The sequence below is a fragment of the Malaya genurostris genome, chromosome 2 (genome assembly GCF_030247185.1).
Source record: "Malaya genurostris strain Urasoe2022 chromosome 2, Malgen_1.1, whole genome shotgun sequence".
Classification (NCBI taxonomy): Eukaryota; Metazoa; Arthropoda; class Insecta; order Diptera; family Culicidae; genus Malaya; species Malaya genurostris.
This window is the reverse complement of record NC_080571.1, coordinates 275,386,439-275,509,911: the sequence shown is the minus strand read 5'-3', so window position 1 is coordinate 275,509,911 and position 123,473 is coordinate 275,386,439. Positions and strand designations below refer to the sequence as shown.

The following is a 123,473-nucleotide window of genomic DNA, read 5'->3' as shown; positions in this document are numbered from 1 at the left end:
TCTTTTACCACTGGCATTGAAATTGATATTTGGGCCGATTAGAAGCGTGATTGTCTTGAACTAGACAGTCAGCTGATGCAATCTTATGGTAATTTTTCCACTGGATTTTCTATCTTCAATGTGACTTTGTGAATAATTTCTGCCATAGCAAAATATATCTGTATCAAATACAAATTATAATACGCCTAGGTCCCATACAAACGTTTAGCTAATGCCCGCATAGCGTTTTGGCTACCTGGGCAGCCATGGCCACCAGAAGGCTACCAAAATTGATTCAGTTACGGTTGTCAAATCCAATTTGACAAAACAAAGTCGCCTGTATCCAAGTTAGCCGAGCGTTTTCATCTTCTCACCTTCGCTGAAAATGTCAAAGATTTCAATGTGGAAAAATCCTGGTGGATACGGTTGCATCGTTTGAGTTGTATTCCTGGCAGCGGTGAGGCAGCCGGTCACCAGAATGTCTGCCAGCCATGTTTTTCCAGCTGGCAGCGTTTAGTCAGCCGTCTGGCAGCCATGCGTATGCGGGTGTTTGGTTCACTAAAAGATCAGTTTAGCCTAGCCTTTTGGTTTATTAAGCTTTGACAACGGAAATGAAGTGAAAATGTTTCCAACTGGCAACTTTATGTAAAGTTGCTATGGTTATATTCATCTTGTTATTTTCGTTTTATTTACAAAAAAAAACTCCAACGATCGTTCGCCAGTCTTAGTCGATGTGCTTTATCGTAGCTCAACAGGTAACTAAAGAATAAATAATACAGTAAGAATGTATAAGAATTTATTGTGTGTTGCCGTATACATTGACTATCGCCACAGATTGCAGAACTCAAGGGGCAAATCACTCTAAACTTTGTCTGAACTCAAACAAGTTTTACCGGGAGTAAACAAGTTTAGCAGGGATCTCGCTGGATTAGAATGGGATTAGATAAGTTGTAGCGTTGTACGTATCAAGAATGCAGAAATTTGTGCGAAAAGGTGGACCTTACACAGATAAATATCTGAAATAGTTAGAGAGCCCCTCGTACTAGCAACTGAGTATAGTGGTAGAGATACTCTCGCGAGTTCTACCTTTCTCCTAATTCGCTCAGAGCTCGAGAAGAGGTTAATTCGTGCGTGCTGGGAAGAAAATATGATCGATTAAAATATGGTTTGAGGGGTGGATGCAGCGGTAGCATTCATTCGTGCCTGCCTGGGTAGCATGTTGGATGGGAGTAGGGTTTGGAGGGTGGATGCGGCGCTGACACCTTCATGTAAAATGACACCGGTATTCAGCGTATAAGTACGATGAGAGGGAAAGGTAGATTAAACTCGGGAAAAAGGACGACTCGATTTGAACTGTGCTTCTTGGGTGAAGACAATGCTCTCGATGTAGATCAAAACGGCTTTGTGTGTGGGATAAAGGGACGGCTACGGTATAAAATTGGTTGACGGAAATTATTCACTTCGTGAAATAATCAACTGTTTCCGGTGCCGAAGACTTATTCTGATGCCTAGACTGAGGATTCCACAGTTCTAGTCGTTCACTTTGTTCTGGTTCGTGGAAGAGGCAGGAGTTAATCGCGAGTTAGTAGCGCCGCGGTGTGAGATTAAAGGTAGCTGAAGAAACAGCGTGAGATTCTGAAGTCAATAATATTGAATAAATTTCCCTTCTCTCGTGCAGTTAGCTAGGTCGATAAGTGAGTGTGCAGCAAAGATCATCTCACAATGCTAAAAATAGACTGTGTTAAGGTAAAATTTCTAAATGTTAGATTGAGTGCAAAGCGTATTCTTATAACAACCAAATGTTGGTCGTATGTTCTGTCTAGGCAAGAGAGCGTCATTGTATGGGCCAATATCCCGGCACACCGTCATACATAGCCAGCGACACTTCTGACCCCACCATCCAGCTACAAAGAACCCGGTCAACCATCCAGGGACCGGAAGAGCAGGGACACTGCTTGGCAGGGAGGCCAACACCAGCAAAGAACGCCGTCGTTGGATTGAAAGCAACGCGACCGCCATTGAGTCTGCAAATAGCTCCCCAACCACGCCATCGCCATTCGTCCACCGCTGGATGATGCACCGACGCCAACATTCCGCCATTTTACGTAAATTCATGGTAGTAAGTACGTTCCGATTATTTTCTACATGCGCATGTTAGATAAACCGTGATCATGACACAAAATACGCAAAGACCCTGGGGCCACCATAAATTAAAAACTTGCACTCAAAAGCCACTCACAATATGAGATAAATGTACTGCACGACGTAGAGCGCTCGATGATGAAGTAACGACAGTAGGAGAGATAGTCAGGACTGCAAAGGCAGTATGTGAAAGTAGCTAGCTAACGAAATGTAGTGTGTTCGAATCTCGTACAGTAAAGTCTTTTTTTATGTAATTGAACGATAACTAATTTTAGTTAGTTTTTCCCCCATCTATGCCATTTTTTATTGTTGTCGTTGAATAAACCCATACGCTGGAGGATGCAGCTGCTAGGAAACCTAGATGAGGTGTTATTTATTTTAATGTTCTGGTGACGGGATTCTCACGTTTTTTCAGAAGTTCGTTTATCGATTTTGTGTTACATGTGGTTGGGTTGACCCCATGCTTCAGCCCCCGCTCCTAAATCTATATCAGACTGTGGCGAGGTGAACTATTAGAGCAGTACCTATGATGCGACTGGCATCTGCGTTCTTCTTTATCGACTGAATTCGTTCCAATGGTTCAGACTCGGAGTCTGTGGAGGTCTCTCGTGTAGTTGTTGGTGGCCATCGGAAGTTGTACGGGGACAGTCGAGTCGTTTGGAACCGGTTCCGATTTACCAAGCGACCCGCCTTACGAGAGAAGGTCTTAATAGCTGGGCAAAGCCACCTTGGTGGATGATCTCCTTCGGGAGTGGCGCAAAAATCATCCACTTTCCATTCGAACGATTCCGATTCCGACAGCCCCTGGTTACAAAGTTTAGCCGAGATCTGGAAAAGCATTATTTTGACATAAGAAGCTGTAAACATGGGAGCAGAGATGCCAGATATTTTCATAGAAAATCTGTATTACTTTGTATAAAAAATCTGTATTTATTTGTATTCACCAATGAAAGGAAATTTCGAAAATAAAATGATGTTTAAAGATGTTATTCCATTAGATTATTGTTATAGAATGGCAGATGCAAGGAGCATTCCTTTATATCGTAAGTCCTTGCCGCACTGACAAGAACATTCAACGACGAAATTTAATTGTTTTTGTTATCAACCACAATTGTATTGTAAATCCATATACTTTTTTCGTTTGAAAATGATGACTTGGAATTCAAACATGGAATTCAAACGCCCAGTACGCAACGTCAAGTCAGGTCATACAACTTTTCAGTCTGACAATAAAGTTTCATGACGCCATGACTTCCTTGAACATCAGTTCAAATTGGTTTCAAATTATGTATTTCAGTGTTCATCATTAAACAGCTGCACGAAAATATTTTCATTTTAATATGGGCAATCAAACACGCTCAGACGGAAAAGTTTTCTTTCTTACTTTTTGTGGTATCTGTATAAATCTGTATTTAATTTGAGCAATCTGTATAAAATCTGTACTCTGTATTAAATCTGTATGCGCATGTAAAAATCTGTAAAATACAAACAAATCTGTATAAATGGCATCTCTGCGTGAGAGCTCGAATGACAGATACACTTCAAACAAGATTAGGAAAAACTAGGTTGGATTAGTTTTAAATTACCCAAACTTATCTAGACTAGTTGGGATTAAATGAGATTAGAGAAAATTATTTTGGAATGACATGAGTTTATTAGTATGAGATTGTCTAGAGTTTAGAGTGATTTGCCCCTTGGCAGAACTCATACACCGCTTCTTAAATCGTTGGAAGCTCAAACACTTCAATGCTGCAAATACTGAATATCGAAGCTGTACTTGTTTCTGTCATCCGAAAGGAAAGAAACGGCGTGATGATAAACGATGTTAAATAGTTTCGGGACATTTTAACAGTGATGTATATTTTTAGACAATGTAGTACGAAGTATTTCAAAATATTTATTGTGGAAGAACTATATCAGCAATTGGTGCAAGCTATTTTAAATAATTAATAACAACATCTCAACAACTGTTTCTATTTGTATAAAAAAATTCATTTGTCAACGGTTCCTTTCTTTAATTCTACTTTTCTTCCCCTGGAAGTTATCCATCAAAGATTTTCTAATCTGTGACACAATGGATAACTGTCACCTCGCCACCCGATTGATTGTTCTTCACAAAAAGTTTCATGTTCTGAACAATCTGAAATTTGGTGAATTACTAGAGCGATCTTGAATCAAAATTATTCTTGTACACCACTAGAATCGAGATCAAATCTTATGATTCAGTCATATAGAGGAGATGTTTCAATCGATAATAATAAATTTATTCAAAATAACGAGATTTTCGTAGTAGTCAACTGCTGGATGACCACGATTAGAACAGTGTGTACACCCGATTCATTCATATATTCACACTGGCTCTTTGAGATCAATATTACAAACAAATTCTGTGATGGTGGAGTAAAAGAAAGCATTCGAAGTTCCCTTTCCCGCTTCGTATATAGTGTTGATATTGAACCCACGGTTTTCATTTTCCTCGCAGCAAAAATTTAAATTAAGTCGGTCCTTCTGTGTGACGATTGATTACATGGGAAGATTATTTGTATATGATCAACTGATTTGTTTGAAATAATATCACAAAGTTTTATTTACGAGTGATTTGTCGTATCCGATATCACTTGTAACAAAGTTGGAGTAGATATCATCGTTTCTAGCAATTTTTCATGTTTGTAAATAATAAACAGTATCTATAGCAATATTTATTTTCTGCTTGAAGCGTTGCCAGTTTTATGGATATTCTTGAAGAGTAAATTGTCACTATGACAGTGTACCTTTGTCAATGTACCACATAGCGCAAAAGGTGTCCTCGAAAATATGTCGAAGTACTCCGTATTATAATTTGTATTTGTCTGTATGTCGTGTGCAGGAATTCGAGAATCATTCCAACAATCGTCCTGGGTAGATAATTCAATACAGTTTTTCATTTAACTTTTAACGATATTACCACGAATTGTTAGCGAAAACGTTTCTTATCTAATGGAAGAATAGTTTGTTTTTGTTTGTGTTGCTAAATAGACTCCTTGGTAACGAGTTTGTAGCAACCAGAAAAGTGTTTCTGGAAATAGCATTTCCAATAATTAACAAGGGGTAAATGGTGGTTAATAAGGGATAAATGGTGGTAAATCACTCACGAACACATTTTATTCCGATTTTTCTTCGGAGTGCCTGGTCGTGTCGTCGGCTGAACCATCTTACATGATTTCACTACCCAAACAAAAAATATTGTAGAAAAACAATACGATTTGTTGTTACAAAACCTGCCACAATTTTGCTTTGACCATTGAAAAATATTTTAATGTATTGTTACACACTTTTCAATTAATTGTGAACATGCTTTTTACAATAAAATGTATAGGTTGTTATGTATCGTAACAATTCAAATCATAAAATTTTCTCATACATGCTTTCTTTGAAAACAATCAAATGTACAGTTTGCATTTTGTTTGAACATCACTTGTACAATAAATTCAATTGTGAATCGTAGAAACAATACATTGAATCGTTGGAAATGAAAAAAATATTGTCAAGATACAATAAAATGTATTGTAGCCTATAGATCTAATTGTGAATCAATTGTTTATGCTGTAAAATCGATGGTTTATTTTTTACGGGTACTTCTATTATCTTCTGAAACAGAAAGTTCAAGTTCAACAAATCAGTAAATTTATGAACTATGAAATCAACTTACCGAAATGTCGGTAAAAAACTTTTAGACAACCGAAATTCGGTGGTTCATCAAATGCAAAACTGAGTGATGTAAATAAGTGCAATATGTAGAATTAGAAGCAAATAAAAATTGAATTGGAATATAGCGATATGTTTCATGATATTGAAAACAAATTTATTAAATGTTCGACGATTATTCGTTACAAGAAATCCCCTAGAGCATTTTTACGAGAACTTCGCAACGCTAATCTACTGCATGAAATTGATTGGACTCCGGTATAATATATTTCATTGAATATTCAACGTTTTATTGAGCCATTACTTTCGTTGTATTCGAGTTTTAACTGGAATGTTTATTTTATATTTAAAATTTTATTTTATTTAATTGCCTAAAATCTCGGCATTGACTCACATGCTTGAACACCGATAATTTCGGTAATTTGTTGCCAAAAGCGACGAAGATCTCGGTAATTTATAGTTTTCTCGAAACCGAAAAAACTCGGTAAAAGCAAATTATCTGTCAAATAAAAATACCGAGAATTTCAGTTGTTTTAATGTTTGCCGAGGTGATGGCAAAATTCGTTAATATAATTTTGCAATGGCAGGACGCAGGTTCGAGTTTTGCCTCTGAGCGTATCTTTTCCGGAGAATAATGTTTACTGTGAATTTCTAATTCATTTGGCTTCTTCAATATATGTTTCCACTCAGTTATTGCAAAGCTGAACTTACTTATGGCGACTTTAAGTCAAACCAACTAAAAATTAATAAATTGTCTTGAATATAGTTAGTGTAAATAATATAAAAGTACGAAATAATATTTAGGATAAAACATGAAAAAATACATCAATGAAACACAATAATGTAATGTAAAACATGAAAAACAAACGAATGAAAAGTTTGCTTTTCACAAAGCATTCCTCTCATTTCGAAAAGTTTTTTCCTGTTCACACGAAAAAAGAAAAGCTCTTAAATTAACATGAGCAGCCATTCATTCTAACAAGTAGTTGCTCCGAAACGGTCTGAGCACAAATTGAGTGCATTGGATTTCATAGTGCGACTGTTGAAACTTGAAATGCATTTAAAAAACAAAAAGTGTTGATTTGTAGCAGTGTATTTTTGATTTCTTATCGAGGTGTCAATGGTGCCATTTAGACCCTGCATAAACGATATTGTTTTATCGATTCCATCGTTTTGTTTTTGATGGGTTGTAAGATGTCAAAAGACCTTGTGAATCTATCGTCCCACAGCAAAAGGTCCTAACTTTAAATGACAGTTTCTCTTTGTCTACTTTATCTTTCGTGAAATATCGGAATAATTTTATATTAGACGCTTAACTCTTCATACAACTTTCAAGTCGAAACCACAAGCTTTTGATTAATATTGGAAAATTGTATATAATGACTCCGCAATAATCGAAAGAGAATGTAAACAACGAAAAGGTTCTCATTTGTAGTTAGGCCCTTTTGTAGTGTGATGGTAGAAATCTGTTTATTTTTTTGTGATGAAATTGTTTAATGACAAATTATTATAATTGTTGCAATTTGATCTATTGAGTATAAACTGTTAGGTTTCGGCAAGGTGGGCCTTGAGCGGTCTTAGCCGTTTTCAAATGACACCACAAAGGAAAAAAAACAGTTAGGTTTTCAGTATATCAAGAATCAAACAACGTTAGTTTAAATGTTCTTTGATTACCTACTACAATTATTACGAATCAATATAAAGTAAGAATTCTTACTGAAATTGAGATGGATTTGGTTCGTAAAAATGTATTGAACTGCGATCAAGGAGCCGTTAGAGCGGTGCGTTATAATGGTAAATTTTCTTTATCTCTCAATTAGCTATACTCCGACTCGTGGAGCTAGTTCAATAATTTCGAATAAATAAGATTATACAAAATATAGGAAGTGCTCTCATCTGTGCTTATCATTTTAAATTGTTGTTTCAGGCATTGAATCTCTTTTAGGCGCTCATTTGTGATAAAATTTTCCATACATTTCAGTTGATGGCTCATACTGCTTAACCTGTGGTTCTGACAAAAAAATTAAACTCTGGAATCCACTCACTGGGTTACTTCTGAAAACCTACGGAGGACATGCTGGTGAAGTGTTGGACGCTGCCGGTAGCTGCGATAGTAGCGGCATGATATCTGTGTCAACAGACAAAAGCGTCATATATTGGGATGTTTCACAAGGCTTGCCAATTCGGCGGTTGCGAGGTCATGCCGGTGCGATAAAATGTGTAAAATTCAACGAAGATTCGTCGATTGCAGTTTCAGGCTCAACGGATAACACTGTGATGTGCTGGGATGTTCGAACGCGCAATACCGAACCCATACAGACTATGCGTGAAGCAAAAGATTGTATAACTTCTTTAGTCGTTACGGAACACAAGATCATCAGTGGATCCTTGGATGGATCCATTCGTCAATACGACTTAAGAGCCGGTGAACTCACCTGCGACACAGTTGGCGTTCCAATAACTTACATTGTCCAAACGAAGGACGGCCAATGTATATTAGCGGCTTGTATGGATAGTGCGATTCGATTAATTGACACCGGTTCTGGGGAACTGTTGTCTGAATACAAGGGACATAAAACGGAAGATTATCACATAGAATGCGGAGTTATTCAAAATGATACCAATATAATTTCGGGTTCTTCGGATAGTTGTGTTCTCATCTGGGATTTACTGGAAGGTACCGAAACGCGCAAATTACAAATGGACACCAAAGTAATTCATTCACTGGCGCCGCAACCAACAGGAACTGATATACTGTTAGCCATGAAAAGGAAAATCGAGGTTTGGGGGCATCCTTCAGATGAAGACGACAATTGAAACATAACAAATGTGTTATGTGCAACGTCCGTTTGTGCTAAACAAGTACACGAAACCGTAGAATACCATAACTAACTATTAATTTTACTATTCTGATAATTAAAGCAATTAAAGCAATAAATTAGATTACGATATAATAAACCCAACTCTTCGTTTATTTATTTCCCATGAAATCATAGGAAACTTATACACCCTGCTATGTTTTTCTAGTGATATTCTCGTACTTTACACCCACGATAGCTAAAATATTGTGTTGTACTGATATATTTCTTCCTGGAAGTCTAATGGTCGTGAAAGGATTAAAGAACTAACGGGAGCGCAGGGTTTGCCATGTTTTAAATATACAGCAGGCGGTTCTTTTGCACACTCTTGAAATCACAATTTTCCTACTTATCTACTACTATTTTCGGATACGTAAGACCGTAAGATCTGAATGGCAACTGGTGTAGTTAAAATTATATAAAAATCTTTTGTGTTGTGGTAATCTCATTTGTTACGGTATGTGTTTGATTCAACGTTAAACACGATTTTCGTTCAATTACAAAGTGTTGTACACAGATGATATGATTAGTTGTGGCAATGTAGTATATTCAAAGACAAATAATAAAGACATGTATGTGCTTACAAATATTAAATAAAAATCTGGTCCGTTCCCGGTACCTTCTGAAATGACCGCACTCACCGCTTGGCGGAGCGCGTGATTAATTGCATTGTTATCATTTCGACCAAAGTGTGCCATGAAATCTCAATATATACAAATGAGCTAACGTATCGAAAGGGTTCTCACGGTTTGACATTTGCATTATGAATGCGATGATGGGAACTCAGCAGTGCAACCAATTTATCACCATTGGTGCCAGTTTCACGGAGGACCGTAGATGTGCGCCAAAAAAAGATCGTGACTGTCATGTCTGGAAATTCGTTTGTGGTATATTGTCATTTTGTAATATGCTGTAGTAGCAAATAATTGCAGGTGATTAAAATAATCATAAAGAACTTTTGCTGAACCATTACTGAGGTTTGTAATTTCTGTAAAGTTGTACAAATGTGGAATATATTATGAGGAAAAATGCATGAAAAACTGAAATACAGGTATAGCTCAATTGGATAAAACAGGAGGTCTTCTCTAGGATACGATCATTTTATATTCAACGATAGCGTTGAAATCAACGTTAAATGAATGAAACGAGAGCAGCGTAAAACATTTATATTTTTTCTATCCCTTTTGAAACTGTCGATAAAACAGTCGGATGAGCACGTTCAAATATTTTTAAACAGCACTTTTGCCCCTTCAAAAGATTTATTGGAGTGGCCATCCCGTAAAAAAATAAACCATTGATTTTACAGCATAAACAATTGATTCACAATTAGATATATGGGTTACAACACATTTTATTGTATCCTGACAAGATTTTTTTTATTTCCAACGATTCAATATATTGTTTCAAACAATATGCAAACTGTACATTTGATGATTTTTTCAAAAAAACATGTATGAGAAAATGTTATGATTTGAATTGTTACGATACTTAACAACCTGTACATTCTATTGAAAAAAGCATATTCACAATTAATTGAATAGTGTTTAACAATACATTGAAATATTTTTCAAAGCTCAAAGTACAATTGTGGCAGGTTTTATAACAGCAAATCGTATTATTTTTCTACAATATATTTTTTCCGGGATACCCTCCCAATATTTTGACAACTGCTATAAATATTTTAAATTTGCTGGAAATATCTTATGATAAAAAACTTTTTTCTTTTATTTCCGTAATTCGTCTCCGTAATCATTTACATTTCTTAACACAGTTACTAAAATTTTTAAACTTATTTATTACAATGTGAAATGTGCTATACTTTACCACTTTCGAATATTGGTTATTACTAGAATAGTACCCTCAGGAAAAAAGGTATTTCATAATGATTTCGTATGGTTTTTAGCCACAAGAATATATCGTATGCGAATCATAAGACCGCCTAATGAAGTCACGAAAATTGGAATTCCAATAAAAATCCTTATGAAATTCACACGAAATTTTTTGGAACATTGTGCGAAATTTCTTTGATAAACATAACTTCTCTCATGCACTGTGGAATTCATAAGTTGTTCGTATGAAAACTATAATAGTGATAGATGAGATGTATATTGCAGAGGTATACCCGTAAAAAAATAAACCATTGGTTTTAAAGCATAAACAATTGATGTGAATTAGATATATGGGTTACAATACATTTTATTGTATTTTGACAAATTTTTTTTTCATTTCCAACGATTCAATATATTGTTTCTACAATTCTACAATTGAACTTATTGTACACGTGGTGTTTTAAACAATATGCAATTGATGGTTTTCCAAGAAAACATTATATGAGAAAATGTTATGATTTGAATTTTTACGATACTTAACAAGCTATACATTCTATTGTAAAAAGCATATTCACAATTAATTGAATAGTGTGTAACAATACATTAAAATATTTTTCAATGGTCAAAGCAAAATTTTGGCAGGTTTTGTAACAGCGAATCGTATTGTTTTTCTACAATATTTTTTATTCAGGTATATTTCATATTAATCTTATCATTCATTAGGGCGTATGAGCAAGTGACAGTTTCTCTTTAATCACTCTCTCTTTCGGTTATTGTGATGTGATTAAAAAGATTTTCTTTGATATCACTATTCTGTTTGAAAATCGAAAGTTTCGGGTATCATTTCATGCAGAGTTGAGTGATAAACGTGGAAACCGCTTGGTAATTAATAGAAGAGAAAGTAAACAAAGAGAAACTGTCACTTGCTCATACGCCCTTTTGAAAAATTAACCGAGTTATGAAATGGTGATTTTGATGATATTTTATGCATCATAAGATTTGCCTTATGATTTTCACTACTCAATTTGCATGAAAATGTTTGTGATCGGTTGCGTTTTATTTGCTCTAAGCACTCCGTTCCCTTTATAAAAATGTTTTGTATATTGCAAAATTTAATTTTGTGCCCCCCCAATTTCATGGAACATGCCGCCTCTGAACGGAACTTATCATTTTGTTGTACAGGAAATCTTTACATCAACATAATAGAGTTACTTTACATCAACATAATAGAGTTACTCTATTAATTTCTCTTCTAGTTGAATTGGTGAGAATTGAACATTCGGTTCACTTTGGCAGTACAGGGGTATAATTGTTTTCCTTGTTGCTTCACAGTTCGTTGGATTCTTGATGATGACGATGATGATGGTGGTGGTGGTTATCATACCTAGTCGCGAGCAGTTGTGTCGAAAAGAAATGTGTGTAGGAATAGCAATCCACAGCAGGAAAAGAGATTGTGGTGGTTTTGTTCCGATCATTTCGGCAGCTTGCAGTTTATGAACCGTCAGATGCCATATATCGTCTAATAGGTAAATTAGTTGGCTGACAATTATTTGTAAATAATCAATGCTCTTTTTTGAAACGGCAAATAAGCCGCCTTGGAGCTCATTTAAGGCACGCCACTGATATCGCCACATTCCGAGGCATACTCTCATGTGAATATGTTGAAAATCGTGAGTGTCCCTAAATCGCTGTGTTACTGTTCGGTCAGCCTTCTCGGCGGTGGGAAAGAGAAAAGGTACGAGCCTTTTGTGTGCAAGCGCTCCTCTGAAGGAACAACAAACAGACCCGCGCCTCTGCCAGGGCACAGGAGCGAGTGAGATGAAGATGCACTTTAGCGTATGAAGGTCTTGGCCAACTTGATTCGGTTCGATGATTTCAGCGTTCTTTCTACGAAATTTATTTGCGTGCCGACTGGACGGATTGGACGTTATGTACTGAATATAACTAGTTTTCGGTGGTTGCTTGCTATATTACCACGGATCGGGTAAAAGTGATCTAAATAGAAGTGTAGTGAAAGAATACTTTTGAGAAAACAAATAAATCATTGCAAATATTGTGTCGCAGAATTCGCGATTTCGGTAGCTCGTGAAAAAGATAGATCTTCCAAGGTGTGCGTTATGTGCATTCTACAAATAGGCAACCATGTATTTTTTTGATCCTTCGTTAGGAACAACGAGGTTCGTTGCTTAGTTTTCAGTTCCTGAATTCAACCGTTTGTTACATCTAACTGAACAATTTTATTGCGGTATAAGTTACTAAAATGTCAGTATCAAATTTCAAATTATGAGTGATTCGAATGTGAACTGAAATCACTAGTAATAATCTGATTCGGAAGTGTACTTTATTGTATAAAGTAGTTAGTATTAATTTGCCTACAAGTGTGCTAGGTATAAATTTTTTGGAGCCTTAGAGGTAAGTCGTACTACATGTCCTCAGATATGGACTAGTTAACTTGTTTATAACAATATATTCTAACAAAAAAAATGTGTACTGTCATTGTCCTGTAAAGTACGGAGTGATGTTAATACACATTTTTGGAGGTGTTGGTGTTATGGAGAGTTTTGCATTTTATGCTATGAAGGAAAAAGACAAACACATAGAAAGTGTTGTTGTTTGTGTGGTAAACATGCACACTTGAATAGTACCGAACAGTAGTGCAGCAAAGAACTCAATTTGGTCAAAATAATTTGTAGAATGACGTGAAATATAGTTTTCTTGAACTTCGTTCACTTCAGGCAAATAATATAGGGAATTTCATTCATATAAATTTTAACAACAAGAATATTCATAGTGTCACCCAATGGAACAGTTATTAAAAATAGCTCATTTTGCAGTAATTAGTAGATATTTTTTAAATTATGCGTTGCTAACTTTTGAAAATTCTACTTTTTCAGTCATTTAGGGGTTTGCCAAATTTTGTGCTAGAGCACATAACCGTTTTTATTATTTTTTACGTTTCGTCTTTGACTCATCAATGCAGAGCAGTTCAAATTGAACTGCTTAGTGCTAAACTCGGCAGTTCAATTTGAACCGCTGAGCAGACGTAAAGTAGTTTTTAAGGTTTGCGCCATTGGGAGCAGTGCTCTGATAAATTTGATATATCAGCTGTTTTTCAAAGAATTTTTCAAATCTAACATTGACAGCAAATGGAGAAAAACTTCGATGAATGTTTCGACTTTGGTTTCAAATCCTATTTAGAAATTTTCGTATATTTTCAGATCAGTTTTTGATTAGACGATGTTGGTTCATCTTTAAAAGACATGCAAATTTTACCACTTTCCTTCTATATCTACTGAATAAATCAACATAAAAGGAGTTTCGCCCTTTTTCGATTTGTTTACTTTTATGCTTCCTGTGTGAATTATAAAGCTACCCCCTATGTGTATTTTTGTATCTAAAATAAAGAAAATTAATGGTTTCGCCATTCCTTACTAGCGATTGAAGTATCGCCCTGTTTGTTGGAATGGAACATGGCGGGCGAAACTTACGTAAACAAATGGAATGACAGTTTCGCCCTGTATAGTTCTTATTACAAATATTGAAATTTTTGTAGAATCCGAATTTTTAGGCAAAAATGTAGCATTTTGAAGCATTTATTGGTAGGTGAGCGAAACTCGATTTGTTTATTTTTGTTAGATTCGCCCATCTTTGAAAAACAGCTGATATCATTTGTACGTGTCAGACTTCAACTATGAACAGCATTGTGTAAACCTAAGACAAGACCTGACAACTGTGGTGGCTGCTTTTGTTCCAAAATGGACCAGTTTCTGATTGGCTGATTTTGATGTTGCTACCCGCACATTGTGAAAAGAAAAAACTTTTGCAGGGTACGCGAGCAATGATGCCAAGTATAAAGAAAATCAGAAAACAAGTTTATTAAAATGTATAATTTTAACTTACCAAAAAAAAATTTTTCATGGAATGTTTCACTTTTTTTAAATCTTATTTGTAATAAAAGTTTATAGTGGCAGCACTATGTAATTAAAATCAGCATCAAGCCGTTTTTCTTTTTAGTGAATTAAATTGTAACCAAAAACGATTTTTGAAATTAGTGTAAACTCGAAAGTGTGTTTAGTTTTATGAGAAGAATGAACTGTTGTGTTCCACACTTTGGTCACACTAAGCATTTCTATCCAAACTTGTTTTTTTCTGGTTTCTTAAAGATTCAATAATACGTTAACAATGGATTCGATTTCGCGTTCAACATGAGATATTTCGTGTTTTGTCATCAACGCTCAATTAATTGTTTTAAGCATTAATAAATAATAAAAAAATGCATTCACCAAAACATTTTTCATGTTTATTTCAAATCAAAAACCGAGTCTAAAAATTCAAATTTAATAAATATTTCTTTCTTAGCATAGCTATTAAAAAATCTGAAAATATGGCTACACTGTAACCGAATCGTTGGTATTTATTCCACAGGGCGAAAATGGCGAGAAGGATGATTCGGAAGGAAGAATAAGAAGCCAGTTGTCAGGTCTTGTCTTAGGTGTAAACGAGAAGCCGACTTTTATGCAACCCGTCTCTAGAGATACTCAATATATCATTATGACAGCAGTAAGGGTGGTAAAATCAAGAACGACCTAATTTGATTTGGATGAAACTATGCATTTTTGTTCTGAGTATGAAGACCGTTTATTTTGCAGGGCTGGAGGGATCAAATCAATTGAAGACTGGTTGTTCAGAAACAAATGCACTTTATGCATGAAATTTTCTTCAAATACAGTCGAACACTGTAATTTGTATAGAATGGTGTCCAAGAAGATGAAATCTTTGGGTTATTTTAAAAAACCTCATTGGCAAAAAGTGTATTGCTTTTTCAAGAGTTCAATAGAACAAAATAAATCTAATTTGAGCACATATAAATTTTTTGGCATTAACTCTTCGTTGTGCGGGGCTGGGTGTCATTTAAAACATACAAAACTAGTCGCGTACCTTTTTCTGTTATAAATTTGCACACTGATTTATAACAGTTTTTTGTCGATGGATTTATATAGTTTGATTACCGATTGATTCGGAAACATTTGACTTAAACATGTAACACAACGTCGTTTTAACATTTCAATAGTACACCATTGAAAAATCTGTTTGAATTGATCTTTGTTTTTCAATAATATTTGTTGAACTAAAACATGAAACCAACACTTGGTATTAATGCGGTAAGTGTGTTTTTTAGAAACAAAACAGTTACAGCTAAAATAATTTTCATGATGCAAACTAATCTTATAAATACTACAATTTGATTCTACAGATCAAAAGCAATTCAATTGCTTATAGTAAAATGATAGTTTATTTCAGATTTTATACGAAAACGGAAATTGTCATTTTTGCGAAGTACCTATAAATCAAATATGCATTTTTAAAGTGATCTACCCATTTGGAAAACCATAAGAAAAACTAGTATTTTGATAATATAAATAATCTAAGAACACAATTTTGGAAAACCTCATCGAGTAAAAAATTGCGTATGAAAAAAAAAAGTTTTTGGTATAGTAATTTTAAGATCTGGTTTTTGTGTCCTTCGCCAAGTTCGGTAGCATCAAAAGGGCGGCAAGGTAGAGTCATACTAGAATTACGTTTGTATAATAAACTTCAAATAACGTTAGTGGGCACACATACATTTACATGATGCCACTTTGTATACCTTACCGTTTGGATACGAATCTATAGGAACATGCGTGTATCGGTGTTGGTGATATCAAGTGATTTGATGTGTTTACGCTTTGAGTAAGTATCGTGCTACTGGTTGATGACGATGATGATTGAAGCGTGCATATTTACTCAGAAAAGCGGAGTTTGTTTCATTTTCTCCAGTCGTAACATAGAAGCAAGGTACACTCTGAGATAATTGTTTATGCTACAACCGTACCGCTATTGCACACACCCACAGTTGGGGATCAGTGTTTTGTTGGAATGAAACTTGTCAAAAATAACGTAAATTTGAAATTTCAAAAGGAGTTTGCATATTGTTAGACGAATTTTTATGCTTTGAAAGTTTGAACGATTGCAGAAAATAAATTCTGAATATGGATGGAAAGTGATTAATTAGCAGCCCTTACACGAGTCATTAAAATATCATTACTAAAAAACAATACCATTCTAATGAACGTGTATGGTGTGATTACGTGATTACGAGTTTTCTATCAAATTTAAAATACATCATTACTTAGTCATCATTAAAAATGACAAAAATAATTCTCGTGTAAAATTCAAAACTCAAAACTGAATCTGGAGTCAATTGCCGGAAACTCCCGTTATTGCAGAAGTCGTCAGAAGTCTTGGCGAACTGGAAGTAAATTGTTTTTCGTTAGTTTTTCATTTCACCATTTCCTTGGTTGTTTTGCTGAGGTCGAGTAGGCCTACAATGAACGGATTGCGATGAATTCCGAGTCAATACCTTCAATTTAACCCTAAGAAGCGATATCATGTGCAGCATTTCTGTTATAGCAACAGCAAAATTATTGTTCCGGTTTGGTTTTGATTAATTAAATTCAGCGAACATTTTATTTCATCATCTTTTAATTTTAGATGTAAGTTTTTTTCGAGTCTTTTGCAGCTTCCGAATAATAATTCCCAAATCCATTCTGTCAAGGTTCCTATGAAGTGTCTCTCGATTTCAGTGGCAGCAAGCCAACTCTTGTCAAAACTTCGCAGCAGCTTTGTAAACTTTGGTGAACGCCAAACTTTTTACTAACTTACTTGTCGAATCTAATTTATTTTCGTTGAACATATATTTCGACCTGTTGCCACATAGACCTTCTGGTACTGAAATTTTATCTTGAAACATATTTCGCCGTTCATTATGATGAATCCTGGATTCTAATGAATAATATTTTACAAAACTGTATCCAACTACGAAGGGCTTTGCAAAATAATAATTAAGTTGACCGGGTTCTGAAGTGAACTAGTCTGTATTATTTTGTAAATTTGTTCTAAACAAGGTTGTCACTTGTGGGTCCACATAGGGTGCATAGGGTGCTGATCTTACTAACCAGTTGTAGTGTGTTCGAACCTCGACCAGGAAGGATTTGTTTCAAGCGAAAACGCCATTAGTGTCAATAGGATCGTTCATCATTCGTGCGAGAACACGGTAAAATTCTTCTTAATCCGCTCACATTCAATGGAAAGTCCATAATCGATCAAATTAGTAGAACGGTTGCTACTCAACTATTCTTTCTTGACTCTGGAGTAGAGATGGGCAATTCGTTTGCGAACGGTGCAACAGAAAAAGTTCTTCTGGAAGAATGAGCGAACAAAAGTTCGTTGTTGAGGAACGATAGTTCTCTAATATTTTCAAAAGAAATGTAAGTGATTGAATTCTATGAGAAAGTGTGTTAATAACTATATTTTGTCACAGTCGTAGTTTTTCAGAATGCAATAGAAATAGTGTAGAGCTAGAACTATACAGTTCTGAACGGTTCAAAATTTTCAAAATTCAAAATTCGCGCTGTGGAAGAATTATTTATTATTTATTTGGGGAGCAAGGAAAAGCCCGATGCAGATGAAATACAGCAATCTCTCCTTCCAGCAGGCATAAAGTCTCCTCATATGTTCTATCAACAGATTACAATGATCCAACAGATACATTTACATTTAAAACTAACAATCAAAACTAACAATTAAAGCTAAACCACTTACCCTATAACTAGGAATCATTGAATTTATGATTAAATTTTTAACAGTGTGAGATAACTAAAAAATTAGGTTTTCTCGAACCTTTGGAAACAATGAGGAAAACTCATCACGCTTGTTTGCCATACTCGTACCCGCGACGACGGTTTTGAGGTAGTCAGGTACATATCAGTTCCGACGTGTTAGAGCATAAAGTTTGTAAATCGATCATTTCTTCCTATGCTTTGGACGGAACTGGACGTCATGGTTAGGATCTTCCACAAACAGCAGTGAAAACAGACCATCTGCATGGTATTATGACTCGAACGCTCATGTCGTGCTTTCATTCGCATTTCGGACGTCGTGGAGAGCAGTCACCCTCAACCGGAAGCAGCAATGGAATGAATTTTGAATTGAAATTCTAGAACTGAATTCTGAAACTGAAAATAGAACTTCATTTTCAGAATAAACCTTTCAGACTTCAGTTTCAAAATTTCGGCTCAGATTACAGGTTTAGAAATAAAAACTATGACTCTGGAATTAATTAATTAATTAAGGAATAATTTGAATCAAAAAACACTTTTATATGTAATTTTTTACGAAGAAACAGCTTATGCAAATTTATTCAGCCTTTTTTTACATTATCAAGCATCGTTTGAAGAATATTTAGTTGAATTTCCATATATTAATTTAAAAAAATAAGGCGGTAACAGAGCATTCCCCAAAATCTGTTTTGAGAATCACGTTGCGCGGTGAACACGATAACTCGGCGTAGAATTATCTGAATTCAAAAATGTTCTTAATTTTACTAAAAGTTATTTCTCCCCCTTCGTCGTTTTCAAGTTATTATTTTGATTTATTAAACGTTTCGTGGCATATTTAAGCAAAAATCCCGATCTTACACTAATTTTTCCGTCAATTGAGGTGAAAAATTACCTAATATATATGAAAATGTAAAAATTTCAAAAACGTAGGGGTGAGCATTTCATACCAAGAAAGTATGTTTCAAGTTTGAAAAGAATCGGTTCAGTAGATTTTGTCGGATTGGTTTTCAGAAAAACGCGTTTAAATATCTTTTCTCAAAAAGTGAGCAAAAAAATATGTTTAGGTAACTTACACTGAATCATTCAATGGATTTGAAATTTTTACACAATATTTTAAAAATGTTAAACTACAAGAAAATGTAAAAAATCGAACCCCAACCCCCCCTTAATAATAATAATAGGATTTTATTATTTTATTTTTAAAGGTAATTTTTAGTTCAATATAAACTAAAAAGACACGATTTAATCATCAAACATTTTTTGCAAAAAAAATTCAGATTTTGAGAATCGGATATTTTTTACGATGATTTTAATTTAGTGCATTTTTTCTTTTTGTTGGTGAAATTTTTTGTTTTTGCTTTTTATCAACAAAATGCATGATGATTTGTTTTCAAATCAGATGATTTATTTTCCTAATCTCAAAAGATTCTTATTATTTGTTTTTGTTAAAGTATTTTTCAGTTCAATATAAATTTAAGAAAGGCACTAATGCACATTTCTTGCATACACTTTATTAGAATATTTTTAACGATAATTTTGATTTGGTGTACTATCTTGATCAAAAAGTTCCCGGAATTTATTCAGAAAATTAAAAATACAAGATTATTCATCAAAACCAAATTCATTGTCCCCTTCAAAGTACTCCCCATTAACTGCAACGCACTCATGCCAGCGCTTGATCCAATCCTCGAAACATTTTTTATATTCAGTTTTCGGTATGGTCATCAGAGCCATCTGCGATTTTTCCATAATCTCATCTCGTGTGCTGAAACGTGTTCCATGGAGCGGTTTCTTGAGTCGACCGAATAGGAAAAAGTCGCAAGGAGCCAAATCAGGAGAATTAGGTGGTTGCTGAATGGCAATGTGACGGTGCGTTATCGTGGTGCAAGATCCACGAGTTGGTTCCCCACAAATCTGGTCTTTTTCGGCGAATTGCTTCACGCAAACGTCTCATAACGCCCTAATAATACTCCTTGTAGACGGTCTGGTCTTGTGGAAGGAATTAATGATACCCAACACCCTTGTAATCAATGAAAACTGTGAGCATATCCTTCTTTGTCGACTGAAAACGACGTGGTTTATCGGTCGTGGCTCATTCAGTGTACGCCACTGTTTTTTTTTATTTCAGGGTATCGTTACCCAAACATTTTTCTAACATTTGCAATGTCGTCGCACCATTGAAACCGTTTATAACGCACAGTTAACTCCAAACTCGTTGTTGCAAACTCAATTTCGTTTTGGAAATTGTACAAAATCCAGGACACGCATAATCGCACATGCACTCAATACAGCGTAACTTTTACAAATGTCCAGGTATTAAACTGAAAATTTGAGAGAATATCAATGACAGATGTGGCATCCTAAAAAAATCTAATCGGGTGACTGAGAGCGCCACACAGTGGTGATTCCGGTAACTTTTTGATCAAGGTAGTATTCTTTCTTTTTGGTGTTAACAATTTTCTATTGTTTTAAATCAACAAAATTTAGTGAAATGGTTGTTATGCGTTCTGAGCATGAGTGAATATTGAAAAAAAAACGTGCTTAATCCACCTAACAGTGAGATGCTACCTTTTGTTATTAATCAGCATGTGTTTTTCGCGTGAATATTCTTCGGTGTGCTTAGTTTTCATGAAATTAATTAAAGACCGTCGTTTAAAATGAATTGTAATTAAAATTTTTCTAACTGCAACACGAATCGATGACAGAATTTGTATGAATCTTAAAATGCTTTCAATCTAAACGTGTGACAATCGATTAAGCAATCCACGAGTTTTAGAAGTAGGTTCCTCTTTAAAGTTTTTGTCATTATTTATGGTACTTTAGAGACCAGCATAACCAAAAATAGTTCGTATGCCCATGAAAAAGTATGAGGAAAAAATTGAAGTAGTTTTGGGCCCAACTTTGAAGAATGTTTAATATCGTCATCTTCTATGACGGTTTGAATTTGAAAAACTTCCAACCCTGTAATCCCAAAATTGGAAGTTGGAACCGGATCAAATTCACCAGTTTTGTATGGGAACTCATTTTAATTTGTATTTTTGTTTATTTAATTCGTTTTGGCCTTCTTTTAGCTTCTCTCTTCACGATACTTTCGGAAACGGAATCCGGAAATCGGTGCAACCGAAGTTAGTTGAATTCGCCTAATGGATTGTAAATCATTTCATTAGATTCGAAACTGTTAGAAAATGTTAGAGAAATCGTAGTGCGTTGCAAATAAAATTTTTGGGTGCCTTCCAGGATCGAAAACTGAAAAATGTTTATTTAGTCGTCTACTCTCAAAATATGTGAACCAGATTAATCCGATAAATTTATGTGAAATTTTTATACTGATCACCCTGTATTTCCTGAACTGGAAGTCGGATCTGATTAAAACCCAAGCAGTTTTTATGGGACCTGAAGACCTTTTATTTGAACGTTAGATGGACGAAATTGGTTTGGCCATCAACTAGCAAAATGAGTGACATTATTTTAATTTCATTACATATATCATCCTGTAGCTCCGGAACCAGATGTCGGATCTAAATGAAATACAGAAACCTTATATGGGAGCATAGAACTGTTCATATGAGTCTAAGTTAGTAGAAATCAGTTAAGTCATCTCCTATCTCAAATTATTGAAATTATTCTTCACACACAAATTTGCTTCTCTCGACGAATTTCTTCGAATAATATAAGGGTGTAAGAAGTTATGTTCAGCAATTATTGGTGCAAGCAGTATAAATCAATATAAATATTGAATGTTGTTGAAACAATTGTATAAAACAGTATTAAAAATCGTGTTTTACTTTGCTCCGAAACATCGCTTTATCATCAAACGCTTAAAACTTCTACTACTGGAGTAAGGTGAAAAGTCGCTTAAACAAAAATACCGATATTTTCGTTAAAAATGGACGGATTTGTACAATCTATGGCTTGTTGGATAGCTATTACCGTGCGGAATCTAAGTCTAAAAACATATTCTAATTTCAATTAAACATCCGATCTCAAAACCTTCCATTTGTGACTAGTTTCATCAAAATCGATCACACACACACACACACACGGACATTTGCTCAGTTCGTCGAGCTGAATCGATTGGTATATGACACTCGGCCCTACGGGCCTTGGAAAATTTTTCTAAAGTTTGAGTGAATTCTATACCTATTTTTATATTAAAAAAAAGGCAAAAAGTACGAATTAATCATCAAATATTTAAAAAAAATCAGTTTGTTTTTGAGAATCGGATATTTTTTGACCAAAACTTTGATTTAGTGTTATTTTTCTTTTTGTTGGTGACAACTTTTTTTGTTTTTTTTATAAACAAAATTAATGATGATTATTTTCAAATCAGATGATTTATTTTCATAATCTCAATAGTTTTTTAATATTTTTTGTTTTTAAAGTATTCTTTTTATTTCATTATAAATTTAAAAAAATGCACCAATTAATCATCAAACATTCAATGAACAAAAGTAAAGTTTTTTTAGAATCGAATATTTTTGATAACGATTTTGATTTAGTGTATTTTTTCTTTAGTGTGTTGACAATTTTTTTGGTGTTAAATCAACAAAATTTTGTGAAATTGTTGTAACGCGCTCTGAACATGAGTGAATAATGAAAAAAACTATGATGAAAAGAAGAGAAAGAGACAAATCCATTTATTGTTTGCTAAATACATGCAATTCGTTACGTGTTGTCACTGTTGTTTCTGCGTTATATATGTTAGATCTGAACTTCGAATCTGAAGTCAGTTTTACTTCTGAAGCAGAATTCATTTCCTAAATTTAGTTTCCTCGATCATTTCCAGATTCCAGAACCTGCATGCTGGGACTAAATTCGGAACATGGAATTTGGATGTTTCTTTATTAAGCTTTGGAATTCAAGTTTAAAACTCAGTTCTAGAACAAAATTGGAATCTGAAAATGATTTTAGTTCCATAATTCAAGAGCTAAATTTTTGACTTGATTTATTGATTAGGATTCCGACCCTGAATTTGGCAACCGAATTCTGAGCCAGTCCCAAATCTTAAATTTAGTTCTTGAATCCAGCTCCAGAATTCAGTCTTGGTCCAAAATTTTAGTTCTGGTGTAGATAATTAAATGATGGCAAAAAAAACTAACAGTTGTAAACATTGGATAAACTCCGTAAATCGGTTCTTTTATATTCTCAATTGATTTTGCGAAGTTTACCTCTATTGAGTATCTTAATCTACAAAATTCGTGTTTTTTAATTGTACGGTAGAATATGTTTGTCGTCAATAAGTCGTACTTTAGTATAGAATTCTCGAAGCGAAGCGATAAAAGTTGCGAACGATTGTCTATACTCGGGAGTGTGGAGGAAGCATGGAAGTTTTATTCGTATTCACGTCCTCCTGTTATGTCTGTGACATTACCCACCCGCCTTTGAACGTTTCGTCTTCGACTCATCAGTCCATTAGACTGAGGGTTACCACATTAGCATAAGTCGGTACCCGTGCGATATCAAAAGCCCTAAATAACTGTTGGCGACTAGAAAGCCATCACTAGGATTCGTTCTTTCCAGCTTAGCAGTTTATGTTAAATCATTAGGTGGCGTTAGCAGTCTAACATAAACTGCTAATGTACTAATGCGTCGAAGACGTAAAAAAAAAACAAAGTTACGTGCACATAACACAAACTGGAACGCCTAAAATGTTTTGATGCACTAGTAGTTCAAGGTAAACATAATATACTCGATATATTATTGTATGTCCAAAAACAATATCTAATTTGAAAATCTCTTACTTCTGCTCTATTAAACTCAGGATGCTCTCGCACCCGTGACTTGCAATACAGTTTATCTCTGTCATTATCACATAATTTCGGAACACGATCGTCTAAACGGCTGCAGGGATGGATTGATTGAGGTCTCCATTTATTTTGCAGTGTGCACTTTTGCAACCTCTACTCCTGCTTCGTTCGGTTGCTTTTCGGATCATTGTAGTTTCGCTCCAGCACCAATCTAGCCGGGTACTTTCAGTCTACTTCAGAGCTTGATGTAGCCAGCAACGTCGTGTACGGTAAAATGCGAGACACTCACACTCATACAAGCACGTGTACACTTTTGGTGCGTCTTTTCGCTTTCAGTTAATTTCCAGTCAACTCGTAGCACCAAACTAACAACGGTCGGCGTCGTCTCGAGTTTTTTTTTCTGTTGTCGCTCGCGCGCCGTTCTCTCCTTCCTTTCTGTGTATCACATATTTAGTAGCACTTCTTCTTCCGTCGAGTCAAGACGCGCGCGAATCGTCGTCAGTTTCAAAGTGGCCTTCTTTAGAAATTACCTCGTAACTTTACGATTTAAATTGTCCCCGTTTTCGTACGTTTAGTCGGAAACGTTCCGTTGCCTGAAATCACTCCAAGCATTCGTGTGTCGGTAGCTCCATAGTGTAGGAGGATCTGCTTTATTGGGTGTGATTGGCCCACCGGCTCCGACTATTTAGGTCAATGAAAAGTGGTATATTTTCGACTGCATTGTGTACCAGTGAGGAATAGTATTGCCGATAAGTTTTATCAATTATATCTGGATGGAATGTAGTGTGAGTCAAGTAACGTTACATAACGTCATCGGCTAGTGAGCGGAGTTTGTGGTGCCTGGTCCATATCGAGCTAGCGAATTGATTCATTCATTGAGTAAACTCGAGACCTACGCAGTAGCCAGTGCAAATCATCATACGATCGCCTTTACTGGCGGGGATCCTGTTGAGAATAGTGGTCGAAGTACCGCAACCCCGAAGAGTAGGAACGTGCGTGGGGAGGTGTTGGGAGGAAGCGCGTTGGCTGGCGAGTATAGCGAGAGTGAAACCGTTTGTGGCTGATTTGTTTATTTCCAAACACAAAGCTGTGATTGGTAGAGCCAGTAGCCGTCACGGTAGCAGCTTCAGGCCGACAGATCTAATTGATTTCCAGCAGACGATAACCGACTGAATCGCGCCGAACAGGATGACGATATTTAGCTTGTAAGTTTTATCATTTTTTTTCTATTCAATATGTCCGATTAGTTATCGTTTGTGACCGTTTCATAATGCGAACGCATCTATCAAAATAATGTTTTACAAATAAGTTTTACTGTTTCGACATTCGCATACTTGACGAACATGTTGCTCATCATTTCATGTAATCATGATCATTTTACAAACTTTGAAATTCATACAATTTTCAACATTGTAGTTATTTCATTTATGTATCCGGGCATATACCAAAACGTTACTGTAACTGTGTGTCATGATGACAACTGTGGGATAAATAAAATAAAATCATTAGTATTACTTACATCAGCCATGGACTTCAGACTATGTAGATCATGCTTAAGTCGTCACACAATTATACGGATTCTTGATGCAATTTTTTAAATAAAACAATGTTTTCAGTATACTATCTTCCTTTTGCAGTGTTTTGGTCTTCTAAAGTTGTTAGCTTATAGCCGTTTAGGTAACCATAGCTTTCCTTCTACAACTGCAGATGTCTTGCTAAATCAGTAACTAGCGAATATTTTATTTTGTATTTTGTTCAAACTACATTATGAACTTGGGTGCTTTTTCAAAATTTTCTTTGTGGGATAGTGATAAGTTTTTGATCGCGAATATCGCGTGTTTTCAGTCATCTTAGATGAAATTTGCAGCAGTGATATTAGTAAATAAATTGAAAAGTGAATTTCTCAAGCTTTCGCAATCAAGGTGGAAAACGCATCACGCTAGCTTGTCTGATCTCACTGTTCATAAGAAAAAACCAAGGATCAAAATTGGGGGCGGCTCGTTTGGCATAATATCATTTGACGCCGTTTGGCATAATGGTTTTTGCGGCATAGTAGTTATTTGGCGCCCCAGCAGAAATCATCTCTGTCTAGTTAAGGGCGTTTGCCCGGATTAACCAAAGCTAGGAGTTATCCCTCAATTAAGTCCGAACGAGTGGCAGCGAGGTCGGACAGCAGGTCATTGAAAACGATGAGTCTTAGCCGCATTAGATCTCTCAAAATCGCAGTAAATTCAAACAAATTCTATTATGCAGCAGGTTGATATTTTATTCCAAATGACTGTTATGCCAAATGATCATTATGCCAAACGTGGTAGCCCCATAAAAACTAGATCATATCTTATTATACGATAGAAGAAAAAGGGCCTATGATTTTACACAATCAGTTACTAGCAAGAGCAAAATCTATTCAATAGCAAATGTGACTTATTGTTCGATTCGCTTTGAACGCCGTTTGCACTCAAAGAAAACGCACTCGAACTTATTAATTGTTTAAAAAAAATAAAACAAAATGGTGCTTTTAAGAACCTAAAAACGATCTTACAAAACTGGTTGATATTTTCTTCCATGGAAATGCTGTCAGTATATAGGGTAACGGTATCCGCATTCATCTCAGCTCTAGTAGTCATCTCATATACGAAAACTATTAGTGAGAGAGAGATCTCCTGTCTCTGTTCGATAGATTGGCTTTAAGGGTAAGTTGAAAATAGGTGCATTCGCGGCGCTATAACGGCAGTATTGAACAATTTTAGAACTATTTTTTTTTTCTGCGGAACTGCTGCTTAGAGCCAAAGAAAAAATATTGTATACGATTTTATTACAATATTAGTATTTGGCTTCCATTAGTACCGCCTTATTGACTGTAAACGTGTAATAACGCAGTATTCAAGAAGGGGGTAGATCCTACCTACGATGAAAAAAAATCATCATTTTTGCGAATTTTCTCCAGAATTTTCGTTCAACAAATAGAAATTTAAATGTTTTGCATGATAAAAAGCATCATTCAAACAACATTTTGTATTTTTTTTTCGTGGAAAAATATTGAGAAATAAGTCGGTGAAGAGGTATTTTTGAGGACACTTCTCAAATATCATGATTTGCGGTGTCCTCTGTATCTCAGCGCAGACTAATCAAAGAAACATTGTTAGAGCAGAAGTTTTTCTAGACCCCAACGTGTCTGTTTCATTATTTATTTTCATTTAAATTTTTGGTGGTTCAAAGTGAAAATTACGATTTTTCACGAAAAAAACCGCCATTTTGTAGCTGTAAAACCTCCTCAAAGTAACAAACAATAAAAAGCAAAACGTTGGGGTCTGTTTTTTATATGTAGAAAATGTGTGCAAAATTAGAAAAAAAAAATGGTGCAGTAGTTTTTGAATAACGATGGACACGAACTTTCAAAACCTGCTTTCGAGATAAACGCGTTTAAAGTTTTTATCTATAACATCAATGGAAACAATTTATTACTCCAGATAGCCCGTAGGGCCTAACATTTTCAAAACATCATATGTTTTCTTTTATAATTTGTTGTAATGAAATATTTCCAGAATATTTTGTCAAGTTTTGAAGTCAATCGAAGTAGAAATTTTGGGCCTGTGGGTCGAGCCGTTATTTCTTCGCAGTATAAGATGAACAAAGATGAAGGCTCATAATTTGCTGAGTTTTGTTCCGATAGGCTTGAAAATTTCACAGAATATTCTTGGAATGTTTTACTATAAGAAATAACAAAGAAAAAAATAAATGATTTTTCCAAAGTGTCAGACCCTACCCGCCCCTTAAAGAAAGTTTTTCCATTCAGCTGGTTGGAATGCATTGGGAACAATTAGCTAAGACTTTTTGCAGGCGACATTGTCATGAAATACTATTCCTGCAATCGCATTGTCCGGAGGATCCATCTTCGCGAAGATTAACGTTTTAATTTTGCCAAATAACAGTCAAATCGGATACTAAAACAATATCTTACTTTTGTGGTCGCGAAAACTTTGGTAACGAACACTGAAACAACTCGATTTTCATGAATTTTTGAAGACATAAGCTAGCAAAAAAAAAAGATGTGTATAGTTTTTCGTTTATTTGCGCGGATTTCAGAAGTTACGCGATATTTTTTGCGGTACGGTATCTTTCGCCTGAAAAGGACTTCAATGCAGGGTCAAACCGACGACACGACGAACACTGCAACAACTCGATTTTCATGAATTTTTCAAGACATTTGCTAGCAAAAAAAAGATGTGTATAGTTTTTCGTTTATTTGCACGGATTTCTGAAGATATGCGATTTTTTGTGCGGTACGTATCTTCCGCCTGAAAAGGACTTCTATGCAGTTTCAAACTGTGGCTGACAATGTTTATGTGTGAAATAATTCTATTTGATACAATTGGGTAAATTAGAAACCAAGATGGCGTTGAATACTGATGTCGTTTTCGCTTAAAAAATCTTCAACTGACCCATTGTAGTTTCTTCAAACAATCTATTTTCACGAAACAAAAGTTGAGTTCGTACTGAATAACAGTTAGGTTAGGTTCGGCATTAATCGAAAACAACATGAACTTCAATCATTGGGCCCAATTGTCCTTCAAATGTCGTTTGCCATTTTGGAATCCGTCGGATGTTGCTTTTGAAATTATTTTCTGATATATTACAATTTTCTTCAATAATTAAGATTGAGATACTACAGGACTTCAGCAGTTCGATTTCAACAATTAAGCAGATGTATGATTGAAGCTCTTCATCAACGTCACTAGTAGGGTATCACCTGCGGTTAGACCAATAACACGAAGTTAATTGTTTGCTCTGTTGAGTTGTCTTCCACAAACATAGGTTGGTTTGTTCTTGTTATTATTTAGAATAAGAAAAGGTGACACGATCAGGAGTTTGTTTTCCAACTTTTCTATCTTCTGTGTTTTGTTTTTGTTCGTCATCGTCGTGATTTGTTTTGGTATGTTAGTTTTCTCCAGTCTTCGTTTTCGTTAAGATTTACTTTCCTCTTCGAAATCAATAATTTACATTGAAGGTGAATGATGCTTTCACGAAGCGTTTCAATTTCAGTACACTTTCGTTCGTACTCAAATAAGCATCGATCGCATTATATGAGCAACCAGGAATGGAGAACTGGTGTGCTCTACATTTTTGGGAATGAAGCCGCTGCGTAGTCTACATCTGGCCATCTGTTACTTGACAGTGCAACTCAACACTAGTGGAATGGGTTGTTCAATTTTCACGTGAAAGTGAAAATGGAAATAATGTGGAAACGAATCGAACGAGACAGCGAACAGCTTCGGAACGATTTTGAACACCGTAGATATTTTTTCGTTTATCTACAAGGTGTCTACTGAAGCTGATAACATTCCTCTGTTCCGTTAAATTGGCAGTCATCTGTTGCCACACCAGTTCTAGGAAGCTCGACACCAGGGGTTCTCAAAGTGGTCGATATAGGTGTAGAAATCGACCCCCTATTGTCTGATATAAGTTGTTATTTGAAATATTTACGCTAAAAAAGTTGTGTTTATTTAACCATCCGCAGGAATCGGTAAGTATTTTACATCAATATTAAAAAAAGCAAAAGAAATTGAATTTTCAAAGAATTCGTTGATGGGGGTCTGAGGCCTAAGTTAATTTTAGTAAAGGGGTCGATGATCCAAAATAGTTTGGGAACCCCTGCTCTACACGAAGATTTTGACTAGATAGAATTACTGTGTGATGAAACACAAAACATGCTTCATAGCAGACCTCCAACAAATGTCAGGATAGCACTTCAGCGGAGAAGATTAGCTCAAACTGGGAGCGTTTGAAATCAAAAAAAAAAAATTTGCAATGAAAATCTCATTTGGCAAGGTATCTGAATCTTTGGAAAGTTAAGAAAATTTCTCATTATACCATGAACCACCAAAACTGAATCCGTTCACAAACATCTTATGGTGTTTTTGATACAACATAAAGCAAAACAACTATTTTGTCTGGATTTTGTCTGGAACTTCAAACCACTATTTTAAAAGCATACTAGAATGGTTTAAAGCTAGTTTAGAGCATTTTAACTCCAAGGATGTGGATCCACCGGAACTACGAGTAATCGAAACTGGGAAGCGAAATGACTCAACATAAAATACATAAAAGATTTTTTTTAATCCACCCTAAAATTACACTAAAGATTCTTGTTTATTCCACGCTAGAAATAAAAAAAAACGAAAACCCGCTTTTACAGGAGAATTTTAATTAGGGCATATATATAACTAACCAGCAAATTTAGTATTATTTTATAAATATATTATAATTTATAGTTTATGATATGTGTTGCAAGAATTAACATTTATTTTAGTGTTTTTTGTTCTTGTTATTCAACTGTACCGGTTTTTGAAGTTCTTAGAATGACCAACCAATACTCCATGAATAGAACTCACGTCAATTTCGTACAGAATATTCAAACGATATCTTCAGTGCGGTTAACTGGAATGGAATTAGATTCCTAAAATTTGCTTCAATTTGTAAATTTTCTGGCCTTGGTTACGAAAGCCGCGAAAGTTGTGATTAAATGGCGCCCAATTTTTAAAAAATTTAAAATCTGTTTGCCAAAAAACTAGGTTCAAATGAAAGGTTCAAGGCAATGAATATTTTATCCACACTGTAATTTGTATTCTGTGGGGATAATGGCTCAAAATTTGAATATATCGAATTCGTCGGTCGGTAAGTTTAGCACGTAAGTTTTGATACGAATTAGGTAAATCTTTGACACAAATTTATTCAGATTGATTCGGATAGTCCACAAAAGCATGCTTCAACGCTTACGGTTTTTTATTCCGAAATCGGTTTCTGAACAAATTTACAGAAAGTGTTCTGTCGCTTTCAAACGAGCCTTATATTCTGGAAATCGATTCAGCTACCTGCGAGTAAATTATGAAAAAAGTGCGGTTTGTCTGTTACGTCACTTCTACGATTATATCGCAGGAGCCCGAAGCGTCAAAGCAAAGTAAGGCAAAGTCCAGGCGTTTCATTCCTTTTGTGGAATTAGGTCTTTCTGTTTCAACAGACTTGAAAGCCGATTTTTAGCTCACATAATCATTGTATGGCTAGTACAACGTTTTTACTGATACTAAGAATCCTTCCAGTTTGAGGATCGACCATACGATGAACTGGCTTGTAAAACTAGCACCCTATGCAATGAACCGGCAACCCAAAGTGTCAGTAATTTTGTTTTTCAAACTTGACCAATGACATAACAGTAACCTTTAGATATTATACTTATCTAAAGGTTACTGTTGTGTTGTTGAAATGAGTACATCCGGTCTTCAAGAATTAGGGAATAAATTGTGGTTTGTCGGTTATTTCACTTATGTCATAATATCGCTAAAGCAGAATTTAGTTATTTGTTCTTCATAATGCATCACTCAATAACTCGTGTGACTAACTCTTTTCTTTTGCCAAAAATCGATTTTATTCATCAATACAATCTCTTTCAAGATAAACAATATCTTCATTCCAACACTTCTCTAACTTCTCGATGCCGTGCTTTTAGAAGGATTTCACTTTTGTCTCAGAAAAGGCTTCTTCATTTGAATAAAATTTCTCATCGATGAGATTTGTTTTTAAATCCGCGAATAGCAAGTTTTTACTGGGGGCCAGATCTAGACTATACGTTGGATGAGCAAGCAAAATGAAGCGTAACTCGCTGTTCGTGCTCGCATCTCACACCACACAGTCGAAAATCATTTACGGTCGAAACAACAGAAACAAAGACAATACAGTACAGTGAACAATAGAGTGTACGGAATGGTCAAATACGATTTAACAAAGCCTGAATCTTGGCCTACAAGACCAAATTCAATTTGTATAGATTTCAAGCGTTGCAAAGTTAGACCAGCAGCAAATGACATTGAAATCTTACTTAAAGAACGAATGCATCTAGACGCTAATAATGTAAGTGAGATTCAATTTAACAAAGCGTCTAACTGTGTGTACATTATGTTTAAACGTGAAAGAGATGCAATTGCATTTGCTTCGGTTAACAATAAGGTGCACAGCGTTGAGTGTGATAACATTGAATACAAAATCCCTGTGCACATGGTGGACAAGACAATAGACCTTCCTCCGCAGGCCAGCGATAAGTTCGTTCGGGATAATATGTCGCAGAATGGTGAAATCCTTCCCATCGAAAGGGAAGTATGGCGGAATTTTTTCCCCGGCATCCGGAATGGCGTACGAGTGGTACGTATGCAACTACGTAAGGCAATTCCATCTTACATCATTTGTGGTCAAGGTGGGACACATCCGTGTAAAACGCTGATTACCTATGAAAATCAGCTGGTTACATGTCAGTTTTGTGAACAACCTGCACACTACGGTAAACCTTGCACCGAAACTGGGAAAAGGACATCTTCAACCAAAAACAAGGTCAACCGTTCAACAATGGAAACTAGTGAGCGCAGTACTCCTGTTTCACCATCAAAGCAACCAGCAACTGCAACCATTGTACAACAAGGCGCATCTACAGCAACTAGCAACGAGCTCAAGACTGCGAACATCAAGGAAAACGAAAAGAAGACGGAAATCAACAACAAAACCACCGATGCGGCAATGGATGACGAGACGAGTCACGAACAAAGTGCCCCTCAACCCTCGCAGGAGGAAAATGGAAGCTCCTCTCCTCCTAGAAAAAGAGTGACAACGAGATCCTCTTCAAAAAATGCATTATTTAAAAAATCGGCTAATTCGGCCACGTAAAGCTTGTACGCAAATAGGCCTGAATCAAAATACCTTTTAAATAAAAAAAAAGTGAAGTTTTTTCGACATAGGTAATTTTTCCTTGATTTTTGCATTCGAACGTTCTAACAACGCTATGTAGTGTTTGCAATTGATTGTTTTTTTCTTTCTCGCGATAGTCGATGAGCGCTTCGGACGTGGCCAACCGGCTGCCGTCCACTCAGATGATGATCATTTTGATTCTGGAGTGAAGTGATGGATCCATGTTGCATCCATTGTCACAAATCGACGCTAAAATCTGATTTATTACTTGTATATATAACTAAACACTGCGCTCAATTATCAACACGACTGTGAGTAAACCCGGCACCCGCTTTGAAAAGAGTTTTCTCATGGTCAAAAGCTCATGCATGATTTTGAATACACTGCCTTCTGATAAATTTAGGGCCTTAGCAATCTAACTAAATTTCAATTTACGATGAGATATAACCTATTTTCGATCTTTTTTTATGCTTTCTGGAGTATCCACCTTAATTGGACGACCAGAAGTTTCATCATCATCGGGGTCTGTTTGACCACATTTAAATCCAGTAACCCACTGAAAAATGATTCTTTTCGATGGAGCGAGTCTGTACAACACTTTCGAAGCCATTGCTAAGCTTGTACAGTATTTTTTCATCAAAATGCAATAATAAATTAACACACGAAATTGTTTTGAATCCATTGTTTTGAAAATGACAAATGACCCTTTACTTAAATGGGACTTTTTTCTGTCTAATGGAAATTTCATGCAATTTCACACATGGTTATTTGAAAGTTGGTATTTTCTAAACATCACACGACTTTTTTTTTTTCAATCATATAATTTATTAAGGCACACTGCTTAAGCTCTAAGATGCCAAGGGCTTTTTCTAATTTTAATTAACAAATAACTTAAAACTAGGATAGTATAATAAGATAATGTAATGACTTTGGCAGATCCCGCCTTCAGCTGGCAATCGGCACCGGCCGGCGTACTGAATGTAACACGTTGGTAAGTATCTTGGTATTAGCCGCTTTTTTCTGTCCGTGTGGGTTCGCGGGGGACACCCCATCACACGACTTGTTGGGTAAGGTATTAATTGATCAACATAATAGTAGCTTTCCAACCAGTCTAAGATTGTTGAAATTAGCTTTTCCATCTTCGAGAAAATTGAGCGTAAAGGAAAAAAAGTTCGGTTTGTCGGTTATGTCTCCAGAATTGTCAGCCCTTTGATCTCCGAACTTGATCAACAACTCAATAGTAGCTTTCAAACGAGCACCGGAACCGAGCAAACGCTACAATTGCGCGTTATCGGTTACGTCATTTATACCATTTCTTATAGCAGAAGAGTTAGTGATTTGATCTTCAAGCTTGTTCAACGACCAAAAGTAGCTTCCTTACGCAGTCTAAGATTGTTGATATGGGTTTAGAAAATCGAAGCTTATCGAAAAAGTGCAATTTGTCGGTTACGTCACTTTTACAGTTATATCTCCAGTACCAAAAGTGTTCGCCAGCTGATCTTCAAACTAGATCCAAAACTCAATAGTAGCTTTGATTGTTGAAATTGAAACAAATCTTTGAAGGGGTTCTCATATACACACATACACATAGAGGCATTTTCCGATATTGTTAAGCTGAGTCGAGCATTATATAATAATCACCTTCAATCCCAAGCTGGGGGGTCCTGAAATTCTGTACCCTTCATATAGAGAACGGCGAAAAACTGTACTTGAATTATAAACTTTATCGTCGTAATAAAGCTGATTTGGAATGCGATGACTTCAAAATAAATAGCAAAATAAAGATTTAGATTACATGTTGAAATACAGGACAACAAACATTCTCTCACTCGTTTTTGCGTAGCGTCTTCGCTCTTTAGTGCATAGTAGTTCAAATTAACCTGCTAGTGTTACATTATACAAATTTGTTGAAGGAATTTCTGTGAACTTAATGGAAACAGAATAATTTATCACAACTACAAATTTTGTCCAATGAACAAAGAAGAAATTCAAATGGTTTATATTGCTTCCCTTTGTTTAGTCCATCCTGAGCAAAACAAAACCATCATTTGACAAGTGTTTATACGATAAATAATCGGAATGAGAGCGCACTTTAGTCGAGTGCGAGGAGCACAAAAGGGCTGTGAAATTTTTCCGGGAAACATCTATTGATCTTAAATCTACTTAACGCGCCTGAAGCAAATAATCGACGCGAGAAATGATCTGTTTCGTATTGCGTACTGGGCCTACATCATTGCGCCAAATTGAACCCAGCACATACACACGGTTGGGTAATACGAGGGAGAGAAGAAACCGATAAATAATTAAACAAAGAAGCTGCACCCAGTCCGGGCAGATGAAGGCATGAATGAAACAACCCAGCTGAAAATCGAATTGAAGTAAGAAAAAAATTCGAATACAACAACGCAATCTCTCGTCCCTAGGCCGCTTCCACCAGGCACACTCGGTCTCGGTCCGCGCATGTAATGTTTGTGTTTTCGTTGTCTGGCTCGAGGGAGATCGTGGCCCTACGCGGCCGAGCATCATATAATAAGAGCATGGTTCTAAGACAGGAAATCCCGGGACGCGCGGATGTACGCATCACGTATGATACGCACGATCTGTCGAATTACGCACCAAACAGTAGCAGTTTTGTGGCTGCCGTTGACGATTTGTTATAGGATTAGTCCGTTTGAGAAAACAACAATACATGAAAGACGAAAAAAGAAAAACAATCATTTCATCTGAAGGCACTGGGAAAGCACTTGAGTCTGATGAAGAATTGTACACGCTTATTATTTTGTTCTATAGATTTTCCAAAAGGATCATGCATGACGATTCTTTTTGTCTTACTACAAAGAAGAGGCACAGTAAAATGGTTGCTGTGTGTCGGTTCAGAGACTTTTTGCAAGACCAATCTTTGTTTCATACTTCAAAGAAGTTCAGTGTGTGCACCATTGCGAATGCGAAAACTTTCTAAAGGCGAAACAAATCCCTATTCAAAATGTAACATCTCAAAGTGGGGTGCTCCGAACAAGTTAGATCAACTGTTATAACGTGTGGCGTGACGATGTCAGCTAATATTGGAAAAGTGCGTTAATAAGTGGCAATTATCTTAACCTGCAACATTGGGCAGCCACTCTGTGGGCAGTGGAAGCAATAATCGAGCTTTTCCTGTGCGTGAAAATGTGTACACTCACTTCCAAGAGCATGTCATCAGTATTGCTGTAAAGATGATATCTCTTCGGTTGGATAACCAACAGACATCCGGTCATTGCTATGCAATCGATTGGTTATTGAATTCTACAAAAAAATGGTTGCTTGTAGTAACGGTTGTTGAGATTTCCATGGACAGGACGTTTCACATTTAAAAGGAAATTTCCTTCGTACTCAAACATAAAAAGAGCTTATGAATGCAGGCGACATGATACTGGAAATTAGAACGTAATGTCAACGATGCAGGAAAGTTCCAGAACGAAATCAATCTATTCCACTTTGTCTGGTTGAATTTATTTCCATCATTAGAACTGGACAGCATTTCCTCTTTCCTCATATGAAGCACGCTGGCTCATTAATGTATAATTAATAATAAGCTCATTAATATACAAACACAATTTTGAAAATATGTTAATTGGTGAGGTAGAGTTTTTAACTGACGGTGCGAGACGGACCTTTAAAATGTGTTTTCGAGAAAAACGCGTTAGAAGTTTATTATCTATAAAATCGAAAGAAACAATTTATTTTGTAGGGTCTAACACTTTCGAAAAATCATGCTTTTTCTCTGGATTCTGTTATAATTATTAGATCCTATTCGTCCCTCAAGTGACCGCTATAACCAAAAACATCACATTGTTAACAAAAAAAAATCAAATTCTGGCTCTTCAGAAAGCGGTGGCCTCTCGCATACAAGCCCTTAATTCTCTCTTTTGCCCGGTCTACTCATAGTTTGGTATCTTTGCCTAAGTTAGATCCGAACAACCGGTAGCTAGGGAGGACATGCCGGGTATACACCAAAGCAAATGATACAAAGTAGTCAATAATCAAATCAGTCAAGAGAGTATACTTAATAAACTAAACACGGGGAAATGAATACATCCGCTATTTTGAATAGGCAATATTTCTGGAGCACGATTTCAGATTAACAAAACGGGCGGGAACAAAACATTAACGTTTCTCATTTTTTCCATATTTTCGACCAATTCCAATACAATATTAGGATAATTGTTCGACTCAGTGAAATGAATCTTTCAGCGAAACGATACTTTCGGCGCAACGGCTTTTGGCGAAATTGCCCTGGCCCCAATATGACAATGTAAAAAGGAGGAATAGCTTTAAAAATATTCAGTTAGTTGAGGGTCAAATAAATTAACTTTGGTTATACCGGTTCCCAATTACCGATTCTATAATCACCGGAAGAAGTAATCCAAAGATACCGGAATAAAGCTTCCATCGATTTCTCAGAGATAGCTAAACCAATTTTCACAAACTTCGATTCAATTAAAAGATATTATGATTTGGTATTGATATAAGTGAATTAGTATTATTTTTTCCGGATCTGGTGTCCAGTTCCAGAGTTATAGAGTAATAAGTGATACTAGTTTCAAAATAACGTTTGAAAATTACACAGAAGAATAAGGACGAAATTTTCAAAACTGATTTCCAAACTTTTCCAATCAATAAGTTTCGTTAGTTGATGACAATACAAACTGTTCCATTTTCCGGTTCCGAAAACACCACAATAGATCTTGCATGCATATCTTATATAAACGCTAACCATAAAGGCATCGTTACACCACTAGCTGGATTAAAATAGTGTTTTTTAAAATGTGTTATCACTGCAGACGGAAATTGGATTTCTAATGATAATACCAAACGCATAATCAATTCATTCACAGTTCTAAGAAATCTTGTTATTTTACATCTTATAAGATGCACATAAATGGAGTGTCGTATTTCACACAAATTTATATTGAAGAACGTGTGAAATTGTGTGATTTGATAATTACACGGCTTGAATTCGAATGAAATAAAAAACAAATGGTCGACGCAACAGCGCGGCTTGAACCGAGAAACATTAAATCACAAAGCATGTCAATTAATCGATTGAACCACAGAAGCCCATATCTGCTTGGTGAATAATTGATACATATAAAACCATACAGCGGCACTTGGTAGCCGAGTGTAAATTACATTCACAGCCTGTGAATTTCTGTACGAAACGACCATTGTATAAAAAAAATGGTTATCAAAAACTGGTTTGAATCTTTGTTGGACTCGAAAGAAAGCATGGATTTCCGTGTGAATAATATTTTGACTAAGTACTACCCAACCAGTTTTATATTGCGTCATTTGACATGTTAAGTTGGTATGAATTTTATCGTTTGTTGAATTATGTCACCTGTCAAACTCATTTTTTTCTGTGTATTCATAGTGATTATTAGGACAAATAGGATAACGGCTCCAGTAGTCATCTCATATACGGAAACAATTAGTTAGAGTAACATCTGTGTCTCTCTTCGATACATTGACATCAAGAGTGAGATGAAAATAGGCACATTCGCTTCGCATTTCCGCGTCGCTATAATAATAGTATTGCATAATTTTCCCACTATTTTTTTTCTTAGAGTCGAAGCAAATATATTGAATTATAATATCACAATTCGTTGATTGAAAGACGAGGAATCGGCAAAATATTATGGGGGCTCTACTATTAAGATGACTGTTGGTATAATAGCCCTATCTATGATTCTAAGATTTCCTGGAGTTTGTGGAGCTTAAGGCTGTAGAATGACACTCTTGAGATTTCAGGGTCGCAGGGAACGGCAGAAAATTAAAAAAAATACGCCTGACAAGGATTCCTGGGAACTTTTATACACATCGCAAAAGTTAATCGACTCAGAAGATTTATAAAATAATATATATTTCTCAAGAGTAGGGGAGAGTGTTCGAATACCGGCTCCCTTTTATTTCAAGCTCATAACTTCTTCAATAATAACTTCAATGGAAAGCTAACTGTAAGCTAGTTGAAAAGCCCTAGCTATCAACTGCTAAAGAAACTAAGTTGATTTATTTGATTGAAAAAAAATTTCACTGAAAATGATAAAATATATATAAAGTTTGTAGTTATTTAAAGAAAAAACAGAATTTTTTCTTTTTGGAAGCGTTTTGGACAAAAGTCTTCATTATGTGATGGTCTGTGGATGCCTTGGCTCTCTTGGTCGTTGATTTGTATGGTGGCACCTTTGGTGTTGATTAGGCCGATCTTCCACTTTTTTTTTCTTAGCCGGAGAATCTGATATATGAGCAGCTAGATGTTCGGCCAAAACTTTGGCTTACTCTGTCTCGACAGCACCCTGCATGTCACTGACAATTTTTCACGGTTTGTCGAAAAAAATGGGGTGCCGGTAACCGAAATCGGTAGACATTTTGAAAATGACAAAAAAAAATTTTTGATCGCGAAAATTTTGATTGCATTCGGTAGTAAATCACGAAATAGATCGATCTCACCTCATAAATATTCGATCCACTCACCGTTCCGATTGATGCTCTTCAATTTATGATACTTTAAAAAAGTCATAAAAAACTTTTGTGTTGATTTTCAAAATTTGTTTTGAACGTAGCAAAAAAGTATAAGCGTCTGTTTGCTTCGGTATTCGGCACGAAAAGAACGTGCTGCTATTACACACACATGAAATTTGTCGGAATGACGTTATCTGCTTTCTGTCAAAAGTTACCGTTGGGTGCCGGCAATCGAACACTGCCGGCAATCGAACACCTTCCCCTAGTGTTTTAGATACACTCAGAAAAATCCTCACTTCAATGCTACGTGAAAACGTATGTGATTTGTATCCATAGAACTTTTCTTGTAATACTTATGTGAAGTATAGATAGCACAGAATGAACTCATGAACTCTTAGTCCACATTTGTATCACGTAATATCTACGTCACTTTTTTCGTAGATTCTACAGAACACTTTTGTGAAATTTATACAAAGTTCATTTAAATTGTGCTGTAAAATATATTTCATTTGAATTTACTTTTTACCAGAATTTTACTTAATAGTCACACTATTTTCATGTAATTGTTACTATAAAGTTCTATATTGAATCTTAATATTGGTATATTGGTATTAAAAACTAATAGATTACATAGTCTGTTGGACATAACATTGCGATAAATTTTGTTCGCACGCAGATATTCTGAAAATTTTACTTTTAAATTCGTTTCTGTTGAATCACTTGCGAAAAATATCAAACATACAGAATGCATTGTTCTAAATCCTTTCTTCGGAGCAGCTAAACTGAAGCAAACATTGTTCCCTTTAAGGAATGCATTCAGCTGGAACTAGTAGTTCTAAATGTGATTGATGTGCTGGAACACAATCTAGAGGTTTTGCCTTTTGAACTCCGCTGTAGAAAAAAAAAACAAAATTGAATTGTGTTTCAGTTTCGTATTTTCAGAGCACAGAATTCGCGTAATGCCAATTGGTCATGCAAATAAGTTGTACTGAAAGTATAAAAAAAATTAGCTAGACTTCATAACTGTCGATAAAATCAATGAGCAATTATTTACGCTAAAATCACTGTGATAAATACCGCAGAAGGGTCAAAAGGAATTTGGCCTATGTTGTTTGTTCTAGGTTTTTCAACTGACGCCATATTGCGAGCACAAAATGAACATGACAAAATGAATTCAAGTAAGTGCGTGACACATAAAATATATGTGACAATAACAATAATTCTGACATATGGTTCATTTCATATTCAATCATGATCCGCTGGTTGTTAAGAAGATCACGTAAACTCCGATGACAAAGCCATTTTTGTAATCTACGTGTTTTTTCACATAAGGTTAACGTGTGATTTTTTTTGAGTGTAGAAAATGACGTAAGAATGCTTCAAAAGATTTACATTATTACTCTAAAATATTGTACAAATTTTGGAAAGCTTAAAAGATTTCAGTTATTAAAAAAGCGTTGTTAATTACGAATACTTCTGATGATCTCCCGAAGAATTTCAAACGAATTTTGAAAATCATAAGGTGTTACAAAAATATAATAAAAATGCAGATTCTCTTTGATTTAGAGTTTTACAACAAGTTTCAGAAAGCGTGAGAATACATCAGAAAACTTTGAGAAATAAAGATGATTCAAAATATTTGTAATCAACAATTAAAGAATACTACCTGTTTAGTAGTGAGAACTTAAATGTACATATACCGGAAAACATCTGGAGCTCCCAAATAGTTAAACTGGCCCAGCCTTTCATCAGTATCCAACGAAAAGACCGACTGTAAAATTACTGATTATATGAAAATAGCAAAAAAAACCAGGAGTGGGATCCGCTCCCACAACTTTAAGGCACAATTTTTCATATAACCAGGGGAATGTGCCATTTAAGCGAATTTGTACTGAAAAAGTCACCAGATTGATCAGAGTTTCATTCATGTTCAGACTGCGTACATTCGGTGTGATTCAAATTTCAGTTTCGTTCTAGTGATCTCAAATTCTGATAAAACTCCTCTTTTTCACCAGTTCAATCTTCATCCTATCCCTTGCTGGGTAATGATATGTGATAATTTAAGAGGTTGTACAACTTCTAACACGTTGATTTCATGTTCTTGGAAGTAGATCTAAAAAAATTTTCTGGATTTTATTAAATGTATTCAGAAGAGTAAAGCAGAATAATATAGCTCCTGAAGGCCTAAGAAAACTTCAGCAAACCTTTTGGGAAGGAAATTTCTATACTTCAAAGAACGAAACGTAATTTTTGGAATTTTTCATGCAGAATTTAGGCAAATTTTTAAAGACTCGATGATTTTTAGTCAATTATTAGTGCAAAGCTGTTGTGAGAATTCTGTAGATCAGTGAAACTTTTTTGTCATTAATCTATTCTAACTAAAACTTCAAATAGTTACAGATTTTTGCAAAAACTGGAGTTTGAAAGACCTGTGAATGATAGTATAATTTAATTGACATGGAAAATTCAGCACGAATCAAGATTCAGAGGAATTTAGAGAAGCTAAAAATATGCGTTCCGAAAATTTTAGAAGTACTCCTTAACAATTCACTGGAAGAGATTTCAGGATGTTGTGCAAAAGAACACATGGATTATTTCCCGATTTAAAAAATCTGCAAACAATGTCAAAAGAATGTCAAAATTTTTATTTGATGGTAATGATAATTTCAAAATAGTGAATCAACTATATCCAAATTATTTCTTGAACCATGATTCAATTTCTAGCTCTCGATGTTCTTTCGTCATTAGGAAATATGAGCGTTAGTAAAAATATCCGAATTTCCGTGGACTTCCTGTACGGATTCGTACGGATTCTAGAGATCCCGAAGAGAAATGTTAAACCTTAAAATATCAAATAGTAAATGAATACTTCTCACAGTTTTTTCCGCTCATCCCACACTAAATTATTTACTCCGCCCTAAACACCTGTTTACTGCACAATCCAATCCAGATCTGGTATCGTTGACGAAAACTTATGTACAGAAACAGGAAAGTTTACAGTTATGATTTGCAAGATAACAAGAGTGCACTAGAAAAAATAAAACGGGTATCGCGTCTGGTAAACGAATTCATGGTGCCCTTGTCGGTAATTGCATATGCTGCGACCGAAAAACCCTCATCGATGTTTGAAAAATTATTCCTGCTGAAAATGTGTTTTTGAAGTTTAGTTTCATGCGGAACAATGAGCTACTACACCGTTCGTCAACTCCCATCCTGCCGCTTACCCGAACGAACTCCCCGGTCGAACACGAAAATGTGCGCAAAGGAAATTGTTACGTTGTAATTTGAAGCATTGAACTTTAATAAAAATATGTAAGATCGCACGTCTCTACCCCGTGTGTCTACTCGTTACCTTCGCCCGGACCATCGAACGGGAAGGTTTATACGTGTAATTAGCGCTCGCGAACGTGTTCCTCCATACTTGCTTGGTTGTTCTTACGTTGAGTTTCGATCATTATTTCATTCACTGGAACCGATCTCGTTGCTCACAGTCGGCGGTGCCGCCATCGTTGCCGCTATTTAAAAGAAATGTGGCGCGAGTACTTACCATCCGCCCAGTGGACAGTCCGTCGCAATGCCCGCGCACCCGTGGAACCTCGCGTAGCACAAAGCAACACTTCTAAGCACGGCATGGATGGCTCTTCCGGATGTGAAAGAAAGAACGTAAAACAACAAGAACCGGATTACCCGCGCTTTTGTCCCGTGGGCCGCGGAGAAAAAGACGACAGTTATAATAGCCCGTTTTCGTCGTTTCCGATCGCGTTGTTTTGTTTGTTACTTGTCGCAGCTAAGCGACTGTATGATCCCTCCATAAGTGTTTTGGCCACGTCTTCGGGAATGGAGTATGATGTTGGTTCGTTTTCATTACGCCTAAGATGAGAGCCTTTTTTGCGGGTACACAAAAGTGACAACGATGCGAAAATTGATGGCAATATGTTGTGTCTTCTAATGAATTAAAAACTATTCGTTGAATCCGTTTGAATGATCATTTGGTTTCATATTGGCTTCAGTTATGACAAGTCTAAGTAAATGTTACAAGAAATATTCATACATATTCTGGAGAGTAAGGACAACCAAAATTTGTAATAACCCTGTTTTCAAGCTAGCAAGGCTTACCTTCTCTTGCTAAATCTATTATGATGGCTTAAAACCAATTGTCAAATGGCATCTCGAGATGCATTTCCGAATGAACTCAAAATGGTGCCACTCATTAAATCCATCTGTTAGCAGAAATCAAGTAAGCACAGTTTTTAGTGTCATGTTATTTTCTCTCGCACGCAAAATATCAATTTTGCCTTTGCAAATTTGAATAAAATCTCTGAAAGTGTGATCGTGACAAACGTTATTGACATACTTGGTTAACCTCTGACGACAGTTAGGTAAGTCGGATTAGAAGGAAAACGAAACCAGGATGCCGTTGAGACCGGTAAAACCCGTTTTTCAGAATAATTCAAACCGTTCTTTCATTCAAGTATATCGGAAAAAACTGACAGTATCGCACTAAATAGCACAAGTTATCACCTTCCTAAAAAGTGACCCGGTTTAGCAGACTATTTGCACCTGTGGGTTCAGAATTTTCGTGACAAATGGTCCAACACAGCAAGAATGTGAAAATTTTAGGTGACGCACATCCACATATGAGGCATTCTACACACAGAGAAATGGAGCATATTTAAAATATCAAAATAGTTAGTATATTTTTGAATTTGATTTATTTTCATTTCAAGTTAGAATATGATTGTTTTGAACCAATTTCTCCCTTCAACATAAACAACGATCTCTGTTTGATTTTAATCAAAATTTTGGTCTAACCAAACGAAAAATATATTTGTTCATGCCGAATTTTTTCTTGAAACAAACTAACTATATATTGATATATATATATATATATATATATATATATATATATATATATATATATATATATATATATATATATATATATATATATATATATATATATATATATATATATATATATATATATATATATATATATATATATATATATATATATATATTGATTCTGCTATATCTTTATGTCAAGAAAAAAATAGATTAAAAATAAAAGCGTTTGTTGAAATAACTAAATTCGAGGAAATTTATTTCAACTAAAAGGATTGTGCATTTAAAGCGCTACAATTATCAACTTCATCTAAAGTTCGTTAATTTAAAATAAATTTTTCAAATCGAATTTACTGTGAAAATGTTTGTCAAGAAATTGTCAGGAAGGCTCAAGTAAAATATTTGTTATCAAAATGTCGCTTGAAACAATCTAATCCGCTGAGAAAAAATAATGATCATGCTTTGTAGTTCAATTCAGTCTAGAATCAATATTTGCTATATCAATCGGGGTACATAAATTAAATATCGCGTTATTTCAAATTTCAAGCGTAAAAAAAGGTTGTTTTCGAATCCGTTCGATTATAGTGTAAATAACACAAAAAATCTACCTACGCGTATACCTTATGATCAAAAAAGAACCGGAATTTTCATTTTAAAATTCTCGCGCTTGTACAATCGGTAAACTTTTATTCTCTCAACGTTGGGAACACTTTTATACACATTCTGTCAAATTTTGACGCATATCGTACGATTAGTTTTTGTTTGGCGTCTATACAAAGAAGTTGAAAAATTTTCGTGTGGAGATTTTTATAATGGATGAAAATTTAGAACAACGTGCGTGCATCAAATTTTGTTTTGCAAATGGATTTAAGCGTTCCGAAACGTTGAAAATGTTAGAAAAGGCCTTTGGTTTATTAAACGCTTCAAAGGTGGTCGTACAAGCTTGGATCATGATGAGATCCCTGGTCGCCCAACAACATCTGTTACTGAAGAAAACATTGAATCGGCGAAGCAAATCGTGTTGCAAAATTGTTCCGTACCGATTAGAGAGATTGCTGTGTTGTTGGGCATCTCTTATGGATCAGTCGAACACATTTTAACTGATGTTTGGGTTTGAAACGCGTCGCTTCTCGGCTGGTGCCAAAAAAGCTGAACTTCATTCAAAAACAGCGTCGTGTTGATGTGGCCAAAGAGAATTTTTTCCAACGCAGATAGTGACCCCACATTCATCGAATGCATCATAACTGGTGATGAGGTATGTTTCTATGAATATGACGTCGAAACCGCACAACAATCGACCGAATGGCGCTTCAAGGCGAGCCGAAACCATTTATTATAAAAATCGCCACACGAAAATTTTTCAACTTCTTTGTATAGACGCCAAACAAAAACTAATCGTACGATATGCGTCAAAATTTGACAGAATGTGTATAAAAGTGTTCCCAACGTTGAGAGAATAAAAGTTTACCGATTGGACAAGCGCGGGAATTTTAAAATGAAAATTCCGGTTCTTTTTTGATCATAAGGTATGCAAAAGCATCTAGGACCATCTGAGTATACTCTGAGACTAGGGAAAACCGTAAGAGATATTCCAAGATCCAAGAACTACTTGGAATATTGTCCTTTGAGACTACAACTATGCCACAGCAAGAACTACAACGGCTACTATCTATTTTTTGTTTGCTGTTCACAGTTATAGAGCTACACATTGCTTACTTGTCTATTTATAGCTGTTCCAGGTATGTTCTCAGTAGTCCATGAACTTCAGTGAAAATAGTTCTTGAGATCTTGACGAGCAATCAGCAGCTTATGAATATTTTTTCAATGCTGTTCAGAGTCGTGGAGCTACATAGTGAATACTTGTATATTTTGATCTATTTTGGGCATATTTTCAATCATCCAAGGACATCAGTGAATCGGGAGTATGCTAGAAGAGTATATTTAGTTTTTTTATTGCACTTTTTTATTCTGTTAGAACTTACGGTCTGAACTACAGATAGTTTTTGGATGGCGTAACTCATTCACAATAGGCTTATCAATTGAATGTGGTACCACGAGTGTGGGCCGAAGACAAAAAATTTATTAACGCAGTTCCTTGTCCTGGTAGATCTTAAAGCATGAGTTTTAGGTAGTTTTTGGGTGACCAAGAGCATCTACAATAAACCTCTTAATTGAAAGTGGAATCATGAGTATAGACCGAGATCAATAAGTTGGTTAATGCAGTTTGGTATGCTGGAAGATCTTAAGGCCTGAACTCCAAGTATTTTTTGGATAACCTAGTATATTCACAATAAGGAAAGGATTTGCATGTGGTATCACGAACCTGAGTCGTATACAAGGATCTTGATAGTTCACTTGGTTACGCTGGTAGATCTTAAGGAGAGCGGGTCATTTCGCCGAAAGCCATTTTTCCGAAAGTCGTTTCGCCGAATGCCATTTCGCCGAAAGTCGTTTCGTCGAATAGGTCATTTCGTCGAAAGTCATTTCGCCGAAAGGGTAATTTCGCCGAAAGGGTAATTTCGCCGAAAGAGTTATTTCGCCAAATGGGTCATTTTGCCGAAAGGATCATTTCGCCGAAAGGGTCATGTCCTCTTGCATACAAACCTGTAACCGCCTCGTTTGCCCGGTCTACTCAAAGCTAGGTTTCTTTGTTTAAATTAGGACAGCACATGAACCAAAACGATGTGGCGTAGCAGCATTAGATATTTTTTCATTTTCACTTAATTAACGGAAAATACCACATGTATTTGCCTGGTAGATACACCTATGCAATTGCTTTGATACTTAGTAGCTAATAGACAAAAAAATTTCTTGGGAAACATGCACTTCTGAGGTTCATGAATCAATCTTTATTCAAGAGTACAAGAATCAATTTTTATTCAAGGAGTACAATTGTAGGTCAACAAAACGGGCATTAACGCTATCGTCTTTCATTTGTCTTTATATTAAATCAATTCTAATTACGATTTTAAGACGATTTCAGGATTCGGCGAAATGACCCTTTCGGCGAAATGGCATTCAGCGAAATGTCATTCGGCGAAATAACCCTTTCGGCGAAATGGCTTTCGGCGAAACGGCTTTCGGCAAAATGGCTTTCGGCGAAATGATCCTGATCCGATCTTAAGGTCTATACTTCCAGTAGTTTTTGGATGAACAAGCGATACCTTATAACTCATCACAATGATACAAATAATTGAATGTAATGCCACGAGTATAGACTACAAAAAAGAAACTCACTAGTGTCATCGATTTCGTTGATAGACCATATTCCAAGGAGGTTTTGGATGGACAAGAACTTTCACAGATATTACCACAGTATGTCAATTTGCTGAATATAGTACTACTAAAGCACACCGCACTTAAAAGTTTAGCAAAAGTCACCCGTCTCGCGTTCATATTCTGATTTCTTTTTTCCAGAGAATTCTTGGGTAACCCCGATCTTAACTAGATTCTATGAAACAAAACAATTCCGTCACTATTTCTGATACTTCCGAACCGTATGACTAGCAACTGACATAACATACAAAATTTAAACCACTTTGATCCAAATTTTGAAGAATTATTTCGTATGTCACTTGATGTGACGGTTTCAAACTTTTAACACACTTCACCCTGTAATTCCGGAACCGCAAGTCGGATCCGGATAAAAGTCAATAGCAATCTATGGGGCCAAAGACCTCTTATTTGAATCTAAGTTTAGCCATCAATTAATATGAACAATAGATTGGAACAGCTTTGATCCAAATTTGGACGATTTCTTACGTGTTTGCTTCATCGCTTTTGACGACGGTTTGAAATTTCAAATTCACATTAACCTGTAATTACGGAACCGGTAGTCGGATCCGGATCGAATTCACGAGTGTGTATTGTAAGAATTTTATTTTAAATCGAAGGTTGTGAAATCGGTTGTAGCATGTGTGAGAAAATGAAGTGAGTTATGTTTGGCAGCTTTTGACAACTATATCTGGTATTTTTGGTACCGGACTCCGGGGACCGGTGTGATCGGTGTAAATCTGTGTGGTCATCTACATATAAGATTTGTGAACTAGATGAGTTAATTCATTTTTTGATAAATTTGCTAATTTTCACATTTTTTTTTTCATAATGGCAAACTATTGAAACTAATTCCGGAAACGGGAGTCAGATTCATATGAAATTGAAAAAAAATCTATAGTAGAGGTAATCATTTTCATCGAAATTCTGTTGATTCTTTGCAATACAAGAAAATATTGGATGACCTTGATCAGGTTGAGGTTGGCTGTTCTTGATCAGTATCTCAAGCACAAACTAAACGGTCCTTTTCTGAGCTTTCAAAATTCTCAATGGGATATTGTCTAAAGCATATTTTGCATAGAAAAAAATGAGTGTGCCGCCCAATTATTCGAAACAAAAATTGCCAGTTATTTTGACAATAGTTGTGTAGTCCTACGTCAACAGCTCGAACAACCCCATAGGGTTGTCCCTTGTAGTTTTTCAATGCAAATATACATCTCGACCCAGGAAAAGCTTTCACTGTTTTGTACGATCTTCATTTTAAATCTTTGTCGGTTTTATCGTCGTTCGTAATGCCACTTTTTTCGTCAATTTCTCTTTAGTTTAACTTTCTTTCCAATGACTACGACGACTTCAGGCTTATTAGACGGTATTACGGTGAGTTACGATTTCCCAACTGACCGACCGATATCAATGCATATCCATCGAGCATAGCAACAGTCGAGCGAGTCGAAAAGCCCTTTTTCCACGCGTTTGATATCGATTCGGTTCAGGTTTTGCTATCGCGAGCTGTTCTCATGTTGTATGAAAATGTAAGGAAAAAAAACATTCCTCGACCATGCTGCCGCCGTACTACGATGTGTTTGTTCCAGGATTTGTCTTTCACGTGATTTTTTGCCTTTTCGTTTGCTTGCCTGCATTCAATGCACCATATGGTCCCAGATTACTACGGCAGTGGGCACAAAACGATGGCAAAGAAGAAAAAAATCAGCCCGACCTTATTGCTGATGCCATACGTGGCAGTGATCATTAGTTGGGATGAAAGGAAGGAAACACGAAAAAGGCAGAATGCTGTTGGTATGGTTCTAGTGAACAGAGCGAAGGCAGCATAGATTTCTGTGCGGCGATAACGACCCGCAGCCGAAAATAAGCCTGACAGGTGTTACCAAATTGTGTGGCAGCATGAAACTGAGCGACCGACCATTCCCGACCGAGGTACCCAACGCCGTACAGCAGCATGTCTTCCAGTCTGTTTTTTTCTCTTATGCCACGTTGGACCGACAGCATAAGGTTGCTGTGTTCAAATATGTACCGTGTCGAAAGGTCGCGTTTGAGTCCTGTGCTCTTACGTTTGACGACGTTAGAGCTCCGGGACGAATGGAATTCTGGAGTGAAATGAACCTTTCTGTTACTTTTTCTTTCGTGAAGAATGATTGATGATTGGGTTTTGTTTCTTGTTCGACGTTTATCAATAATTATGTAGAGCAGCTAGAGGTTGCCCTCGAATTATGTGTTTCAACTGTATAATTTTCCAACATAGTGTTATGGTCAAAAACAGAAATGTGCCTGTGTGATAATCGAGTTCAGGGTGAATTTCAGTTATCTATGATCAAATTAATACAATGTTTTTGATGCTCGCACATATTAACAAACAAAGTAGTGAATCGCAAGTCGGTGTTGAACAGTCGTTCGCACCGCACGCGTATAGCTCTTGGCTCCTGGAATTTTTTTCTGGCTACCTAGAGTTTCATTGATTCAAGGCTTCAGTCTTTTTCAAGGCTACCTGAATCACTAACTAAGTGACTAAGTGATACAAAGAGTGATATTAGAGTGACTAAGTGATACAAAGAGTGATATTAGAGTGACTAAGAAATTAATCAGCCTTTTTTAAGGCTAGCTAGGAGTCTAATCGAAGACTAATTTAGCCTAGTTAATTTAATTTAAAATTTCATTAATTTCAAAAATGCCTGCGCCCAACCGGAAAGGCAACAAGCCTAAGGCTAAAAATAATTCAATACGGAATAAATCACAATCCGTTATTCAACATTTTTCTAATAACATTCACGATCTTATAGAATCTGAATGTAAAAATAAAAGACAACGGACGGATTTCCCTTCCGTTGATCCTATGCCGTCTAACAATATTTACGAGATTCTTCCTGAATCCGATTGTAGCGACATAGAAGAAAATTCTTCAAAAATTCCCAAAATGGACGCTTGTCGTTCTGGGAAGAAACATCAATCTATGCCACCAGTGACGGTGATGATTTCCGACTTCAAAGCATTCCGTACTGAGCTTTCTACTTTTCTCCCGGAAGTAAAAGTCTCATTTCAAATCGGACGAAGAGGAGAATGTCGAGTCTTGGTGGATGGATTGGAAGATTACGAACGTCTTATTCGATATTTGTCCGAAAAACTTCATAAATTTTATTCATATGATATAAAATCAGACAGACCCTTCAAGGCTGTCTTGAAAGGATTATCAAATGATCAAAGTATTGATGAAATTAAAAATGAAATAAAAGAATTGCTTGGTTTTGCCCCTTCCCAAGTAATACTTATGAAAAAAAGAGCGAATGGTACTTCTAAACCACGCTCTGGAATTTCCCATGAACTTTACCTAATACACTTCAATCGAAGTGATGTAAACAATTTGAAAACTTTAGAAAAAGTACTTTTTATTTCCCACATTAAAATTCATTGGGAACATTATAAACGGCATAATCGTATTGCAAACTTAACGCAATGTCGTCGTTGCCAAGGCTTCGGCCATGGAACCAAAAATTGTCATATGGATATACGGTGTTTGAATTGTGGTAAATCGCATTCGAAAGACGTTTGTCCAATGAATGAAACCACTGATAAATTTTCATGTTCAAATTGCAATGGAAATCATAAATCCAATTATTTGAAATGTCCTGTCAGGGAAAAAATTTTAAACGCTCGTTCGCTTAGACAACAAGTCAAATCAACGACCTTAAATTTACAGAACATACCTGAAAATTCTTCTAAGGCACCTGCCAATTCGTCTTCTAACGAAAACAATTTATTGACAGGTAGATCGACCTCGTCATCATCTTCTTCTAATGTCAGTTATGCTGGTATATTAGGTAGAAATCTATCTCCTATTTCTTCTAATGTAAATAATCAAAACACAGGACCGCCTTGCAGTTCTTCTTCTAACGAAAACAATTTATTAATAGGTAGACCGGCCAAATCATCTTCTTCTAATGGCAGTCTACCTACAAATATTCCTTCAATGCCATTCGCTTCTTTAAATGAAGTCGATTTAGGCGATATAACTGAAAATAAAATGATCTACCTACAAGATCAACTTTTTCAAATGATCATCCAAATGAATTCGACTTCATCACTTTTTGAAGCATTTCAAATCGGATGGAAATTTGCAAATAATATTATAATGAATTTAAAATTTAACAGTGATGTTAAATAATTATTTGAATATTTTAAATTGGAATGCTCGATCTTTGAAATCGAGTGAAGATGAATTTTATAATTTTCTCAAAGTTCACAAAATTCATATTGCCATTGTGACAGAAACTTTTCTTAAACCAAATGTAAAATTGAAAAGTAATCCACATTATGTGGTTCATCGATTTGACAGGTTTACTGGAATTGGTGGTGGAGTTGCCATTTTTGTCCAACGGCAAATTAAACATCGAATTTTACCTTCTTTCAATACTAAAGTTATTGAAAGCTTGGGAATCGAAGTTGAAACCATTCATGGAATTTATTTCATCGCTGGAGCATATTTGCCATTCCAATGCACCGGCGAACAATTAAATTTCTTTAAAGGCGATTTGCAAAAACTTACAAGATATCGATCGAAATTTTTCGTAATAGGGGACTTAAATGCTAAGCATGTCCAGTGGAATTGTAGGCAAAATAACAGTAATGGTAAAATACTTCATAATCAACTCTCAGCTGGTTACTTTACAGTTCTTCATCCCAGTAATCCTACTTGTTTCTCTTCCGTGAAAAACCCGTCTACAATTGATCTGGTTCTAACAGATCAAAGTCACATTTGTAGTGAACCGATTACTCATGCTGATTTTGACTCAGATCATCTTCCTGTAACATTCAGACTTTCCAACGAAGCTATAATTAATCCAATTAGTTCTATTTTCAACTATCATAGAGCTAATTGGTTGGATTACAGATCTCACATTGAAAATCATGTGGATCATGAAACTATTTTAGAAAATTCTGCCGACATCGACACAGCAATTGATAATTTGAATCATTATATTATCGAAGCGAAGGTTCTTTGTAAGAACCTCAAATCCTCTCGGGAGTTGGAGGTTTTATTAACAGCGGACTGTTCGGGACCTCGTAGAGGTTCAGAATTTACTTCTGCTTCCACTAAATGTGATCCTCAGCAGATTGTTCGGCATCCCTTAGGGGTGCAGAATTTACTTCTGCTTTTATGTGTTTTTGTGTCGTCAATTTTTCCCATCCTCCTAGTCCAACCCTTACCATTTCCTTTCAATCCTTCCCTCTTATATATCGGGAAAATGATGCTAAAAACAAATTGATGGCAAGGCACAAATCTCCAAATATCAAGGGGAACGTGCCATTTGAGCCAATTTGTTCTGATTCCTGATAATTGGTTGGATTACAGATCTCACATTGAAAATCATGTGGATCATGAAACTATTTTAGAAAATTCTGCCGACATCGACACAGCAATTGATAATTTGAATCATTATATTATCGAAGCTAGAAATCTTTCAGTTCCCAAAGCTCAAACTAAATTAAATTCTCCTATCATCGATGACAATCTTCAACTGCTCATTCGGTTGAAGAATGTTCGTCGACGACAATATCAACGTTCTCGTGATCCTGCTATGAAAAACATAGTTAAGGATTTACAAAAAGAAATTAAACATAGATTTACTCTTTTGCGAAATGAAAATTTCGCTAAAGAAGTTGAACAAATTAAACCATATTCTAAACCTTTCTGGAAACTTTCTAAGGTTCTTAAGAAACCTCAGAAACCAATTCCTGCTCTCAAGGAAGGAAATCAAATACTTCTTACAAATGGTGAAAAAGCTCAAAAGCTAGCTCAGCAGTTCGAGAGTGTCCACAATTTTAATTTAAACGTTGTGAGTCCTATTGAAAATGAAGTCTCACTGAAGTATGATCATATTTCAACCCAAGTGTTATCACACCATGACATTATTGAGACGAATTTTGATGAAATTAAATCAATTATTGGAAACTCAAAAACATGAAGGCTCCTGGTAATGATGGAATTTTTAATATTCTTATTAAAAATCTTCCCGATGTTGCCTTGAGACTCCTGGTTAAAATTTTCAACAAGTGTTTTTCATTAGCTTACTTCCCAAAAAGATGGAAAAACGCTAAAGTAATTCCTATCCTAAAACCTGATAAAAACCCAGCAGAAACATCAAGTTATCGCCCAATTAGCTTACTTTCTTCTATCAGTAAACTTTTTGAAAAAATTATCTTGTTAAGAATGATGACTCATATAAATGAGAATTCAATTTTTTTACCAGAGCAGTTTGGATTTCGTCATGAACATTCAACTACTCATCAACTTGTCAGAGTAACGAACATGATACAATCAAATAAATCTTCTGGGTTATCCACTGGAGTTGCTCTTCTAGACATAGAAAAAGCATTCGACAGTGTTTGGCACAAAGGTTTAATAGCAAAAATGTCTGATTTCCAGTTTCCTATTTATTTGATCAAAATGATTCAAAATTATTTAACTGATCGTACTCTTCAGGTTAGCTATCAGAATTGTAAATCTGAATTGCTACCCGTACGAGCCGGTGTTCCGCAGGGTTCGAGTGTAGCTCCAATCTTGTATAATATTTTCACTTCTGATCTTCCAAATCTACCCGTTGGTTGTCAGAAATCGCTATTCTGTGACGACACAAGTCTGTTAGCCACAGGTAGAAATCTAAGAGTGATCTGCAGTCGCCTACAAAGAAGTTTAAATATTTTCAGTGATTATCTGTCAAAATGGAAAATTAAACCAAATGCAGCAAAAACGCAATTAATTATCTTTCCTCACAAGCCAAGAGCTTCTTTTCTTAAACCAAACAATAATCACATTCTCAAATTGAATGGCTTGGAATTGACATGGTCTGATCAAGCTAAATACTTAGGTTTAACGTATGACAAAAAACTCACTTTCAAGGATCACATTGAAGGAATCCAGGCAAAGTGTAATAAATATATTAAATGTTTATATCCTCTTATAAACAGAAATTCTAAGCTCTGTCTAAAAAACAAATTGTTAATTTATAAACAAATTTTCAGACCAGCCATGCTTTATGCGGTACCAATTTGGTCAAGCTGTTGTTCCACCAGGAAGAAAACGCTTCAAAGGATTCAGAATAAAATTCTGAAAATGATTCTGAAGCGTCCTCCCTGGTTTAGTACAAATGAGTTACACAGACTCACAAATATAGAACCATTAGATGTAATGTCACATAATATTATAAGCAAATTCCGACAAAAATCGATGCAATCTTCAATTGAATCGATTCGCTCTCTGTATTAGTTAGTAAGTTAGTATATAAGTTCCTTTTCCCCATTACACAATACAAGTAGGTTTAGAATTTTCCCTACACAAAAATCTCAGAATTGCGGAAGCAAATGATGTCTTCATGGTAATAACCAAATCATATATATATAACAGGGCTGAAAAGTCACCACTTGTGGCTGAACACCCAATTTAAATCTTAATAATTTAATTTTAACTCATATTCCAATAAATAGTTATTTAAAAAAAAAAAAATTAAAAAAAAAAAAAAAAAAAGTAGTGAATTGTCATTTCCATGAGCTTTCTATTGCAACAGGTCCGTGCGCAGGAATCATCCATGGGGGGGGTTTCAAGGGGAGAGGGGGGTGTCCAAAAATGTAAAACGAATTCTGACAGGATCGTGCGGGGGGGGGGGGGGGTTCAAATTATGTCAGTTTATAAATTGATAAAAAATTGATAAAAAATATGAATTGTCAAGTTATTTGCACTTTAATATAATAAGTACTCCATTGTTCATAAAACCTAATTTAAAAAAAAATCTTCATGGGGGGGGTTAAAACCCCCAAACCCCCCCCCCCTGCGCACGGGCCTGTATTGCAATGTTGTCTTTGTATGCACATTCCAATCCTCAATAGAGGAACCGCTTTCCAAACTGGTGAACTATATTAATAAAAAAAGCGCAATGTTATTTAAAAAATTACATGAGCCCTACTAAGTTGTTCTAATTGTTATCGCAAGACCACACAACTATTTTCAAAATCCTTGCTATAATTTGGTCTGAATAATAAGGCAGCAGGTTTGTATTCCATATAAACTTATTTGTATCTATGCGAATTATTGTTTCGGAAATAATTCTTTGAGAATTTTGGATGCCCTAATAATACTGTTCATAGTTTGTTGGTGTGTCTTGTGCGAGACGAAAGGCGCACAAAAGAAATCCACATGCTGATGTAAATTTAATAACAGAGTCACGGCGAAAAAACGCCGAGATTTGTACTGCCGTGTGTGCTTAGTGAACGCCTCGGCAATTCTAAAGTTCGTTATTTCCGAAATTGTCAGCAAATATTTCACTCTTCAAAAACGTCATCAGAAATGTAGTGTAAAAAGGAAATTGCTTTACTGTTGTATGAAATAGTGAACACGCAGAAGCTAGGTTTGATTATGGAATGTTTGTTAAAAACTTTAATCTTAATTTTGAATATTAAAATACCAATACAAACTCAAAAATAACACGACTGGATAAATTTTTTTTCTAGTATTCCAAAACACCCCTATATATAAATGAATAGATATCTTAAAGTATATGGGGCATTCCACGCAAAATCAGCCATCCAAATTTTTTTTTTCATGTAACTATTTTTTTCGGTAAAGAACTCGAAAATATTCAACACGTATTTTTTTAATTCAATATGGTACGTGAAATTTTCGAAATATGATTTTTTGAAATTTCGTGTTTTCGAAAAAGAGCCTTTTTTCAACACCTATACTGTAAAATATAATAAAGATACAAAAATTCGTCCAAGACATGAAATGTGCGTCTTTTCCTTAGCTTTCAAATAAGCGATAGTTATTAGTTAAAAGTATAAAGTTAAATACTAATAAACGAATAAAAAAAATTCAAGCTTGGGCCTAATTTTTTTTGTTGAATGAAGAAACCTTAGGGGTTTAACTCAATCGTGGCAAAGTTTCAGAGTGGAAAGATCAATACTTTCGGAGCAATGAATTTTTCAATTACGACCCGTACGCGCGAAGCGTACCGCAGCGCAATTCGCTTGGGTACGGGCTTAACTTGTCGACACATGTCGCGCCACAGATCGAATCCTAACTTTGTCAGATTATTGTTAGTAACGTTTCATGCAGAAAGCGAGTAAAATTGGGACAAAGGATTTACGTGAGTAATAGAATAATGGTGACATAAAGTGTTTGCACAGTTGCAATTTTTCTATGATTTGGTTTTTCTGGTTTACGAAAACTCAATACTTCAAACGTGTTCTGGGAAGAGAAAACTTTCATTTTCCTTGTTTCCGTGCGGCTCAACATAGTGCAAAGATTGTTTTCCAGAAGTTATTTTACATTTTTCGAAACGATTTTCAAGAAATTTCTCTACTTCTACATAATCTTCCGAACATTTGTATATGACTGAAATATTGGGTAGAGAAGATGCTTTCCTAGTCCACTCGTACAATTCATTCGCGGTCGGAATTTGACAATCATTGACCATTTGTAAACGCGACGTGCCATTCTTTTGATAGTTCCTCCAGCACCGTCGCCCTTTTCCATGAGCTGTCGCGTGAAAATTCCACTGTGCAAAACGATGAAAATCATGCTCGTGATGAAAAATATTCGCAGTGTTTTACATTTTTGAATTGCTGAGGAGCGCCGTCAGAAAAATAGATGCACTTGCGTATATGTGGATAGTATTGTGAAAAATATTGATTAAGAGCTTCGAGAAAAACATACACAGCTATTGCGGCATATTTCTTGCAATCAGAAATAATGACTAATGTTTTATGATCGACTTTGCTGTTCATTTTATAATAGAAAACAATGGGGAATATAATCGCTTGGTCGTTGTTCCAATGAAAGCCAGTTATGGCGTTTTGAATAACGAAGGCTTAATTTTCCGCAAAATCGCAAATTATTAAACTTTCGTCACTCTTCAAATTTTTTTTCACATTTTGACCTATTTGAGTCACATAATAGCTTTTTTAAATAATAATTCTTATCATTATACTTGAAATATTTTTCAACAGCATGAATCAATAATGAAACATTCTCATGGATTGTTCAAACACATATGTTATGTGAACCAGAACTTCCAAGCAACTTGCAGTGTTTTGGTCTTAATGCTGCAAATGTACTAAATCCAATATTTCGATCTGGAAATTCCTCCTTATAACCCAAATAAATTTCTTTCAATAATGAATATAGCAATCGTTTTTGTTTGCGTTCACACTTACCATTCATTTTTACTGTGACGCAATCACTTGATCCCGGCATTACTCTGCTGACGTCATCGCTGTTGAAATATTGAAGCTCCTCGTTTTCTATCGTTTCGTTCCTGCTGCGTCCCATTTGTTTCTTGGCTTTTTTTTCGTCCGTTGATTCTCTTGCCTCCGACACAATGTATTTGTTCGCCCTGAATTGGGTGGCTATTTTCTCCTTTGATCACGAGTTTGGCAAGACTGACAACAAACGCACTTTTTCATTCCTAGTGCAATCAGGCTTAGCTCTATCATTTTAGTAATCACTTCATCCAACTCTGCTGCTTTCGTTTTGAGTTTCTCTAGATCTTCTTAATCCGCCGGGAACCCGAATATTTGCTTTTTTATACCTCTTGAAATATCCAAATATTTTTCTCGAGCATAATTAACATTCCGGGTTTTCTTCGTTCATATCGGAGACACGTTGATTCCTGCGATGCTCTTGTTGAAGAGTTGAATGTTGTGTGCTCCTGAATACTTCGCCGCGACCGATGCTTCAGAAGATGCTGAGTTGATTGAAGCTGCTAAAGGTACTTCCTCTAAATCGTATTGCGATGTGAATGGTTGTGGTTCCGTTGTTGAGTGTCCTTCAGTTTCCGACGTATGACTTTCCTTAACAGCCCGCCTACAACAGCGATCACAAATGCTAAACGTGGTATTCAATTTAAACTTGCACTTTTGAGCTTCCAATTTTCCAATTATGGTTTCTGTTAATAGGAAAAATTTTCCGGAACACCCAAAACCAGGAAGAGGTTTACAACACTTTGGGATAACCATATTGTAGTATTGTAAGTGTTTCGAAAGAGATTTGTTATAAACTGATATCTGTTCTACGATGCATAGCTATTCATATGTGAAACAAGTAGAATTTAGGTAAGCAATTCGCCGGTACGTACGTTGGTTGTAAACAGTAGGTAGTCAACTGGCACCATTTCCTTCGAATTGGGCTCTCCGAGACTAATCATTGTGCTTGCGGAGAAGGTTATCGGGATATTGATCATGTCGTTTGGACATGCGTGGAGTATCGTGATGTCAGATCTCAACTAATAAATTCTTTGCGTACCCAAGGTAAACTATCCAATATCCCAGTTCGAGACATTCTTGCTTGTCGTGACCTTTCATACATGAAACTTATTTATCATTTCATAAAGAAAATTGGAGTATCAATTTAATAAAGGCCCTTTTTAAGACTTAGTTCTGATCCCAGCTGCGTCCATGAGTTCAACCAATAGCTAAATTAGAATAAAAATTATGTAATGATACAAACAAACTCGAAACAGTTTATGAAATTATCAACAAAATGTCTGAAAATAACAGCTTATTTTATAATTTATAGAAGTTAATCGTTTGGTTCAAATAATATTTCCGAGTAGATTTCATAATTAATGACGAGTTACCTAAGATGATATTTAAGCTATAAGAGAATATGTTTTAATAAATTCAAAACGTTGTGACTATGTTAGAATTAAATTAGGATAAGAATATTATGTAAAAGTGATGCTACGGCGAAGAAAAACTTATGTAAACTGCCTTAAGAAATAAACGTATTTATGAAAAAAAAAACTGGCACCATTGCGGTAAAATTTCATTTTCAATCGAATAATATAAGATGAAAATGAAATTTATGGCCGCTGACAGTCAGCATATCCCTACTAATTCATTTGACTTTTGCTGCCATTTTCAAGTGAAGCTCCCGGAATTCATCGTCAGTTGATTAATCGTATCTAGTCATTTGAAGTTTTGCTTCCTCAGTTTCGAGTGCCAAGTAGTCTACCTGCTTCAATGCCTTCGCTCTTGGTAGTAAGCAATTTCGAACTAATAGAATTATAAATGGAGTAAAGTATTAAAAATGAAAACTAAAGGAGGAAACAATTATTTTTATGTGTATTCTGTGATTGATATTTCAGCTATCTGGTTTGTCTTTCATCTATTATCTTGAACCAATTCGAATGTTTACATGGACCTCATTTGAAGGCCGCTCTCACACTATTGAAAGAGATATTTTGTCATTTCAAGCGATCAACTGACGGTGGTTAAACTGAGCCTCGATTGAAGAGAAATGAGTGATGAATTGAATGCTGCCCGTTCGGGCCCTCAGCAAACATTGTGTGTGTCAGAGAGTGAAGTTTACTGCATTAGAGAGATCGTCAATGTGTTCCACATTCAGTTTCAATTGAATTGAATGAAGTTTTACAGCACTGACTGGCACACCTCTTTGATTCTACATGTGTTTATTCGTTTTGACGTAGTTACGTTAGTTCTACTGTTTAAATGATTATCCTTCAACGAAAACTTGAAATTTCGAATATATCTGTAAATTGTTTTAGCTGTAACTTATTCAAAAGGCACGGATGGGATAGCCATCAATCTGTAGGTTTTAATAAGAGCTTTAAAATAAAAATTATCAAAAAAAAAATCGAAACCCTGATTTTTTTTATTTAATTTTTTTGGTTCATTTTGAAATTATTGAGAAAAAAATCAAATTTTTTTTCAGTGTATATTTTTTTAGAGTGCCAACTTCTTCCTGAACGATTTGAAAAAGGCAATTTTTGTGAATTGCAAAAATACATACGCCCTTTTTAAAAATCAGTCGTGAGTCGGATTGACCTCTCCATCGGTTCAAAACTCATGATTTGCCATACTGAAGCCATGTGCAAAGTTTTATCCAAATCGGAGAAGGTCGAGTCTGATGATCTGCCAAGCATTTCCGGAATTGCTCACACGAGAAAAGGTTCTAAGTGCAAATCAGAGTTTCTCTTTGTTTACATTCTCTTTCGATTATTATGGACCTATCGGTAATCCCTTTCTCTTACTCTTTAACAGTTCGGCTGAAAAGTTCGTATCGTTTAATAGAAACACACATTTTTTTGCCAAAATTCGTTTTTATTATTCAACATAATTGCCATCAGAGGCGATACAGCGATTATAGCAATCTTCCAACTTTTCGATATCATTTTTGTAGTACGATTTGTCCTTTGCCTCAAAATAGGCCTCAGTTTCAGCGATTACCTCTTCATTGTTTCTAAATTTTTTACCAGCGAGCATTCTCTTGAGGTCTGAGAACAGGAAAAAGTCACTGGGGGCCAAATCTGGAGAATACGGTGGATGAGGGAGTAATTCGAAGCCCAATTCGTTCAATTTCAGCATGGTTTTCATCGACTTGTGACACGGTGCATTGTCTTGATGAAACAAAACTTTTTTCTTCTTCAAATGAGGCCGTTTTTTTTAAATTTCGTCCTTCAAACGCTCTAATAACGCTATATAATAGTCACTGTTTATGGTTTTTCCCTTTTCAAGGTAGTCGATGAAAATTATACCATGTGAATCCCAAAATACAGACGCCATAACCTTACAGGCCGATTGTTGAGTCTTTCCACGCTTTGGGTTCGGTTCATCGCGTGCAGTCCACTCAGCTGACTGTCGATTGGACTCCGGAGTGAAGTGATGGAGCCATGTTTCGTCCATTGTTATATATCGACGAAAAAAATCGGTTTTATTTCGATATAACAGCTCCAAACACTGCTCAGAATCATCAATTCGTTGTTGTTTTTGATCGATGTGAGCTCACGCGGCATCCATTTTGCACAAAGCTTTCTCATATCCAAATATTTGTGAATAATATGTCCAACACGTTCCTTTGATATTTTTAGGGTGTCAGCTATCTCGATCAACTTCACTTTACGGTCATTGAAAATCATTTTGTGGATTTTTTTCACGTTTTCATCGGTAACAGCCTCTTTTGGACGTCCACTGCGTTCATCGTCTTCGGTGCTCATATGACCAGTACGAAATTTTGCAAACCACTTACGAATTGTTGCTTCGCCCGGTGCAGAGTCTGGATAACATTTTTGGTATCGGCGGCACTTTTTTTCATCAAAAAGTAGTGTTTCATCAACACACGAAATTCCTTTTTTTCCATTTTTTCACAATAACAAAAGTAGCTTCACTCAAAATGCAATATCTCACAAACTAATAATCAGACAGCTGTCAAATTTATACACGTATCTTTTGAAGGTTGGTACTAACTGAAAATGGTATGGATTTAATTCTAGTGGCGCCCTCTCATAGAAACGATACGAACTTTTCAGCCGAACTGTTATATTCTCTAGACTATCATCGACTTTCGATCTGTAGTTGAGAAATTGTTGGAAAATACAGGGATATGCCGTGATAACTGAAAGAGCAATTAAACAAAGAGAATCTGTCAGTTGCACTTGGGACCTTTTCTAATGTTCATCGAGATATACACACTACAAAGGAACATAGGCGCTTTGTGTGCTCAGTCGATAAATTTTTTTTTAATTTGGCACACACTTTCTACATATAAAAAATTAGACCCCAACGTATTCCTTTCCGTTCTTTGTTGCTTTGGAAAGGTTGTACAGCTACAAAATGGTGGATTTTTTCATGAAAAATTGTAGTTTTCACTTTGAACAACCACCAAAAATTAAAAAAATCAAACAGAAACGTTGGGGTCCAGAAAAACTTCTACTTTAACTATGCTGCATTCATTTGTTCACTTCTGATTAGTCTGCGCTGAGATACAGTGGACATCGCAAATCATGATATTTGAGAAGCGTTCTCAAAAATCCCTCTTCACCGACTTATTTTTCAATATTTTTCAACGAAAAATTTACAAAATGTTGTTCGAATGATGCTTTTAATCATGCAAAACGTTTGAATATATTTTGTTGAACGATAATTTTGGAAAAAAATTCGCTAAAATTATGATTTTTTTCACCTTACAACCCTCCCTTTAATGTACAAATTTATCAGATTACTAGTACTAGTACTAGCTTCCTGGAGTGAGCTATTTCGTTAAGTATCGTTTTTTGACATCTCAAATGTAAAATAAGTGTAGATGTTCTGATTTTAAATTGAACAAAAAGTATTAAATTCATTAATCATCACAATCAAAGTGAAAATGTCTCGATCAATAAAAAAGTCATTTTACATCATTTTGAAATACCACCGGGTACAAGACAACGGCAATCAGTTGATTTGACTTGTGGTGTACGGTTGACGCGTTCCAACGAGCGGAAGGTCTGTTTGAAGAAAAAAATATCACCAGGAAGTTCTGCATTTGGCGTTCTATCGGGTGTGTGCGTGTGAGTTGTATACCGAAACTCACAAACAAACGAAAAATCATACAAGAGGTGGGACGTAACAAATTTGTCCGAGCCTAAAACAATGAAATCCGAAACTCCCGGCAAATGGATTGTAATGCACAGGCTGGAAGAAGGTGAAAAACCGGAACAAAAAGGTCAAACGTGCGCTGGTGGTGCACCGCTCCGAGGAAGTCGAGGAAGTACACGAGAAATAGCCGATTGGAAATAGAGAAAATGTGGCTTCGGTGTGAGATTTATATTCCGCAGGTGTTGTTGTTAGAGGAAGGAGGCAAGAGAATGGATGAACTCGGAGGAAAAAAATCAGAGAAAAATACAAACTGCGTCGAAAATTTAACAACCAGCCGGAACTAAACCGGAAGGAAGTAAGTGCACAGAACGAATGTGTGTGTTAATGACGAAAAAATTGTAGGCTAAAGAGGAAATGAATGAAGATTCTTGGGCAGCAGTTAAAACTATTTGTTACCAACATAGCTCAGAGTATTTGTGTCACGTAATGGTTTATGTTACAAAATTGTTAGTATATTAGTTACAACTGGACGGATTGGAAAATGTTCGGGAGGGTATCGAATAGCGGCGGACAAAATGTCAACAACTTTTGAGAAATGAAACATCCATTAATGTTTAGAATCGTACAGAGTACATTTTGTTTTGTTGTATCGTGATGGTATTTTTTTTCGTTCATGTGATCCGTAATGAACCGCATCCAGACAGTTAGAAAGCTATTCAAGCGATTTTATCGGCCATCAATCTTTCAAATATAATAAAACTAGTAATATCATCGTTCATTAATTCTTCTATTGAGCGATGATTCGTTCCTGTCAGCCCACTCCACGCCTGGTGCTTGGATTGTTGAATACACTCCCAATAGCACACCGTTGTCCTTAACCATTCATTACTGTCATCGGTTCGGTATGCCAGCAGAACCGTAACGGGCTTGAGTATCTTGAGTGGCATCCTCTCCAGATGATGCGTTCCTTTGTGCGCGAGAGATACTTCAATAGATGAAGCCTTTCTCGAGAGGACATCTGCATAAAATGCAGGTTTTTCTGCTCATAATGAAGGGTTTCTTTTGTTGTTTCAAAATGTGAAACGGCTTTGTTCGAGTTTTATAAAAAAAAAACGGTTTCTCGATATCAAGTAGCAACATCCCGAAAGGGTTGGCTTCTTCTCATGAATGTGATATTCGACTAATATTCCACCATATGCTGTGTAGATAGTCTCGAAAACGGGAGTTGTAATTCGATCTTTCACGCAGTTATCTAACGTTGCTTTCTTCTCATCCGATCTCTTGTTACAGTTATGGAATGAGGACGAAGGTCCCGAAGCAAAAGGACAAAATGACAACAGGAGGCCAGCTGCAAAGTTCGGAGGATACCACCACCCAGCAGCAGCACCATCAGCAGATTTCGAACATAGCAGGGACGATCATCGATGCCGTTCAGAAACAATATCTTCCAAACCACCCAAACCACCACCACCATCACCATCATCATCACCTGCATCATCAGCACGCACATCTACCTCAGCTGCACCCGTTCTCATCTTCGGTGACCGGAGGCAGCACCGGACTGCTAGCCGGAAGTATCGGTGGCTCGGCACCCTCAACGTTGACCAGTGGAACGAAACTACCTGCAAAAAATTCACCTCTAGGACCGTCCCCCTTCCGGCAGCTACTTCCGGTGGCACTGTGCATCATCTCGTTCGCCACCGTCCTGAGCATACTGGTCATCTACATGGACACGACAGGTTAGTAAACTTTACCAGGGCTACTTTATATTACACATTCCCGGAATTCTTCGGGAAACATTCCAGCCAACCATATTTCTCAACAATTTTCTCCAAATTACCGCTGCACGACGGCGATTGACCCGCTAATGATGATTGGTTCGTGGACTGGTGGTACCGAAGAGGGGAATAAAGGAAAACAGAATTAAATTTGGTTTAAGTGTAATGCTAATGGAGCTCGAGTGAGAATCAAGGCGGTGGATCGGCCTGCCCAGGGGTGAACCCTGTGTTGGAATGTTAATAGTTTTGTTTGTAAGAATCTGATGGAGGAGTTTGTCACTGAATGATTCATAACAATAAAATATAAACATTGTGATACCATTGAGTTATCTAGAATGGGAAGTTTTTCTTCGAAAGAATTCTTGAAATTTACTTGCCAATTACGTAACAATAACAATTACTGCCCATTTACGTAATAAGTGAAACCGTGAGTTTGAATACAATATACCAAGATGGGTAAATTATTATTAAATATGTCAGAGAATGTTTTTTTCTCATTTTGTCGCTAAGGTGACCATTTCGATATCAAGGTGGTTTATTTCGATCGGAAAACTGCGAAGGGAAACTGACATTTTTTTAAAAAAAACTTCAAAGAGAGACGGATATCATAGCAGCAACAAAAAACCGGTTCATTTAACATAGAATAGACACCAGTGCGAGAGCGAATTTCTCTCGATGACCTGTCTGAGCATCACGAGTTAGCACGCTGCTGATGGGATTCTCTCTGAAGCAACAAACGGTCGCTTATTCTCGTTTCGCGAACCGGTTCTATATAGGCAGTTGATAATTGCGATACAATCATTTTACTATTGCCGCTTATTCTAACTATGTGCATATGACCATTGTATAAGTAGTGTTTATGAAAATGTATGTGAATGCTCCACAAAAGGGTTTTGAAATATTGCACAACATATGAAAACATAAATAAAGTGAAATTTTTCGAAAATGATTTCGAAATTATGACCTTCTTCATTTTTTATTTTGCTTAAAAAGGCAATCAAATATTGTAAAAAATTATATTATTCCAGCATTGCTTCAAGCTCTATCGCAGCTCGAGTCATTTTCTTCAACTTATGATTTCAACAATTGCTCAATATCCCCCAAATAGGCGGAATTGAGGGCAGTTGGATGGATTGTTTTTTTTTGTATCAATTATAGAGGTTTTAACCTTAAGGTAATTCACCTCTTCGGGCCAGAAAAGCTTTCTGACCCTATGTGCGGGGTTGGGGATCGAACCCAGGTGGGCTGCGTGATAGGCATCGACTTACCCATCACGCTATACCCGTCCCCCGGATGGATTGTTGTTTACTTCGAAGGAATCCATTCCGCTGTTGTGACAACTTCTTGTTCATCCAAATAAAGTCTTGTTTGTCAATAAAATTTGGGTTTTTGTTCGCAGCTGCAAATATCTTGCGCTCGTTCGCTATTTGAACGCTGCATATGAACGATTTAGCTAATTTCAACGACTTTGCAGTTTTTTTTCAACCTGTTCATGTCGCAATTTCGAAGTGGATCTCCAAAATTCTCGGGTCGTCATTTGAAGGTTTCTAAATCCAGGATGAACTAGAGAAAAATGATATCACTAAATTATTTGAACGACTGACATAGGAAAATTTTAAAGATAAAAAGCAATTTTGAAACTTAGTGAATAATGGTTATTTGAAGATTGAAAGCTGTTTTTAACACTTCCCAGTAGAAAAAGTGTTTTGGATGAGAAACAATAATAAGGTCGTGTTTTATTGCAATTTCTGCTCGAAAGTGCAAAACCAAAGCAATCCACGCCACCAGTGTTTTTCAATGAAAAACGCCATAAGAAACCATGGTGAAGACGACCCGACTGTAGTGGTTGCTAGCATAATCAGGCTAGTAAGTTTAGCGAGGTAATATTTTTGACCCGGACGTTTCTCAAAATCCATTTTGACGTAAGAAAATTCCGTTTAATTCTCTATATTATATAGAGGAATTCCAATATAATATATAGTGAAATTAAATGAAGTTTATTTTCTTTAGTTAGCGATTTAATTTATTCTTTCTAACCATGTAGGACTTTCGTTGTGAGTGTGCAGATTTTTCTCTCGTATCTCGAATTTTCCCCACTGAGTAAACAAACCTTCCGCATCAAAACGCTGTCAATAGTTTCTCGTTACAATAAGTAGACGCACCACGGTAACTAAATAGTATCGATTAAATATTATCGGAAGTAGTCTTTACTGCACTGTACTACACACTTTAAAAAAAACCCTATGATTTTACATCTTATTAGAAGCACATAAATGGAGCGTCGCAGTTCACGCAAATTTACGTCGAAGAACATTTAATATTGTGTCTAAGACTCCATGACATGAAATTCATTGAAAAAAAAAAAAGAATGCTGATAGCAACCGCCGCGACTTGAACCGAGAATCATTGGATCGCAAGTACGTCTGTTAATCGACTGAGCCATAGGAGCATGCATCTGCTTGGTTGGTAAAAGGTGCATTTAAATTTATACAGTCGCACCTGCTAGCAGAACGCAAGTTATAGTCGAAACCAGTAAAATTCAAGCTCATCTAACATTAAGTCATTACAAATAAAATCTTCAGTCATTTGACAAATTAGGTCTTTATGAATTACATCGTATGAGGGATTAAGTCACCTGTAAAATTCAAATTATTTTGGAGTGTAAGTTTCAATCACATTATGTAATTAATGTAATTTTTTATTACATTAAGCACTGTGTGCTAGGTGGTGGCGTTTTCTTCTTCCGTACCAGCTCGTACCGATGCGTACCGATATTGCATCATTTTGTATGACAGTTCAAAAGTTTTGATAATCATTGCCCTATAATTTCAGAACTGGAAGTAGGATCTGATTGAAATTGCACAATATCTGTTAAAACACTGAGAGCTTAAATTTGAATCATGATTTGTGAAAATCGAATTACCCTTAGCTGAGAAATCGAGGTGAGTTCCATTCTTGAAACTTCTATTCACTATTACCGGTGCGTTCGGAAGCGGAAACCGGGGACTATCAGTACAAATAAGATTTATATATCCACTAACTAATAAGGTTAGTTGGCAGAGATGAATTTATCAGTAAATTTTCTAAAAAAATTTCACCTCGTTTCGCCCTCACTTTTGAAAAAATTCTCATGAAATTGAAAAATTTTCACTTATTGCGCTGTAATACCGGAACCAAAAGTCGGTTCGGGATCAACTTTTCGGGAACTTATTAAATAATTTCAAAACCTTTCATTTGCATCTTAATTTTAAAAAATCGTTAGAGAAATTTTCGAGAAAATTGAATGCGTATTTTCTCATAGATTGCACATATTGCCTTGTAATTCCGGAACCGGAAGTCGAATAAAATTCTATAGAGATGTATGGGACCATAAGACCTTTCATTTGAATCTGAGTTTGTGAAAATCGATTCAGTCATCTCTAAGAAAATCGAGTGACATTATTTGTCACATACACACATACATACAGACAACTGTTAGTTCGTCTAGTTGAGTCGAATGGTATATGAAACTCGGCTCTCTGAGCCTCGGTTCAAAAGTCGGATTTTCACAGTGATTGTATAGCCTTTCTGTATGAGAAAGGTAAAAATGTTTTGTCCTATCATCCTCATTGTATTTCAGATCTGGAAGTGGTTCAATCGAATGCTAAACAGTTTTGCATTTTTATTTTAAATCAATTTTCAACGAGAAACAGATTGGAAAATATCCGTTACCCTTAAAACTCACATCGTAAGCAACATTCGCTGCTATGCACATTTCGTGACCAATCTTTTTGCATAATTTCCTAGGTTGAAAAGATATTCGAAATTCTTGTGTTTCTATTTTTTATTTATTATCCGTGACTTGTGACAATTTGCAGCTTCTGGGTCATTATAAAACATCGTTGATTGCAACGAAATATACGCATATTTTAATTATTTGTTGAATGGAAAGAGTTTCAAATCTAAAGCTACTCATAAATTTTCTACTATAATCTGTCTTATATTTTGTTACTTTTAAAACATGAAATTCCTATTTTTTGTTGATCGAATGTTCAACAAAAGCTTCGATACTTGCTTTCGATTATGTTTGCTGCCGAATTTGGAGGAAGAGAACGCCAAAAGCCAAGCAAAGTCCTGAAGTTACATTCCTCTTGTGGATTCTGGCTTTTCTGTTTCAACAGACTTCGCAGCCGATTCTTAGCGTACAGAATCATTGCATGGCTAGTATTGTGATCCTACTGACACTAAGAACCCATCCAGAGGCGGTTTCGATGTTTCTGATCATTGTCCTCCAGCAGTACCAAATTTTTTTTATCAGGTTCAAATATTTTGACGGTCAACTAAAGTTAATAAAAATTGGTTTGTCAATTTAACGGAGTAACCGCAGCATTCGAAATCTGCGTAAAAACAACTCCAAACAACCCAAATATTCGCTTTTACCGGATGTTTCGAAGTGCTCTGAACGAAATCGGTACTGTTTCCCAACCAGAAACGCTATACACGGAACGACCGAAATCAGCATTTTCGCGAAAAATTTAGTTGATTTGCTGATTTTAATTAGTTATTTTTTGAGACAACTAAAAAATTCTTACTTTTGCTAATTTAGATTTTTTATTATCATTCCCTTAATAATAATAAAATATTTGTTGAAATGACTATTTTTTTTAGTTGAATTCACAAATTAAACGTGCTGTCATTTCTTAGCTAAGGCACATTTCATTTTCATTCAACTAATTTTTTAGTTGAATTAAAGAAATAAAATGTTGTTTTCAACCAATATGAATGGTTGAATTGGCTTCTGAAATCTGCAGCTATATGGCGCACTGTCACCGAAACGGTAACACCGTAATGACTACTAGCCACTAGATAGCACACTACTGCCGAAAAAATTTCAGACGCGGCTGTTTTTTCCATATTGGCAGGTATAAATACGATGTTGTATTGGAGAAAAAGACATAAACGAAACATAAACATCTTTTTGAATTTTTTTTTCTTCTAAATCACTGTTTTCTTCATTCTCACTGAAAACTTTGAGCACTCGGAAAACAAAAACCGAATACAAGTAGTACACCGGACGGCGCAGCTCGGAAGGTTTGAAGATACAAAAAAACTTCATCACAATTAGAGTGAAACATTCGAAATTCACTTCACTGTTCCGCGTAAAAACATTATTACGCACAATCGCTTCAAGTGCGCACAAATTCTGAATAAATACGATTTCCACTAACAGTTTACGACATTTTTACATATCGGTTTAGAAATTTAAATAAAGATATATCGAACACATGCGAAAAACATCAAAACAATTTTCAAGCAGTTTCATTAAAACTGTCCTTTTTAGCTTCTGAATGGATTGTTTTGCTTTGACACTTCTCATGAGTTTTTGGCTAATAAACTTGTTATTAATACCCATTTCAGTTTTGTTTTCTTTGTGCTGTCCTTCAGTAATGATGGTGATAGATAAATAGAAACAAATTTTCTGATTTTAATAACAAAATTAGTTGTCAATGAGAATTTCGTGTTGGATTGAAATATTGCTGGTTTGTGTCCAGGATATTCACCAACTAAACACATTCTCTAAAAATAAGAGTTTTTTCAGCAAAGTAAATTCTCAATTTTAACTAATTTTATAGTTATTTTGGAAATTTTGTTGTTAAAATCAACTAATTCAAAAACAGTAATACGAATTAGGCGCAGAGCTAATTTCTGTCGTTCCGTGTAGCAATAGCAAAGTAAACAAATAAACAAATGATTTAAAGGAAATTACACGAGGAGGCATGAGATAGGAACTTGATAGCATTTAGTTATCTTACCTATTGACCACTTCCATATCTAAAATTTCTTTATTTCCTGAAATACAATGCGCAAAATTTCATTTTTTTGGCGGGTTGAAAAAATCAAATTCATCTGGTGTCAGTCCAGTGCATAAATCATAAAGCTTGTCTGTGAGGCTCCCTTTCCGACTGTCGGCTGTTCAGAGTGCCATCACGGTCAGGAAAGAACTTAGCTATAAGTCACTTTACAGTTTCACAGCCCATTCATTAGATTCCCTTCGGTTCCGATGTATCTCTGCGGTTTTGTTGCCGCCTATCGGAGTGGAAAATAGCACATCGTGTGACCGCAAGGCCGGATGTGGTCATTATTCAAATCACTTCTCGCGTTCCAGCAACAAAAATTACTTCCACGTATAGCGTAAGGCCAACCGAACATTGGCGTTGTGGGGCTTGCGGGCTGGCTAACCAACACATCGTAAATGGTTGGACATTTTTGGAACGCTACGGTGTGACTTGCGATGATAGTGTTCTTGAAGTTAGCAACGAAATTCGATCGATCAACCCCGTCTCGCACAGCACTTGACCAATGGCAGAAGTCCGCCCTGACCAGTTTTGTCATACTCGACACTTGTCAGTGCCACTGCTTCGCGGATGTTGGGTAGGTTAATGGCTTTCGAAACAATGTTGGCCACTCAAGGAGATGCGGACATCGACAGAGAACGCGCAAGGTATACGATTTTCTCTACCCGAAGCACGTAATTACTTTCCCGCCATTTAATTTGACTAAATGTTCAACGATTTTTCGGTGCAGCGTGAGATAAAAGTCGGTGATTGTGTAATTTCGGCCCAGATAGCCGGCGCCAAATTGACCGGAGACCGGTCCAGGGTCTTGAAGGAGAAACTCGGTCGGAACTTTCTTCCACGGACGGGGGTCGGAAACTAATTAAAGCCATCGAGGAATTTGAATGATGGAGGAACCACAATGCGGTCGCGAAATCGGCTTTCTTTTCTTCTTCCATGGACTTCCATAACTCAGAGCACTACTTCAGATGGTCAAAGTTGTTTTTCTGCTTGTTTATGAAAATGATTTAGAGCTACGATTAATTAGCTGAGAAATTTACTTTCCGTTTGCTTCGGCTATTCTGGAAGGCTGTCGGCTAGATTAGACCACTTGGTGGAAGTTTGAAGTGCTCAAATGAACGATGAAAGTGGTGTTAACGCATAATATTACGACATTAAATTTGTGTTTATTCATATTTAATGTATGGTTGAGATGTTACCACAATGGTTTGATAGGTTTATTTCCCATGGCTCTGAATGGGCAATTGCTTCATTGATTTTTAATTGGTTACACTGGGATAAACTGTGACACGGGCTGATAATTAATGCGAGTATATTTGCGGTTGAGTTTTGAAAATTTATTGGTACTGGACTGGAGTTACGGTAGTTGAAATATTGAATTGTGTCATATCACGTTTATTTATACACAGAACAAAATTATGAATTTTACAAGTGACATAATCCTTCAAACGATACAATTCATAACTACTACCAGCCAAGCAGATAAAAGCTTCTGTGGAACACATCAACGCGGAATACTTCAAATTTACCTTCTATCATTCAGTCGCAAATCTAGTACTGAAAATTATTGCTTTACTGGAGAAATTAGAAACGTAGCTGTTTTTCATATCTCTTAAGCAAAATCAAATCCCTTCCTTTTTCAAGAAGAGTTATTCCCAGACGATTGGTTTTAACTTCTGAATTGTGTGTTCTTCGACTCTTGAATAAAAACAAGAAACTGTCCAAACAAACTAGCATAACCTTCTAATGGAAACAGTTTTGAACTAAATTCAGAAGAATTCTCACGTTTGTTTATTGTTCAATATATTTAATAAAGCACACCCCCAAAAGTCAAGGTCTGGCTAAAATTCAACAGCAACTTATTGAACTTTTTGGCAAATGTTTCTGGTGCTTCTTAAACCGGAATCGGAACCTGGAGAGCAGAAAATTAGACCTACCGATCGAACGTGAGCACAAACTGACTTTGGTTTAAGTGGGGCGGCTTTCTCTGTTTCGCATTTTTTCCTTGTTTTGTTCATCGAAATTAGGAAATTCTATTCATCTAAGATGATTACAAACTGCCCCTTTAAGTCAATTTAGAAGATTAGAATCATCATTTAGTATCATAGCTTCGTAATTCGGTAATACGGTAATACATACGGTAATACGGTAATACATACTTCGTAATTCGGTAATTCGGTAATACATATTTTTTCGGGATGAGGAAATGGATGAGGTTGAATTTCAATAGCATGCTAGGGGACTATAAAACCATTTAGTTGAATCTAAGTTTGTGAAAATAGACTCAGGTATCTCCAAGAAAATAGATATTTAAATTTATAGGCTGACTATAGAATCATAAGATCTTTTATTTGAATCTACTATACGCTAGGGAAAATCGGTCTATCGATCTCTGCGAAATGCACTTTTTATTACAATTTTTGCACATTTTGCATTGTTACTGTGGAACTGGAAGTCGAATCTTGATGAAATACAACAATAAGCCATGGATATAAAAGACCTTTTATTTGAATCCAAGTTTGCGAATATCGGCTCGTTTTATCCGGTTACTCCGGAGCCGAGAGTCGGATACGGATTATATTCTATCGTAAGCTCTATCCGGGTAGAAGTGATTTGCAAACAACAACTGGTTATTATTAAAAACCAAAATCGTAATGGTAAAAATTAACATTATATAATTTCAAATAAGAGTTAAAATATCAAAACTCATAACAAAGTCTACCTGAAAGAATAGCAACAATGTATAATTTTTTTCAATGTAATATCAAACCAAGAACAACATATTTTTAAAAGACGAATTTTATATTATAGCATTCAGAATAGAATAATATCATGGGTATTTCTTTTATCTGATCCTAATTCAGTTTATTCAATAACGAAATATGATATAATAACTAATTTTGAGGCTAAACAGATATCGTACAATTTCTTGATTTCTTATGATGGTAAAATTTGTTATTGTTTTGGTTTTTGTTTGCTATTTACATCCATCCGGGTGAGACCTTTTCATTTCAAAATTCAACAGAAGAAATGTAAATCTAAGTTTGTGAAAATCGATTTAGCGTCAACAGGAAATCGGGTTCGCTTTTTGCCTTTCTCATAACTAAAAGCTATTCTAGAACATTTTATCCAGATCCGACTTCCATTTCCGGAAGTAAAGCGTGATAAATGGAAAATTACGAATTTCATGAGTATTTTTTCACAAACGATGGTCAAAAACAGGTACAAATCCCATAAAACTGTCTGACAAATTCTTTTAGTTTGCAGAGCTTGTTAGTTTGTGTGCACAAAAGCTTCGATTTCTCTGCGATGCTTGAACCGATTCTTACATGTCTTGATTTGAATTAAAGCTCATATTATATTTGAAGCTACTGTGAAATTTCATCCGGATCCGACTTCCGGTTCCGCAGTTACATGGCGATAAGTGTCAAAGTTTTCAAATCGCCATATAGATTGACAATATGTACAGCACTGAAAGAAAAAAAAAACAAAACAAATGATTCGAACGAAACGTTCTATTTCGTACACGCTATGAAGAAATCGAAACGGTTACTAATGTCTGCTACTAGTGTGTAACATTGCTAAAAGACAGTGCTGCGATTGATAAAAATTATAGCTATTTTATGATCAGTATGACCGAAAGAATAAACCAATGTCAATGGATTCAAATTCATTTTAAAAAATATGAAATTTTCACATCCGGTAGTGCAGTAATACCGAACCGGTGATGTAGTGATGTCAATAATAATAATAATAATAATAATAATAATAATAATAATAATAATAATAATAATAATAATAATAATAATAATAATAATAATAATAATAATAATAATAATAATAATAATAATAATAATAATAATAATAATAATAATAATAATAATAATAATAATAATAATAATAATAATAATAATAATAATAATAATAATAATAATAATAATAATAATAATAATAATAATAATAATATTAATAATAATAATAATAATAATAATAATAATAATAATAATAATAATAATAATAATAATAATAATATTAATAATAATAATAATAATAATAATAATAATAATAATAAAAACAATAATCTTTCTATATGTTTTATGCTGCTGATTCATGCTGTTTAGCTTGACTTACATATTCACAATTAACAGAAACGCAGGCTCGCTTCTGTTGTTAGATTTCGTTTAATTCAATTAATCGAAATAGAGTATGAGATAGTAAGTCTAGGTTTAACTAGGTTCAAAACTGTTCCAATTTTTAGGTCATATTTGTTGCTGGAAAAGAAACCAACTTCGGCTATTCCGATCATCGGCATCCGGGTTCGGAAGAATTGGAAATGGTGATTAAAAACTGCAAAAGGGTCTCACTTACTTTCCTTCAGGATGGCCAAATCGATTTTCACAAACTTATAGGTTCAAAGTAAAAGTCTTACAGTTTCATACGGAATTCCTAAATTTGTTGTGGATACGGCTTCCGGTTCCGGAACTACAGGGTAAACAGGATTTGTAGAGCTTGTTAGATTAAGTCCGATCAAACTTTCCTATATCTATTCAATGAATGTAATATTTTGGATGCTATGAGTAATATGAGAAAGGCATCATTACATCCCTAGGTGGATTAAAATAGGTTTTTAGAGTTCTAGTTTGAGTTCTACAACCTTTTTTGTGCAAGTAACTGTTTTTGAGTTACAAAGAATCCAAGAAAGTACTTACGAAAGTTCATCCGCCTATTTTGAAAAGCCTGTCTCTAGTCGAATTGATCGCTCCGATCGTGCAAAACCAATTAGAAAAATTGAAAATTATGCATATGCATTAGAAAAATTGAATATTATGCATAATACATCGACATCTATTAACATACACAATTGAACAATGTGTCCGGTTCGAAGTCAAATTTAGCTCAGTTTGGTATAACGTTAATTACATGATTCATTTTTACATATTATGGGTACTGAATTTAAGTGACTTGCGACGCTTCTTTTATGTGCATTTTTCGAGACGTAAATTTATACGATTTATTGTGTATTTTAGGATAGTTCAGCAGTTCAGTGCCACAGATTCGTTGAGCTATAAAAACTGCACTTCAATCGGCCCAATTGAAAAAGTGTTACCAGAATTGAGTTAAATTTTTCATCTGTCTACCGTATATGGCAGTTTAAGTTGAACCGTAATTTGATTTGATAGGCTACGACTTGTCAATAACGAAAGCCAGTGAAATGGTTGTGTCTTTCGTACGCAAAGGTTGTTTTAAGCCAAATTGCTAAAAAGCCATAAAAAATTGAAGCTAAAATGTTTTTATTTCCGACCCTAAATCATAACTTTTTAGACGTTATCTGATGTTTGAAATTGTAATAATTTTAAAAAAATATTCGAAGTAACTAAAATGTTTTTCATTATTTCAATGTGCCTACTTACTTTCTAGGGCAGGTTTGCTTCGTGTCGATGGCATACGAACCGAACTGCTTAAAGTCGGTTTATAAATTGTGCAACGGTGATCTAGACTTTGTCCAACAGTATTGAAAATGTCAGCAGACACCGAGATAGATTTGCTTACTTTTTTGCTTCGTTTCTGTTCGTGTCAGCGTCTTTCCGATACAACCTCCGGTCAGGCATTATTTTTTCGCTTATTTACAATACTCGACCAACCAGCAACGGAAAGCGACAACTTCATTCGTCGTATCGGTTTGATGGTTTTGTGTGTGTTTTTTTTTAGTATTGCCACGGCGCTGCTAGTTACCTTCTTCCGGTTCAGTTTAAAGTTACTTATTCATAACGCTGCTTACGAAAGGACTTTGTGTATGAGTTTTTGCTGCTTCTCATTTTACGACACATTACAAATGGTCGAGGGCAGCGCACTTCGACTGAACGACCACGACGACCGGTTGCTAAAATATTAATGTGTGACTGCAGCAGCAGTGGGTTCAAAAGGTCATTGAATCGGTCAACCAACCAAACAACCAATGTACATTAAATTCCCCTCCCCCATCGAACACATGGCAAAGTATTTCGGACTTGTCGTGCTATTGTTCGAAGTTTGAATACATTAAAAGCATTACCAAGCTTCACACTTTGAGTTATTCAAAAATTGGTTAATTAGTCGGTCCAATGTCTGGAACGTGATTCGCGTTCAAAGGAGAGATGAATCGAAATTGTTTTTTTTCGGGAAGCAAATCAATTCTCTGTTGCTCCTGTTCATGCCTTGGGAGTCTTGAAACACGCTGCTCCACAGGTTGTTCGTACGCATCACCACGTTTATAAGCCGTCAGTCGTGATTCAATCTACGGTGATGCACAACAAAAAACTAATCAGAATCGGAATCGGGTGGAAACAACAAGGAATCAACGAAAACAGAGGCTTACTGCAATAGGAGAGACTTAAGCGAAACAATCTACTACTGGTGTTCAACGTTTTATCATCTCCCTTCATCAAGTTGCCGTTTGCCTTTCTGGTTTTATCACCCGGTTATCGTTTTTATGAATTAGAACCGAGAAAATAAATCGGATCGAGAGAAGCCCCCAAAATATTCCTTCACTCGGGGAATTTTTGTGGGGTGGTTCAAATTACGACCTATTCATTTCTCATTCCGTCGATTGTCTTTAGTCAAACAATATCGGTCATTTCAAATATGTTTATCGAACAAAATCAACTGTCATAAGAATATGCTACGAAAAGCCAATATAGTGCTGAGCAATTTTATGGGCTCAGAACCTTGAGTTGATACCTAAATTCTTGTCGAAAAAAAAAAACATTTGTGCAATGAGTGCTGCAGATATGGTTGTATGACAACGCTAGATAAATAGTCTAGTAGCTAACATTTTATTTTTCGTCAAACAAAACATGCGACAGTCAGTAATGAAGCGAATTAGCAACCTTGTCTATGTAATCCGGAAACAGGGTCAATCGTGCGATGCGGTGAGGTTTTCACTAAAAACTTTCATTGGAAAAAGGCCTAATTGGCAAGGGATTTAAAGAACCTTACATAGTTTATTAATTAAAAACAACGGTTTCAAGCCACCAAGCTGTGTGATTAAGCCTTTCTCACATTACCCATATTATCATCGATAGTGAGTGATATTCTTCAAAACAGATTTCATTGACTCGTTAATAACAACAAAAAAATCTCATCAGTGCAAAGAAGTTCAAATTGAACTGTTTAATTCTAAACTCGGCAGTTCAATTTGAACCGCTAAACAGACGTAAAGTATCTGCTATTTGCAGAACACTTATGTTTTGCAAGGGAGTGCAGTGTCTTTACTGATGTGCCGAACGAAAACGTGTTTTCGTTTTTTTTCTTCAGAACTTGTATTGTGAATTCTCAAACGAACGAAGCAACAAAAAAACGTGCTTAATCCATCTTGTAGATGATACCTTTTTTATCAATCCGCATGTTTTTTTTTTGCATGAATATTCTTCGGTGTTTCAGTTTTCATGACATTATTTTAATGACCATCGTTTTAAGCGGTAAATTGAGATTTTAATTACTCTGTAATGTCGAAACTGCAAATCGGACTGAATTTGAATCTAAAAGTGTGACAACCGATTAAACATTCCATGATATGTCGAGGTTAGTTCTACTTTAGAGTTTACGGTAATTTAAGGTACTTCCTGAGACGATATTCAGGAACCAGTATAACCCAAACCGATTCGTTTGGTCGTATGGACGAATAAATTGAATAGTTTTTGAGTCCAACTTTGAAGCTTTTCGGGATTGTCATCTTCTATATCGGTTTGAATTTTAAAAATTCATCATCCTGTAATTCCCGAATCGGAAGTCAGAATTGGATAAAATTAATTAATTTTGTATGGGACTTTTAATTTGAATTTTTGTTTCTGGAATTCGATTTGTTTTTTTTTTAGAAACGTTTCGATACTGGAATCGGAATTCGAAAATCGGTGTAGCCGAAGTCAGACAAATTCATCTGAGTAGTTGTATAGTTTACATTTGTTTCAAAATGTTTGAAAATCAGTGTAGACAACTTTGGCAAATCGTAGAGCGAATTAAATTTTTGGGTACCTTCCGAAACAAAAAACACTGAATATCGCTAAAACTGAAATAAGTTTATTTGGTTATCGACTATCAGAATCTGCGAATCCGATAAACCTGATTAATGTATGTGAAATGGATATTTTTATACTAATCACTCTGTATCCCCTAAACCAGAAGTTGGTTCTGGCTAAAAAGCAAGATGTTTTATTGGATCTTAAGACCTTTCATTTGAATCTCAGGTGGTTTGTGGATTTCATTTGAATCTTAGATCGGTTCATCCATCTACGAGAAAAATGAGTTACACAATTTTTATTTCGTTTCACATATCATCCTGTAGTTCCGGAACCAGAGGTCGGAACCAAACATAATGCAGGAACCTTGTTTGGGAGCATATGGCTTCTGAGTTTGTAGAAAACGGTTGAGTCATCTCCGAGATCTCGACGAACTGATTTGAATGGTATATGGGTGTTATACCATTCCTTCAAGCATTTATTGCTGTAAGCAGTTCAAATCAATATAATTATAAAATTGCTTTCAACTCGAAAATGCCGCCTTCATCTGATTTACATATATCATATTCGAACGATTATGTTGCCAAAAATGATCCGTGCTAAAATCGGTCCGAAGCAAAATATCATGAAAAAGGTTGCTGTACACAGTCTTTTTGGTACTTAGAAACAATTGTATGTAACAGTCTAAAAAATCGTGTTTCACATTGCTACCAAGCATTGCTTTGTCATACAATGCACAAAATTCCTACTGCTGGAATAAGGGGAAAGTCGATATCTCCGTTAAAAATGAACGGATTTTAACAAGCTATGGCTATGGCTATACCGTGCGGAATCTAGATCTGGAAACATATTCTGTTTTCAAGGTCAAGTGTGACAGATACTGCCAAAAAACTGAAAATTTGGACATAAAACTTCGTATAACTCAAAAGGTAAACATCCGATCTCAAAACCATTCAATAGCGTTCTGGGTGACGAAAAAACCTTTCATTTGCGACTAGTTTGATCAAAATCGGTCCAGCCATCTCTGAGATCTCGACCTCTTTGTTGACAACATACATACAGATCCACACACATACACACATGGACATTTGCTCAGTTCGTCGAGCTGAATCGATTTGTATATGACATTCAACCCCCCCCCCCTTTTTTCTAAAGTTTGAGCGAATTCTATACCTATTTTTTATATATATAAAAAAGGTAAAAACCCGTCGTGAACACTTTGCTTGACATTACTGACCTATATTAAAGAGAAACTGGATGCGTGAAAGTATATCCTACTGAGCAGGCCAGTTGAGAACCGTTCATCAAATGCTAACCTCATGAAGCAAAGTCATCAGCTGACGCACATCTTCATGAACTAATGATCGAACGAAGCAGCTCTCCTTGCTTGGGTTGCGCTGTGAATTCTATCCGACATACGAATGTGTTTGAATAGCACAGATGGTGAAACTCTTTTGTTAATACTGATTGCTTCAATTTGCAAGCCCTACTTTTTTCAGGCCAATTCAGGTTTGGCCATTCGTTGTCAAATATAAGTGTTCTGCAAATAGCAGAAACTTTGTTTGCTGAGCGGTTCAAATTGAACTGCCGAGTATAGCATATAGCGGTTAAATTTGAACTGCACTGCACTTATGAGTCAAAGACGAAACGTAAAAAATGTTAAAAACGGTTTTGTGCTTTAGCACAAATTTTGGATAACCCCTAAATGAACAAAACGCACTTTGATTGCGCTGTAAATAATTCACAAGTGTTAGATATTCAAATTTTATTCGATATATTGATAATATTAGACTACAACAACAGAATATTATTCTCAACACTTGCTACTTAGCCATTGTAGCCTAGCTGGCGCACCTTTGTGCGAACGTTCCTCATTAAATTTCGTACAGACTTCTTGGCGACAAGTTTTGACACTTTTTTCCAATCTTTTTCGAACTGTTGAATGGTTTTGGCTTCCGAGACATGTTTCCTGAGATGTGCCTTCGTTAACGCCCAAAATTTTTGAAATGGTCGAAGTTGCGGGCAATTTGGTGGATTCATGTCTTTTGGGACGAAAGTGACATTTTTGGTAGTATACCATTCTACCGTTGATTTCGAGTAGTGGCAAGAAGCAAGATCTAGCCAGAAGACAACAGGATTCTTGTGGCTTCGAATCATGGGTAGAAGTCGTTTATGTAAACATTCCTTGATGTATATTTCACTGTTCATTGAAGCAGTGGTGATGAAGGGTTTCGAAATCTCACCGCAGCTACAAATTGCTTGCCAGACCATAATTTTCTTACCAAATTTTTCGACTTCAAATGATGTCTCGGATTGGTTTAACACTTGCCCTTCTCGCACCGTATAATATTGTGGTCCCGGCAAGAATCTGTAATCGAGTTTCACGTAGGTTTCGTCATCCATGATTATGCAGTTCAAATTTCCAGCAAGAATCGTATTGTACAGCTTTCGAACCCTCGGCCTGATCGATGCTTTTTTTTTCATAAATACGTTTATTTCTTAAGGCAGTTTACATAAGTTTTTCTTCGCCGTAGCATCACTTTTACATAATATTCTTATCCTAATTTAATTCTAACATAGTCACAACGTTTTGAATTTATTAAAACATATTCTCTTATAGCTTAAATATCATCTTAGGTAACTCGTCATTAATTATGAAATCTACTCGGAAATATTATTTGAACCAAACGATTAACTTCTATAAATTATAAAATAAGCTGTTATTTTCAGACATTTTGTTGATAATTTCATAAACTGTTTCGAGTTTGTTTGTATCATTACATAATTTTTATTCTAATTTAGCTATTGGTTGAACTCATGGACGCAGCTGGGATCAGAACTAAGTCTTAAAAGGGGCCTTTATTAAATTGAAACTCCAATTTTCTTTATGAAATGATAAATAAGTTTCATGTATGAAAGGTCACGACAAGCAAGAATGTCTCGAACTGGGATATTGGATAGTCTACCTTGGGTACGCAAAGAATTTATTAGTTGAGATCTGACATCACGATACTCCACGCATGTCCAAACTACATGATCAATATCCCGATAACCTTCTCCGCAAGCACAATGATTAGTCTCGGAGAGCCCAATTCGAAGGAGATGTGCATCTAACGTGTAGTGATTGGACATGAGTCTGGACATCACACGAATGAAATCCCTACTCACATCCAGTCCCCTGAACCATGCATTTGTCGATATTTTCGGAATAATTGAGTGCATCCACCGACCCAGATCATCTCTATCCCAAGATGCTTGCCAGCTGGCAAGTGTTCTTTGGCGACACGAGCTATAGAATTCGTTGAAAGCAATCGGTCGCTCATAAATTTCACCCTCAATAGCACCACGTTTGGCTAAAATATCGGCTCTTTCATTGCCAGGAATGGAGCAATGAGCCGGGACCCAGACTATAGTGATTAGATAATTATTGTTCAGTATGTCGTTCAGGCACTGTTTTATTTTGCCCAGGAAAAACGGTTCATTTTTGCCAGCAGCGTTTGAGCGAATGGCTTCAATTGCACTCAGACTATCTGTGAAGAGGAAATAATGGTTTGGAGATAATGTGACGATTACATTCAAACTATAATGAACTGCTGCTAGCTCTGCTATATAAACAGATGCAGGTTCTTGAAGCCTAAATGAGGCCGAAACATTACTGTTGAACATACCAAACCCTGTCGCTTCTTCAATTCGCGATCCGTCCGTATAAAACATTTTCTCAGAGTCAATATGCCTGAACTTACTTGAAAATATTTTTGGGATTTCCGTCGAGCGTAGATGATCCGGGATTCCACGCACTACACGCTGCATGGATGTATCGAAAAATAAAGTTGAGTCAGGGGCACTTAGGATGCTGACACGGATAGGAATATATCTTGAAGGGTTGATTTCCTGTGACATATGGTTAAAATATACTGTCATAAATTTTGTTTGAGATCGAAGCTCGACTAGTCGTTCGAAATTATTAATTACCATGGGATTCAGCACCTCACATCTTATTAGCAGGCGTGATGAAAGCTCCCAAAATCGATCTTTTAATGGAAGAACTCCCGCCAGAACTTCAAGACTCATTGTATGTGTCGAATGCATGCAGCCTAAGGCAATTCGCAAACAACGGTACTGAATTCGCTCAAGTTTGATAATATGAGAGTTTGCAGCGGAACGAAAACAAACGCATCCATATTCCATCACTGAAAGTATCGTTGTTTGATACAATTTTATTAGATCTTGCGGATGAGAACCCCACCAAGATCCTGTTATTGTTCGAAGAAAATTTACTCTTTGTTGGCATTTCGTTATCAGATACCTAATGTGTCCTCCCCACGTGCATTTGGAATCGAACCACACCCCGAGGTATTTAAAAGTTAAAACCTGTTGGATCATTCTTCCCATCATATGGAGCTGAAGCTGCGCGGGATCATGCTTTCTTGAAAAGACGACTAACTCTGTTTTCTCCGCAGAGAATTCGATACCAAGATGAACAGCCCAAACGGACAAGTTATCTAAGGTATCTTGCAATGGTTTATGCAGATCAATAGCTTTGGGCCCAGTAACTGAAACCACGCCATCATCTGCCAATTGTCTTGATCGATGCTTCTTGTTTCGGACTACGTTTTGGTTGTTTCTGCTTCTTATAGGTTCGAAGATTCAAACGTTCTTTTGCACGAAGAACATTTGACTTCGAAGTGCCCACTTTTTTGGCCACATCCCGAACTGAAACCTTCTTCTTTTGCTCGAACGCCTTCAGTATACGTTTATCCAACTGAGGGTTAGCAGGACCTTTTTTTCGACCCGTTTTCGGTTTATCCTCAAAGGTGTTATCCTCACCGAACTTCCTGATTGTATTTTGCACGGCTTTTTCACTTACTCCTTCCATTTTTGCTATCTTTCTCAGTGACGTTGTTCTGCTGAAAGTCCACGCATTTCGAAACAAACTAATGAAAACGAATAAATAACTGCACAAGTGGTTAGAGAAGAGGAGTGTAAACAATAGGACGCAGCCATAAAAATTGACAGATTCTGAACCATTGCGAAATGGCAGCAGTTTTTAGTTGCGTTCATACTTTCTGGGACAGTCTTTAAATTAGCATAACGTACACATTGAAACAGTTTTGACGATATACAATTTTAATCACGCTTCACCATGTAACTCAGGAACCGGAAGTCGGATCCGGATGAAAATCAAGAGCCGTACCACTTCTCATTTGAGGAAAAAATTTCAAAAATCAGCGAGAAAATGAAATGAGTTCAATTTAAACAAATTTTTGATCACTATTTCTGAATACCAGAAATTTAACCATTTTTAGGCCATGAACTTACCAGACCTGCACAATCCAATTGTTCGTTTGGAAAAACGCTCTGGAACTGGAATTTTATACTTGTCAGTCGGTAACTCCGAAACCTCCGGTCACTGTATCTGGATAAAATTCAATTGCATTCTATGAGATCGTTAGACCTTTGATTTGAATCGAAAATTGCGTGAATCTTTTCTATTATTTGCACATTTCACCCCATTTTTCCGGAAGTCGGATCGAATGAGATTCAAATAGGGCAAAGAGACTGTTGGGTCTGATATTTGTCGGTTATGTGTTCTTTGAGAAAATCGAGGGCAGTTTTGTTGGCACACTTCACAGCGTTACTCCGGAACCGAAAGTTCAAACTGGATAAAGTTCAAGCAGGTCATGGGACCTCTAATTTAAATATAATTTTGTGAAAATCGGTCCAGCCAACGATTGTATGTTTTTTGGTTACGTACACATAGACATTTTGCAATCTAGAAGAATTGAGTCGAAAGATATATGACATTCGGAACTCCGTCCAAGCGTTCAAAAGTCAGTTTTCACAGTGATTGCATTGCCTTTCTTCATACGAAAGGTAAAAGCATGTCAGATGTTTCTGGAAGTTTAGAGTCCTGATCTTATGCACAAGACATGTTTAGAATTAGTAACAATTAGTTTGTCAAATATTCACTATTTTTCGTTCCGACATGAGAATCATCAAAGAAATCTTCTGCTTTGTCACTTCAAAAGAAAATAAATTACATTTAATTCCACTATATTCAAAAATCTTTACTATTACCCCACTAATGTCACGACATAGATGCTAGTATTTCGGTGTGCTATTTGATACCTTCATCAGTGTACCAGTTCTAAATCCTTTAACTTTCTCACCAACTATAAATGAGAGTCAGATTGGAAAAAGAGGTTGGTAGGTTAGGTAATATTACTGATCTAAACGAAATTGAATGATCTATGAGTGCTCTAAACTACTTTTCAATATGTTTGCTTTCTTGATTTCTTATATGCTCAGAAAAAGATGTGTTTTCTACGTAATTCAACTTGGAACGATGTTAATGAAAAAACGGTGTTGTAAACTCAAAATGAGGGTCATTTTCTCAACTTTAAAGGAATAATAGCAGTGATATGATGAAATCTCGGACTTTTCTTCGAATACCGCTCATGGTATTTTGGACTCCTTGTTGGCTAAACTGAGCGACCATTTTGTTCTATCATCTTTTCATCTCTCCCGTGTCAACTTTCCACTAAGCTACTTTGAAAACTTCATCGAAAGCATCGTGCCATTTTCCATGGTGATTGTGATATTAATAAATACATTCCTTTCACAAATATTTGAATTTCGCGCCAGCTAATGAACACGACGCGATGTTGAATGAATAATAAAATTGAAGTATATCGCGACTGATCTACCTTGAACTCATTAACTGGCCTGATCAGACGTATCATTAAATAATCGATCATCACTCAGCGTTCATGAATTCTCACTTGTGTTGTCTGGAAAACATGCCACTTGGCGAGCGTCTCGGTACATTATGCAGTGTCATTTAATCTGACCATCGGCCCAAAAGCAAACATCCATCTTCAAGCTACTCCCGTATTCTGCCAGCTAACTACTCAGTAGTTTTTTCTTCGGCCAAACCCAAATCTGACAGACTGTTTATTCAGTAAGCAAATCGATTTTTCTTCTTCCTTTGCCCAAGCATCTCATCGGTGAGCCCCCCAAGAAGAAGTTTGCAGACTCATTGCGAACTAATCAGAGGGCTCGCAACGGGCGTCTAATTAACCGAAGGGCAGAACTAACACTTGTTGTTCTTTCTCACCCGGTTCGCGGTCTGTCTAGCTGGCCCGGGCCATTCCGGTCTAGCTGGCCCGGGCTTCGGTATAATCTATCGAACCAGCTACGTCCGGGTCATGTAATCTATACGGCGATCGACTAGCAACAGCGCGTACGGTTGTGCAATGCGGCGAAAGGGCGAAAGGCGAAGGGGTGTGTGAGCAAACCGGCGAAAATTACACCCAGAATTTGACCCGGATAACCACAAGGTGGAAACCAGACAGCAAACTCGAAGCTCGGCCCGGTATAGACACGAGGGAGGAAAACACGAAAAACCACAGAACATATAATTTTATAACTGGAGGATGCGCTATTTAAATTAATTTATTGGGCTTCTTTCCGTTCTCGATATCGATCTGGTAGGCCATGGGGCGGTTAGCTCGGTAACAATAGAGACCACATCGCCGGGCAAGAGGTTGATCCGGTTAGACGGTATAGGAAGAGAGAAAAAGAGATAGCCTGAAGACCGTACATCATACTAATTTTAATTTTACCAGGGCCTTGATTTTTGTTTCCCGATGGATGAGTTATACTATGATAGTAAAGAGAGTACTTTAAAGTTTCTAAAAATACTACAAACTAGAGATGGGCAAAACAGCTCATTTCAAAGAACTGTTCAGTGATGCAGAGTTCTGTTAAAAGAACTAGTTCTCCTGAGCCGTTCGTGCGTTCTTTTCATAGTTGTCATATTTGTTTGTGCGAAACTAAACGAGGAAGTTTTGTTAGATTAAGCGATTAAGTGAGCAATTAAATAACGGTCCCACAAATTTGAACTTAACTTTCATAATGAAACTGTCTTATCACAAAAATACCGTTCTCGATCAAAAGTTATGCGAGCAAAAAAAGGTCCCTTCACTTTTAACTGAGGAACTACCGTTCTCGAAAAACGAACTATTGCTCATTCATTCTTTCACAAGAACTAGTTCTTTTGAACCGTTCGCGAACGAATTGCCCATCTCTACTACAAACTAACTGAAAACTGCTCATAGTACAAAACTGTAGCGATGTCAATATGCAAAGTTTCGAAGCTATCAAATGTTGTAAAAGGCTCATTAAAACCGAACTTTTACGATGCACGGCCAAAATGTTAAGAAATTTAATTTTTAAATAACTTGCTTATTTAGTATAGTCGTTTTCATTCCTCGTTCTAGAATGGTTGGAGTGAGTTTCCATAAAATGTAAGATGTTAGAACAATTGATCTTCTTAGTCGAGAAGTTCTCTTTTCGAAGATATTTTTACCGCTCAATTTTCTCAGAGATGGCTGAACCGATTTTAACAAACTTAGGCTCTTTTGAAAGCTACTGTCGGGCCATTGATCAAGTTTGAAGATCAAATGGCTGTGACTTTTGGTTCCGGAGATATGATGGTATAAATGACGTAACTGACAAAACGTGTTGTTTTTTACCGCGCAAGTTTCTCGGAGATGGTTGAACCGATTCTAACAAGTCTAGGTCCGTTTGAAAGCTATTGTTAGGCCATTGATCAAGTTCGAAGGTCAAATGGCTGTGACTTTTGGTTCCGGAGATATGATGGCATAAATGACGTAACCGACAAAACGTGTTGTTTTTTGCCGCGCAAGTTTCTCGCAGATGGCTGAACCGATTTCAACAAGCTTAGGCTCGTTTAAAAGCTACTATTAGGCCATTGATCAAGTTCGAAGATCAAATGATTGCGACTTTGGGTTCCGAAGATATGATGGTATAAGTGACGTAACCGATAAAACGCGTTAATTGTTTACCGCGCAAATTTCTCGGAGATGGCTTAACTGATTTTAACACGCTGAGACTCGTTTGAAGGCTACTATTGGGCAATTGATCAAGTTCGAATATCAAATGGCTGTGACTTTTGGCTCCGGAGATATAATGGTATAAGTGACGTAACCGGCAAAACAAGTTGTTTTTTTTATCGCTCTAATGTATATAAGGGTGCCAATATTTTGGGATCACCTCTAATTTAGTTAGGCGCTTTTGTTCAAAAGTTTAAGTACCTCGAACAAAGTTCCCATGCAAAATTTGAGCTAAATCGGACATAGATAAGGGGTGCTACCCAGCGGTTAAGGTTTGAAAATTTTCGATCTAGAAAAATTACCATAGGGGGGACATGAGATTTCCGAAATAAAAATCTTGAAATTGAAAAAAAAACGTCGAGATTTAGTGTCATATAAAAAAAAAATTTTTTTTGAAGAAATCGACTTTCTGTGATTTTGAGTCCCAGAAAGTCAATTTCCCGAAAAAAAATTTTTTCATGCAATTCTAAACTTTTGGCATCAGAAATTTTTCTCGGTTTCGAAATTTCATGTACCATGTTCCGTGTGGTAAAATCGTTGTAGGAAACCCAGACGACCCCGTGGAGAGCTGACAGAGGAAGAAAAGCGAAAAAATGCAACCATTTGAACGAAAGTATGATAAGGGCAGTGGCGCCTCGTGACAAAATTTACAGGTTGTGCACTGTTTAAGTGGTACGATATCATATATAACACATGGATCAATAAGTCCCGAGACTAAAGCAGAGATGGCGCTCGTAGTAAACCAGTAACCACGTCTTTCTAGAGTACTAACCTTTGCTTGAAACGGGTCAATATTTTAAGTCGATCCGACCAGGAACAGCTGAATTATCAAGGTTGGAGTAAAGTCGTTTTGTAGTTTGTTTAAAAAATGAAAAAAAAAACGAGTTTCGTGTTTTGATAAAACATTGGGCCGTATGAATAAAATGTAGTAAAGTCTCTTGTTTGTAGTATCTTCTCGAAAACGTAGTCCACAGAGTAAAACACGTTTGGTTTGGTTTTAATTTTTCTACTTCACTTTATCAGCAAACACACGAGTAGCATCCTCTGGAGCTACCTACCGAAAAATTGTAGTAAATACTACATGTTCGAACGTTATTGTGTAGTAAAGTCTCTGCTTTTGACAGGAACGTGATCCACATGTAGCATTTACTACCGAAATTCAAACATGCTACGTTTTATTCATACGGCCCATTGTTTTTTAATGGGTAAAAATGTTATCCGGACTCTTGTCCATAAAAAAAAACGATTTGTCGGTGGTTCGTCGAGTTTGAACGTGGTCGTACCGTAAATCGATCAACAGTGATTATTATATTGACTTACTGGTGCGTTTGAAGGATGAAATCGCAAGAAAACGACCGCACATGCAGAGAAAAAAAAATCCTTTTTCATCAAGACAATGCACCCTGCCACAAGTCGATGAAAACAATGGCGAAATTGAACGAATTGGGCTTTGATCTGGTTCCCCACTCCCCATACTCGCCAGATTTAGCTCCCAGTTACTACTGGCTCTTTGCTGATCTTAAAAAATGCTCCAGGGAAAAAGATTTGGCTCAAATGAGGAGGTCATCGCTGAAACTGAAGCTTATTTGAAGCGAAAGATAATTTTTTTTATAAACATGGTATTGAAAAATTGGAAAAACGTTGGAACCATTGTATCACCCTAAAAGGTGATTATGTTGATGAATAAAAAAATATTGCAAAAAAAATGTTGTTTCCATTGTTAGTCTCGAGACTTATTGATCCATGTGTTAACAGTTCGTTGTAAGTGAAAACCATTGGAGAATGGAATGAGGAATGGATATTCACTTGTGGTTTTCAATACAATGGAATAACGATATACTTTTCGAAGGGAGTTTTTTTTTCAAACTTATTTCGTATCATCGTTACAATACAATTACAATTCGGCGCTCCGCAGGTCGAGAAAATCTTTCAATAACTTCATCAATAAAACCGCTTCAATGTTGCAACTGAGACAGCAATTCGTTTTCAACTGCCATAAGCATAAGTCTCTCCCGCATACAAGTTCTTGAATCTGTGCAGTAACTCAAGTGCACGGAAAAGATACTAACAGAGCGACAAGAGATACTTGAAATTTGAAGTTGGATGTATTATATGATGTGTGTAAATGTACGCAATTTCGGTGCACAAGGCAAAGTACTCGAGTTCAGAGCACTACGACAATGCAATATGAAAACGTTGTTTGGTTGGTATTGGCGCAATATGCAATTCTCGCTGAGCTGCATGAGCTTAGGGAGAATTTGCGCATATTGCGCTATGGACAAAATCACTCATTATTTTATATTTGGAGCCATCCGACATGCTTTCATCGAAAAAATAGAGAGTATAAAAATAATTGCATGCGGATGAGGGAATGCAATTAATTCCTTCAATTTGATCGGTTGTGCAGCGCACGAGGTGCACATGAGGACGAGACGCCCCTGTGATGAGGGATTATTTCAAGCACAATCCGACTCTTTTGATTCGGGACGAGGTCAAAGAGATATATTCGTCCGTCTCATCCAACAGACAATGAAGCGGATAAAACTTAATGTCTTCAAGGTAGCGAAAGGGGTCCAAGCAAACAAGCAGAATACGATAACCAAATCCCACGCGAGAAAACTATACCGCGAGAAAAAAAATTATGAAATCACAAGAAATTTTTGAAATTTTGGTAATTTGGACAGTAAGTTTTTAATTCCAAAATATTTTCCAACTACTTCTCACCTATAGAACACAATCAAAATCGAGTCTCTAATCTCTCTGTTGGCACGACAGTTCATTAGATGTGGAAGTCATTTATTTGTGTGATTTTGAACTGTTGTAACTGTACACAGCAGTACGCCGTCCCGATGAGTGGCAAAGTTCACCGACGATATTTATTAAGGTTAGATTACCTCTTTAGATACGCTTGATGTAGTCCGGTCATACAAATATGGTCGTTCTTTCCGAAGCCGGGTTGGTATTTATGGCTGTAATTACATTTCTATTTATTTAATTCAGCGTCTCTGGTTGACCACCGGCAATTACTGGGAGAATTTGCACGATACCGGTTGTTGTTGATTAATTTGTTCGTGGTTTTTCGACCCAAATGAACCAGATCCGAGGGCGATAGGCTCAGCCAATTAACACGAAACTGTGTTTCGTCTAATAAAAATAAAAGAAACCCGTACTATATTTCGTCACTTTCTTCCTTTTTTCAGAAATACGGCATCAACAGTTTCGGCTGAACATGTCCCGCGACTATGATTTGATGGGCGTCCCGCAGGATAATCCGGCACTGGTGAAATACGTTCGAGACATCCATATGAAAAAGTATCCGATGACGTTCATGCGAAATGCCAACGCTCCAGTGGAACATCTAAACTTTACCAACCGGCATGAACTGACCCCGGAGATGGCTCGTTTTGTGTCTGATCTGCTGGGGAAGAAGAAATTCGGAACATTCTTCCAGTCGCTAACTGGCATTAGCGATTCAATGATGACTGCTCCCTGGCTAGCAGAAACCATGAACTGGGGCGGTTATCTGGTCGAACCGGATCCACGGAAATATTTCTCCCTCCGCAAACAGAACGCTTTTCGTTCCAACGTGCAGGTTATTCACGCGTGTCTATCGCCCAACACCTACCCCAAAGAGGTTAGTGGAAAACAAGTTGAACCGAGGGAAACACCGTGATGGATAGGCAATCATTCTGTTGACTCAGTTCTCCTTGGTTCGAGCTCAAAATTTATTCGGTAGTGCTAACCACATTTTATGTTAACCGTAGGTCACGCTTCATCACGACGACGACAGCGAGGTACGAATCAACAGTGTGCTGGATGAGGAGACAGAATGGTTCCACCCACGCGTCAAGTGTTTCCCGGTCTACACGCTAATGTTGGCTGTCAACAGGACTTCGATCGATTTGCTCAGCCTTGGTTGCCAGGGCCAGGAACTACAGGTAACCCAACTTAAACATGAACACTGTCCGAGGGATTTGGTAGGACAGACGGAAATTTGCTTTCACCCGGGTTTGGTAGGGGTGAATTTGTGGTTAGAAAAATCGATTTGTAGTAAATACTACGGCGGTTGTTATCTAGATTATTGGTACGAGCCTTGTTTATGCGTTGTTTTATGTTTGATATTGAAGTCGAGTAAAGTGTTCGTTGTGGAAATAGTACTGCAAAAGAGAAAGTAAGGGTAAATAATGCAAACTATACTCGTGACATTGTGGTTAGAATTATGGTTTCGGTTTAAATTATCACCTGTAATCGTTCTGGTTAGGATAATCCTTCAACTTTGATTGTTGATTGTTTTCATTGATTGTCTGTGTATTATAAATACAATAATACAAGTTTCTTTGCCTTAATTCTGGTGGTATGCTTCACTGACTCTGTGACTCTTATGGAATAACTTTTTCTACAATATTATGTCTGGATGAATCCCGAATAGGGCTATTGTCCCAATGCTATTGAAAAGTCATCTCATTAGTGGAGACGCCATGTTATTTTATAGATTACTCGATTCTCTATCAATGAATGGTGATAAAAAAACGTGCTTAATCCACCTAGCAGTGAGATGATACCTTTTTTTATCAATACGCATGTGTTTTTGCATGGATATTCTTAGGTGTTTTAGTTCTCATGACATTATTTTAATTATCGTCGTTTAAAACGGCAAATTGAGATTTTAATCACTCATTACCCTGTAATGCCGAAACTGCAAAACATATCGAATTTCAATCTTAGCGTGCGACAATCGATTGAACATTCCATGAGATGTCGAGGTAAGTTCCATTTTAGAGTTTTTCGTCATTATTTATGGTACTTCCAGAGTCGGTATTCAGGAATTAGCATAGCCCAAAATGATTCGAATGGCCATAAATTATTACGCCAAACAATTTACATGAAATTTATATACTCATCATCTGTAATTCCAGAATCGGATAAAATTCACCAATTTTTTATGGGACCTTAAGTCCTGTAATATTTGTTTTTGAAGTTCGATTTGGTCTTTTTTGAGAAAATGATTGAGCTTTGAGAATCGACTCGATACTGGAACCGGAATTCTAAAATCGGTGTAGTCGAAATCAGTTAAATTCACCTGAGCAGTGTGTAGACATCTTTGAGAAATTGTAGTGCGAATTAAAATTTGGGGGTACATTCCGAATCCAAAAACGAATACCGCTCAAACTGAAATAAATTTATTTGGTAATCGACTATCCAAATCTGCAAACCCGATAAACCTGATTAATTTATGTGAAATGGACATTTTTATACTAATCACCCTGCATTTTCTAAACCAGAAGTCGGATCTGACTAAAAAGTAAGAGGTTTTATAGGATTTTAAGACCTCTCATTTGAATCATAGATGATTCTTAGATTTCATTTGAATCTTAGATCGGTTCAGCCATCTACGAGAAAAATTAATTGCATTATTTTAATTTCGTTTCACATATCATCCTGTGGTTCCGCAATCAGAAGTCGGATCCAAACGTAATTCAGGAACCTTATTTGGGAGTATTAGACTTTTCATATGAATCTGAGTTTGTAGAAAACGGTTTAACCATCTCCGAGAAAATTGAGTGAAATTATTTGTCACACACGCATTTGCTGATCTCGATGAACTGAGTCGTATGGTATATGGAAGTCATGTTCTTCCAGCATTTATTGCTGTAAATAGTTTAAATCAATATAATTATGGAATTACTTCCAACTCGATAATGCTGGTATCATCTGGTTTACATATGCCATATTCGAAAGATTATGTTGCCAAAAATGAACCGTGCTAAAATTGGTCCGAGGCAAATTGTCATAAAAAAGGATGCTGTACACAGTCTTTTTGGTACTTAGAAACAATTATATGTAACAGTATACAAAATCGTGTTTCATGTTGCTCTCAAGCATTGCTTTTTCATACAGCGCTCAAAATTCCTTCTACTGGAATAAGGCTTACACAAAAATATCGATATCTCCGTTAAAAATGGACGGATTTTAACAATCTATGGCTTGTTGGATAGGTGTTACCGAGCGAAATCTAAGTCTGGAAACATATTCTGTTTTCAATGTCAATTGTGACAGATACTGTCAAAAAACTGAAAATTTTGACATAAAACTTCGTATAACTCAAAAAGTAAACATCCGATCTCAAAACCATTCGATAGCGTTCTGGGTGACGGGGAGACCTTTCATTTGCGAATAGTTTGATCAAAATCGGTCGAGCCATCTCTGAGATCTCGACCTCTTAGTTGACAACACACATACAGACACACACACATACACACACATACACACACACACACACACACACACACACAGACATTTGCTCAGTTCGTCGAGCTGAATCGATTGGTATATGACATTCGGCCCTCCGGGCCTCGGAAAATTTTTCGAAAGTTTGAGCGAATTCTATACCTATTTTTTATATATATAAAAAAGGTAAAAAGGATCTTTGCTTCGGCTCTAAGAAGCGATACGGCAGAAAAAATAGTTCGAAAATTGTGCAATACAGCTGTTATTACTGTTGAACTTGCAGCAAATGTGCCTATTTGCATTTTACCCTTCAAGTCAATCTATAGAACAGAGATAACAGATCTCACAATAACTAATAGTTTTTTGTATATGAGATGACTTCTGCTATAAAGATAAATGGGGGTACCGTTACCCTACAATGTGCCTCCTAGTCGGGTCCACGAATTGCGGCTCTACAAGATTCTTTCTTGTGTGAAGCAAGTCTTCATCAAGTTCAACGTTTTTCAATTGTTTTTTTTGTGCTTTATTGTTGAAATCCCATAATATATTTTCTATTTAGTGTGTTGTCCATTTGAAACTACAACTTTCCAATTTCTTTCTAAAAATTTGTTGTATTCCAGGCTAAATCATGTATTGTCTGTTGAATTCTAGATATAAGCAATATTTGATTCCCTTGATTGAGATGAAATGTATTTCGATAGGAGTGTTCCGCATCAATTGAAATAAGCTGTAGTGTATAATTAAGTTGTTTGTGAGTTAAACCTAATCCGCGTGTGTTTCACGTGCACAGTAGTTTGATTGACAAATCGATTTTCCCGGATAGAAAAAGTTACGGTTTCAAATCCCGTCTCTGTAGTAACTTTTTCGCAAATTTTCATTTTTGTAGTTTCATTTGTCAATCTTTTCCCAATCTGTTCTTATGTGCTGGAGTAATCATTGGCAAACTAAATATCAGAGGATGGCTTCTTTCAATACTCAATTTAAAAAAAGCTTCGTTATGCACATTTGAAAAAAAAATCGTGTATGATGACCGCGTCAAAAATAACACATTTTTAAGGTTGATTTAATGAACTTTTGCTTGTATGTTTGAGACAACACAAAAGGCACAAATCTCCAAATTTCAAGGGCCATTTGAGCCGATTTGTTCTGATTCCTGAATGAGCGTTTTGTAAATGGTCAACGAACTCGTCAACCACCTCGATATCGTCACCGTCTTCAATATTTGTGGTGGAAGGCGTAGTGTTTTTTCTCTACAGCCTCTTCCTCTCATGTATTTTGTTTTTGACGCAATTATGGCCATTTCGAAATGCCTAGCTTCAGCTTGCAGTCCGATGTATGTTCTCATATCATATTCTGAAGGTTACGTGTCACAAAATCAATATGGTCAGTGAAGCCATAAAGCTGTACGGACTTTCGGAAGATCGTGCCACTCGTGTCGATTCTTGCTCTTGAAATCTCACAATCCAAAGTAATATTGAACAAGATACAAGAATATTTATCACCTTGCTGTAGCAATCCGAGATTCGAAGAGACTCAAGAGCGTACCACATATTCGGACGTAGTACATAACTCTATCCATCGTTGCTTTGACCAATCGCGTCAGTTTATACGGAAAACCGTATTCGTCCATGATCTGCTATTCTCGATCGATTGTGTTGTATGTCATTTTTAAGTAAATGAATAGGTGATGCGTGGGTACGTTGTATTCACGATACTTCTGGAGTACTTGTCTTATCGCGAATATGTCATCCGTAGTGGCGCGAGCACCAGTAAATCCCGTTTGGTACGGCTCTCAAATTTTTGGCTATTGGTGATAGACGACGGCAAAGGATTTGGGAGAGTACCTTGTAGGCGGCGTTCAACAATGTGATTGCGCGGTAATTGCAACAATCCAGCTTATCGCCCTTTTTGTAGACAGGACATACTACTCCATCCATCCATTCTTGCGGTAGAATTACCTCCTCCCAAATCTTAGAAGTCAGCCAGTGTCTCTCCTCCATGTTTGAGCAACTCGCCTGGTAACTGGTCAGTGCCCGCGGCTTTGATGTTCCTCAGCTTGCCGATCTCCTCACTTATCTCCAAAAGATCAGGTGGTGGGAATCTGTCGTCGGCTGAGCGTGCACCCAGATTGATTCCTGTGTCGTTCTCTGTATCTTGTGCATCGCCATTCAAATGCTCGTCAAAGTACTGCTTCCCCCTGTCGATCACCTCACGTTCGTTCGTGAGAAGGTTACCACTGGTATCTCTGCACATTTCGGCCTGTGGCGGGTGGCCTCTACCTGAGCAGTTCACCTTCTCATAGAATTTCAGTGTGTCATTTGCGCGGTACAGCTGTTCCATCGCTTCGCGATCTTGGCCTTCCTGGTGGCGCTTTTTCCTCCGGAAAACCGTGTTCAGTCTGTTCCGTGCCTTTCTGCATCGTTCCTCGTTCGCTCTAGTGCGGTGTTGCAGCATCCTCTCCCTTGCTGCATTCTTCTTTTCGACCAACTGCTGGCATTCGCCGTCAAACCAGTCATTTCTTTGATTTGATAACCTCGTCTACCTAGTACGGTTGCAATAGTGCTACTTACGGCGGACCTTATATTCTTCCAGCCGTCTTCAATAGTCACCGCGCCAAGCTGCTCTTCCGTTGGTACCACTAGGTCCAGTTGTTGCGCGTATACCTCTGCAGTACGAATGCTACGTAGCTGCTCGAGATTGAGTCCCAGCGTGCGACGAGTGTTGTGTACCGTCAGAATCAATGTTGGCACTGCGGTAAGTGCGGACATTGATGATGTCGGAGAAGAATCGCCCACCGATGAGAACGTGGTCGATTAGATTTTCCGTATGTTGATCAGGTGATCTCCAGGTGGCTTTGTGGATACCTTTGCGGGGAAGGAAGGTGCTTCAAACTACCATTCTTCGTGAGGCCGCGAAGTTCACGCATCGTTGGCCATTGTTGTTTGTTGCCGCGTTCAGGCTCTCCAGCCCGATCACAGGACTGTATAGTGCCTCCCGGCGCGTAAAATGCTTCCTTCTCGTCATCAGGTCTCGTCCCATGTGGGGAGTGCACGTTGATGATGCTGTAACTGAAGATGCGGCCCTTGCTCTTCAACACGCACATCCTATCACTGATTGGCTGCCACCCAATTACGCGCTTGCTCATCTTACCCAACACTACAAAAACCGTTCCTAGAACACTGGTCTACCACAGCTCTGGTAGAAGGTAGCCACTCGATGCCCACTTTTCCACACCTTCTGTCCCGTCCAACAAAGTTCCTGCAGTGCTACGACATCGAAGTCGCGGATTTGAAGCTCATCATGCAGCATTCGGTTGTATCGTGGGAAGCCAAGCGATTTGCAGTTCTATGTGCCAAGCTTCCAATCGTAGTCCTTACTTCGTCGCGTAGGTCTTAGCCGATTATTTCGAGTTGTATTTCTTTCTTAATTGTTCGTAACTTCATTTTTCCGGGCGGCTTGTTAGGCCTGCACCAACCAACATGCTCGTCGGAGGGCCATCGTGTCAGCACTGTTTAGAGTCCCACGCTGACACAAGGACGGTAATCCTAACATGGAGAACAGACGCTCGGAAAGGCTCACTCTCTGTAAAGAGAAGGCAAGCATTATCATTATTTATTAGCAAACTAAATGTGGTAATAAACAATTGTTGTATTCAGGGAACATTACAATTATTTAGTTCACCTTTCGTCTTAGACTCGTCGTACATCAGTTAGGAAAAACCTAACAAAGTGCTCTGCAAGAAGCAGAAGCTTTATGTCTGCTTAGTGGTTTATGTTGAAACTTCTAATTGGAATAACGGTTTAACATAAACAGTTATGGAGTGACGAATCGTAGACTAAACGTAAAGTTTAGTTTGTTTTATACATAAACTGCCATTTCCAAGTTCCATATACATAGGAAATCCTATAGGATATGGGACAATTATGCGTATACGGGAGATCGGTTGTACATTACCTACTTTAAATGATTATAACTTTTTAATGACAAAACGGCCCTTACTTTTCGAATATTTCTCGAATTCCACTAGAATCAAAATGTTATTTCATTTGTATTGAGAAAAATATACAAGTCCACGTAGGCTTAGACGAAACTCCCCCTCCTCTCTCGTAGTCTATTGTAGACTTTTTCTACTTCCCTAATTCTAATTCTAAGAGTCCACGTGGTTTATGAATGACCCCTTAGTGTCAATGCACCTTCGAAGAAAATGCATCACGAAACACTTATCTTAGTAAATATAGATCTAAACTCTCGCTATACAGTTTCAAATAAATTAATCAACTATTTATTTGTTTCAGATCCTCCAGACGATTCCGTTCGATCGAGTACACATCAAGGTGATCTCGATTCATCTGGTACACTACTACGAGGAGGACGAATTGATCATCGACGTAGACGAGTACGTCCAGAATATTACACGTTTCCTGTTGAGCAAATCATACAAAATTGTCCGCAGCTATGATCGTAACTTTATCTATCAGTACGTGAGCGCACACGGTGGCCTGGAGGGAAGCATAAGTCGTGTCAACAGTGTAGTCGGTGTACCGGATATCGTGGCGGCCGAGAATAGTGGAAGCAGCGGCATTAGTAACATAAAAACTACTAGCAACAAAATTAGTACCAGCGAGAAAGGGGAACTTATGCGTAAAGGTATTGGAACCACTTCTTCGCCATTGCCGAAAAGCAGCGCCTCGACTGTGAGAGTTACCACCACATCCGAAAGCTATGCTTCTGATAGTACGGAAAAGGTAGAAATTGCTGCGGGGCAGGCGGACGAATCAGATGCGCTGATGCATGTTACAAGTTCCACCAGCTCACCGCCGATGGTCACTTCTCTGTGAACCCGAACCGGGTAGCGTCCAGCAGTTGATTTTTCTCCTGACATCAAATCGAAATAGTATGAATTTTAAAGATGAAACTAAAGCTACCAAATCATCATTCCAGAAAAGCAATTGCTCTCTATTCAACTTGTGGCTAGTAAATCCACACGAAACAATTCCCTGTAGATAGCAGCGTTAGGAGTTAAGCGAAGAATGAATCAAAAATCTCGTAGCGTACGAGATTCGTTATCCTTATTTTGAGTCTGAACTGAAACTCGGTCATTTTTTAACGTTTTTTTTGTCGTTTTATCAACACTATGTGCATGAATTATCAAATGTTTAGTGAAGATAAATTTAGAAGACAACTTAATCAATAGAGAAGAAAGAATAGTTTCATATTTATTAACTATAGCATTTAGATAAATCGCCAGTTTTCGAAAGCGATTTATTTCCCTTATCATTATGATCTTTATCACGATACACATAAATATTTTATTTTGGATTTGATAAAACGATTGCTCAACCAATGGATGGATAGAAAAAGAAACGATGAACTTTGATTTGAATACAAGCCAGAGAAGTACGGTGTGGAAATCAAACTGCACTTGAAATGCATTTGTTTAAAGTATTCTAAGAAAACGATTTTATGTCATTCGCCCGAATTCCATATTACCCTTACTGAATCATCCGATGTTGGCTCTGTGGCAGCAAATCGTTCCAGTTTGTCAGTTCCGTTCAAACGTCAGCGATGGAAAGTCATTAATATCACTATACTTCATAATCTTCTACACTTTAACTAAAAGTGCCTTCATAACAATGAATAAATCTTGTACAGCTAACGTGACGATTTCTCTTGAATAATCAATGAAGACAAATATAAACTGAAACGACCTGTTACACTTAGCTAAGTACTATTGTCTGGAAGGATGTTTAGTGAGCACTAGCTAGTATAACTAGATGTTATCTTCGCCAGAAACCGTCAACGACGTATATTTTGAAAAGAAGTTTTCCAGGGGTCCACAGCGGAAAGACGCGCCAAAGCTTTGCTTAATGAACGAGGCCGACTTACCTGTGAGAAGAGTCCCAACTGATAACATAATAACATCATTCAGACCAAGGATTGTCAAACCTCACATCTAAGTTAGGCGACTTGATCAGGATAGATTCTGAAGTGACATTTTCGATAATTGTGAAATAAGGTTGCCTACGGAGAAGTGAGGTTTGTTTTCCCACGTCAGAGCTCCGGGCGAACGCACTAAATCGACACAATGAAATTCTTTCTATCATTCATAAAAAACCTCCATTTTTGGCGAATGTTATTTAATCGATAATTGTATTCCGTACATATTCGCGTTTGAAATTTTAAGAAATTACCGTTTTTTTAATATGAATAGAGTAACTTTTTAACTTTAAGTGTAAACTGCATTATTTTCAGCATTTCTCGATATTTTAGCATTTTATTTAACCCGAAGTACTTGTTAAACCAGAACGACAACGACACAAGCGGTAACACAGAATTCCTGGATAGGTAATACAAATGAATGTAGTTTTATACATTTATCATTAGGAAGTGAATTTAAAAATAAAAGCTTGTGAGGCAAAAAGACAAGCAACACAACACTGATTGATTACTTATCGTATTTACTCCTGTTGAAAATAACACAGTAAGAGAATGTAATGAAAGAAAGATTATCTGCGGTACTTTATTATAGTTGTTTTAATTATAATAGGTTGTGAAACACCTTTCAAATATGTTATTTGAGAAGCGTGCCCGGCGTTGGGTCTTGGGCACATTACATTATTCTCCACTATTTGCATTTCATCTTACCGAAAGGGTCACTTTCAATTCATCGATGACAATTTCGTTGTTTCAGAGAACTAGGAGGTGTACTGATGAGTTCATAAAAAAAAAGTTTTCTACGGTGTGATAGATCGTAAAGCAAGACGAAGAAAAACGCTGTTGCGAAGAGCACGGGAACGGACATTGATATGAACTGCGCGTAGCAAAGGACATCTAATGTTGCGCTTTATTGTGCAACTTTTCATCGAACTTGTAGTGCATCTAGACCGATTAGTAACCCGCGACTTCTGTAGTTCGGTGGTAAGAGAGGAGAAGCATCGTTGCATCGATTCTATAAGCGCCATGTAGGTAGTGAAGATTCGTTCGTAACGATTGAGCGAGTAAGTCAACAAAGAAGAGAATTTTAGCAGTACACGTGTGTAAAATGTTTGTATATCCCCATCAGTGCGGTAAAATTTCATTTTCAATCGAATAATTAAGATGAAAATGAAATTTATGGCCGCTGACCGTCAGCATATCCCTACTAATTCATTTGACTTTTGCTGCCATTTTCAAGTTAAGCTCCCGGAATTCATCGTCAGTTGAATAATCGTACCTAGTCATTTGATGTTTTGTTTGCTCAGTTTCGAGTGCCAAGTAGTCTAGCTCCTTCATTGCCTTCGCTCTTGGTAGTAAGCAAGTTCGAAGGAATAGAATTATAAATGGAGTGAAGTATTAAAAATGAAAACTGAAGGGGGAAACATTTAATTTATGTGTATTTTGTGACTTATATTTCAGCTATCTGGTTTGTCTTTCATCTATTATCTTGAACCAATTCGAATGTTTACATGAACCTCATTTGAAGGCCGCTCTCATACTGTTGGAAGAGATATTTTGTTACTTCAAGAGATCAACTGACGGTAATTAAACTGAGACTCGATTGAAGAGAAACGAGTGATGAACTGAATGCTGCTCGTTCGGGCCGTCAGCAAACATTATGTGTGTCAGGTAGTGAAGTTTACTGCATTAGAGAGATCGTCAATGTGTTCCACATTCAGTTTCAATTGAATTGAATGAAGTTTTACCGCACTGATCCCCATAACAAACCCTAATTGGTGAGAAGCTTCAAAATCCATATAGGGTAAGGGCTCCCTATTTCATCTCATTTGTAAGGATGTTACCTTAAAAACCTGATTTAGCCACTAAAATCACTACGATTTTTTCATATTTCTGCTTAATTCGACTTGCTCCATATTGGGAATTGATTCACATTCCTTGGAAATTAAAATAATATCCAAAAAATCAGCTAAAAACACTTCTGAAACACACTACTGTGCTCCTAATTTCATCTAAGGATTTATATTCATCCTATCGTTGGTCCTTTATTCATCCCATAAATTAGCAATGGCGACAGCAATCAGAACCAAAATATTGCACTATTACACTCGCAGGTTCAAAATGTCAGAATTTGTCTTAAAAAGGGCCTAATTCCAACTATGAGACAACACACGATATTTTTAGAAACAGGGGTGGAATTATGTAAGGTGATAAGTGACTATCACCTCCTGGTGATAAAGAGGTGATCACCAGAATGTTTGGAATCACCGAAGGTGATCACTTTTACTATCACCATCACCGGTGATTGAGCTAACTTCACTCATATATCACCTGTCAAGAAACGTCAATTTTTCAGGAGTAAAATATGAATGTGGCGTATACCGTTGATATTTAGAGGAGTAACATATGAATGTGGCGTATACCCATATAATATTTTAAAATCTAAAGTTTTATTCCTATAGTTTTCAATCCTTTTCATTACTTCGAGTCATGTTTATCAATGATGATTTGTATGTATCGAAGAGTAACGCTGAAAAAAATTACCTGCTCATAAACAAATAAAAAAATTCACTTGTTGGTTTAATGTAGTGCCGATTTTTATTTTTCAATGGAAATCAATGTCACAGTCAATTCTTTGGGATAAATTTGAAAGCTTTGACACGAATTGTTAGATCTTCTTGATGTTTCACAACGGATGGCATTCCTCTCGAATGAGAAAGATCCGTTAAATAATTTCTTGTATAGTTTTCATTCACTTTACGATTATGTCATTTCACAGAGCTTTCAAATGCTACCTCCATTTTGGAAATTTTACCCACCGGTACTACGAATATCCACTATGATTAGCAGCAACTAATTGTCCAAAAATATTGCCTTATTTAGTTCAACTCACAAGAAGAAAATTAAGAACGCAGTTTAATCTTTTTTACTCGTTCAGTTGAACGAGGCTGATATGTCGCTCACTAAGTCACGGCCATCTAATTCTACTGAAAATGTTAGCATAGATTTTTTATGTTACGTTATGTGCAACATGAGATGTCTACATTCATAAACTTATCACTTTTCCAGAAAGCAATTTATCTTTGACTCTACGAATACCCAATGATATTGCTTCAAATAATAATTACAACATAAATGAATTGATTTAATTGATAAATACTACCGTTCATTCTATGAATTCTTTAAACCTTATAAACTAAGTTACTTTTCATTTTGGTATTTAATTTTGACACAATATCAGTACGAATTTTATTAAAAAATTATCCTCGTCGACCAATATTGGTAGGTTGTTTATATCAGTGGCTTAAAATTCACCTAACGGACAATAATTTATAAAGCCACTTCTCAAAAAATCAAATCACTACTGAAAGTGATAAATAAATTGCTATCACCTCCATTTTGACATGAAGGTGATTAAATCGTGGTGACTATCACCTTACGTAATGCCAACGTTTGATAGTGATGTTAGCCTCTCAGCAGTGGTGACAGAACTTGGTGATTATCACCTTACATGATTCCAAATTTTCAAAAGTGATAATCACTTGGTGATAATCACCTTACATGATTCCACCCCAGTTCTTTTGTTCAAATATTTGATGATGAACACTGATAAACATTTATATTAGATATTATTTTATTAGTGAAGACAGATAGAGCAGTTACATATTTTCTATGAAAGTATCTGGCATCTCTGTGCACAGTTGATGAAGCACACACACTTAACAGCGTTATGTTGACATATAGTAGAAAGAAACCAGTACTACTAGATTTGCCACAATGGTTATTTCATTAGTATTTAACACGCTCTGTCTGATAATATTCGAAGCCGAAACAGTTTTTTTTAATATTAATATCAACAATATAATAAAACTAATGTCACGGATATCAAAAAAATACTTGTTGATGATAATTTGAAGAAGGAAAATAATTTTTTTTTGTAACATTATAAGAAAACTTGGCAACTTTGCGACACCGAATGAGATGAAAACAAAGCGCAATCAAGTGAACTAAGTGAAAAACTTTCATTTCATATTCTTTAAGACTTTTATTGCTTGTCGGGTAGTTTTTGAAGTTTTTAATCGTTGATTAAACAAGTGGCAAGTGAACATTACTAATTATGAAGTCATCAAGCATTCAATAGTAGTGTAATTGTGCGAAATAGTGGCCCTTATTACCGTTCTCACTTCCACTTTCACATCCACTTCACTTACATGTCACTTCATTTTATTTGACCTGTTACCAATATCATCACAGTGAAGTGATCACTGTGGTGGAAAAAACTATTTTTTTCAACAACATGTTGATGGCGTGATGGTAATAATGACATCAAGTTCATCCAATTATTTACTTTTGTCTCTAAAGCGACTTTCGTAATAAGGACCTACATTCACTTCACTTGATTTCCACCGTGAAGTGATATCCATAATAAGGGTAACAGTCACTCCACTTGGTTTTCACCGTGTAGTGACACCGGTAGTAAGGGTCAGTAATCATGTTTTGAGACGAATCGATGAGTAGACAGTCAGAAACATGACGAACTGTAAATCTTGAGACGAAAATGTGTCCTAAATTGAAAATTGAGTTTGTTTTAAATGAAAAAACGATCACCGAAGAATTTAAAACCATTTCTTCCAATGAGAAAGTGTGACAATAGCTTGAATAATCATTTTAAACCATTCCACAGTTTGGTTCAGGTAGGTTGTAAGATATTATTCATGTTTAAAATAATGAGGTGAAGGGATGAGATGAAAATAGGAGCACAGATAAAAAAGGGAGCCGTTACCCTAGCTGATGTGGTGCTTGAATTTAAATTGATCATCGAGAAAAACACCAACATCTGTAACGCACGTTGTCCTGACTATCGGGGATCCGTTTAGATATTTCATACGGTTAACTTAATTTCACTCGGCGAAGCTTAGCTACTGCCGTTGTAGAGAAGCTGCATCTTGTGGGCTTCGTTTATAATAGTCATCAGCCAATAATAAACAAGAATCGTCTAGAGAAAGATTGTTGCCGTTGAGGTTGAATAAGAGTATGAATGCCGTGAGATGACTACCTAACTAACGAATCAACATAATTTTTGCTACATGCTATCGGAAATATTATCACAATTTTATGATAAAATTATCAGTTGTGTGACATAATCTCAAATAATTCAAAATTAAACTTTTCTTAAATGTTTGGTATAAACGAGTATCAAATAGGATAATTCATAAGGCGCGTTTGCCTTTCTCGTATTTTTAAAGCTCAGTGATCTGTGAAATGAATTGTATAATCTAACTACCAATAGAATCGAAATTTTTCAACTTGAACGTGTATGGCAACAGCATGGAAGTATATCAATAGTACACTATTGAAAAACCTGTCTAATTTGACCCATGTCAACACCAGCCAATCAGAACGCGTTCTGTGGAAGAGAACAAAATATCTGCTGCTGTACAACGAATCGTTCGAGAAAAATGTTCCGAACAGTGCTTAATATCGTAGTGAGTTCCGCAATTTGGTCCTTCTGAAAGGCAGGAATGCATCCCGTACAGCATCCTGATAGTTTCTTTCAATGAATTATACAAATCCGAAATGAAATAATCGATATTAAAATTTTATATGCAGCTATTTTTATAGCCGTTAGGACCACCCATTAGTGATAAAGCTACAAACGAAATCACGTAAAAATAAACCTCTTAACAAAAATTAGATCAGTTTGGATTCTATCGCCACTGCGAGCAGATGTATTTTGTGTCGTTTGCAAAGCTAGTTTCGCTTCCGACAAGAGCGATTACGTCACAACTGCTAGTCGTTTGCATTGGTGAAAAAAACAACGAAAAGAAGACAACGGTGGGGAGCATCACACACAATCAGCCGTTCTAATGGCTATAAAAGTTTTCTAAAGAACTATTAGGATTTATTCTTCGCAAATCGATGGTAAAAATCCACAGTTTAGTACAAATCTAGAACAGTTTGATTAGATTTGTGCACTTTTCGCTGTGTGTTGGTCGTGACAATTCAAAGCACTTTTCAGTGCTACAGATCATTATAAAGAATTAATTGAATTTACTCTTTCGTACCAAAAGCATCAGATCTATCAAAATGGAAGTATACAAAGTTTGTACCGTCACTAACACATTCAATTACGAATCACGCAATGCAAAAATGAAAATGTTGGTATAGAACACATTTTTATACTAGTATGGGTGTCGTTTGGAAATATGCCGTGCGAAACTGGGTTGCCACGAATATAGATTAATCTGTATTTTTATTATAAAAATCTATACTGGTTATATCATAATATTTAATTGTGTTTCGGAATGTTAAATGTAACTAATCTGAACTTTAGTTTAGGTGCATCGTTTCAAATTCTAGTAGTGAATAAGGGGAATGCTTGCATAATTCCTACAATTGATCAACTAACTGATATTCGGAGGTGTTAAGGAACATGCCAGTTGTTTTCGTATTCACGACATCCAGTTATGTCTCTAACACTCCTTTTTTATCTAAAACTGCGGCCCATTTCAAAGTTTCACGGATGGAAAGTTATTTGGGTCTATTTTGATCTTAAAATGAAGTAATAACAAGTGGTGTAAAAATTGCAATTCAGTGAAAGTAAGAAGAACTTCGATATAAACTTACTTCATTTAACAAAGTATTTAAACTCTTTATTGGGGTAATTTCTTTGAGTGAGAGTATAAAAAGAAATTACACAGAAGCAATTTTTACTAAAGCTGTAAAATTAGAATTTTGTTGCAAGATTTTTTTTCAGTGTTTCCAGTCAAGTCGATTAAAAAATCATTTAATGTTCTGAGAATATCGTTATAACAGAGTATGTTTGAGTGAATATGACAAATATTATACACAAATTCAGCTGCAATGACAGAAAATGACGTGACCGTATTTAGCTACAGAACGAATAATTCGACTCAAAATTTAATAGTCAGTCGATGTTGAACAATTGTTCGCACCGCACGCGAATAGGCTAGAAAGTATTTTTAAACTCAGATTACCACGCCCTCGTGCACTGTCCCTATAGGATATGTCAAAGAACTTCAACGACATGTCAACCGACATATTTGACAATCGTCGTTTAGTCAGAATTGCATATTTTACAATTTGTTTTTTGCACTGAGATGACACACAACTTGCCGTAATGCGAAGTTTAGAAGCCTTCTTCACCACACCCACACACGAGACCGAGACGGCTGGAGTAGCTGGCTGCAGTAACCGAACTGTGGTGGAGGATTTAAGAGTTTCCAAAGTACTTACTACAGTGCTTTCCAGTGTGACCCTTTGCAAGCTCATCACTTGCTGTCTTCAAAAGGGATAAAGACATTGATAGATGTGATCCTGCTTTCGAGAACACCTTGAGGCTATTAGTCAACTTTGAACGAAACAGTTCAAAGTCGGTTCAAAACTCCTCTCAAATCATCTGACTTTTACCTACCAGAAAATAAAAAGTGCCTCCCTGATATTCTTGGTCACATATTTTCATTGACATGGATAGTGTTGTCATTTCTTATGTCCGCTCTTGTGGTTTCCTTCCGGTTGATTGCACTTGAGTACAGAACAAATACGACGCTGACTTGCGGCAAACAGCATGAAAGAACTCAAGAAAAATGAAAAATAATTGAGCCTGCTGTAATTTTCTAGGCTGCGCATAAAAGTGCTCAGGTAACCTTGACCACGCAGAGGATATTGCTTCCTGACGCAGTACGTAATACATACGCAAATGTTCTTACTTTACCTACGTCACTGCACCATCTCGATTTGTAATTGTGTGAGCAGTTTGTCTGATTAGTTTTAAATTTTTTCATTCATTGGAGGTTTTTTCCTCATTCAAGAAAATGGATTTACGCAAGGAACAGGTTATTTTTAGCTTGAAAATTCTTAGTCACGTTGGTGTAATATGATAATTGCATTCTTAGTCACGTTGGTGTAATATGATAATTTCTTGATTTTCCTTGTCCACGGTAGGGTGGTGCAGATCTTTGGTTGTTCTACGATGGTGAAACAATATTTTCAATTGTAATTTTTGTTGTTGTTCTTAGTCAGAAAACAATTCTACTTTCATGTATTCCTAAAAATCATCTGCAATTTATTACGAAATATTATTTTGTTGAATTTTCTAATAATTGCACAATCGACAAAAACGAGAATAGCTTTGAGTGTGTATTCGTTAAGATATAAGATACAAGTCGATACGGTTCAGCCCGATTATTTGCATGATTTGGTTAGGATATTATTTGCTTTCGCATCTCTGTGATTGTTGTTATAGGAAAATTATCACGTAGAAAGAAGAAGGGTACTTATTAATTATCTTACTATTAGGTACAAACATCGAATCGATTGCATTGCATTAATTTTCGTCGGAATTTAAACTATGTCTCATTACCACCCTTATTCTGCATTTAGAATCAGTGATGTTTCTGGATGGAAAATTTCAACTCCATCCTAATACAGAATGAAAGATTTCACATTCGAACGAAATATTTCGATTCGAACGAAATATACAATAGGGATGAAACACATGGGCTGAAAAGTCCCGGTCCTAACAAAGAGAACACAATTGTTTTGTTCATAATTAACTTTACTCATCAACGTAATCTCCATCAAGAGCAACGCAATTATTCCAGCGCCGCTCTAACATTTCAATACCACTTTTGTAGAACGATTTATCTTTTGCTTCAAAATAGGCCTCAGTTTCAGCGATAACCTGTTCATTCGTGCGAAATTTCTTACCGGCGAGCATTTTTTTTAGGTCTGCGAACAGCCAGTAGTCGCTGGGAGCAAAATCTGGCGAATATGGTGGATGTGGGAACAATTGGAAGTTCAATTCATTGATATCTTTACGATGTCAGCTAACTCACGTAACTTCACTTTTCGATCATTCAAAACGATTTTGTAGATTTTTTTTTATGTTTTCTGGTGTCACCGCTTTATTTGGACGTCCACTGTGTTCTGCATCATCGGTGTCTCTGCGACCACGGTATTTTTCCCACCAAGAAACAGTGTATCAAAACAAAAGTGTAATCTAAACACGAAACTGTTTCTGATCCATTGTTCTGAAAATATCAAAAGTAGCGTCACTCTTAGCACAATAACTCACAAACTAATGAATAGAATATCATGAAATTCTAAAAACTGTCTTTTAAAGGTTGATATTAACTGGAAAAAATGTGACTGCAATAAAACTAGCGCCAACTATGAGTTAGTTTCGGGACTTTTCAGCCCATGTGTTACACCCAATGGCTACGTGAATCTGTGCAACTTATTCGTATTGAAGGAGGACGTTTCAACATAATTTTCAGAATTCTTTCATGAATCCTTTGAATCGTTTTTTTCCTAGTTGGACAAGAACATTACCTAATTGGTACTGCATGAAGCACGGCCATTACCAAATTGGTACTGCATAAATGTTTATGATTCTTTATTATCGACTGCAAATCACTGGAAGATTTTCACCCGTTGTCATGACTTCTATCGTCAAGGAATAGAGAATGTCTCGAAAAGCAACTAAGCAGAAGATGTATGTTCTTTTATCATGTTAGCTATAAGTGACAAATTGATGAGTAGTTGAATCTTTGAGGCCAAATCCAAACTGATCCGATAGAAAAATAGAATTCTCATTGAAATGAAACATAATAACGATGATAATTTTTCAAAATAGTTCAGAAATAGATGAAAGTAAACTAATTGAAAGATAACTTCTACTTTGAGGATTCTTCGACTCATTAGTGCATTAACAAATTATGTTCAACTGTTAATGCCCACTCGCAGTTCAACATAAACCGCTAAGAAGCCGCTTTTGCGTTTATAAAGAGTGACCGTTTATAGAAGATTGTAAATTCATTTTCAAGACCCTTAAACATTTTCAGTTTACGGACAGTTTTTCGTGTGTAACGTCATACCTGAACGAATAACTGAAATGACTGCTGAGTTCATCTGACCAAGCGACCGGTATTTTGACTGAAGCTTTTGAGATCAGTTTCATCCAATTGACTGGCAGTTCATTAGGTTAAACGTTCAGTACGTTCAAAAAAGTTTCGGAAATATTATAATGAAGATATTCGAGAAATCGTTGATCGATCGTTATTCAATACTGTATTCCACAGTATTGATCGTAAGGCGTGTTCGCGACAAAATCTGGACAGATTAAATTTGGAATAAAAAAAAATTTGCTGTTGGTTCAAACTAAGATTTCTTTTAACCAGAGATGCCAGATCTGCAGATTTGTCTGTAAATCTGCAGATTTCGCACATAGTGCTGCAGACATTTTTTGTTGTGCAGACTTTTGAAAATCTGGTAATTGCCGCGACCTTTTTTTCTCGCCAAGTCAGTTTAGCGTATCATACTTTATACAGAAATGAAGACATACTTGCTAACTGCAGATATTTTATCTGATATACAGACTTTTGCAACTCTGTCTGAAGATATTTAAAAATTTTACCTGTCATCTCTGCTTTTAACCAACACAAAAAGTGTATCAATCAAAAAATGAACGCGTTTTGTCATTTATCGAAGCGTACAGATTTTTGGTAGAAATAGACTTTTCCATTTTGAAAAGTTCTGAAGCAAATTTATAGGAATTATTCGATTTCCTTTGCTTTTTCGCTCTACATGATGGTATAAATTTTATACACACTACACCATGTTGTTCCGGAACCGAAAGCCCCATTCCAACAAAAATCAATAGCAGTTTGTACCCGGCGAACGACCGTAACCAGCCTTTTACAAGGAAGTCTTCCACCTTTTTTTTTTTTCATAAATACGTTTATTTCTTAAGGCAGTTTACATAAGTTTTTCTTCGCCGTAGCATCACTTTTACATAATATTCTTATCCTAATTTAATTCTAACATAGTCACAACGTTTTGAATTTATTAAAACATATTCTCTTATAGCTTAAATATCATCTTAGGTAACTCGTCATTAATTATGAAATCTACTCGGAAATATTATTTGAACCAAACGATTAACTTCTATAAATTATAAAATAAGCTGTTATTTTCAGACATTTTGTTGATAATTTCATAAACTGTTTCGAGTTTGTTTGTATCATTACATAATTTTTATTCTAATTTAGCTATTGGTTGAACTCATGGACGCAGCTGGGATCAGAACTAAGTCTTAAAAGGGGCCTTTATTAAATTGAAACTCCAATTTTCTTTATGAAATGATAAATAAGTTTCATGTATGAAAGGTCACGACAAGCAAGAATGTCTCGAACTGGAATATTGGATAGTCTACCTTGGGTACGCAAAGAATTTATTAGTTGAGATCTGACATCACGATACTCCACGCATGTCCAAACGACATGATCAATATCCCGATAACCTTCTCCGCAAGCACAATGATTAGTCTCGGAGAGCCCAATTCGAAGGAGATGTGCATCTAACGTGTAGTGATTGGACATGAGTCTGGACATCACACGAAAGAAATCCCTACTCACATCCAGTCCCCTGAACCATGCCTTTGTCGATATTTTCGGAATAATTGAGTGCATCCACCGACCCAGATCATCTCTATCCCAAGAAGCTTGCCAGCTGGCAAGTGTTCTTTGGCGAGACGAGCTATAGAATTCGTTGAAAGCAATCGGTCGCTCATAAATTTCACCCTCAATAGCACCACGTTTGGCTAAAATATCGGCTCTTTCATTGCCAGGAATGGAGCAATGAGCCGGGACCCAGACTATAGTGATTAGATAATTATTGTTCAATATGTCGTTCAGGCACTGTTTTATTTTGCCCAGGAAAAACGGTTCAGTCTTGCCAGTCATGTTTGAGCGAATGGCTTCAATTGCACTCAGACTATCTGTGAAGAGGAAATAATGGTTTGGAGATAATGTGACAATTACACTCAAACTATAATGAACTGCTGCTAGCTCTGCTATATAAACAGATGCAGGTTCTTGAAGCCTAAATGAGGCCGAAACATTATTGTTGAACATACCAAACCCTGTCGCTTCTTCAATTCGCGATCCGTCCGTGTAAAACATTTTCTCAGAGTCAATATGCCTGAACTTACTTGAAAATATTTTTGGGATTTCCGTCGAACGTAGATGATCCGGGATTCCACGCACTTCGCGCTGCATGGATGTATCGAAAAATAAAGTTGAGTCAGGGGTACTTAGGATGCTGACACGGATAGGAATTAGAGATGGTCGGGTATAGAAATTCTTATACCCGAACCCGACCCGTACCTGAGTGATCAGCAAAAAAAATTACCCGTACCCGATTAAAAATTTAAAAAATTACCCGTACCCGACCCGTACCCGATCAATAATACAAAAAAATTACCCGTACCCGACCCGTACCCGAAAAAAAATAAAAAATTTTACCCGTACCCGACCCGTACCCGATTAAAAATTACCTGTACCCGTACCCAGCCCGAATGAGTAGTAAAAATTTTACCAAAATTCAGTATGGAAAAAATAAAGTGTTTTAGATATCGAGCCGTATTAGGCTCTAGTTGGTAAGAAAAATACATTAAAATGCTTGTTTACTTTTAAACATATAAATACACTGTGAAGCATGAATACTGTAATGTAACTTTTTTTTAAACTTGTAAAAAAAACAAACGGTTCATCCGAATTCAAAGTTTATTTTTTCATGTTAAAGTACAATCCTTCCCGGTAATTGTGGAATATAATTTCATTCAAATGACTGCCTCGGCTGGCCTTACAGTACGCCATACGGTCGGTCCAGTTTTTTAATACATTTTCGATTGTATGCAGCTTTATTTCAGCTATGGATGCACGAATGTTATCCTTCAAGGCTTGAATTGTCTCTGGCTTGTCCACATAACACTTATATTTGACAGCCGCTCAAAGATAATAGTCTAACGGTGTCAAATCACAACTCCGAGGCGGCCAAACGACATCCGAATTTCGACTGATAATTCGATTTCCGAAGTCTGTGCACAGATGATCGATCGTAGCGTTGGCTGTGTGGCACGGAGCGCCGTCTTGTTGGAACCAAAAGGTGTACAAGTCTTCCTCTTCAAGTAACGGGAAGAAACAATCGCAAATCATGGCGCGGTACCGCTCACCATTGACCGTGGCGGCGGCTCCTGCCTCATTTTCTAAGAAAAAAGGCCCAATGATGCCGCCAGACAAAAATCCGCACCAAACCGTCACTCTCTGAGATCGGCTTCTCCATGATGACGTGGGGGTTTTCCGTCCCCAGATGCGACAATTTTGCTTATTAACATACCCGCCGAGATGAAAATGTGCCTCACCCGAGAAGATGATGTTTTTGCACACATTCCGCAACATTACCATGATTTTAAAAGTAAAACTGCACTATTTTCACGCGGTCCTCAAGCGTATACACAACCATTTTCGTTCAGCGGAAGGATACAACTAAGTTTCTGTCAAAATAACCGCTAGTTCAAAAATAAATATTAGATGGCGGACCCTGTAGATTTTCAATGTCTTTGGTACATTATACTCATTTACAAATGTCAACAAAAGGGAGTAATATCAACTCAAATTTTTCGAGAAGCATATTTACCCAAAATGTCGTAATACCCGTTGTATTAAATTTTGGGTAGGTATGGTTTTTACGAAACAGTGCGACTTTTGATCCAATTCTTTAGAACCACAAGTAAGCGTGCTCATTATCTTGACACACAAATAAAAATTCACATTCGAATCACTTGAAAAATCATGTAAAATAGTTCCAACTGTCAAATTGAGTATTATACGTGACGAAAATGAATGTTATGCGAACATCCTCTAAAATGAATAGTGTGTTATCAGTTCGTTTACTTGAATTGACCCAAGAATCAAACAATGTACGTGTATTCCCGATGTGAAAAATTCAATTTTGAACATGGTGAACAGTGAGTCCTTCAAGTGTAAGTAGTTTGAACATTCGTAGGAAATTTTTTTGGTTACAATTTTTTACTACAAAGCAAAATGAATTATGATTTTGATTTAAATTAATCTGTCAACTATGCCCGTTTTGTAAGCCTCACAAACCCACACGCACGATGTTATCGGTATCTGGTGGTTTTTACAGCCATTGAACTTCTGTGTTATCTCCGGTGGAAACCTTAACGAGTGAACACGGTGAAAATTTGAGTATTTCGCGAGAAAAGATTTTCACCCTTACTTTTGCGACTACACGTTGTCACGCATCGAGATTTTCACTTGTAGTGAAAAGAAACGAAAATTAACTGGCAATATAGCCCAACTTGCTGTGCCATCAATCGGTGCCATTTCAAGTGAGATGACACCACCCAGAAGTGCAGAATAAGAAGAACTTCTATGCAGATTTTCTGAAATAAATGTTCATGTTTTTATGGTAAGAATCCTAATGATTTTTATGAAAATTTTGAAAATCTCCAACCAATATTTAAAATAACAGTTTTCTGGTATCTGAATGTGATATGAGTACTACACTACATTTTATATACTGCACATACTTGCATATCAGTCCCATATGGGAAATCGGCATGTTGAGAAAAAGACGATCAAAAGTTTATTTCCGATTTTTTTTTTATTTATTGTGCTCCCTAATGCTGGTCCCAGGTTGGCGGTTCAATGCATAGGACGCTGGTCTTACAAGCCAGCTGTCGTATGTTCGAGCCCCGACCTGGAAGGATTCTTAGTGTCAGTAGGATCCATAGTACTAGCCATGCAATGATTCTGTACGCTAAGAATCGGCTGCGAAGTCTGTTGAAACAGAAAGGCCAAATTCCACGAAAGGAATGTAATGCCAAGACTTTGCTTTGCTCCCTAATGCTAAATCTTGGTATTATTACATGAAATATCGGTAATACACCTTTGCTGTTCCAATATTGCAACAAATGAAATGATTGAAATTTTGCACTGAATGGGACTGATATGCGGGTACTTTAGCATATGGGACACAGAAATGAGTTGATATTTTTTTATATTTTACTGAACAAACCCTCAACTTTCATTGCAATTTCTGAGAGTATATCGAGGAAAGACTCCATTCCTCAAGCTAACTCAAAATTGGCGAAAATCGATATGAGACTAATATGCGAGTATAGGCAGTATATGAATCAAATAATTTTTACTGGATTTTGCATTAAACAGCTTTAAAATGGCAGTCCATTGAAACCTACGAGAAAAGTAGATTCCGACCGCAACATCATAGAGCTAAGGCAGTGTGTCTTATTAAATATGTTATAAACAAAGTAGGGCGGGAAATATTCACATAACTTTTCACGTAACTATGATTGATCTTTTTTTTAAATGAAGAAAAAATGTTTTTTTCTGGAAAAAGATGCCAGTTGACAGGTCTGGTCCTAGGCGCGAATCAAACCCCCTTGAATCAAATTGATTATTTTCCGGAAGAACTGTTTTGCAATGAAAAAATCTCGTCAACGTATAAACATATTTATGTGAAGTACAAATGGTCGGGTAAACGATCCAAAAAAAAAAATTTACCCGTACCCGACCCGTACCCGAGTGAGCGGTAAATTTTTTTACCCGTACCCGACCCGTACCCGAGTGAGCAGTAAAAATTTTTACCCGTAACCGACCCGTACCCGATTGAAAATAAAAATTTTTACCCGTACCCGACCAAAAACCCGTCGGGTACGGGTACGGGTCGGGTTTCGGGTAAAATACCCGATACCCGACCATCTCTAATAGGAATATATCTTGAAGGGTTGATTTCCTGTGACATGGTTAAAATATACTGTCATGAATTTTGTTTGAGATCGAAGCTCGACTAGTCGTTCGAAATTATTAATTACCATGGGATTCAGCACCTCACATCTTATTAGCAGGCGTGATGAAAGCTCCCAAAATCGATCTTTTAATGGAAGAACTCCCGCCAGAACTTCAAGACTCATTGTATGTGTCGAATGCATGCAGCCTAAGGCAATTCGCAAACAACGGTACTGAATTCGCTCAAGTTTGATAATATGAGAGTTTGCAGCGGAACGAAAACAAACGCATCCATATTCCATCACTGAAAGTATCGTTGTTTGATACAATTTTATTAGATCTTGCGGATGAGAACCCCACCAAGATCCTGTTATTGTTCGAAGAAAATTTACTCTTTGTTGGCATTTCGTTATCAGATACCTAATGTGTCCTCCCCACGTGCATTTGGAATCAAACCACACCCCGAGGTATTTAAAAGTTACAACCTGTTGGATCATTCTTCCCATCATATGGAGCTGAAGCTGCGCGGGATCATGCTTTCTTGAAAAGACGACCATCTCTGTTTTCTCCGCAGAGAATTCGATACCCAGATGAACAGCCCAAACGGACAAGTTATCTAAGGTATCTTGCAATGGTTTATGCAGATCAATAGCTTTGGGTCCAGTAACTGAAACCACGCCATCATCTGCCAATTGTCTTAGTGTACATGGGGTTTCTAGACAGCTGTCAATGTCATTCACGTAAAAATTATAAAGGAGCGGACTGAGGCATGAGCCTTGCGGTAGACCCATGTAGCTAATTCTGAATGTTGTCAAATCGCCATATGAAAAATGCATGCGTTTCTCTGACAAAAGGTTATGCAAATAATTATTTATAACCGCTGGGAGTCCATGTTGGTGGAGCTTGTCTGAAAGAACATCAATGGAAACTGAATCAAATGCTCCTTTAATGTCTAAAAATACAGATGCCATTTGTTGCTTTTGAGCGAAGGCAATTTGGATGTCAGACGAAAGTAATGCAAGGCAATCATTCGTCCCTTTATTTCTACGGAAGCCAAACTAAGTATCTGACAACAAACCGTTCGTCTCGACCCAAGTGTCGAGACGTCGTAGAATAATTTTTTCGAACAATTTTCTGATGCAGGACAACATCGCAATGGGTCTATATGAGTTGTGATTGGAAGCTGGTTTCCCCGGCTTTTGAATGGCGATAACTTTCACTTGTCTCCAGTCAGATGGAACAATATTTTGCTCAAGAAACTTGTTGAACAATTCCAACACACGTCTTTTTGCGAGGTCGGGCAGATTCTTCACCAAGTTGAATTTAATTCTGTCCAACCCAGGAGCGTTATTGTTACAAGACAAGAGTGCTATAGAAAATTCCATCATTGAAAATGGGTTATTAATAAAACCATTATTTGGAGGAGATTCCCGTATAATGCTCTGCGTAGGAACAGAATCTGGGCAAACTTTCCTCGCAAAATCAAATATCCATCGATTCGAGTACTCCTCACTCTCATTTCCTACGTTACGATTCCTCATTCGTCTGGCCGTGTTCCAAAGAGTGCTCATTGAGGTTTCTCTTGACAAACCTTCGACAAAATTTCTCCAATAGCTACATTTTTTGGCTCGAAGTATGCTCTTGTACTTGGTTTCTAAAACCATAAGTTTTTCAAAATTCTGAGGAGTTCCTCCTCCCCGTTTTAGAAACGTCTTGCAAGCATTTTGTTTTGCGAGTTTAGCCTCTGAGCACTCTTTGTCCCACCAGGGGTTGGGAGGACTTCTGTTAGTCGTTGGCCCAGGAAAGCGTTTAGTTTGGGATTGTTCTGCGGCCTCCAGAATCGAACAAACGAGGTAGTCATATTCTTCAAGTGGAGGGAGCTCTTCCATTGAATTCAAAATACTAGAGATACTACTTTGGTATTTAATCCAGTCGATATTTTTTGTCAAATCATATGGAATACTAGCTGAAGTAGCAATGCAATTGCTATTGCTAATTGAGATGATGATTGGTAAATGATCGCTACCGTGTAAATCAGGCAATATTTTCCAGGTGCAATCTAGTCGTATTGATGTTGAGCAAAGAGATAGATCTAATGCACTTGGGCGTGCAGGAGGTCTTGGAATCCGTGTCATGCTACCCATATTTAATACCGTCATGTTAAAATTGTCACAAATGTTTTGTATTAAAGATGATCTGCTATCATTGTAAACGGAACCCCACATCATTCCGTGCGAATTTAAATCCCCCAGAATCAATCGTGGAGCAGGAAGGGCTTCAACCATTTCATTAAGCTGTCGCTGTCCAACTTGTGCTTTTGGAGGAATATAAACCGAAGCTATGCAAATATCTTTGCCTTTAATGTTTATTTGGCAAGCAACAACTTCTATACTAGAAGTTGAAGGAATGTTTAATCTATAAAAGGAATAGCATTTCTTAATTCCCAAAAGCACTCCACCATACGGAGAGTCTCTATCGAGACGTATAATGTTAAAATCATTAAAATTTAAAGCTATGTTTGAAGTAAGCCATGTTTCGCATAAAGCAAATACATCACATTTTTGACTATGCAATAAAATTTTAAATGAATCAAGTTTTGGCATGATGCTTCGACAATTCCACTGCAGGACAGTGATTGTATCATTTGCGGCGGGTGATAAATTATCCATCAAAAGATACAAAACCTGAGACAATTGGCCATTGAGCTGATAACTGCTTCAAAAAGGTTCTAGCTATTGGAAGGAATGCCATTATGAGGGTCTTTAAGGGTTCAGATATATTGAATGCTGAGAAAATCCATTCAACAATTTCCGAAAACTTCAATAATCCTGTTGGAGGCTGTGAAATGGAGCCCACAGGATTATTATCTTTTTCTGTGCAAGATCCTGGATTGATTTGTGAATTTGACAAACCAGGAGGCACAGTCTTTGGTTTTGACTTTTTTTGTTTAACACGGGGATCTTTTTTTGAAGATGAAATTTTAGGTGTCTTTTTTGGTAATTTGGAAGAAGACTTCTTTCTCTTAACTGACCCTTGGGTAGTGATAAACGAATTACCTTCACTATTTTCGTCAGAGTCAGAGTCCTCTGGTTCCTCTAGATTTGAAAACCCGTTTTCGGTTTCCAAAGGGGGGACATCAATGACCGTTTTAAGCATTTCTGCATATGTGCGCTTAGACCGTGCTTTTAAAGAAAGCTTAATTTTGTCTTTGTGTACTTTAAATGCAGTGCATACTGAAATATCCTCATGAGGACTTTCTCCACAATAAATACATTTTTCAATTTCCTTGTTGCAATCATTATCTTTATGAGGCCCTTCACACTTCATACATTTTGGTTTATTACTACAGTAAGTAGCTGTGTGGCCGAATTTTTTGCAGTTCGTACAATTCATTTGGAACAAAAAGCCGAACAGGAAGGCGAATTTTATCGACATAGACATGGGACGGCAACGCAGACCCGGCAAATGTCACTCGAAACGAGTCTGATGGGCGATAAACTTTTTTTCCCTCTTCATGAACTACTGAGTACAGTTGTTTGCACTCCAGTATTTTCACACCCTCAAGCATAGAGTTCTTGAAACGACCAACACCATGCTTGAGTAAATCATCTACCGAAAGACTCGCTTCGGTAACAACACCGTCAATTTCGACATCTTTGGAGGGTATGTAAACTTTATATTCTTTATTGAAATGTTCCGAAGAGACAATATCATTCGCGTGTTTCAAATTATTTACCACAACACGAATTTTATCGTTATTTACTTTTATGATCTCTTTGATTGAAGAGTATCGTGATGTCAAACCTTTATTAATTTGAAAAATGTTTAATGGCTTTGATATACGTCTAAAAAAGACTATCCAAGGCCCAGAAGAGCTCTCCTGATATTTTTTCGTTCGTGGGGGTATCGGATTCATGCTAGGATTTACGTCCATGGATTCATCCATTACATTAAAATTTTTAACTAAACTTTAAAATAAAATTTGAAACCAACACTACACAGTACTCAATCAAAAGGAAAAGAAAAAACTTCTACCTTGAAATTGTTGTCTATCTCCGTTGCACTGCCGTGTAGATCCTCGTTGTCTAGATGTTCTTGTTGGTTGCTGATTGTTGGATGTGATGCTACTGCTACCTGACATCCAGCACCACTCGATTTCCGATTTACTTTTGTCTTCGCCAGCTGTAACCAGCGCAGGTCACCGGTGTATACCTGCGTGTTGTATGGCAGTGGAAAGACCGAGTTGTCTTGTCTCCTTCTTCCTTGTGCTCCGCACCGATATGCTTCTGCACCGAAGTGCCTTCGCAACGGTGTGCCTTTGCACTCTCCTGCTTCTGTGTGCCTTTGCACTCTTCTTCTTCGATGTGCCTTTGCACTCTCCTGCTCAGCACTTGTGGCTGTATATTGTGGCCTGGGTAGAGCTTGGGAAACGCCCTTTGTTGTTTCCTTCACCAGCTTGGCCCAGCACTAGGGCTCTCTTATGCAGCACGACTATACGTTTTAACGGCTGCTGCCAACAGGTCTCTACCTGTAGTTCAACCGTTGTCGTATTTAACGCGTGTAAACTAACCAGCGTTATTAAACTGTACGCTTCTATACACAACCTTCTCGGTTGAACGGCTATTACTGAATGATGGAGTCTTCCACCTTGACTACAAATGATTTAAGATGGAATTGCCTTATGTAGTCGCATGCGTACCACTCGCACGCCATTCCGGATACCGGGAAAGAAATTCTGCTACACTTCCTTTTCGATGGAAAAAATTTCACAGGGATTTTGTATTTAATGTTGTCAGGGTGCATTTGTGCATCTTGTTACTAACCGAAGCGAATGCAATTTTCCTTGTTCACGTTTAAAACTAATATACCTACACTGAGTTACAAGCCTTGTTGAATTGTATTTCACAAACATCGTTTACTTCTACACCCCCAAAAAATTTGAATTTTACAAGTGACTTAATTCCTCATACGATGTAATTCTTAAAGACTTAATTTGTCAAATGACGGAAAATTTTATTTGGAAATACTTAATGTTAGATGAGCTTGAATTTTACTGGTGTCGACTGTAACTTGCGTTCTACTGGCAGGTGCCAATGTATGAATCTTTTATCAGCCAAGCAGATGCATGCTTCTGTGGCTCAATCGATTAACAGACGCACTTGCGATCCAATGATTCTCGGTTCAAGTCGCGACGGTTGCTCTTAGTATTCTTTTTTTTTATTTCAATGAATTTCATGTATGGAGTTTTAGACACAATATGAAATGTTCTTCCACGTAAATTTGCGTGAGCTTCGACGCTCCATTTATGTGCATCTAATAAGATGTAAAATCACAGAGTTTTTTAAAGTGTGTAGGTGTATTCGTTCTTTTAGCAAGATTTCAATTTCGCTTGATGCTGGTCTAACTTTGAAGCGCTGGAAATCAAGTTTCAGACCTTTGTAGATGGTATTTGCTCATTTTGAATACACTATTGTTCACTACACTGTATTGTCTTTGTTTTTGTCGTCTCGACCGTAAGCGATTTTCGACTGTATCGGATGAACTGTGAACACAAACTGACCATAAAGCCTTTTATTTGAGTCTAAATTTGTGAAAATCTACTCAGCCGTCTCCGAGAAAATCAATTGCGTTCCGTTTTGAAGTTTTTGATCACTATTTCTGGTACTTCCGGAACTGGGAACTGGAAACCGGTATAGCCGAAGTCGGTTAGTTCAGCAAGCAACTATGGTAACCCACAAATTAAAATAATTTGGAGCCGATTTTAGAAGGATTTTTTCTATCTTGCATCGTTACTCTAAGTGACGGTTTGGAATTTTAATTCAATTCAATAGCGTTCTAATGGTACCAGAAGCCCTTTCACTTGAGCCTAAGCTTGTGGGAATTGGTTTAGCCATTTCTGAAAAAAAAATTTTGCGTATTCTGCCTATTTTTTTACGTATACACACATACACACAAGCTTACACATACACACACATTCACATATACACTCACACATACACACATACATTTCGAGCGTTTACGAGCTAAAATTTTTGCATAGTTCTTAAGGAATACGAAAAGCTTGGTGAAACGAGGAAATAAACCTTTTTATCCTTTTCCCATACAACCTTGTCCAACCATATTGTACATCCTTTCTAAATGAGAAAGGCAGAAACTGACATAAAACCTGAAGAAACAAACCGCAATACTAGCCGGATATAAATACACCAATATTAATAAAAATGAAGCGCAAAACTGAGGTAAAGCCACACACGCTCAGCTCAGTTAGGTAATCGTCCAGTTATCAATTTCGTCCAAGGTTAATTTGAATTGTTAGTAAAATTGAGGGCGTATGGGGGCCTTTAAGAAGAAATGGCATCATTACACCGATATGTGAAATACAGTCGAACTTTTTATTACTGATTTAAGAAAAAGGAACAGGAAATATGACATTGCATCAATACTCGAACTCACGAATGGTAGAAAATAATTGAACACGCTGTAATTCCCCAGACTTGGTTGGTCAGGTAACCTTGACCATGTAGAGGATTTAGCTTCACGGCGCAATATTGCGAGGTTTTCTTACTTTCATCCATTATTATCGATGCGTAATTATATGAGCTGTTTTTCTGATAAAGCAGATATTTTCATTTCATTATTCGATGATCTGGAAGGTGGGTAAGCAAGCAATGAGTAACTTTTATGCTGAAGATTTTCGTACGAGGGAATATTAATCACGGGAGTGCACAAAAATTACCTCGTTTGACTTCGTAATGATAGGAGGGTGTATAGATACAGGAAACGATATTATGGGTTACATAGTTTTCGTAGATTTTATGATTTTAAGATTCGACACAATACGCAAAATTCAATGTTATTTCAAAAGAATAGACAAGCGAGGTAATTTATGTTATGCAATTACGGACGCTGTAGAGTAGAGCAATTGACTTAAAAAAGTAATAAGCATACCACTGGAATTTTTCTGTTAGAAAATAATATAGACTACAAGAATTAGTTTTTGTGGGAATTTGGGTATTCATTCATTGATTTGACCCGAATCAGAATCCCTAAGGCTAAACAGATCTGGTTTATCTAATATAGTTTATTGATACATGAAATCACTGCAATAATTTTTTCTATGGTGGGCCTCAGTCCCTTTACCTTTCAGTGACGGCAACTATGGATAAGACTTTCCTCAAAATTTAAATGGAGAGGCCTTGATCTCTCCCCTCCAATTTCACTGGATTAAATATTGGAAATTTGGTACATTATATGATATCACACTTTTCTCTCTATAATATGGCTTATAGAATATTTTTCAACTAATCCACTATATTTTTACATTAATTCAAAATTAGCCTATGTGGGACATTTTAACAGGTTTTGGTTCACCCATCGCGCCTACGTCCATTGATTAGTTGTTGTTGTTAGAAGCATCGTATTCATTTCTATTATTTTCGAGTCGAAATTTTTATATCAGGAATACTCAGGGGTTAGTTGAAGCCGGTATAGAAAAGTTCTCGATTTCCATGGATTTTTGTCTGATTCCATGCAAGGCTCTCTGCATTGAGTTGGGGTTTGACAGTATTGGTATGCGGGGTGGTTAATTCTCATATGTGAGCAGGGATATGTAATGGAAGAGATGGTCTTCTTCAAACGGATGTACAACAACGCAGCGAACTTGTTTCCCGCCTCGAATTTGACTACCTCTCTTCCGTATCAGACGTCTTACCTAGATCCGTAGGACTAAGTGTCTATACTATTCAATTGATTGTGAGTATGTAATAGAAACATTTACTGATTTTTCTCGAAAATGTCTCTTAATGTTTTCTTATGCAACGAAATTTTGCGCTAGCAGAGCAATTTAAACTGTCCAGTACTGACGAGGACAGAACAAAAAATTGGTTTAAAGCAAAACCCCTTAACACATTTACACTGGAACCTTAATTTATGCGCAGAATCGAGAGCGCAAAATTTAAATTTAATGTAAATTAAATGAAACATTTCGCTATTTCAAATTTCAAATCTAGATTGAAGCACTACTTTAGACAGAGACTAAATGAAATTTTCATACAATGAGCGTGAAGTTTAAACAAGCGTAGTCTATCTGTATATCAATGTTAGTTAAACGTCAACAGTATTTTATTATTCTATTTTAGATATTAAACGTGGATCCCAACGCAGATTCGCGTTTCTGTCACATATTCATTCGTAAGTTAAGCTAAACAGCTAAACACTATCGGATGTAAAAATTTCATATTTTTTTAAAAGTAATTTGAATTCATTGACATTCGTTTATTCTTTCGGTCGTACAGATCATAAATTAGCTAAAATTTTTATCAACCGCAGCACCGCAGTTTTTCACCAATTTTGCATATTAGTAGCAGACATCCGTAACCGTTTCGATTTCTTTATAGCGTGTACAAAACAGAACAAAGAACGCATCGTTTGTTTCGCTGTGTCACATTTGTCGTCGCAGTTCACGCAAATTCACGTGGAAGAACATTTAATATTGTGTCTAAAACACCGTGACATGAAATTCGTAGAAATAA

General features: G+C 36.6%; 2 protein-coding genes across 3 annotated transcripts; both read left to right on the top strand.

Annotated features, from left to right (window-relative positions):
- The first annotated feature begins 7,090 nt into the window (after nucleotides 1-7,090).
- On the top strand, nucleotides 7,091-8,759 carry LOC131430151 (WD repeat domain-containing protein 83). The gene is made up of 2 exons (XM_058594877.1): nucleotides 7,091-7,599; nucleotides 7,787-8,759. The coding sequence occupies exons 1-2, from the start codon at nucleotides 7,533-7,535 to the stop codon at nucleotides 8,620-8,622; spliced, it is 903 nt and encodes a 300-aa protein (XP_058450860.1). The 5' UTR covers nucleotides 7,091-7,532; the 3' UTR covers nucleotides 8,623-8,759.
- Nucleotides 8,760-12,086: 3,327 nt separating this feature from the next.
- Nucleotides 12,087-99,896, top strand: LOC131430149 (protein Star). 2 transcript variants are annotated; one of them, XM_058594874.1, is made up of 5 exons: nucleotides 12,087-12,904; nucleotides 63,912-64,360; nucleotides 90,346-90,779; nucleotides 90,910-91,083; nucleotides 97,669-99,896. In XM_058594874.1, the coding sequence occupies exons 2-5, from the start codon at nucleotides 63,919-63,921 to the stop codon at nucleotides 98,209-98,211; spliced, it is 1,593 nt and encodes a 530-aa protein (XP_058450857.1). In that variant the 5' UTR covers nucleotides 12,087-12,904; nucleotides 63,912-63,918; the 3' UTR covers nucleotides 98,212-99,896. The 2 variants fall into 2 exon arrangements, with proteins under 2 accessions (XP_058450857.1, XP_058450856.1); XM_058594873.1 differs by lacking the exon at nucleotides 12,087-12,904 and adding an exon at nucleotides 24,252-25,102.
- Nucleotides 99,897-123,473: the final 23,577 nt, after the last annotated feature.

Excerpts from the sequence above, each read along its gene's own strand:
- LOC131430151 (XM_058594877.1), top strand. The coding sequence starts at position 7,533 with ATGGATTTGGTTCGTAAAAATGTATTGAACTGCGATCAAGGAGCCGTT. Across the intron at positions 7,600-7,786 it reads TAGAGCGGTGCGTTATAATG|TTGATGGCTCATACTGCTTA; the intron begins GTAAATTTTCTT and ends CATACATTTCAG.
- LOC131430149 (XM_058594873.1), top strand. Across the intron at positions 90,780-90,909 it reads CCAACACCTACCCCAAAGAG|GTCACGCTTCATCACGACGA; the intron begins GTTAGTGGAAAA and ends TGTTAACCGTAG. Across the intron at positions 91,084-97,668 it reads GCCAGGGCCAGGAACTACAG|ATCCTCCAGACGATTCCGTT; the intron begins GTAACCCAACTT and ends TATTTGTTTCAG.